Here is a 121,896-nt window from a genome sequence, read left to right as displayed (position 1 = left end):
ATATTTTACATTTTTTCTGTTAGATAAAAGGCACGCACTCTGTAGTGTGTAACCAACTGTTGGAGTGTCTATTAAAGGTCCCATATTTTGCTTCTTTTCTGCAGTTTAATATGGATCATTGACGTCTTCATGAAATGGTAGTAACATGTTTTGGTCCAAAAAGCCAATAAATCAAGCACAGCAGCATTGTTTCCAGGCTCTCATAGCCCCTCTGTTCATAACAGTCTGATTTAGTGGGCGTGGCCTTCATATGTAAATGAGCCACCTCTGATACCGCCCCGCTCTTCCGCGTCACTGAGAGCGGCGCCACGAGCTCCGAGTGCACAATGTTTAGAAAACAGCAAAGCTCTTTACCGTAACATTACAGGCCAAAACAACAGGCTAACCCCAGCTAAATTTAACATCCTGAGGCTAACACAGAGACAGGGGGGACACTGAGGAAAAGCTCTTACGTCTGCTCCACAGCACACAGCATTTAAAATACTCACATTTCCAGGGTCCGAGGTTTGTTGGTGGATGGTTGGTAATGCACCTGGATTCAGGACCAGTCTATTCGCTAGCCCTCTGTTGTACTGTCCAAAGTTGGAAAAGCAGTTGGCTGTGAAGTGACTAGCACACACATGCACAGTTTTACTGAGTGTAGCTGGCACATTTCCTTGATACATTAACTCTAGCCACTTAGTCTTGTCTTCTTCCGAGATGGGAAGCTTGTGCATGGAACTTTGTGGCTGTTTACTGCTGCTGCTGCGGGTAGGGGAGTGGGTGGGGAGGGGGTTCGGGGGTATCTGCTCCGGTGGACCAATCAGGTCAGACTTGCTCCTGATTGGTTGAAAAAGGGACTCGCTGACGTCGGCAAATCCCCAAAATCCAAACAGCTGGTTTTAGGTCAGGAATTTACATTCACAAGCACTACTAACTGGTTTTGTCATTAAATATCACGTATTGTGGGCTGGGAGGAAAGCCAAAGACCCACAAATTTCACTAAAAGACTACATCTACATATCCCAAAATAATGGGTCGTCCAAACCAAAGTTTAAACATTTTAAAAGCAACTAAATCAAAAATTAACAGTCTCTGCATGGATATGATTGGCAGTACTTATTTCTTGGCCCTAATTCAATATTTTTTTGCTATGAATGATTTTTTCTTGTCATGTGATGGGCTCCATACAATCTTCCCTGGTATACAGGAAATAAGTTACAAAGAGGAAGCCTGCATCCAACGATGGCACTTAAACCTGCCCAAAAAGTAACTATTTTGAAGTATTTCCTTTTTTTTTTCCAGAGATCATAAATATAATAGCTTAAAAAAGCTTCAGAAGCTTAGGTTTTTGGAACAAATAGACTAAGACAGATTCATAGTGCATAGACAAGGATTTTAATGTAGGCTATGTTACACTTACAAATCTGTTCCAAGCACAGGTCACTGAGTTCACACTGAGTCACTTTTCAACAACCCATGATGCACTGCATCTGTGTTTACATTTGTACTGTTGTAGCCCCCAAAGCATTTATTAAAAGGTGATACATTTGTGCAACAAATTCCGTCTCACGCTGGTAATCTTCAACAAAGGGTTAATAAGTGGTCAAAGCATGGATCTTGTCATGGATCTTTTTCTTCTGTGGGCCGATGTACGGGGAAGTCAAATGCAAATATGTATAAATATATCCACACATCCTGCCAAGGGAAACTCAGTATCACTTCTTTCATGAACCCTTGCTTGCTGTAATTTGCTTGATGTTTTTCTAACCAGGTGGTTAAGTGGTGAGGTAATGTGATACTGCTATGTGGTTATGTATTTCAACACTTGTTTCATCGCACTTGAATTTTTCCCTGCATCATTGCCTCATCAGGGTGCTCAGTTTTAACAAACAATTCATTATGCTCAATTGTAGAAACTTCCTCTAATACATCTTGATTTGATTGTATGAAACCCATTTTCTTATGGGGCTTCTTGAGTACTTTTGCAGCTGAGTGTGATGAAAAAAGCTTAAAAAAGTATTAATCTTTGTATTTTTAAACATAGGTAATGAATATTCATCATTAAGTGAAGTATAAGTGCTTTATCAGTCTGACTGTGTTGGTGGGGATGGTTCAAATTAGAAATCTTCTATTTTTTTTTAAATTTGTGGATAAATGTGATATTCCCAGTCGGCCAATTGAATAAGATGATATTCTAAACGCCTCCGCTTGCCCGTTCTTTGTTTAGACCTTCATTTCTCACATGAATTCATCAGGTACAGACAGGTTACACCGAACACCCAGAAACAATAATCATCTTTTCATTGTGTTATACAGCTTGAAACCACCAGTTACAGCACTTTCCAAATATACAATACCCACCCAACAGAAATGCAGGTTAAAGCCTGAAAACAGCCGAAAGCAGCACAGGGCCTTTTGTCACCAATCGATTGATACAACAGCCTTCGTTGCACCTTATTCGTCTGCTCAACAAACTTTTTTAACAATTTGAGCATTGAGGACGTAAAACTTTCCTCTATCTGCATTAATCTTTCAGCAAGCACATCATTACCTGTATACACTCTACTTATTTTGGTCACTGGGATCACACATTTTTAGCCACATCATGCAAACTTCATTACTGCCAAACACTCCACTGAAAGAGAGTTCAGAAAGAAATGACAGGACAGGACGGAGTGATCAGACAAAGGACCAAGGTCCTGTCAGTATGCGAACTCACCATCACTGTTACTGAAAACCAGCTGGGAGCTTACCTCACTCCCTGACTATCAAGGTAAACTTTAATAATTTTAAATAATGTGTTTTAAAGCTCCTCTGCAGCCCATACTTAACACAACATTCTTTAAGAACAACTTGCAGCGCAGGGTTCTTTATAAAAACTAATAAAAAACAAACAGTGTGCTGTGAGATGAATGAAAATGGATAAGGATAATTCCACTTTGTGCAGAAACATAAAACATTGATGGATGAATAGATGGATTGAGTCAATCTGCTGCGTTTTGAACTTCTTTAATTTGTTTCTCTAAATATGCTTCACATCAAGGACATGTCCCTTTAAAAGAACAAAAAATGAATAGGTTTGCAATGACAGCATGATAACAGTACATAGTGATGGATGCATATCAAGTTTAAATCACTCTTTCCCCTGTTTTTTTTTCCACTCTCAGTTTCCGTTAAGCTGTCCCTTTCTTTTAAAAGGTTAAATGGCAACTTTTGCTTCAAATTTATGAATGTTTTGTATAGAAATACATAAAAATGCATCTTTAATGTGTGATTAAGGGGATTAATTCCCATACTGTATGATTTTTTGAAGTATTTCTGCCAAACAAAAAAGTTAATAAAACCATGTCTTTAAAGCATTGTTGCTACCATTTTTAAACTAAAGTTTTGGATGATAAAAACTTAATAATGAGGGCACCGTACTTGATGTACACGGGCCTCCCTTTAAAATAATGCAACCAAATTTTGACACAAAAAGCATAAAAAGTGCATTTTCTTGTTGAAAATGTAAAACATAAAAAATATGAAACTACAGCAAAAATCCATGCTGCTGAAAAGAATGAAATACATCCAAAGTAAACCAAAAAACCCATTTCAATATATCCTAAAGGCACCTTAGACAAAGATAAATCCCTGTGGTTGAGTGGTTAAAAATAAAAATAGAGCAGGGAGAAAAAAATTTCCCTTGAAAAAGCCGAACCACTTCATGAAAACACCAGATTGAAAGCTACATTAATGGACTTCTCATTGCATAAACTATTCAGTAACTGAGTGTCTAAAAGAATGACTTTTAGACAGAGTTCAGCTCCAATTTCACTTTGTCTGTTTTAAATATGCAACATATAAAATTCTCTTTTTTTCCTCCTGAATAACTTTGTACACTTCACTACTTCTTTGCTTCTTACTTCATATTTAAAAGATGACAAAGCATGACAGGGAAACTCTTTCCTCATCATGCATGTATTGTTTCAGGATTAATGCTCAGTGAGAGGTTAAAAAGACAACACTAAGAATATGTGAAACAATAAAACAAACAAAGAGACAGGTTGAAAAATCATGAGTAAAACAGAGTCCAACAAGCTCTGACCTGCTGCAAAAACAATTCCCCTGACACGCTGCTGCAGGAGGTTACCTTTCCCTCCTTTGCAGGCTCTCCCCCAAAACCAACCTATCCCAAACCATCAACTCAGCCTGTGAAAGAGATTCCCTCTAGGTGCATCATCATCATCATTATTATCGTCATCATTATCATTTTCATATTCTTCATCATCAAGTCTCCCTCCTTCTCCTCCTTGTAATCCGTTTCATGTCTTCCCTTTCAGGCTGGACAGGCTTGCTCCCCCTGCAGGCAAGAGGCTAGAATGACGCTGTCTTCCTAACCAGATGAGGGGGGACATGGTGCCTCTGGTTCCACTGAGGGGGCTTAAACTGGAAAGTTGCTGGGATTGATTACACAGGTTAGTGGAGCGGGTGCAGGGATCACACCCTGCTGGTCGGTTGGCAGTGATAGGAGCAGTTAGACAGATCATCAGGCTCTGAGCATCCTTCTTCACAACACGATTCTAAAGACCAAAGAAAAAGTACGTGGATGTGGTCCAAACTTTCCTGTATGATTTACAATGTTTTCAACTTTTTTTCTGCTGTGTGTGAGGTAAAAAAAACCCTTTACCTGAATCCTGCCCTGTGCCCAGTTGAAGACGCCTCATGTGACGAACCACTGCTGTAGCGTTAAATGCTTGCTGCAGAAGAGAACACAAAAATGCAATCTCACTGAGAAAACTTTAGATTTACACTAATCAGGCACTGATAGTTCACTCGACAGGAACCTGTAAGCAGCCTTAAGTTCTGATTAAGAAAAAAAGAAAATAATCCTGGAAAGAGTATCCTGGATGGACTAGTCTTACCTTCCATTTGCTCTTGGCAAAATTTTTCTTGATCTGAGCACTGACGGACTCATGGATGTTCTTATCCAGAGCGGTGTCTCCAGAAATCCTGACAAGACAAAACACGTGCAGCCACAGTCACAAGAGCTGCACAATATTCATAACCTGGATGGGTTAATAAAGCTCAATAATGTAACTTCTGCCAGAGTAAAGACATCTTTTCAGTGTGAGTGTGTACCAGGGGTGCTGCAGAGCCTGTTCACAGGTGTAGCGTCTGTTGGGGTCTTTCTCCATCAGGTGGACGATGAAGTCTTTAGCTAAAATGAAAAAGAAGGGACAAAATAGTCAAAACTGGAACAGTTCACCATTGGAAACACCGATGTGGTTGGTTTATTTATGGGGGCCAAAACCATGACATCAGTTTATGACTGGAAATTATAAAACTGCTGTAAACAACAGTAAACAGATACAATTGTGAAAGAGAATAAGCTGATTTTTAATTTTATAATTTGTTTTGAAAGACTGAGAGGTCCTCGCCTTGAGCAGGGAAACAGGGACACAGGCCAAGAACCAGGACTGAGAAAAATGAAAAGTCAACATGGGATCATTGTCTTGGCTCAAGGAAGGAACACCTGCGAGGTGACAGGTGATCAGATAGAAACACTGACTGGAAAACTTCAGACGTTACTTTCCCTTTGGCCTGATTTTGGAGACAAATCTTGGAAAGAAGTCAGTGTCTGTCTTGTGCTGATGACTTCAGGAGCTTCTGCTAACAAGCCCTGGATGAGGATTTCAGCACTGGAATTTTTCCCGCTGGCTGAGGAGGTTTGTGTTTTGGTAAGAGAGAGAAACCTGACATATCAATGAGCCTCCTGGCTATAACAGGTTTAATTAAAAGAGGAGGATGCAGGAGGGGACTTGTTTTTGTTAAACATGTATGTGCAGTGTTTCAATCCTTTAATAATGCCTACAATCATAGAAAATACTTTGCAGAGATACTTGAGTTAGAAAACATTTGTGTGGGTGCAGGCCAGGTGAAGAAAAAAAAAAGCTGTAATATGCTACTGGAATAGTTTTTATTTTGTTGCACTGCATTGCAGTGGAAGCAGAATTGTAGTGTGTCTCCAGTAAGTGGGCACAAGTGTCTCCGACACAGATAATTACTATTTTGCAATGAGTTTGGTTTAATTTAATTGGTTTAAGGGGAGATTTTGTGCCTACAGAAGTTTAAAACTGTTCAACATCAGGACATTTATAGATGTAGAGCGCTTTTACCATGTTGCTCTGTGTCTCTATAAAAAATCAAAATGGTGCTTCCACCTGAAGAACAAAAGCTTTATATGAACTCTACCTGAGTCTGAGATATCATCCCAGTATGGGGAATCAAACTCATATTCTGCCTTCAGGATCTGTTCGAACAGTTTGGCATCATTCTCGTCGTAGAATGGAGGGTAACCACACAACCTGGGACACACAGCAGAGCACAGTTGTCAGGTTTCTCCACAAATGTACAAAAGCTTTCCTGTTACACTGAAATGACGATCCCTGAAGTTATTAAAGTGTTCAGAGTCCAAACACTGACGACTGACACAGAACAAGAAACAGATGACGTGAAAATCTCTGAATGAAAAACATATTTATCTGGTGTAAGAAATAAACTGTACTCACAGAATGTAGGCTATGACACCGATAGACCAGCAATCCACTGCTTTGCTGTAGGGTTTCTGGGCCAACACTTCGGGGGCTGGTGGAACAAACGTTGTAATAGAGGAATTTAGGTCAGATAAAACTGACAATGTTTGACTCACATTTGGATTCAAACACTCTGAGAAACGTTATGTGAAACTTTCTCCAGTTTCCCCTGAATGACTCACATAATAGTCCTGTAATTCTGGATTAAAATAAAACAGATTAATCAAAGGCAGATTTCCTCATTTAGCAAAATATCTTGAGTCTTTACCAACATATCCAGGTGTTCCACAAGCTGTGGACATCACACTGCCAGTGCCCTCGATTTTGGACAGACCAAAGTCACTGATCATGATCTTGGAGTCTTCATCCATGCTGTAGTAGAGCAGGTTCTCAGGCTGCCAGGACAAAATCAAAACCAGGGATGCTTTTGAAACTCAGTCATGATAATCATGCAAAAACTGAGCACACAAAAGCACACAGACATTTCCACCCTAATGGGATGATATGGTTGTACCAAAGGGGATTTCATTAAAGTCGACTTTTGTTTTCCATCAGCACAGCCATACTCGAATGGAAGATTAAACATGCTCAGAAGAAATGTTCCATTTGGAGAAGAATGGGATTTTGTGGGTTTATGGATCAAGTTTTAAACTTTTAGATGTGCTAATGTGCACAATAGCTTTTCTATGAAATCTGTTACTCTTGACTCACCTTAAGGTCTCGGTGCACGATGCCCATGTCATGGAGGTATTTGACTGCATCCAGGATCTGCTGAATGAGCTTACTGGCGTCTTTCTCTGTGTAGAAGCCCTTCTCTATGATGCGATCAAATAGTTCCCCTCCAGAAACCCTGGAAAAGGAGGCAAAGATCCACTTATAGGAAGGAAGCAAAGTTTGTCTGGGTTGGGGAATTAGTGTTTGCTTTAAGTAAAGAAGTTGAAGTAGCCTATCTCGGAGTCTTGCTCGTGAGTGAGGGTAGACTGGATTGTAAGTCTGACAAGTGTATTGGTAATGCAAGTGTTGCAGTGGAGTGTTGAGGGGCAGGGGAGCTGAGCTGGAAGGAAAAGTTCAGTCTATGTTACAGTCCTCACCTATGTTCATGAGCTATGAGTGCTGACTGAAAGAAAGAGGTCACAGATAGAAGAGACATGAATGAGTTTCCTCCAGAGGGATGGGCTCAGCCTCAGAGATAATGAGCAGGGACAACTCGAAGGAGCTCGGAGTAGAGCTGCTGCTTCTTTGTACTGAATGGAGTCAGCTGAGGTGGTTTGGACACTTGGTAAGAAGGTAATCTGTGCAAGTCCAACTGGGGGGAGGCCCCAAGGTAGACCAAAACCCGATGGAGGGATTATAAACCCCATCTGGCCAACTCAAGTCCGGAAAGGCAAAGGATAATGAGTAGATGCATAAAAACAGTTTGTAAAATATTACACTAAACTGTACTGACATTACAGCTCAGAATCTGACTCAGTGATGATTAAAAGCACAGCGTTGTCAGATAATATGTGCCAACAAGTCATGAACAAATTATCTCTAAAAAAATGTAAAGAAAAGGGCACGACGAACATGCATCACACTGACTCTTTTAAAGATATTCAGACTAATTTGTATAAAGACATCTTCATAGCGATACATCTTTTCAAAAACATTGTTTGTGAAAAGTATTACACTGTTGCATCTTATAATAACTTTTGAAATAACTTTTGAAATAACAAAGAAAGACAAAAGGATTTTAATGTGAAACTTAAAAAACGTAAACAACACGATATGCTGTACTATATCTGTCATGTATTATACTTTGACACCACTAGGTGGAGACTAAATCCTGTCAAAAGAAATATTATCCATACAGGCTCACATGCTCACACAAATGGAAAGATGGGGGGAGAAAAAAGGAAGGAAAGACAAAAAGGAGTCAAAAAGGAACTAGAGGAGAATTTCTTTGAGCATTTTTAAGTCTTGAAGAAAAGAAACTGAAGTGGGAGTGAGAAACACAAAGTTTCAGCATAACCTCCACAAATCTGTTCCTAAGGGTTTCTAAGGGACCGATTCAGAAATATCTAGAAACCAAAGATACCCGAGAAGAGAGTTGCTCTCAAATCATTATCCCCTGTGTTTGTCATATTTCCTCTGTTTTGTTGTTGACTGTGTTTACTGCATTAATGATTGACACTTTTTTTTACCCCTCAGTTGATGGCACCCCTGTTTTCACTTTGACATTTCAGTGGGTGAGGTTGACAGGCTGCAGGTGTGAGGGCTAATCTCCAACTGATGTTTGTGAGTACACAGTGCAGTGTTAACTTATGTGTGTTCGCACGAGTGTTGGAGTGTCACAGATTGAAATAAATGGCATTTGACTTACAGTGTGTGTGTGGGAGACATGAGCTAACACACAAACGAATCACACAAACCCACACATGTGAATACTCACAGTTGCATGACAAGGTAGAGGTGTGTTTTACTTTCGAAAATCTCTTCCAGGGAAACGATGTTGGCATGTTTGATCCTGTGAAGAAGAGGAGACAGATACAGAAAGATGTCATAGTTTGGTAGTAGTTACTTTTATTTTCCTGTAGATTTCTTCAGGTCTTTCTCATTATGTTTGTTTGGGGTAGTCAGTGTGTAACCTCTGCCCTGCAGTCACATCATGTGTTTCTCACTGACAGGAGAGGAGGCTACACTGTGTGGTGCCGTGCAGCTTTCTAATTGGCTGAACTCTGTGATCTGCTGCCCCCTGAGACCCATGGGTGCAGAGACAGAGGTGTGAGGATGACTCACTACGCATAGATTGGTATTGTACCTTTCTGCCTGAGCAGTATACATGTTACCATACCTGTACTACATTCAGTGGCCACCTCATTACTCCTTGAGAATCCAGTCTCTTACAAAATAACACAAAAGAGTCGGTCGAGGGACTCTGTCCCAGTTACCTTCATCAACATTTACAAACTGTACAGTGGATGTAAATTGTTGATGGTAGAACAGATTAAGATATTTCTTATTCAAACTTTGATGCATGTCTTTGTTGTCTACTTAACCAAAGAGTAGTTTTTACTTATTCAGAGGGACTAAGGCGCATAATGAGCAGCTTGTTGAGTTTCTGAAAAACCTGTTCTCTTTAATTTGCTCCTGGCAAAAACTGATTTGGAAGAGAATATGGTGTCCATCTAATAAGGTATCTAGTTCATAAGAAGCGTCAATATGTCACAAACGTACAGGCTTCTAAGCCTCTAAATGATTTGAATCTGTATCGATATAAACTGTAAACTCCAGTGAGTCTCAGCACCCAGCTTCTGATTTCCTGGATTGTAGCCTGTCAACTGCCTCTTATCAACCTGTTCAACCAGCGTCAGATATCTCATGACAGCTCTGCCTTAGTATACCCCATTTATCAGCCTGCTTACAATAAATTTCCCTTTTTCACTCCTCTTACTTAAGTGCGATCTTGCATTTTGGGTCCAATTCAGTAACTCTTGTACAACCCACACCAAGGTAACCTTTAGGAACAGTAACCAGACCACATTTCAGGTCGTTAAGTTCAACATTTGAATGTTTTGGCATGTTCCTGCATTAGAAAAGTTAACTATGGCTATGTTTCTCAAACTGTGGTCTATGGACCACTGCTGGTCTGCCAGTGCCCCCTAGTAGTCTGCCACAAAAATGAGTACAGTGAAATATTCCTTGAACTAACAAGTCTTCAGGCAAAATCAACATGTCTTGGTGGCTTTAGATGAGAACAATAAGGTGCAACAGCGAGATGATTCAGCCTCAGTGAGCATTGTGGACTATGTGGAAGCTAACATTAGTGCCAGTGCTAGTAACATGTATGAGTTTGTAATGCATTAGTTTGCTACCCAGGCAGTTTTCAGGGGTGATTCTAACTTGGTGGTCTGTGAGCTTTTGGGTGCAGCTAAGTGGTCCTTAATTTGAAACAATCTAAGACCCACTGAACAAGTATTACCGTTTCTGAAACCATCCTTTACTAGCAGTGCCAACTGATTAGGCCAGTGTGCTGTAAGTGCTTCACATACTGTTGCCAATGACACACAGTGCTAATGTCTGTCCTCTTTTTCTGTTGGGGGATGCTGTGTGAAGTTGTATTTTTCTCTTTGCTGTTGTACTAAAGCTGAGATTAGGGATGCACAATATTGGATTTTTGCCGATAACCGATATGCCGATATATGGAAACCCCTTTTCACCGATACCGATACTCACAAGTTTGTTTGTTTTTTTCAGTGTAAAGAAAGCTAAGTCCTGTACTGGAATTTATATGTTACTCTTATTGTGACAGTCTTATTTGTTTAAGAAACACACATAAAACAAGACAAAAAACATTTGATTTTACCATAAATAAGAAATGTATTATTTTTTCAAACTCAAGACATTCAGTATTGAAATACAGAAAAATAATTTCTTTAGATCACATGAACTTTAAATGTACAATGCATTTTTAAACATAACCAAGTTGCATTTGATTATTTTAGAGCTACTGTAACAACCTGGTGACAGACACAGAGCTCTGCAGTGCAAATAAATGAAGTGCTACATTTTATTTAAGGAGCTTATTTTTCAGATGGAAAATAATAATAATCCAAACTAAATAGCACCTTATTGGCTGTGCCTATCGGCAGAAATTTTCATATCTGCTGATACCGATAAACGTGTTTTTAAGCTTTTATCAGCCGATACCGATAATGTGCTGATAATATCGTGCATCCCTAGCTGAGATATCATATTGTTAGCATTCACACATTTTAAACATTTTTTGGCCCAATATATAGAGCTGATAGTATCTCTACTGCAAGCACCAGAGTATTTTTTAAAGTGCATAAAACAAGTTTAGCCCCATAAGCATCAGAAGGTTTTATATCTATGTTAAACTTTCATGACTCAAAGTTTGATGTACTAAACCATCTACAGTGTAGATCCACGTTTGTGTCATAGCAGTCCTCCCCTTCACCATCTTTGTTGATGCATTGCTACACTTATTTCCAAGTGACTGCACCAAGCGTGGGTCTGGGAAAATACCTTTTCACTTATTTGACCTCAGTACCTGAACTCTAAATGCATGCTTGAGACTCAGTGAGTCGCCATGTAGACAGGAAAACAATGACAACACAAAGCCATGTGTCTAAGCTGTTCCTGAGGTAACTGTGTATGCGTCAGCCTGCAGCCTAAGCTCACACGGGATTACGACAATGACTTTTATCCGGCTTGTAACAATGCATGGACACCTTCATTCATCTGCTTAGCCCAGCGTGGAAGGAGAGATTGACCCAGTAAAGGGTGAATGAGACGTTGCACCCTCAGAGTGAGCAGACACGTGTGAGAGAGCATGAGCGGCAGCGTGCCCTGTTACACACAACAACAGAAGGTCACATAATGCAGTAAAAGTGCTGCATACCTCTGTGTTTAAGTGAAGGATGACCTTACAGTGGACTGTGGTCATGGTGATTGTCAGAGAGCTGAAAAGTCTATTGAGGGCTGGTAAGTCATCCTTTGACCCCTGTCAGCAGCTATAGGTTTTACAGCTCATCTGGACACAGAGGTCAGGACCTGAGCGAACAGTTTTTCCCAGTAGAAAATACAGACTACGTGTGGCACAAAGTGAAAATAGTGGATATACTGGTCAGTGCATCTAAACTCAGTTAATTAGTTTGAGTTATTTAAGGAATCTTTGGTTAAATATTCCTATAGAAGTATGTAAGTCAGTACGGCTTGTGCGCTGTTAAGTAATTCTTATCCATTTTTGTGAGTTTCACTCTTATTTAATTTGTTTTCCTACTGATGTGACAAAAACTCAGTTTCTCTTTCATTTTCACTCCAAGGAATTGAGATCACTAGCAATGACTAGCTACTGAATGTGTACAGATATGAACAACTGTCAGACTGTTTAGTTCCTCTGATGAGAGGCTGCTTCTAAACAGGATCTTGTTTAAGTTTTCTGCTCTCTTTTTTATAGTAACTACAAAATCAATGTTCCTCTCTCTGGTTAGGAATGATTCATTCATTTAAGGAAAAATTTGGCCCTAAATAGAAACTCTGTCTCTGTTTATTTTACTTTTTTTAACTGGGTCCCTTCAAATGGGGATGGGAATCGAAAACTGGTTCCTGTTGAGAATCGATAAGAAATGTTTCAATCCATCGATATTGTTAGCCTTTGTGCTTAACGATTCCCTTATCAATTCTTTACTTTGTGCTGGAGCCGCCAGGCCTTACGTTGACTAGTCTGCTGCAGCTGTCTTAGCTTAGCATTTAGATAACGTTTCCCAAGAAAACTCTGATATGGGATTTTCAGCTTGAAGTTTTATTGAAGAACTGACTTCATTAAAAAATGTACATTACTCTCTCTCAGGAGTTCCATATTCAGTACATTCAAAATGGTATAAATCACCTTATTTACCAAAATAACAAAATAGCGCAAGCTTGATGTCAACGTATATGGAAAACTGCATTGATATGCTAGCAGTTAGCATACATCAGTATAACTTCAGCTTCAAAATAGAGTTTCAACTTTCATCACAGAAACATATCACATCAACTCTTTGTAAGAAATACTGAGAATTTCAAATGTTCAAAAAGCTATCAGGCAATTGAAAGGCTCATTGCTGACTCCATAGCTACAGAAAGCTTCCAAACAACTTAAACCATTGCTATAACCACTTCAAGACACTAGATGGCCTACTTGAATTATTACTACATTACAACACAGTACATCAACAACACATTGTGTGCAATTTTTACCTGTTTCTGTATAATTATGCCCAGAAATATCCAGACTCAGGGACCAATTACATTTTATTCACTTACAGTATAAACTCGATTAAATGTTGTTGACACAGAAAACCTGAAAAGCTACTTTTTGTACCAAGAAAATTCACAACAGGAATTGATAAGGGAATCGATAAAGAATCAGATCGATAAGCAGAATCAATAAGAGCATCTGTATTGACAAAATCTTATCGATTCCCATCCCTACCTTCAAAAAGTTGTAATACGGTCCTTAGGGAAGAAGAATGATACAGAACACAAGTAAAATTTCCAGTAAATTGAGTCCTCTTTCATCATATCTATCAATACTCATCACTGCATGACTTGCTCCTGTCACTTTTCATCAATAGCATTAATGAGCTAGTGCTATTCAATCCTACTGTCATCGAGATAAATCTACTTGATCCAGTTTTATAACTCAAAAGTAACTTTACTCTAAATTATAAAGCTATGTTATTGAGCCTTATTAGATTATCATCTGAGCCTCCTTAGCAATCCTACAACAAACTCCACTGACTGGCAGGACAGCAAATGAATTAGTGGAGCCTGATTAGTCACTATGTCTGTGTTTGGATTGAGTTCAGTGTCAACAGAAATGAGTTTATGGATGATCCACTCACAGGGATCAACTGTCTCTGCAACAGTCCAACAGACAAGATGAATATTAAACCTTTTGCATGTACTATTTTATCAAAGTTCTTACAAAGCCTTGGCACAGGTAGGAAAGGATAAATCAAAGATGATAAAGGTTTATGAAGGCAGGTTTGTGTTGGTAAACAATTGTTAGAAAATATCGGATAAATTCCAGTTGGTCAAGACAAAAAGCTAGACGATAAATTTAGTACAACTTTTTACAGCTAAAGCCAAGTCAAGATTTGAGTTGATCTTTTACATTGTAAACAGGTACATTTTAACCTTGATCAAAATTGGTGAAACAATTTGTTTTTGTGTGGAATAAAAGATTACAAGCGTATGTTGTTTTTATAATGATGCAACCCTATTATTCAGCCTTTGTCTTAATGTATCCCTGTACTCTGGGATGATTTTTTCTCAGGCCAAGTTTACCTCAGTCCACCAATTTGACAGATTTTTGCTCTCATTCCAACATCCTCACCTCAGGAGGGATCATAGCTGTATATTGGCTGGAGTTGTGTCTACTGTAACCCAGGCAACAAGAGCTCTAAAAATAACTTGGAAACCAATGTAGATCAGCCATTCTTACCATGGACTGTGGTTCCTCACATCTAAAAAGAATATGCTTTAACTGCTCAGCAATAAAACGCAACGCCATTATCTTCAGCCTTCATCAATAGATATTAAAACAATGTGTATTCCTGGTGGTGTGAAAATGAAATCATGAAAGGTTGGGAAACAAAGGTGAGACCACTAGAACCCTATGGTGCATAGCAGTCACTGCAGTGGATAGCTGTTTAAAAGTAATATTCTCCTTAATGCAATGATTTCTATAGTGAAACTCCACATCAGCCTGTGTCAAGATTTTTTTTTTCCAAAGGTGTTTTTATTGTTCTGCATGAAAAAAAACTCAACCTATTTTCTTCTTTCCTTTTTATTCTTCAATTTTTTATTTCATTTGTTTAGTTTTTACTCTCCTCCTCGTTTCCAGAAGCTACTGACAGATCTTCAATGTGGACTGTATCTTAAGACAGTAGTTTCAGTGGAACAAGCTCTGCATTTTTCCAGATTAGCCAGAACTTACATCTGTAAACTTTATTGTCATATAAAAAACAAAAGTATCAGAGCTTAAAAGTATTAGTCAAGTACTTCTCTTAACCACTCTTCAATTCCTTCAAATGAGAAACATATGGATTAACCCTTGACATGAAGTGGATCAGTTTCAAAATGCATTTTGCCTCATTGTTATTACATTACTACAGTGTATACCATAAACTGAGCACATGATGTTTAGTAATGTGATACAATTGACATGATACAGTAATGGATACAGTGATAAAAAATTTACAGTCTTGAACCTTCCTTTTAGCTAGTATTTCAGATGCAGATCACTTAACATATGAAGGTTAGTAGTCACAATACAGACCGGCTTGAATATGATCCATATAAAGCCCACTTACTTGTGAAGGACGGCTATCTCATTCTCGATGCTGTTTTCTTTGCCCTCTAATGCCTTCTTGGGGATACACTTGATGGCCACCAACCTCTTGGACCTCTTCTCCTCAGCCAGGACCACCTCAGAGAATGCTCCCCTGAAACACAAACACACAGTTCAGTGTGTCAGACCTCCATCCATTTGTCTTCTGCTGTTTGACAGAGCGCTCTGCGTGTATCTGCAGGGTTCCTAAACATTTTTTAGAGTCAAATTTTAAACGCTTTAACACTTTTTAAAGAATAAACAGAAGAAAAATGAATGCATTTTTGCATTGCAATAAAAGTAGTAGCAATCACACAGGTGTGGCATATTCAACTATAAATCCACTGGATGCAAAATTCAGAATATTAAAAAAAAGCTTGACTCAACCTAGCTTTGTTCAGGTTTGAATGAGGTAAAGAGGCAGGCCATACATCCAATTAAAAAGAATAACTCCTGGTGGTCTGCACATGGAAAAATTAGGCACTCAAAGTGCTGGGCCTGATATTGTTGTCCATGGTATACAGCTGGCCTACTTCATGGCGGTATGGACTTTAATACCTGCGGTATACCATCATGTCTCGAATTATTCCCCTCCACGTGCTCTCGTGCAGGCTGTTTAGCTCGAATTGCTCTCAGCGCGCTCCGGTCACACTGCTTGTTCCACAGTTAAGTGGTGTGTGCTCCATATGTGTGTCAGCATTGCACGCGCACTGACCCTCACAGGAGCAGAGAGTTAAAAACAGTTTAACATAAACCAGAGGTGTGAACTGTGCCCATAAGTAACAGCAATAAATTTCAGTGACTCAAACGCCCGTTTGTAGCGCTTGTTCCTGCAGACATGAACGTTTAAACATGTTTTTGTTTATTCTGCTCTCTCTGTCAGAGCACGTCACTAGTTTAATATCACTCAAAGGCTGACACAATCATGATAACAACAAATAAAACTCCCTTCAGTCAGCTACATAACCCAAGAGGTCTAAAAACATGGAGCCTAAAAAATGATTTGAAGTCTATCCCTCCCTTTCCCTCCTCTGTCTAAGAGTGCATGAGGAGTAAGGATGAAAAGTCTGGTGCAGACGGCTGTAAAGAATTAGTGTATTGTCTGTGCAGAGCTAACAGTGTGTGCACCAGCAAAATACAAGGTCAACTACATATGTTCCCTTTTTGAAGACTTTAGAATTAAAGTAAGATTGCAGCGCTATAGTTAATGTTGCTTGATGAGCAGCTACACATAAAGCATGTAAAATGTAAATACATGCTCTGGCAAAGTTGGTATGGTAGGTCATAAAGGGTTAGGATGTTTTAAAGTTACAAGGAAACCCTGTGATAGTGTTGAGGGTTTCAAAAGAAATTCTTGCTTTTATGTCAAATTGGCCAAATTTTTGTGATGCAAAAGCTGGTACTGATTGAAGCTCTTTGATGCCAGATTGTGTTTATTTTTAACTTTAGCCTCCTTCAGATATTTTGGAGTGGTACTGAGGGAATAACTTGATGGAGTGACTTAGAGGAAATGTTACATCAGTATGTTGTTCTTAGGGACAAAGTCTGACATTGCCCCAAGAGTTTCCTTCACAATTAGGAAAAGCAAGAATTTGAAAATAGATACGTCAGTGTGTGTTGGTATGTTGGTACACACCATAAAAGCTCCATACTAGGTTGTGACATGCTGACATTTCCTTTTCTTTTCTCTGCCTCCTTATCTGCTAAAATCAATAACTGAAAACAGACCCAGCATCAGAGATCAAGCTACATGAAAAAAAAAAAAGTTGAGCATTTTCCCACGACCCATTTAACAGTACACAGACTTTTCTTGCAACCTCTGGTGTTTTGGCTGAGCTCCACAGATCTTACAGAAGGATCCAAGGAAATAAAATACCAACAAAGAGACACAATTTTAGGTTTAAGCTGGACATTTCTCTGTTAGTGTTTCACAGGAGGGATAAATGGCACAGGGGCCGAAGGAGAAGCCAACAGAAGTACCTGAGTAAACTAAAGATCCCTATGATTTGAAATAACCACTGTCTATCTGGAGCATTAATGATCCCTCCTTTTGAGACACATTTAAGTGAGGAAAATCAAGATGACATCACAGTGGAAAGTATTTTTGATAAGCCCGTCGACTTAAGCCATTCGAAACAAACAAAAAGTTAAGTCTACTCATTTGTTTACAGTATTAAGGCATTACAGCAACTAGCCCCAATACAAAACATGTGTGTGTGAGGAAAACAAGTTCTCATGTTGCATTCATGCCATGTGGTAAAGATTCAATGTTTACAACAAGTTGTTTACAACTTGCAGGTGTTAACTTAAGAGCCATTGATTTCAACCACTATGAACTAGCTGAAGGGAATCTTAATTTTTCCATTTAATAAACAATATTAAGAAAGTTGTGGTTGAGATTTTAGAGGGAGATGCTGTCATATCTAATCAGCTTGTATAGCGTGCCACTTACGTTTGCCAGATAAGAACATTAGCATTGTGCTCAAAAGGATCACCTTTTACAGTGGGTAAAAATAGTCAAAAGGAAAAAGACCAAATTTGTACACGCTAATGATAAAATCTCAGACTTTTATGCTGTTACTTAACTAAGATGGGGTTGCTAATTACTCTACTTGTCTATAGTGTGAAGAACTGCTGCCAATGAGAGTTCAGTGTTTCCTAAAAAGAGAAAAAGTGTCAATACGGGACCACATAAATATCTTTAAAGATAATTTATTAACACTTTTCCATGTTTAAACAAATTTACTGCACTTGATTGATATTTTTTTATACTGATGAATGGCAACATCGCTGGCTCTTCTGAAATAAACTGACTACTGAAGGTAGACTCTCTTCACTCTTGTTGAAATGCTTGAATCAGTCCCTCTGATTTGACCATTCCTAAAAGTTTCACCAACCATAGCAGTCAGTCCCCTGCAAAACTCACTAACTTGTTTATGAAGTTACGCACATGTGCGACAAAAACGCCTCACATTTACCTACAAATATTGCAGCTAAGGACCATGAAAGGCAGGGTAGACTGTTTTGCATTCACAGACAAAAGTCATCTATTGACAAAAATTTTTTTATTGCAAAACACATGAAGAGAATGACTGAAGCGCGCAGACAACGGGGCAGATCACACTCAATAGGCTATGTTTACATACAGAAATGGGACTATGAGCTTAGTCAGCACGAGATCAGACTATTGTGTGTAAACATCTTGGACCAAGACTGGACTCAGCATGGATCAATCATCACACAAAGATATTGCAACGATTATCAGACTGTGGTTGGATTATAAGTGACAGAGGCTATAGCATCCATTTCTATTGTGTGTGTGCGTGTGTGATGTGTGAATGTGTATGTTTGAAACATCTATTTAAAGATCAACTAGATAGAGTTGCCTTTTATTTCAAATAAATTGTATAATTTAAAAAATCGCAACTTGTTTTGCAATTTTTGCTCACTGTCACAATTTCATTGCAAAAAAACATGTAAAAACACTGCAAAAATTAAAAGCTGGCCCAAAACGATTCATTTTAAGCCTGCAACCTCATAAAAAGTTGGCAAAATCCTGGAGGGACTGTTTAATAGGGTAGCCGGTATAGCCTAGCAGTCTAGGTCATGCGGCCCAAAAGGTGGCCACAAAAAGTCTGGGAAAAAAAATCGAAATGCTTAAATAACAAGTAAGTTTACACTAAACAAATACATACTTCATTTTATGGTTTGGTTCATCTGAAGAGGAAAATATCCCTGCACTACTGTAGTTTCTGTTTTCACAGGGATATTTGCCCTTCAGATTATACGAGACTTCCTCGAATGATTTGTCATTCACTCAACATTAACTCATGAGGATCGTGTGTTTATTTTGGAACAGCTACTATCTAATAATCATACAGCCAAAAGTGTTGGCAGTATTGGCATATTTAAGCATGTCTGTCTTCCTAAACCATGGGGTAAACCAAGGTCTAAAAAGGTTTTAAGAGTCACATGAGCCCTTTAAAAGTAAAGCCATCCAATACAAAGACATATGACAAGACAACTATGCAGCATGATGTGTTGGTATCAGCTCATGATATCTGTGTAAGTGTGAGCGACAGGTTGAATGTCAGCTGTCTGATTGTACCTTACAGTATCTCTTCTGCCACATATAGCTGCAGGTGTGAGTAGAGAAGAACCACTACTGTCCAGTCACAAGGTTTGCTGATACTATATCAGTGGTACAAAGAAGAAGTGAATAGTTTTGAGACCAGAAAAGAAAGTGAAAGAGAGATGACAATTTCTCTGAGAAAAATGTCCTCCTCAGGCTGGAGAAGCTGCTGGCTATAATAAAAAACTTCAAAGCAACTCATTTGGGATTTTGATTCCTAAAACCAACTCTGAAACATTACTGAAGCACTGATCTGTAGGGCTCATTCAGGCCTTTGAGTTTTAGGATAATAAGTGTGTACATTTGATGAAAGCTTCACAAGCACACAGCATGTGATTAGTTGCTTGCAAAAGTTTCCTGCAGTGTAAATATTATAACGTTGCCCTGTGTACACTTGCTGCTCTATTTGCAATTACTCCCTGAGCAAACAACTAAAGTGAGTTTGGTTGTTTCATCAATCAACATGGATTCATTTGAAAGAGAACAGTACCTAAAAAAGGATATCAGTCCCATGACTCTTGGAGAAAGGTCTCACTACCCATGTTTTGAAGATGTTAAATGTTCATAAAGAAAGACATGAGATACACAAAGCCATATTCTTGGAGTTTTCCTCTTAGAAAAAACACTGAACCCACTCCCTGAGCAAAGCAACAGTCATCTTTGGAGCGAGGCCTAGTGGCTCCATCTCAGAATGACAGCAGAGAAAGACAAAGGCCATTAGCTTTGGCAGAAATCCAGCTGTGCTGAGGAGGTTTTCAGTGCTGCAAATTCCTCTACAGCATCTGGAGAATTTAGCTGACATTCTCCATGCACCCACTAACAGAGTACGGGCTCTGGGGAAGTGTCACACAGTAGTTCACAAATAGGCCGGGAAATACAAGAAAATTTATGTTACCGTGACAGTGGTCAGTCATTTTATCTGCTTTGTGTTACGCAGCAGAAATTCACCAGGGAGCATGTTTTTCCACTGCGACATTTTTTAAATTTTTTATTGTAATATACTTCAACTATTTAGGTGCATTGTAAATATCTATAAAGGAGTGGAGCTCTGACAAATAACTGTATGCACACATTAACTATATGTTAAAAATCAACAACTCTTTACTTCTCTTCGCTTCCCATTGTCAGCTGATACCAGACATTTCATTTTATAACTCCTCTTTCTGAACAAATGAAGGGATAAATAATGAAGTCCCCTTTGCAATGACGTTCACTCCAGATATAGAATAAACAAATACACACTGGTGATATTTTCCTTTTTTTTCCTGAAACATGGGTTTGCCATTAAACTAGTTTTATCCAACAAATCTTGAGATTACAGAAATTCACACTCAAAATGATGAAGGGACAAGAGATGCCAACATATTTATAGTCCTGTCTCTTCCATCACAAACAGCACACCTGAAATACACAGCAGAAAGCTGTTCTTCTGCTACTGGTATAAAATCTTCTGAGAGGCTGGTGTCTGTGTCCCGAGGCCCTAAAATGTAGTCATTAAATACTTTATTTTCTTGTTTTCTCAAGATTACAAGGTAATTTCAGCTCAGGATCTTGGTTTTAAAACAAATCTTGTTTTCTTAAGATATTGAAATAATTCCCCTCATTAACTTGAAAAAACAAGACAAAGTAAACAAGACAAAGATACAAAAAATGAGTCAGTAGGCCATGCATGACATGCTTTTGTGTGCTTTAGCTACTTCATGAAAAGCACAAGAATTAAACTTAATTTACCTCAGTCATGTGGACAGCGGCAATATGGAAATTTGTGGTTTTTTGTCTGTAGGTGTGTATTGGGTTTACAGAGGGCTTAATCCCAGCAAAGGTTCCTGCTGTTTACAGAAGTGTTCCTGTTCCTAGCAGGACATACTTATCGCCAACATGGGACCTGTGTCCAGGAAGTTTACACACTGACATGCACGCCACTGCACAGTGGTTTCTCCCAATAAAGACACGCTTACTCCCACTATCCAAACAATGGGCGTGACCGCAGAAATCCACAGTGCAAATTCACTGCACAAGGTTCAAACATAGACAGTGGGTCAACAACATTTACATGTGTGCAGCCTCAAACTGGGTAAATATTGACCTGCCGATTAAATAACACGTTTCAGGGATTGTCTTTGTACTATTGTGCACTTTCCTTTCAAAACTTAAATAGTTCTTTCACTTACTGAATGTCTGTCCCTTGTCTCATCTTTCTGTAAATAAGCTGTTTGTCCAATGCACACAGGTTACCAAGTATGCGTCCTGACAAACAACCTTTTCATCCAAGCATCCCACGACGCCTCACTCGGTGCATCAAAGGAATTTAGGACCAAGGAATTAGAATCTCAAATGCCACCGTGCAGTCATTTGTGCTCACTCCCTTTAACCAAACACATACAGACACACGAATACACACACGCACAAGGAGCACTACTAAGTCTAACATGTAAAAGCAAGATCATTAAGTTTATGGTTACATCTGCTTAAATTAAACCAGCCAAGCTCTAACGCAATATCAGCAAACAACATAAATGGACTGTCAATGTTGAACAATCACTGTCACACTTTAACATGTACTTATCACATATTTTTGCATCTACTGGAAGGACAGCTGTGCAGAGACAGAGACAGTGGGGAGCAGGAGGGAGGGGGAAGACATGGAACAACACTGTGGCTGTGTGGACAAGAACCTCACCCTCTGGGGCATGTGCATAAACTGACCTGGACCCAAAGAGAATTTTTTTTCATCACAAAGAAGCTGTCCTTGTATGTTCTTTGTTTTTGGGAAAAAAAAGTCCTCTTTTGACTCTATGCCATGTGTTGTATTCACAAATAATTCCCACATCTCTCCTACTCTCAACAATTGTGCCATCTGTCCTTCTGAAACGTCGCTAAAAACTGTTTAAAAGCCAATGACAAAATGTAGCTGTGGAAAGGTCAGAGAAATGTAGGGTAGGACCATCTGGTCCAGTAAAAAGCTGAGAGATACCCAACTGTGATACTGGCCCAAAAACATAAAATGACCATCTTTGCTCTGTGGGCTGTCCAAATACAGAGAACAATACAACTAAAACTAGATTTAGTGCTTGGACACACTTTCCCTTGGAGTGGCCAAATGTATTTAAAGAGCACATTTCAAAACAGCAGAGGCTGTTCAAAGTGCTGTATAATTCATAAAAGACACAAGGTAAAAACGCCTTGGAGAAAAACGTTGTGCGTTGCACTGTGATTAGCTCACAGGGACCCTTAATGACTAACCAACTGGTTCAGTCATGAAGGGTCAGATGACCAAACCTCCACAGCAACAGAGCTCCCATCCTTTTGATTTGAGGAAACTCAACCGAGGTGTAGACTTAAATCCTGTGATTTCTGACAGTCAAATATCTGTGATGATAAGCATTCTGGAACTGATAATAAGTCTTAACGCTGTATTAAAATGAAATGTCTCTGCTGAAAATGGTTAATGTCGCAAACCAAATATCATAGCTGTAACATTGACTACATCTATCTAGTGTATTTTATGGAGATATAATCAGCTCACCTCATCAGGTTTTTTTTTTAAGTTCATCTTAATTATATCCTTATATAAGTGTTGCCAAGGTACTGCTATGACTCACTGCAAGTAACTGTGTCCTCTGGCTGCAGACCTCAGTGCACTTAAAAACATGTCTCACAGAGAAAAGGAAGAAACATGAGCAGTATAGAGACATGTTGGCAGGAGCAATTTATCAAACACCTTGGGACTAAAAAAAGCTTTTTATGAGCTTGTTGGAATGAAGAAAAACATGAACAACACAATCAACTATCTGTTATTTACATGTATAAATTATTTCTCACACCTGACTATGTGTTGGTACATGACACCAAGTAATGGACTAACTAAAGTACATCAGTCACTTGTGAGTGATTAGTTATATTCATGACAATATGAGCAAGTCTGTAGACTCAACACTATCCAATCTGCTGAACTCAAAGGGCTCTAATTTCGTAGACCAGGCGCAAGCGCAGTCGCACCTGCCCTGCGAGCACAGGGGAGCGCAGGGGAGCGCAGAGCCGTGCGTCCACACCTCCCTCCACGCAAATGGCAGAGAGGGAGGAGAAAAGCCGTGAGTGGGTTTAACACTGTTTTCACCAATCAAATGAGCGCCTCTCCTCGCCTTTAAATGCCCTGCAGCCAAGACGCGGTGTCTGATTGGTCTGACTGCTCTCCAGCACTGCGGAAACAGTGCTGGTAGCGGAGACGGTCAGAGCCGCTGTCCCTGCAGCAGGAGAATGGACAGCGGGGCGCATCGGAGGACACGAAGCGCGTCACTATGTGAGCCAGCTCCCGGGACAGATTTCATCTGTTCCTTTGTCATTAATAGGAGTACAAAATGAAGAGACAGTTACACAGCTGGCTTATTCATTCAGAATACTTTTTATCCACCTGCACTCCTGGTTTGTCATCGCCAAGCAGAACCTCTGGTGATATACTGTATACGCTCACAGTGTCTCCGCCTCATCCTCCTTACAATAATGTACTCCATCTTTTTAGATCACGTTAAAAATAAAGACTAAAACAGAGAAATATGGGAAATCACGGGTAAATCCAGAGTGACATACATTTATTTTGTCTCTTTTTTCTTCGTCTTTTCTCTCCCTTTTTTCTTGGAATTAAATAAAATGAGAGAACCAGATATACTCAGTATCAGATGTTAAGGCTGTTTATTGTTTAGTTGTAAGATGTGCATCAAACTCCCAGCTGCCATCAGGTTAACTTTCCATTATGACAAACGGCTTTAATCTGACATCAGATGTGACGGGAAAATTAATATAGATATAAATGTATATGCTGGTTCAGACGGTTATATTAAATAGCGATTGCTGTGATTGTTTATTGCTTTAAAATGTGCCTGACACTCTGGAAACCTGCCTCTGAGGCTTTGTTGACATGTGCGCACATGTGCGCCTGTCACCAAATCACAGCTGCGGGGGGTGCACGCTGCTTTGCGCAGAGAATAGACCAGGTTGGAGCTGGTGAGCTTTCAGCGCACTTTCTGCAATGTTTTTGGCACAAAATTGTCACTGCGCCAACATGAATCTGCCGACACCTCCCCCTGGCGTGCCGCCACACCCATCTCTGCGCAGATGGTCTACCAAATTGGCAGCGCACGGCGGTGCGCCACACGAAATTAACACTGCGCAGGTTGCGCCAGGCCTGTGCCCCCTGCGCTGCGCTGCGCCACGAAATTAGAGCCCGTAACCTAATGTCTTCTAAATTGATGAGTTAGAAAAGAACTGTGAACATTGTGTGGTTTATGTGGTTTCTGGTACTCCCAGAGCCAGCCTCAAGCAAACATCCTGCAAACTACACATTTTAGCACTCCCGTTTTGCCCTTTATTTGTAGACCAGAGGTTGCTGCTACATGTTAACAGAATTGTATTACCTGTAGTACAGCAAGCAACCAGGGGTGATACAATATTTTAAGATACTTCTGAGGCCATGAAGCTGTCCATTAACCTACAAGCTGTAGGTTGTGAAAAGCAGGAGAAAGACCTTCTGAATATGTTTAAAACTTTCCAAAGGGTGTTTGTTTCATTTAATTTAATACATAAATAAATAAAAACAGTAATAGTTTTTTTCACCTCACGAAGGTTTTTTTTCAGTAAAATTCTGGGGCCTGATTGGTCCTGAGGAATTATAAAATGCAGACAACTATGAAGACTAGTTTGTGACCTTTTTCTAATGACATAGAAGTGTTCAATACATTGGATATAGCATCTGAAGAGATTACTTAAGTACTTTTTGTTGGCTTGGGGTGGCTAGTTTAACTTACCCAGCATCTCTACAGAAAATTGAGAGTGTTTATCTTACTGTTGTAGATTAATAGTCAGGGACAGCGAGGCAGTTATAGTCCACTCACAAACTAAGTTCATTTTCACAGCTCTCACCCAGTTTCCAACAGGAGGCCAATCTTTTAAAATACATATAAATAAGAATAAAAAAACTATTAAATTTACACTAGAGCAAGATGTACCTACTTATATTTAAGTTGCTTAAACTGTTATGCTAAATGCAGTTGTAAAGATGTTCCCCTCAGGACATGGTGGAGACACAACTACAACCAAACACTGAGCAAATGTTGGACCTAAAACCTGTCAGGCAGCTGGAAACATGAAACCAGCGAACGGACAGTGTTGTGCTGTGGCGGCTGTGAGCAGTGCCGTGCCAACAAACTATCAACCTTAACTCAACTGATGCCACATCAAGTGCTTCGGTGTGAAACCAACTTTCCATTGCAGCGAGCCCACATCAATGGACATCGAGGGAGAAATGTCATTGGAAACACAGATGAAAATTACATGCAGAATGAAAATGATTTTGATTTTGATTCAAGCTGAACAGCAAAATCTTATTTCCCTGATGAAATGTGGAACAGCAGATAAAAAGCACAAGAAAAGGGTTCTCAAGCAGCTTTGCTGATTTATGGACAGCTTGTAACTTTTAATCAAGTGGGGAATATGGGCAATGAGGGATTATTATGAGAAAGACTGTGGGAAAATCTGCATGACAAGCCTGGGAGTGTACTTCACATTGTTAGAGGGGATACATCGCTGTGAGCAGATGGAGATTCATAAGTGGGCCAGACAGTGGGCATACATGTTTGTGTGTGTGTGTAAGAATTCCAGGAACAGCAGGGTATGCCATGCTGAGCTGCTCTGTGCTGAGATGAGACCGTTTGAATTAGGTCAGACCAGGGCTGAAGGGCTGAAGGGCTGGGGGTAATATAAGCAAGGATGGATTTTCAGGATTGGGTTTGGAGTTGGAAATGGTCCCAAGTTGTCACTTCTCAAAAGAACAGATAAACTCTCATTACTATGACTGACAGAGAATAAATCTGATTATGTCTCAGAATAAGTGCGGGGCTGCCTGAATTGCTGCCCTTTCAATGTATTTTACATTTTGAAATGACAAAAATGTGGACCACGAGGGCATACATGAAAGTTATCTGATCTAATTTGAAAAAGATTAAGACAACAGATATGACAAAGGAGACAGAGTAGCCTGCCAGAGGACTTACTCATTACTCCTGTATGGAGTAATACTGTGTATGTTATCCTCTGCTTTGAGGTCCACAGGGCCGTTTCCAATCAAGGAAGGTCTTACGTCTGTCTCATATCACAGCTTATTAACAGTTGAAAACAAAAGTTGTACCAATACAAGCAATGCAATAAGCAAGAAAGAAGATAACTGAATATAATGGGATAAAAACTATGATTTGTAGTAAATGATTGGGAGCGAGGGAGAAGTAGTACGGAGACAGCAAAAGAGAAGCATGGAGGGAGATGAAAAATAGATGAAGTGGGACAGCTCTCATGCTGGGAGACTCATCTGCTCTATAAAGGTGGCTGTTTCCTTTTTCTCTGAACTACTTTGTTAATAATCATGTTGAATTCATTAGATTCTGACTGTGCATGCAAACACAAATTATTGAAAGGTGCCAAAAATAGCTACAGGAAGGCACTGTTCACCAAAATAACCTAGAATCTCTTCTTGTTTCTGTGCTGTGCCTGCTTATCAAATAACTTTGAGATTTGCACAATGATGTTGAAAAGCAATAACTGAGAGATGTGTAAGATATGCATCATGGCAGTGATGTGAAGGACAACATGAATTCAGAGGCATCAGCAGTTTGAAAATGATTGTTTCTCTGCTGGTCTTCTTCATCACACGGAGACATTTAGGATGGGCTGCGAGATGAGCTGCCACCAGTTTGTTTGATTTCTTTTGATGGTAAGCAGACTTTCACTTAGAGCCCGTCAGTGTTCCTTATAGTCACAAGTTGAATATTGACAGAGCAGTCCAACTTTCTACTAAACTAAAGAAAAAAATTCATTGACCATGTTAACATGCTGTCAATATTCAGGCTAAGATCAACATTCGGGTTTCTGAAACATTCGGAATAACCCGTTTACATGTGTAAGAAAACATGGTTATTCCTTTTTACATGGTATCCTGATCAAAACAGCGGCACACAGAAAACATCTCGGCGCACAGAGAACATCATGATGCAATGCGCATCATTTCTGCTCCTTCTTACTGTACCCATAGCGACAGCAGCAACACAAACTTTCAACAGGGACATCCCGATAGGCGTGACATGATCAAATATTTGTGTTAGAAAAGGAGTAACAATACTATGAGTATATTCTGGTTTTTAAAAAAGGTTATTGGTGTTTACATGGCCCTTGTGCAACCGAGTTATTGCTAGCATTCTGAATATGACAGGGTTACTGGCTGCATGTTAAAGTAGACGGTGTCTTTCTAATCCCTCTTTCAGAGCATGAGCTTAGCTTGAAGTAGCTGATGGGACCTTAAAGGAAGTGAATAGTTGGCTGACATGATCATGAAGTCAGGTTTACAACTGTCAAATATGGCAAAACGCATACCAGATACAAGAATACAGCTTTAGTTAGTAGCCATAATAATTAATTATCCATACAGGGTGATTAACTGGGCTAATATTATGAACTATTTATTTTCTCTCTATATAGCTGAATTGTATGTGACATTACAGTACAGTCAAAGTATCAGTGTATTTATCACGCATCTAACTGGGCCTTTAAAACACATAAATAGTGTTGCACAAACTACTACTGAGAAGCGAGATACTATAACTTTCCACTCAGAAGCAGAGAGCTCTCAGGCAGAGTGATGAATCAATGTCAAAATCCTGATAATGTAGCCAAACAAGTGCAGCGGAGGCTCCTCTACAAAGTGCTTTATGACTCGTGTGTCACAAAACAACATTATCTGTGTGTATCAAAGGTGTATCAGCAAGTCTTAAACATCTAACATTACCAAGTTAAAACCAATTCAAACAGAGCTTAAACAAAGATGCAAACAATAAAAATGTCAAACACTAAAGGGTAAGTCCTCTTTGTGTTCTTTTATAAAGGTTGTATGGGAAGACACACCAAAATGTCTGAGAAGTGTTGAAATTAGTGCTTTTTGGCAGAAAAAGTCACAAGGCTGCAAGCAAGGGCTTGTTGCTTTGTACAGTGAAAGGATATCTGTGAGGGACGGGCTCATGAAATATGAAAACAACACAACCAAATATGAGTTGTTGTTGTTGATGAAAGCCTTACCCTCTCTCTGGCTCACCCAAGTGTAGTCACACACGAACCCATCGTCCCAAATCAATTGTGGCCCAAAGCTGATCACATGACCAGCACAGGCATGGTACTGGGTCACTGTTTGACCTGGGCCAATCTATCAGCCATATTGATTTCAGCTGATTACACCCCTCTTTCCTGCTGACACACTCAACTTCTGTTGCTCCATCCACTCTGTTTTACAAAGTATTTTGTGCTGTGATGTAAAGTGTTTAACATTGTTGATCTTGGCATGAGAACTCGTCAAGGCTTTTGAATGTCAGCACAGGAAACGCAGCCCATTTGAGCAGTGAGTAGAAGTGTGGGAACGAAAACAAAGACGATCATACAGGGGGAGATGTTTTCTGTTCATTTTAAATAATGTAATAAAGCCTTTTTGCAGTATTTTTTTATAGCAATAGCAATAAAACCATGTTTATTTCTAGTGACTCCATCTCTCATGATATTCAGTTTTCCTACTGGTGGACAAGAAAGACGAAGTGGCATAATGCTAAAAATACTCACTGTTCTCACATTATGGAGCTGTTTGTTTACCAAGAATCAACAAAAATAATGTTCTACAAACGTGACAAATGGATCTATAATGTGCCAGGTTTGACTGTGACTTGCTGAACAACATATGCTGGAGTGTAATGAAGAAGTCAATATTTGAAAAACAGCCAAAGTAAGCACTGGGAAGCCAAGAGATCCAACCCTTTCAGCGAGACACTGTGACTGGCTGTTTGAGGATGAATTGACTGGGAGGATTATGGCTTTGTTTGAATTTGTTAGGAAAAGGTAAATTTTGTTTCCAGAAAAATAGCTGTGAAATACAGGTTCCCAACCCAATTAAAAGTTCAACGTCAGGAAAAGATAGTTATTTGTTTTTATACATTTCATATGAAGACTGTTTGTGGGCTTATGGAGGGGGATTCCAGTGAAAGTAGAAAACAGTCAGAGAGCAGGTTACAGGAATGGAGGGAGCTGAAATTGAGCTTTATTCCTGACAGCAGGGATTTGGCTTCGGGGTGGTTAGACAGATAAAAAATAAAAACAAGAAAATGAGAGAGAGAGTGTGTGTGAGGAATAGATTAACATAAGTCACAGAAATGAGAAAAGAAGGATGGCTAAAGAGGATTTAAGTTGATTGCAGTGAAAGTGCTGTTGCCTGCTTGTGCATTATTAATTCCCATCTGTTTTGATTACAATTACATGTGGCAGCAGCTGGGGATTCACTGCTCAAACTCACACGTGCCACTGCTAAACCACCCGTTTGTCCCAAAGAAGTAATGAAAGATAAAACTTATTCGACCTGTTAACATGCATTTCAAAATAATTTAATTTCTCCATAAAAATACACCCAGTAAGTATAACCAGTTTGGAAAAATGGATATATAGTGTGTGCTCATTTGTTATATTTAAAAACTAAACCAGAGAGCATGTTTAAAAATACATAACACTATTTTCCAGTATTCTGTACATTAATCTGTAAAGTGAAAACCTTTTTTTATTTTGGTTGTGATGAACATATGATTCAATAATACTAGATAGGATGATTCACACAGATTAGAGGACAATGAAAATCTGCCTGTCTGTCTTTGTTTTTTTTTCTTTTGTAAAAAGATTAAAAAAGAGAGAGAGAGGCTTAGTTTATGTCTCGCACAATGCACACACGTGAACCTGGTGGTGGATTATTAATAGCAAATCAAAAAACTTTGTTTCCATAGTGACTATTTGAGTCCATTATGGAAACTGTTTCCTGTTGTTACCAAGACAACAATCCAGCGATGGCACATGAATGCAGCACGCAGCTGAGTGATGCAGTGAGAGGGTGATCTCTCAATAAACATGCTCAGCACCAGACATGGGGCAGGTAGAAAACTGGAGAGGAGACGATGAAGAATGAAGGCGAAGATGGTAAAACATTGTGCCTGTTTGGACCCTTCAGATATTCTTGTATGCTGATACTGCTCAGCTTGATTTTGCAGTACAGTCCTGTATAGCTCACTTTAGTTTCTACACATAGGGTGGGTGTTGTCAAAATAATTGAACCATTTCATGCTTAAAATATCTGAAAGTATCACAGAACACTACAGAGGCTGCCTTTATTTTTTTCCTCTTCTTTATCAAAATGTTTACAGAGGAAATACAGACAAAAGACGAGTCAGTAGCCACTGACTGACCTTCCTGATGTTTGAGTTTCTATGAGTTTTGAGTCCTTCTCACGCAGTGTTTACGGTATACCTGAAGCCTATGCATGAACTCGCTAAACAAGCTTGGATTTCATCTTGGATTCACACAACTTAATCCTGGACCAACAAGGATGTGGGTGTGTGTAAAAAGTGTCACACCTCGGAAAACATCCTGTCTCATGACACTTGGGATCCATGATGGCTTATCATATGACAAAGAGTGCCAGGATTAAAGAAAAGCTTAAGTTACCTGGGGGTCACTCTGAGGGTAATATATTATTTGGGAACTCACATGGGTGCAAAGTTGATCTGCTAGTTTGGGAGAGTGAGAAAATGTTTCATTTGGGGATGGATAGCAGGCTAGGAGGACAGAGACAGTCCATGAGAGACAGAAATGATCCTGACCCTGATATTTGACTGTTGCAAAGAACAAAAGACATTTGGGCTACCAGCATGGTACTCCTGCTGGCTCACTTGCTTTGCTACATAAGTTGGGCAGGAAATGAATAACAGTCCCACAAATGACAAGGCACAGGCCATCTGCTCTCAAGGAACCAAGCATGTCCATTTTGAGACAAATGCATGACACCCACCCATACTTACACAGACAAATATGCACACACTGTCCTAAAAATTACGAGGTTTAAGAGGGATTCCAATACCAAGACAGAGCAGAACCCTAAACAAAATCCTGGACAAATACACTATCATCAATTAGGATAGTTTTCCTGTCCAGCACACGACTGCCATGTACACTAAGAAAAAAAAAAGCTAACAAATACATTTGTAGATGTGCCTCTCTTGCATAAACACAGCTGTACATGAAGCAGGCAGCAGCTAACAGCCCTGTCCTTTTAATAAAAATAGTCCTCATCCCTAACATTATGAAAGCAGCCCAGCCCCCTTACAAATGTCTGCCACTCGCCAGCTATGCAGACATAAACACTGTAGAAGACTTAAAGGGTGCAGTTCCTTACAGTGGCTGATGTCAATTGAAAGTGATTTTTGTAAATAAATACGCTTTGTGTGTCTGTTGATTAATGAGCAAAATAAGACATATACTTGATTTCAGAGTATAACTACTTTGACCTGAAGTCACGGATGCATATCACGGGGAAAACGTTACAGAAATTCAGTTTTAGTCTTTCAGAGCATTCTTAATAACTGTCTTTGGGGAAATCATTAAGGTTTACAAGTTTCCCATTACAACTCTTGATTCTGATGCAATTCAGTCCAGCAGTTTGGCTTTAGCTCTTATCTTTGAGATGGTTTAATGTTGGGTATAGTATTATGGTGTTGACTTCACTTCATGGTATTTCATGGTAGCTGCATATATACTGCAGCTAAGAGGTGTTTTCTACAGATCTGTGTACAATCATTTACATGCAGTTATTGGCCCCTGTGTAAAGCTTGCTTGTTGGCTTTTGACAGTGTCCAAGAATAAGTACACTCTGTCAACAGGAAAGATCGTAAGGGAACTGCAGAACTACTCTATCAAACAAATAACAAAGGGCTATTTTATCAAATGCAGTCATTACACTACACACTGACTTCTTAGAATGTATGTGGATGAAAAAAGTTTTTTTTTTTATTATCCAGAGAAATAGTTTCTGAACCTTTGCCCGCACAAACATGTCAGTAGATCTGTAATGGTGGCCAGGTCACATCCGGCTGACACCTCCTTCACCCAAAATGATTCACTAGATAAATGTTTATAAATGGAGAGAGGCTGTGTCTGTGTGTGCTGAGTAATGTTTCAAGCCAAAACAAATACTGAACCTTGCTGCACCACCTAACTATTATTTTAAAAACTCTTTTGTGTCCCTCAACACAGATTGCCATTACTGGACTTGTTTGAATCCTTAGCAGTGAAAAAGGTGCTGAACATGATCCTGAGGCCAGCCACCACCAAAGTTTAGTTTTGGCTATAGCTGGCCACATACCTGTGCAGCACGCAACTCCAGCTCACGTTAGAGCCTGATGTGTTCAATTAGGCATGGTGCCTGTTTATATTGGAATATTGACTGGAGCAGCACTGCATCAGTTTACCTTAAGCAAAGACACACTAGCAGTGTAAACAAAAACCATGTCATGAGGTGAGTTTCACTGTAATAAATTCAGTCCCAATAACTCCTTTGCAAACATCCAGTCATCACGCATCAGTTTTCTTTTGCAAAAAAATTGCATGAAAACAAACGAAAAAAAAAAATCATCCAAATTACCAGGATCCAAAACAAATGCTAATGTGTGGTCTTTTGTCCGTCTGAGAGCTCTGCAGAACCCCCTTTAATGCATCATTAAGAGAGCAAAAAACCCACACCCTTTACTCAAATATTTTTAAAAGTAAAAAAGCCACACAAAGAAAGTCTGAAATGTGAAGTCCTCTAAGGACTACAGCAATGACACACTTACGTTCCTAGGACCTCTTTAAAGTCAAACTGATCCCTCACGTCAGTGGTCTTCTTTTTCCAGGCATGGCAGTCATCACCTAGAGGCATCTTCTTGTTGTTACGGTCAGTAACGATGCTGGAGAAGAGCGAGAAGAAAAGAGGAAATGCTTGTTAGTACTGACGGTTGAGCTGCTTCTCTCCCCACCTGCAGGAAATGGGGAACTGACCTGACAGTGCTGCTCCTTGTGCTCATACAGCTGAGTCTGACATGAGTATTTATTGAATAGAATATTTTAAATAAATACAGAAGATAAGCCACATGTGACAACACAAATATATATCTTTGTGTTACATGTGATGTCATTAATGACAAAAAATATATATATTTTAAAAAAAGAATATATATTTTCTGTTATATGTAAAAATATAAACAAACAAGGTAAGGGGGTCACAACACTTAAATGATGGGGGCACTGTTATTATTCTGTGCTGTGATTTTTTTATTATTATTTTTCTGCACTTAACTGATGAGGCTTTTGTAAAATACACAGTGCAAAAGGAACCGGTTTCATTTCAGACACTGAGAGAAGGAAGTGCTCTAAAGGAAGTACAGACAAAAACAGTCAGACAAACAGGCTGTTGCAAAATTTGGTCAGTTTGTTGCAGAGGCCACTCAGGAATGTGGTGAACACAGCCTCTTATCTCAAATTATCTTACACACAAACAAATCATATTTAACAGTATGCTGAAAATTGGGAACAATGCAATCAACTTTAATTTTAAAATCTGTCACTGGATTATAGAGAAAGATGCATCAGTGGGGTGTCTCCACATTGCATCAAGGGTCACTCACTACACTGAGCTGACTTTGATGGTTAAATACATCACATAGTGTAGATTGTGTATGATGTTTCACTGTCTCTGTGTACAAAGGTTATTCAGGGTTATGTCATGTTCAAGTGTTTTATAATCTCCTGTATCATAAAGTTTATTATGACATAGTAGGTTGAAAGTAAAATCTTTCAGGTTAATAAGTAAACTCAGTCCATAAACAAATGCTTCAAGTCTTATTTCCAAGCTTAGTTGTGTGACAGGCTTACCACACTGTGCGTGTGTGCTTGGCTGTGGGTGCTGGTCACATAACAAGGTTGACAAATTCCTAATGACAACAGGCGATAGCTTTTTCCTGGAGCTTACTTTGGTCTAAAAATGGTGTTGTTCAACTACCTATGAGACAGAAACTTAAACATTTGTCTGAGAGGCAGACTGTCAAGAAGAGTCAAAATCACTGGTGAAAAGAACAGCTGCATTCAAACTATTTTGCCAAGGTAAGAAGTACAAAAAACGACAGAAATAGTCCATTCTTTGTTTTTTTTTTCTTTCTCAGCAGAAGTTACAGATGTTTGTCTCCACTTTCATCTCAGCCATGAAAGTGCTCATAACTCAAGACATGAAGGACTAAAATAGCTCTGTTCATATCAGCATGCCTCCCTCCTCTTCTGTCCCTGCTGCCTGTCTGGCAACTTCACAGTCTGTCTGTATCGGATGAGGTAACCTTTTGTTCTGGATTATTCAGGAGATATTTTGTTAAAGACAATATAATAACACTGAGAATCATGTTACCAGGAAAATGAAGATATAAGCAAATTAGAGGCTGAAATGTGTCCTCGGAGGCACGAGGAAGGTTTGAACACTGCTGTTATCTCAGAATAAATGTCAGTGGGACATTGCCTCTCCTAGCTGCATTGATTGATGCACACATGCACACAGTAGCCTAGATCCAGTGGCATCCTCACACACACACACACACACACACACACACACACACACACACACACACACACACACACACACACACACACACACACACACACACACACACACACACACACACACACACACACACACACACACACACAAACGCTTGGTCGTATGCTGCCTTCACAGATGTCAGAAGTCGGCTTCATACCTGTTGTCATGGGAACCTGAAGGAACTGCTGTGGTATCTGAGAGTCTCTAAATTGTGTTGTGTATAATGGAAGATGGATGGAGGAATTTCTTCTCCTGTCTTTAAAAAGTGGCTACAGGGTGTATGTTTGTTTAAAAATATGAAAAACTGGTGTTTGGCTACTGAATATGGATTTTTGTTCGCATAACTTTGGGTGTTAGTCAATACCAACCATTGACATCTGAGATATACATTACTTCCTCCATTGAAATTTGCATAACATTTAAAGCAACTCGAGTAAAAGGAAGTGGCGCTAAATTAGGCACGAAAAAGCAGCATGCAAAGTTCAGTATGTGCCTTGGTGAAGCAGTAAAGAGGAAGTTCAGTAGAATTTGAATGAATCTGTAATGTTTCGCTTCTCACCCTCAAGTCTAACAACTACAGTGGTGGCCAAACAAACAACAATATGCAGCAACAGTAACTCTAGTCCTGGGCACATCTTCAACTTGACACCTGTCTCTTTATTTCAAAATAGAGGAACTGTTAAAATGCATGGTTTTTTTCCCACCCTCAGTCAGTGCAGAGTAGTCAGAAAAAATAATTTTAACAGTCTGAAAATATAACACCACAGTTTCTTGGCCAAAAAAGCAGATTTGAATGGGAATCCAGTGTTAGGTTTCACAAGAGGGACTTAGAATTTCTTTGTTGAAGCTGATTATCTGGTCAGTACCTGAGTATTACCAGGTTTTGTGGCATACAGACTAGATGATAACTTGATAGATCTAGTTTTGTCTCAGTATTTAGAAGTCCGTCATGACCAAGAAAAGTCATATCTAAGTTTAAAATAACTGCTAGTTTTGTGGAAACTGAGGATGATGAACGAGTAGAAACTCCTCTAACTGCTTGTTTGTACCATATCACTCTGCTCATTTGGTGACTGATGTAGATTGATGGTAATTCCTGCATCAATGTAGTAGATATTTATCATCAGTCAAATAAACCTTTGTATGCAGCCACTTTTGCTTGTCTCTCTGGGTGTGTGAATTTTAGAAATTATCAAGCCAAAAGAGTACTCCGTAAAATAAAAACTTCACAAGCACCTGGATATGTTTTATATAAGGCATCTTCACATTTCATTTTAAAAAACACATTTTAGTGGGAAAAGACAACTGCTGATAAGGTTCAAGTTTAGGACACTAAAGGGCAAATGGGGGCACGTTTTTGAGAAGTGGGAAAGTAGAGTCACATGCAGATATCTAGTGAGCATGTAGAGGGTGACGACAGCCCCTCCATGCCCACTGATGACATGAATTTTGGCTAGTGGGTGAAGATAAGTGGCTAACAATAAAAAAAAAAAAAAAAAGGTAAACAACATAAATCCAAGAAGCAACAGGATCAAAGAGGCTTGAGCTAGGGAGACGCAAACTACCACAACCATCACATTCCCTGGATTGAGTATGTCACATGCAGCATTCACCCTGGTATAAGGTTTACACGAAAGAGAGCTGCTGTACTCACTGGTTTCCCATTCCTGTGATGTGCAGTGGACAGAAGAGACACACATAAAACACAAACGCATACAGGTACACACAACCAGAGTTAAATGTGACAAATGGCATACAGTTAGAGTGTTTGGGTGAGAGATCTCATATGCAATGTTGTGAAAACTTTAGCAACACATGTAAAATCATGCACACATTGTCAAACAGACATATGATGTGTAAACAAAAATAGACCAAACTGAATTGTTGAACACATCAAGACAAACTCACTTATTCTCTTAACTAGTTGGCTTATTTCTCAAAGTTACACACTAATGAATGACTTTCTCTTTCGTTTCAATGTAACAACACACATTTAGATTTAGACTTTTTTTGTTGCAGTTTCATGCTGTGAAGGATTTGCTTGCTAAGTTATGAATACTTACTCTAGCCTTGCCAGAGGTGGTGTACCCATTATGGTAGATTTTCTACTTATTAGGAAGCCAAATTGCTTTTCCCTCCTTCAGGTCCTCAAAAGGTCAGACAAATGCTTAGCCAGTGTGCAGATGTATTTTTGCCATCAGAGTTCCCAAGGGAAGAATCATCTTTATCAACACCTTCTGCACTATCAATCCACTTTACCTCATTGCCCTATTGGCATGCCTCTGTGTAAAATCTATACTGAAATGCAGCTCAAATATAGAAAACAACCATTTAACAAAACTCCATTCACACATTTACTGTATCAAACAACAGTGGTTCATTCATTCAAACTTGTGAGCCCTCACAGTGGTGGGCGAGCGCTTCCCCTGCAAGCCAAGTGCAACATATTCAAAAGCATTCACACAGAGGGAGATGTGAAGAAGCAGCATGTAATTCCCTGTATTTCTGTAGCCTCTCTTCAGGGAATAAAAAAAACTATCCGAGTAATCTACCCAGCTTGTCCAAAACTACATCAATCCATCAATCAGCCACCCTGCACCCATTGGCTGGCTGGCAAACACAGATTCACTCACACTGTGATTGGTCAGCTGGTGCCAGTGACGTACAGTAAATCTCTCAAAGTGGGTTCATTAATTGGTAATCAGACTAACTTCTCCTTACATCATCTCATTGATGGAGGAGTTTGAGGTGTGTGTGTGTGTGTGTGTGTGTGTGTGTGTGTGTGTGTGTGTGTGTGTGTGTGTGTGTGTGTGTGTGTGTGTGTGTGTGTGTAATAGACAGAGAGAGAGAGAGAGAGAGAGAAGGGGTGGGATGGAGGACAAGAGGGGGGAAGGATTAAAAACAAGCAAACAAAAATTGAGTAGTGGAACACATCCTGTAAGTAAGTTTACTGAAAAAAGGTTCGCGCCTATCCTGGTGTGCAGCTGAACTGAAACACCAAGAGGGTTCTCCTGACACACAGCTTCAAGATAGCCATGGTTTCAGACAACCGGCAGTATTTTCCCCATTACTTCAATGGAAAACAGCTTGTTGACAGTGTTATTTTACATGTAAAATGTATACATGCATGTAGGCTATCTTTCAGCATTTCTACAACTGCAGCTACAACTACGAATCCCCTTGATGTAAAAGGCTGCATAACGCGCCCTGTGGATGACGACAACTATAGTAGGCATTTGCCCAATAGTATAACAGCTCGAGGGCTTTTGTGGTATTTGAGAGATAGTTTGGATTTCAGCGGAATGCGGTTGTACCTGAAATGTGTCCGTCGGTAATGGCCCACGTCCGTGTCCTGTGTCCGTCAGTCCCTTCGTCTCTCCAACTCTGAGCGCTCCAACCGGAATCTGTACTTGGCAACCCCACTAACAGAAGCGCTCCTACTGACGTCACACTAGGGCGGGACCAGAACGTCTGATGAACCAAGAGATGCTCGAGTTACGGCTCACAGGTAAATAGTTCTGCAACATGATTGGTCACTTTTCTTCACCCGTGACTTCCATGCTGTGCTGAGGGGGAAATGCATGGAGTTCTTCATGCGTGTAGCTTTGACAAGTTGTGATAAATAACACCAGCTGAGAAGAAAAAATGTAGGAAATAATTAATACCAGCTTTGTGAGCCATAAATGGTAAGCCCAGATGTGTGTGTTTTTTAAGTTGTTCTTAATATAGCTATCTACGCGGTTCAAAGAACATATACTGTAAGGCTAACTATAGACAAGCTTCAGACTCAAACTTTAGTTTCCATGAACAACATTGTTGTGCGGAGGCAACTTAAAAGTCGTTGAAACAGCAGCAAAAGCAGAAGCAAACACAAGGCTGCAATAATCAACAGCTCTTAATTTATTTCTACATGAACAGGGGGTATAACGTATCAGGAACGAGACATCAATCTCATGCATCAGCGATTTTGAAATAGTTGTAGGCAGTTAGATTAATGAAAGGGACTAGTTACTGTCAGCTTTCCACAAGACCATGGTAGACTTATTATTTATACCACATTACTTCTCTCTAGACAAGTCAGTGAGTCCTTATAGCTTTGTTTTTTGAAGGAAAAATAAATTGGACTACTGTTCAAAATAGATGCTTAAATTAAGGTCACCCACAAGACTTACTCTTTCCACTCACCTTGTTCCAGATTTCTTGGCGCTTGAAGTGGTCTGACGCTCCCTCTAGTGGATTACAGAGCCACAAACACCAGGGATGAAGTCTGAAAGGCTATGACAACCCATAGTCAGACAGTGAAGTCACAACAGTGGGTTTTGCAACTCATTTTAGCTACAATATTATATTAACACTTTTTCAATCTCTATTATGGCTATTCCAAGTACTGATATTATACATGTATCAATTAAGCATTATATATAAAGTGTTATATATTTATCTCCTCATCCTGAATTATGGGCTTTTGAACTTACTTCTCCCAAATCATTCACACTTATAATTAGCTCTATGTGATTTTTTTGTTTGTTTGTTTTTTTAAACACCAGTTTAAGTTTTTTTTAATTCTTTTCTTCTGTCTGAGTGATGCTTGTGTTACACTGTTATCTGGGAAACATTGTACCCAGTCCTAATATGTTTTCGTTTTGAATTTTCATGAATGTCCAATGAACAAAAATTGAAATTTTGCTCCTGCTGACTGACAAAAATGCAGATAAAAAATACGGTCTTCATCTGTTGCCTAAAAACAATACATCTCTTGTCAAAAAAGGAGCTGTTAAGACCTGCCTTAAAGGGAAAGGGCTTTTGTTATCACTTAAGTACTTGACATATCATTTGAGGACCTTATTAAATCCTAAGAATTTAGGTGTTCTGAAGATCCTTTCACTGACGAAAAACAGTACCCCCTGTTGACCATGAAGAATTTTTAAAATGCTTACAACTCCTGATATTCCCAGGCGGTCTCCCATCCGAGTACTAACCAGGCCCGACCCTGCTTAGCTTCCGAGATCGGACGAGATCGGGCGTGTTCAGGGTGGTATGGCCGTAAGCGAAAGATTCAGTTAGAGAAATACATTTTAAATTTGCTCAAGCATTTTATTGGACTAGTAGGTATTGAATTGACAGCTAGTCTCTTGTCACATACCTTTAAATTTTACAGTAAGCTTAACATACACGTTGAAATATATAGATAGTTGAATCTAAATCTAAAATCTCACGTTATTATTATTATAAAACACTAACCTCTTAGTATCTTCTTTTCGTCCTCGATGAAATTCTGCCTTACCCTGATGCAGCCGCTTGGTAGCGCTGCGCTCGAAACTGACCTGTTTTTGGGTCTGGTTGGACCCTCTCATTGTCGTTGGCAGTAAGCTGCCAGTTGCCTAGTGACGAAAAACTATCGACACTGATAATTTCCTGCGTTTCAAAATCTCTCCGCTGGCACTTAGCTGGTGCGAAGTTTTCAAAAAAGATTTCATGTGTTTTTGTGGCTTCCGGGGCTGTTACATGGGACGAAATAAACCATTTACTATTGCCGAAAATGTCGAGTAGCGTTGCATCGCTTCAGGATCATGGTACAGTAAGCGTGTTGGAGAATGATGAATAATTATGCTTTCATCAGGGTCGTTGGGAAAGGCAGCTACGGGGAGGTGCACTTGGTGAAACACAAAACAGACCGAAAACAGGTGAGAATCTGAAAGAATGAGGGCAATTACAGATATCACAAAACCATTCAAATAAGCAACATACTGTGTTAGCTATTGTGGTTACCTGAATTCTACAATTACCATGACTTACTTAGCTTCAAGTTAGCCAAAGTAGGCTAAGATATTATAGTTGTGTCATTGTTTCGAGACTGACTACTTCAAACCCTGACTATTCATTTTCCAGACCACAAGTGTGACTGTTGTAGCTAGCTAAGAGGATTTGTAGTTTGAGCAGGAGTAAGAAATCCACACTAAAGTCAGGAGCAGAGTTCAAACTATAGTACTCATATTAACTTCTTGTCTCCCGAAGTCATGAAATTCAACAAGAATAATGCAGTGATATTAATATAAAACAACCAAACCCTGCTTTAGATACCAACGTTTCTTACTGGCTTGTTTGATTTCTAGCATCTTCTTTCCAAATGTTTACATTCCATCAATACAGAATAACAGACATTGCATGTATTAATTACATATCCTTATTTATTTCTACAGTATGTTATTAAGAAGCTGAATCTAACCACCTCTTCCAAGCGGGAACGCCGATCTGCAGAGCAGGAGGCACAGCTTCTGTCCCAGCTCCGACATCCTAACATTGTGACATACAGAGAGTCATGGGAAGGAGACGACTGCCAGCTGTACATTGCAATGGGCTACTGTGAAGGCGGTGACCTTTATCATCGACTCAAGCAACAAAAAGGGGAGCTCTTACCTGAGAGGCAGGTGGTGGAGTGGTTTGTACAGATAGCCATGGCACTCCAGGTAGGGTGAAAGACTGAATATGAAAGCCAGATAAAGTCAAATGTGATTTTCTTTTTTTTTTTTATGATGCCCAACAGCACTGGTGTGATTTTTTTTTGCAGTACTTGCATGAAAGGAATATTCTTCACCGGGACCTTAAAACACAGAATATCTTCTTGACAAAGACCAACATCATCAAAGTTGGGGACCTGGGCATCGCAAGAGTATTGGAGAACCAGAATGATATGGCTAGCACACTCATAGGGACTCCATACTACATGAGCCCAGAGCTTTTCTCTAATAAACCTTATAACTACAAGGTGAGTCAGATCACTCTTCATCTGTGTAGTTTATGTAAAAATAATTATACAAAACTGCTTTACAGAGGATGTTTTTTTCCCTCCAGTCAGATGTATGGGCACTGGGTTGCTGTGTATATGAAATGTCCACTCTGAAGCATGCTTTTAACGCTAAGGACATGAACTCGCTGGTTTATCGGATTGTGGAAGGAAAGGTGTGTTTCATCTTATCTCACCACCATTTTTATTGCTGTCTTAAAAGATCCTAGTCTTTATCCTGAAGTACACTTTTTTTTCTGGTTTCCTCCCCAGCTGCCACAGATGCCCAGCAGATATGATCCCCAGCTAGGGGAGCTAATCAAGAGCATGCTGTGTAAGAGACCTGAAGACAGGCCTGATGTCAGACTCATTCTGCGGCAGCCTTACATCAAAAAACAAATTGCTATGTTCCTCGAGGCTACAAAAGAGTAGGTAGAACTTGAAGCAGACCTCTTTGTTGTAACTTCTAACTTTTTTAGGGCAGTTCTTTTGATGTTGGAACCTTAAAAATTATTTATTGTTTTGTTTTTTGTGCTGCTACTTTTCCATCTTTGTACATATATTTAAAAGCAATTCTGTGGCTGAATGATGTACATTTTCTCTGAAGTTTGTGTGCGATTGTCCCAACCAGAAAAACTGCCAAGTCTAGAAAGAAAGCTGTAGCTGGTGGTGAATGTAAGGGCCACAGTGCATCACCCCCTGTGATGTCATGTCAACCAAAACCCGAGAAAAGTCCTCAGCATGGACCTCAAGGGAGGCTGAAACCGGTGAGTGGCTGGAGGATTGCAAGAGTGCTCCTTCATAAAAGTCTGGATTGTTGTCATACTTTCACTGTTTTTTAGTCTTTCAGAAAGAAATGATGGCTTTCTCTCTCTATTCTCTCTCAAAGTATCATGTATCAAACCAAAATGTAAATATCTTTCCAAGTATTGTATTTTCTGAAAGAGAACCAATACAGCATTCATAGATCTGTGCTATTATAATTCTATATCTTTTGATTAAGTATGACAATATAATGATGTCTCCCAAGTTACTGTTGATACTTGATTCTCTTAAATATGTGTGTGGACCTATCTTGGTCTTCAAAATCTTTAAACAGTCTTGAGACTTTGCTGAGATTTTTGTCCAGCTGAAGCTTCTTTAATTTATCTTTCTTACGTTAATGATGCTTTACTCTCCATCCTTAGAAAGAAGAGAAATCAAGACAACATAGAGTGCAGAATGGTGTCCCAGACTGCACCCCAGTCCACCCACCTCAGCCACCTAAACCCTCCTCACATGATGTTCTCAGAACCAGCATTGTATCAATGGCAACAGTCAGCAATATTGATGTTGATTTTAAACAACAGGAAGAAGAGGATCTCGTAAAGAGGCGAGAACAGGGGCCCCAATCAGTTGTGTCACGACACCAGACATGTAATGAGTCTGTGACTCTCAGTGTGCATAATGAACACAAGGCTAGAAGGAAACCAGATCTTACCGCTCTTCCTTCCCCTCTGAAGCCACCTCTAAAGCCTGTATCAGGTGCAGGCACTAAGGCAGGAGGAGAGAGAAGGCCCTCTAATGAGTTGTCAGGCATGCACTCACAGGCCAAACCAAACCCTGGGGAAACATTCTCTGTCAGTGTGGAGAGGAACATGTCACCAACGGATGATAAGAATGATACCATGGAGCTGCTCAAAGAGGCTGGCATGCAGAACCCAAAGGCTGAAGCAGCAAAAGAAGCTGCTCTTTATGATCCTGAGAGGAGAGAAGCAAAAAAGTCTTTCAACATGAAAAGCACTGGAGCACCTGTGGAGATGGTTAAAGACAATAAAAATGACACCCTCATGCTTCTCAGGGCTCAGACACAGCACCATACCTCAGACATTCAAGTAAGTAAACTAAGGGCTGATCAGTGTTTGTGTTGTCACCTGTGTTTCTATGAAGTGTTTGAGTGTTTATATTCCCATATGTGTCAACAGGAAAACCTAGAGTCTACTGAAAAGCTGTTAGAGCCAGTCCCTCCAATCTTGGTAATCATTTCAATACTTGCATTTGCTTTGTGATATCTCACCAGAAATGAGCCTTTTAGTTCTGTGCTTTTCATTTAACCTGCATTAAACCAGGTAGGTCCCAAACCTGGCCAGGTTTAGCAGCTGCATTAAGTTCCAGCAACAAAACAATCAGATCTAGTGTTACAACATACAGGAGTTTTTCTGTTTTGGCAAGGTTTTTGTCAAAGTTTGAACAGTTTTAATTTGTCCGGTCAGGAGCCTCTTCATGAGGAATCCCTGCCCCCAGACAACAAGTCGGTCATGCCCACCACACGCTTAACTCCAGAGCCGTTTGTACAACAGCCGCACAGAGGGAGACGGACGCATGGAGAGAAGGTGAGGTGGCTTTTACAGTTTTTCCCTTGTCAGTTCTGCAAGAGTATTTGCTTGTTGTCTGTAACAGATCTTATTGAAAGTACATTGAAATTATGTTTGTAAGGAATGTGCTATACAAGTATTATTGGATCAAATAGGATTTGTGACAGTAGAAACATCTCTGAATATAAAGAGCTCTGGAAAAACTAAGAGACTACTGCAAAATTTTTAGTTTCTCTTTTAATACTTTTTAATAGGTTTGTGTTTGAGTAAAATAAACATGTTTCATTCCAGAGTCCGTTGACTAATTTTCTCACACATTTCCAAATAAACACTTGTCATTTAGAGCATTTATTTGCAGAAAATGACAAATGCTCAAATATTAACAAAATTCAGTGTTTTCAGACCTCAAATAATGCAAGGAAAACAGGTTCATTTTAATTCTTAATAGGATACCACTGTATTGACCTCAGAAGACATAAGAAATGAAATTTTGTTGGAATAAACTTGAGTTTTGAGCCCAGCTTTTATGTGTCTTGCTATGCTCTACATCACTCTTTCATTTTAATGTTGGGTGACACTATGCCACTCCTTGTTAAAAAATTCAAGCAGCTCAGCTTTGTTTGAAGATTTATGTACATCCATCTATTTCCAACAGTTTCTTTTTTTGTTTTCAAGTTTTATAATGAAATGTGAACAAACAAAAGTAGATGATAATAAACTGTATCTCTCTGGACACACCCAAAGTCAAACCTTAATCAACATTTTGATCAATTTGAGCTTCTCTGGCTTCTTTTTTTAGTCCAGGGTGGCTGCTCCTCGTCCTTTACCCCCACCTCCTGTTGTGAGTGCAGCCATAGAGGGAAGAAAAGGGAGTAAGAGGAGCACAGAGAGCAAAAAAGCCAGTGGAGATGCAACCTCCTCATCAGTGAGTTCCTGTAAAGACAGAGTCTTACCCCAGGTAAGGCAACTCTTCCACTCTCACACATATTACTGCAACGACATTTATGTTTTTAACAAATTACTCTTTTCAAGACGAGCTGTTTAAAATATTTGCAAAATAATTTTATGCTTCAGTATTTCATTTTTGTAATGAACATTGATTAAGTTTTTGGTGTTTGAATTCATACAGAACTTTAAATATTCTACAACACAGTACTTTGTTTCTTTATGTATGGTGCTTTATTTTTCCTGAAACCTGCAATTTTATTTTAGTAATTAATTACTTTTATCATGTTTGTTAGGACCGGCCTCTATCTGCCAGAGAAAGACGGAGGCTTAGGCAGTCCCAAGAGAGTGCCATCCAACCAGGTACTCCTGCTTTTTTCCAACCAAACCACGTGCTGTACTGAGATATTTTATGTACAAGTTTGAATGTGTCAACTAACTGAGTCAAATAATTAAATCATAATGTCCCTGGCTCAGCTCACTCTCAGTGACACAAGATATTCCTCTTGCTTCTGGGAGCATTGAAACAAATGTTTTATCGTGTTTTCATTGCTGGAATTGAATTGAAGTGATTTTATGTCTTTGTTGATTGTATTTCACATGTTTTTTATGATACGGACTTGCTAGGTCTGAAACAAAGTTTACATATACACTGTGGTTTCAGATCAACTCGAGCTGCTGGAGATTTACTTTTTCAGTGAATACATGTTAATTGACCTTGTTACTATTACATCTCTACCTCTTCCACAGGTGTTAGTGTTTTGAGGAGGGCATCTTATGACGTGACCTCTACTAAGGAAGAAAGCTGCAATATCCCAGTGTCCAGATCTGTTTCTGACATTCCCACTGAGACCAAGGGAAAGGTAGTGGAACCCCTAACTAGAATCTGATCTGATTATTTCACAGTTGGTTTAAAAAAGAAGTTAGCTTCAAATCTTTTGTTAAGTGACACTGTGACCTGTTAAATCACAACAGGATCGAAGATCAGAGGAAGACGATTACAACTCATCTACGAGTTCCACGGAGCGCTTAGATGGAGCATGCAGGGAAAAGTAAGAACTCCAGTTACTCATTCTCCATATTTATCATGTCTGAAGTCTCAGTGTGCTATAACCATAGACTGACCATAGTCATGTACTGTATATAGATGTATGTTTCTCAATGTTTCTCCTGCAGGAAGACTGAAACCAGTGACATGCAGGATTTAGTCCAAATGATGACTCAAACTTTGAGAATGGATATTGGAGACAGTGTGAATGAAGTGGACAAAGACAGATTTGGCTCTACATCATACCCAGAATTCAAACTGAACAGGAAGTATAGGGACACCCTGGTGCTTCACGGGAAGGCTCGAGATGAGAACCTGTCACTAGGGGAAATACCCACTGGTGAGACACTTTTATCAAGCTGTGTGGTCAAATTGCTTCTTTTAACTGTCTGGCTGCATAACCATTTTGTGTTTTCAAAAGGCTCCACATCAGGCCCGGCCAAGATCAGAAGAGCTATAGAGCACCTGAGGACGGATGTGGTGAAGGGCCTGGGGGTGAAGCTGCTGGACAAGGCCCTAGAAATTATGGAGGAAGAGGATGAAACCAAAAGAGAAGTAAGCCCACGCCAAATGACTTCCCTCACCTTTGCACAGTGCAACCATTTTGCCTGCTAAAGTTAAAACCTTGTGTCATTCAAGTTAAATTACATAACCAGTCTTCAGTTTAATAAGTGATTGTCATTGCAGCTGTGCCTCCGTGACCAGATGGGGGAAGAAAAGTACCACACTTATGCTGTTATGGTGAGGCAGCTGAAATTCTTTGAGGATATCGCCTTCAAAGCTTAGAGCAAGTGCTGCATCATCAAAGAGCATTTGCATTTTGAGCATCTTGTGGAGAAGTGTTCGCAAGAAGCATGCTTCTTGCCAGATCCTGAAGGTTTAACTACCACTCCATCCTCTGGAGCCTTGCCAAATTTTCCTCCTGCTTGTGTGCAAATTGAAATCTATACACATTTTGTAAAAGAATGTAATTTTTTGTTTTCATCAAAATTTTGACGACTATGCAAGAGTTTTAGATGTTGAAGTCTCTCTTCTTCCTTTCTGCTATGTTATATTCGAAAACAGGAGAAACACTTGATTGCATTTGAAGACACTAGATTGTGCTAGTCATGCTGTAGTGTATTTCTACACAAAAAAATTATGTAATGTGATATAGATGCATTGTAGATATTAACATACATTTTCTAATAAACATTTTGTTTTTTATGTGTTTTCATGTTTTTTACAATACTTACAGGGTAGTACAAGTAAAGTATGTGATAAAGTCATAAATATCTATAGTGTATCATGCAGGGCAAAATTGCACAAATAACACAAAAATGAAAGATACAGTTTAAAAACGTGCAGAAAGTAACAGATTTTTATTATTTAGACATATAACTTTTTATTCACCTTGACCACTTTAACAAACTTTGCCCCAGAAATGCTTTAAATGAGAGCTGGAGGAGAAAAACCAGAATTATTTGACTATAAAAGAATTTATTAACAGACAGGCAAATGAGCAATGTTCAGTTATTTGTGTTTTTTCTTCTTGAGACTTTCCTGAGGTTTTTGATTGGGTTCTCCACTGATCTCTGGTAGAGCTGGCTGCCAGGACAGAGGATTCTGTCTGTACATTGGCCATGGAGGCAGGGTCAACTGAAATGAAAGAACCAAGGATTTATTGAATTTTGAAAGTTGTATATTGCACTCAGTAAGGTGTAAGCACACAACAACATGCACTATTATGTTGTCTTAATAGTTCAGTTGTCTTATCTTAACAGCAAGGGTATATAGTAATAATGGATACACATCGTATCTATCCTCTTTTTCTTTCCTAGAAGATGAACTTACCACACAGGAAACAGCAAAACCACCCAACACAATGTATACTGTCCACCCGAACTGTTCAATGATCAGACCATACACGAATCCGATCACCTGTAAGGTCAGCAAACATGATATCAGGGAACTGGATTATACTAGAACTGACAATGATATGCCTTTGAACTGTTTTCTGGGAGGAGCGGTTTATGAGCGTCAGAGACAATTACCGCTGAGATGAGAATTATTCCCTGAAAAATCTGCTCAGCCAACTTCTGGCCTTTGTAATCCTGTAAAACATTGGACAAGGAATCATGATTAATCAAGTCAAACTATCAACCCACATGAATCAGCCCAGTTTAAGGATAGGATGTCGTGTACAAGAAGTACGCAAAGAATGTTGTCCGTTAGCTTTGCAAGACGAGTCACAACGTAAGGGTAAATTGGGCCGCCACGTTTCAAAAACCACCAGCTAAAATTTTAATATTTGACTCAAGAATCAATTTAATGTAACAAACGTATCACGAACTGTTACACTGAGGCTAGCTAGCTCACTAGCAGCTGGTTCCAAAACACTGGCTAGCTAAGAATGAACGCTAGCCTTATTAAAATTCATGATGCAAAAGAGCATGAATATTTCTCACCATGTGCGTAGGAATGGTCTTGAATATAGAAAGCATTTTCACTGCTAATTGAATAAGAGCGAACGGACAGAATCACTATATACAAACTGATGGACTTCCCGTTTAAAGAAGGATACGTCGTGTTGAGCAGGACCCGCCAACCATTAGCTGCGCAGGCTCACACGTCTATACACAGTAGGGATGGGATAAAGTGCAGGGTGATGCTGACAACTGTGGTTTGAGAGTAGCGGAAATCTTTGGTCGTCTAATTGACTGCCTGTCATTCAATATGACTTATTTTATTCCTTATGTTCCCAAAAAAATCAAATTTCCGCAATTAGATACAATTTCTTTCACAATAATTGTTTTTATACATTTTAAAATTTGGAACAGGGCTTCTAAAACTGCTCGACTTTGTTTTACAATCAGGCACAACCAAGGACGTCTATTACTACGTGCAGAGTGGATAAAGTTGTTGATGTTGAGTTGGCAGTTTGGCTCTAGCGTAGATTTCTTTCCCCTCTCTCCTGTCCTGTCCTAGCCCACTGAAGGTAGCCCTTCTTGTATTGTATGTATATTTCGATTTCAGAATTTGAACACACGGTTGAAGCTGGTTTGTTGGCAGGAGTGCGGTGTGTCTGTGCGGTCGCCTAGCAGTGATATGGCAGCATTGGGGTTCACATCAGTTCGTTAGCTTATTCATATCGGGGTGCACTTACATCAACTTTGAACCTTTAACGTATTTTTATTCATATATATTTTTTTATTTTTCACGGTTTGCTGGGGCGGATGAAGCCGTCACTATGACAATGAGGAGAGGTGGGTCATTGTGGATCATATAGAGATTATTTTCTCATTCAAATCATTGTTGTTATTAAATTTGTTCGACTTAAAATTCAATTTATATCCTCATTCACCTTAAATATTACTGAAATGCACAATATTCAAGACTTCCTGGCTACTTTTATTGACTTAATGCGTACCAACAGGCATGTGTCTTTCATAGTTACCAAGATGACACATTTCACAGGTCACTTTGGGGATTACTAATGTAGTGGCTTTGTTGTCCTTTTCAGTAAATGTGGTTATCCTTGTGCTCCTGGCTGTGGCCTTTTTGATCATAGTGCAGCGTAATCTCCTCAACCTCAGTGACTTTTTGCACAAGGAGCATCCAGGTATGTTTATATTTGTTTTTTAGAGTGGGAATATTATCAATTCAATAAACGCAATTTATCAAATCTTATCACGTTTGTGTCCAGATGCGGGCATGATTCTTCCCTTTGAATCGGAGCTGTCTCCAGACCTCAGGCTGGAGCTGGTGAGGAAAGGAGATGAGATCCCTGTTCTCATCACTGCAGCTGAGGAGAGACTGGGCGCTGTGGTTGCTGCCATGAACAGCGTCTACCAGAACAGTAGAGCAAATGTCGTCTTCACGATAGTGACACTAAACGACACTGTGGATCACCTAAAGTAAGACATTAACACAAGTTTTCCATGCTACTTAATGGACACAAATGTTCTGCATTTGGCATATTTACAATGTGGTGTCTGCCCCCTCCAAAGCTAGAAGAAGTTTTTGCATTCATCACTAATTGACCTGCCTTCCAACTATGTCTCCTTCTTTGCCTGCAGAATGTGGTTGAGTAAGACAAAGCTAAAAAACGTCAACTATAAGATAGTAATATTCAAGCCTGAGCTCCTCAGTGGAAAGGTATCTAAGGATCCTCAGACCCTTGAGGCTACAAAACCGGTGAGACAACAGCATGTAATATTGATTGTCTTTCCTGTTACTGTTAACACATCATCTCTTGCAAAATTCATGCAAATTTCCTGGTTTGCAGTTGACGTTTGCCAGGTTTTATCTACCTTTATACCTACCAGAAGCAGAGAAAGCAATCTATCTGGATGATGATGTTATTGTTCAAGGTAAGACACTTATATTTAGTCTGATTATCACATTTGACTTCACTGCTGCTTGTCATTTCAAATTTCTGTGTCTACACACCATAGAGCACACAAATGTATGTAACACCAGTAAGAAAAAGCATTCCTTTGATGGGGGATAATCTGCTTTGTTGTATCGCAGGCGATGTTCAGGATCTTTTTGACACCCAAATCAAACCAGGACATGCAGCTGCCTTTTCAGATGATTGTGATTCAGCATCTGCTAAAGGCATCATCCGAGGGGCTGGAAATCAGGTAGGCATCACTTGTATGTGTGGAATTGCAAAATCTGCAATTTTTTGTGTTGATGATGGCTTTTTCCTTAACAACTCATCATTTCAATAGAACAACTACATAGGCTTCCTGGATTTTAAGAAAGAAGCTATCAAGAAGCTCGGGATGAGGGCAAACACATGCTCCTTTAACCCTGGGGTCATCATTGCCAACCTGACTGAGTGGAGGAACCAGAACATCACAATGCAGCTGGAGCACTGGATGGAGCTCAACACACAGTATGTTCCTGAAACTGATTTGACAAACAAATCCAGGACATTTTCTTTTTTCCTTACACAGAATTAACTGACTGTTTGTTTTCTCAGGGAGGATCTGTACAGTAAGACGCTAGCAGAGAGCATAACCACCCCTCCTCTTCTTATAGTTTTCTACAAACGCTACTCCAACATCGACCCTATGTGGCATGTCAGACACCTAGGTAAGTTCTGATTAGTTACCACCAGCGAATGAAAATGAACTTTCAAGCTATCCTTTGTTACCTGTAGACAATTTAAAGTGTGCTGCAAGCCATTTTGATCCTTTCAAGTCCAAAATTTTGGGCATATGACTGTTAGTGGATCGAAGAGTGGTATCCATCCTTTGCAAGAAAGTTTACTTCTTAAAAGAGCTGTTTCTGCTGTTGTGTCTTTGAACAGGCAGTATGTTTTAGTAGCATATCATCACTTTAAAGAGACGAAATAGTAACTAGGGAAGTTGTCATAAATACGCCAGCCACCTAACACCACTAGAATTTCTTTCCTCTTGAAAAACATAAACACAAACTGCGTAACATGAAGCATATAATGACACAAATCTATTTTCAGGCACTACAGGCGCCGGGAACCGTTACTCTCCCCAGTTTGTGAAAGCTGCCAAACTCCTCCACTGGAACGGACACTATAAGCCTTGGGGGAGAACATCCTCTTTTTCTGATGTATGGGATAAATGGTTCATTCCAGACCCCACGGGAAAATTTCATCCTGTCCGAAGACATACAGACTGAAGAATTTGGTTTCAGGAACTTTTTTTTTTTTTTTACTATCAGAGTCAGCATCATCCCAGCAGGAACATAAGTCTGATATCTCAGGAACAAGGAGGAGTCTTCTCACGTGTTGGACCTGTACTTCAGTTCTTAGTTTCTCATAACGCACACCTGTATTTTATAAAATTACTTTGAATGGAAAGAGTTAACTTTATTTTCTTTCACCTCTGTAGCAAAGTTTTTCACAATCCTCTGTCCGAAAACTCAGAGCCAGCATTGTTTTTTTATTTCCTTCTCTTCACTACAATCTGATGAACATAGTTTCTGCATGCATTACCATTCCCATTGAAATGTATTGAGCTTATGTTGTAACCTTGTGTAACAAAAGTCATGGCAGTGGGGACAGTAGGTTTTACACTTGTCAAGGTTAAAATTCATTTTCTGTTTGCAGCCATGAGCGGTTCATGGAGTTACCTCATGTATTATGTTGTGGCACAGCTCGACCTGTGGGCTGTTTTGCCCAAGTTTTGTTTTCATTTGATTAGCTAAACAGATATCTCTTGATACCTCATTTCAAAGCTTCCTGTGGACAAAAACTGATTTATCCAGAATAGAAAAAAGCTCCTGGTTTGAGATCTGTGAACAGTAGTTTAGTTTTGTACAAAATTTTCTCCCAGTCTGACTGAGCATTTTGTGATCCATTATAGTTTTATAGTACAAACTGTTATTCCATTGCAGTTAAGTGAACAATGCATTAACATTATGACCATGATCTGTCCTCACAATTAACTATGCCACAAGTAACTTGTTCCATGTAATACTGCCTCTCAAACTGTTAATGTTGTAATGACTGTTTATGATGCATGGACCACTAAGCAAGCTTCTACTTTATGGGTAGAAACATAAACCTCCTGTTTTATCCTTGTCAGGGTTTTTACCTTTCAAAAAGCTTTCACCTTGATGGTGTAAATATGTTTTCTTTGTATAGAACATAAAATTAAAGTAAATTTTTTATCATTTAATCTTGCTTATTTTCTTTAAAATTGATCTATAATGGATATTGTATTTCTTGTAATTAGAGGGTCCAGTGTCTGTGGCTAAGCCTAGAAAACAAAAGAGCTGCAGAGGAAGAAAATTATTTGAACATTAAAATGCCATCAGGCTAGCAGAGAATCATTACATAGCAATTTAGGGGTTGTAGAGGTTTATTACATACAATATTTATTTACAGCATCCTGCGTGTACAGAGATAGATCACAAAGGGCCTTTGAAGATTTAGAACAGTGTCTTTTTCCAAATGATTCAAGGAGTGGATACATACAGAACCAGTGAATGAAGTCGAATCCGCTTGACAGGCTTAGTACGAGTTCTTGAGTGGAAAATGTAGAACTGATGAAAGGCAAATCCAGCACTTAGAATGGTCTGACTGTCCTGCTGCTGTAAAGCTTAAAAAACACACATGGCGCATCTGAAACTACTCAGATAATGCCTTTTAAGCCCACTCATAAAGCTGACAGATCCAGGTTTGCATACTGAGCCGATCACATGAGCACACTCCCAAACAGTGAGGCAAAGCTCACTTAAAATCCGTGTTGAAGTCGTAAGCATCGTCTGTAGAAGCTGAAGTGAGGCTGACGTGGATAGGGGCTGGCTGGAACTGCACACGGGCTGGTTTTTCTGTTAGACGAGGCAGGATGTAGATATAATGTTTTCTCCCAGCAAATTATCTCAAAGACATTTAAAAAAGTTGGAAATAAAACTTACTTCTGTGGGACGCCTCCTGTGGGCTCTCTGATGTTTGTATTTCACTTTTGACATCAGCAGTTTGTTGAGGCTGCAAGAAGAGCAGATGTTTCCGCTTTTTAAAATCAGACTATCTTTAAGAAATACAGATATGAATAGTTATGACAACAAAGAAAGTCCAGTCATTGGGATCAGAGTTGGATTAGAAGTCTTCATAAACAAATCAAGACTTAAATGTTTGTCCTCATTTCCAGAAGACCAGACCAAAATCACAGCATTAACAGCTGTACTGGCTTAACATCTGCCAAAGAAAGCAAACCCAAAGTTACCTCATCATTCTGCTGCTCTTCTTTTTCTTCTTCTACTTCTTCCTCCTCTGTGGTGGCTACAGGTTTTTCTTCAGAAAGGTTGCTGACATTCAGCAGCCCTGCAGTCGGGCCTTTGGAGATGAAGCTTATACTGCTGGTCTGTGATGGACATTTCACCTCTTGAGACACAATAGAAAAAAAAAAACAAGTCATTAGCCAAACAGACAGAAGTGACTCATGCTCCAAGAAGCTGTTGCACATTAAGAAATGAAGAGCCCAAAAGGTCACTCATGCTGCTCTGTGGTGAGATTCTTGCTGCTTTCAGAACACTTGAGAGCAGCAAATGTTGCGTGCACACGCAAACACACGAGTGCACGCACAGGCATGCACACACACAGTAGTGTAGGTAATTTGCAGGGGTCTTATAATGAAATGTAATCTTTGTACCTTTCAGAGTTTCTTCGTTGCCTTTCATTAGATAGTTCACATCCCAGCCGTTCTTCATTTCAGCAATGACAGCTTCAGACATGTATACAGGTAGGCTGGGGTTGTCCTGTGGCTTACAGTGGTAGCTCATCTTGGCCCTAAGAAGCCATCAAACCAGAGACACATTTCTTTCAGATCAGCATATCTGTACCTTGTTAATTCAAGTAGTTGCAGGTAATCTGGCACACTGTTAGGATCAGAGTTGGATTAGAAGTCTTCATAATGAAATCCAGATTTGCGTTTTTTGTCCTCATTTCCTTGCCAAATATGCACAGCTGCTGACCGTCTTTAAAGAGAACTCACCCTGTGCAGTCCGAGAGGAAAACTGTGGCTGCCTGCTCCGAGTTTGGGACTCCACCCTTCTGCAGATATCCACGCTTCTTGGCCAACAATGTCAAAAACTCTGGTGAGTTTCTGTAGTCGGGGATGTTGTACTGGAGCATTATCTAAAAAAAAATCAATCCACTGAAGTCAATAAATAACAAGTTCACCCAAATGTATCTAGCTGCATTACTCCTGAACACCATAGCTCTCTTAATGACCCGATTTCTGCTTACCTGTGTCTGGTCATACTGTTCAAGCAGAGTCCTGACAGCCTCCTGCACACTCTCCTCACCCTCCTCCACCTGCAGGCTCCTCAGAGCCATGGAGGCAGCTGGGTTGGATGGTGATGCCAAGATCCCTGGGCTATCAATCAGTTTTACATTCTTCAGGATATGCACCTCCTGCATGGATCTGACAGGGCATGAATGGAAGACATTTCATTTAAGAAATATGTGAGAATATTTGCTGCAATCTTTTTTGCTCACAGTGTTCATACTCACTTTGTCATGCCTCTCTTCATTCCTGCATTGCATGCAATGACTTCTTTCAAACTGTTGATGATACTACTCTTTCCAACGTTTGGAAAACCTGGAGGTAAAGCACATCACATAAAAATATAATTCAGACCATGCTTCAAAATGTTTAAAAAAATCAACCAGACACAATTCAGTAGAGCCAGGGGTAAGAAAGCTGAGGAAACTTTCTATGAAGAAAAAAGCTGAACTTACCAACTACAGCAACTTTGAGTGTTGAGTCATCCGGTAAGTTTGCAGCAAACCGTGTCAGGAGTTCAGTGAGACAACTGTTTCCAGAGCAGGTTGCTCCTCTGGATCGGTCCAGGACCTCATTAGAGGCAACTATCCGTTTTTTCTTGGCTTGCTGGTGAAGACAAAACCAGACATGTTAAACAGATCACTGTGCAAAACCAACAACAAATCAACACTCCTCTTTCTCTTTTCAGTCACTGCCAGATAACAAGTAATCAAAATCTGAGCTTTACAACATGCAGACATCCGTAATTACAAATGTTATAAAAAGATGAAATTTTGTGTTGTTCACAAACTCACATGTCAGCTCTGCCTGAGACAGAGCCAAATAAAAATGTGGTTTGTTTGTTAATCTTGGAGGTTATAACCAGTTAGAACAGCACAAAACAAGCTGCTCAACCTTCTCAGTCCTCCATGTTAAGGGTTAAAAAAACAATTAGCTGAAAGCCTCTTCCACCCAGGACTATAACAGTTTTACATTTGTATTTAGTTTTAATTTCTTTTGACTTTTTGTTTTCAATTTCAGTTAAGTTTTAGTTTCTAAAACACGTTTTCTGGTTAAGTTTAGTTTTTATAAATTGTTAGATTTATTATTTATTTTACTCTTTTCATGATGTGTTATACTTGACAGGCGTGAGATAAAGATGGAAATATTGTTGGTTTTACCCAACTACTTTAATCTGATACTACGTGTTACTTTTCAGATTCATGTTAAGATGAAATTTTAAAAGAGCTGTGTGGAGTAACAATTTGTGTGCTTTTGCTTTTTTAATGTTATATATCAGATACCCTCCCCATCACTTAAAGAGGCAATGAGGACTTGATGGAAAAGCTAGCATTGGTGCCAGCAATACAGACTCCACTTCTCATGAGCACTTGGTCACTGTCCCTGACTCTCAACAGCTCAACAGCAACAAGCTCTCAGTTTGTTTTGAAAAATGGAGATTGAATCTGTATTGAACAGTACTTCTCTTTGTTCAAGATGACTTTTTACCAAACAGAATGCAATGTATTAAGGTATTTATCAACAGTTACGTAGCGCTGCTGTTTAAAAGGGGCCAACAAACACTTTTTAAACTCAGTTTGTAGCGTTGTTCACTAGCCAGCTGTACTACTGTCTAAACTACTCACAGCCCGGTGCTCTGAGACATGTCTGTAACTTGTAATGCTAGTTAATCCTTATTATGAGCCAGTGCTCATCTACCAAGCAGAGCTAACATAACCTTACTCTTCATTTTATTGATAGACTCTAAAGTTTGAACAGACAGGGGTACAGTAGGGGACCCTCACACAAATTGAGAGTGTTGGCAGCTCAGTTATAAAAAATAAGTTTATGAATGAGACACATTGACAAAGAAAAAAACTCAAAATATTTTTTCAACAGTTTGGTTATTTTGGTTGATTTTGTAAAACACAAAAAATTGTTGGTGAGTTACCTTTCTTTGTAAAGCCTTTTTTTTTTAGATTTATTCAGTTAAACATGTTTTTGTTTTGTTTTGTTTTTTTTTTTAAAAAAACAAAGTTACATTTTCATTAGCAGGCCTAAAGTTGAATGCTATGATATGGCATAGATTTGATGCAGAAATGCAGACTCAGCAATGAGCATCAACACATTCAAAAGACCCAGGCCCTATTTTTATCAACTCCATGTTTTGATAGCACGGATAATACTTCCCCTACCACTCAGCCACTATTGGCTTCTACAGTGTCTATAGCAAGATAAACTAATGTGATGAAAATCTTGGTTTAAAGGCCTTGTGGTCAAAGCTTGAGGTCAAAACAAATTATAATAACAAGTGCTATTAAAATGCACCCCATACCACTGTTCTGTCCTTGATCTGTGTCGATGCCTTGAATACCACAACTGGACACTCCAGTTGTAAATGCTTTATCCAGTCTTTTACATTTTCCTTTGGTACCAGATCTGCAACACAGACACAGACACACACAGACACACACAGACACACACAGACACACACAGACACACACACAGACACACACACAGACACACACACAGACACACACACACACACACACACACACACACACAAAGCATTTCAGTACAGGAAACCACATTTTATACATTAGGCTAGAGCATGTCAATCTCCCTGCAGGTTTTCAAATGTCTCAAATCCATTTACCTATTTTGTTTAAAAGAAATATCAGTTTCTTTTTGCCATCACTTTGCAGCACTGCCTCCTCCACCTGTGGGCACCTGCTGCCCAACGGATCACGGGCATCAAGGACTTCTATCACCACATCTGATGTTGTGATTGCCTGAAAGGTAAAAGTAAAGAGAGAGGGAGGTCAGAAAGGCAATCTGTCTAGTCTATCCTTTTCCAAGTCTATGTTGATAAGGTTTTGTTGGTCTTACCTTATTCAATTCTTGACAAAGGTACTGTTTTGAACTCTTGTCCTGGATACCATTGTTCTGTGTGTGCTTTACAGCCTTGTCCTGTGGAAACAAAACAAATAAAAATGAGCATTAAGAAATTACTGATTTTAACCTAACTGGTGAACTCAGTTTTCCTTTTTACCTGTCGAGCCTTTTTAGCAGAGGGTTCCGACTCTTTCTTCGCATCCTCCCTCTCTTTTTTTCTTTTCTCGGCCCGCTCTTGTTTCTTTGCTTGACGTTTTCTCTCTTTTTCTTCTTCAATCTGTCAGACAATAACAATGATCATGCGTGTTGATAGGTTAAATGTTGGTGACATTTCGAAACATTAACAAGTTAAGATATATTTCCTGCAAAGCTAAAAATGATTTTTGGTAGCTCAGGATATCTGCAGGATAGACAAAGTTATTCCAGTGATTTAATGTTGAGGTCCGGTGACCTACCTGCAGCCTCCTCTGCTCTGCCTCCCTGAGGACCTCCTCCTTGAATGGAGCGCTGCTGGGAACTCCAGGATCCTTCTTCACTCGTTTGCTCACTCCTTTCTTTTTCGCCTCTCTTCTGAGCTTTCTGTTGTGCTCTCGGACCTTCACAAACACCAATATATAACTGATTATGTTCGAGATATTGCAATTTTGAAATGATTCCGGTATTGAGGGAACACTAGGTCCTAAAACGGATCCACACAGGCCTAATTTTTAAAGTGTCAAGGTATGAAGTCAAACAGTTACCTTCTTTTGTATTTTAAAGCGTTTGGCGCATGACATACGCTTACTTGCTTTTTTAAGCTCTGAAAACAAGAGACAGAAATGGAAAAAAAAGTTACACTTGCAGTTTTGTGTTAGTTAGCTTTAAGTGAAGCTAATGTAAAACGACAAAACGCGACGTCTTGAAAATATACGTAAGCTTGTTGTCTACTCTAACAACATTTGTGAGAGAACAATGCTCGTAATGTGCTGTACATAATGTGTTAACAATAACTTGTGGAAACTGTTGACTTACTTGGTCGTTTCATCTTTGAGCCGTGGAGCTGCCAATGTGCTTCTCTGCCCCTGAACCTCTCACACGTGCATCAGTAAATGATTTTGGAAAGTAATTTCCGGTTTTGCAGGGAAAGACATCGCCCCCTGCTGACCTGTAGGAGTTACTGCTCTGGAGTATTGAGCTTCATTTTTACCCATCACTAAATGTGATCACCCCCTGGTTTGCCCACTGACAAAAAATATCCTTATGAAAGTATTAGTAATGATTAAAAACGATATTATTTATTATTAATTATTATTATTATTATTATTATTATTATTATTATTATTATTATTATTATTATTGTTATTATTATTATTATTATCGAGAGTTGAAGAAAAAAGAAAAAGGAAGAAGAGGAAAAAGAAAAGGAAGAACTACTGTGAAATATTTTCAATGACTTTGTTAATTTTTTATGTATTAATTTTACTGTTATGAAATTAATGAATTTTAATTTTTGCAAAGTAAAAAAAAATTGTAACAGAAGTAACAGTAGAAATGGGCGTCCATTATTCCCGTATGCATGACTGCATACTTGAGGTTAAAGTTTTATCTTATTTTCTTTCTTTTCTCCCCCCCCCCCCCCTTTTTTTTTTTTTTTTTTTTTGCATTTTCTTTCGTTTTACTTCTATTTTGTAATAATGTTATCGTATTTCCCTTTCTCTTTCTATTTTTCTTAAGAGACATAAAAAAAACCTCATCTCAGGAGGAAGACGCAGAAGAAGAAGAAACTCAAAGTCACGTGATTGTGCTTAGCATCTTTTTGGTCCATTTCTGATGGTAGCAAGACCTCCGTTTATGCCAAGAAAATGACCAAACTGCAGTTTCTAAACGTCTTTTTGACCGAGCGGCTCATGCTTGCTGCACAGGAGATCTATAAATCTGTCGAGGACACAATTTTGGAGTATCAAGAAGAAATTGCGATCAGGGAGCGGGAGAACGACCATCTGAGACGCAGACTGAGAGACGCAGGAATTGAAATATGGCCAGGTTAGCTCTGCAGAACTAACTGTACAGCTGTACTGCTTGGTCTGTGTGATGGTAGTGGGAACAAAAATGCAGTGCCTGAATGCAGGGAAGAAGAACTACACAACAGACTAAAAGTGTCAGACACATTCCAAGAAAATCAGCCATTGCCTTACGCGAGTTAGTTGGCGTTAGCCGCTGTTGTTGTCCAGCGGCTAGCGTGTTAGCAACCTTTGTTCGTTAGCCAGCGGGCTAGGTTAGCCGGGTAGCCTGTATCCCGGTATTGCTAAAGTTAATCATAAAGGGTACTTGCAAACTATTTGCTTATTTATTATACTTGTTTACCTTGCATTTATCAAACACAGTCAAGAAAGAGATTAAGCTAAAACGAACATCAGACTCCTGTTGTGTCACATTTTGTTAGTTAACAAACTCCCTATGTATATAAATGGATTTGCTGCCATAAACTCAAACGAAAAAACTCTTGCTTTCTATTTGTAAAGAAAAGCTGCACACATTGACTTAATGGTATTCTACTGTGAGATATTCTGGTTACCCCTGCACTCATTTATTTGATTTTCTACCTTGTATGTTTGAGGAGGTGATGAGTGTCCACTTTTACTGAATCTACGTTGTATCATGTAGCCAGATGTTTGTGTCGTACTGAAAAGAGAAAAATGTAGCTTTTATTTTTCTAAGCTTTCTTTCTTATCATATCTTCAGATCGCCCGTCTATGGCGCTGTTGGATGAGGAGGATGGTGAGCATCCACGCAGAGAATGGAGTCCCAGCATGGGGCATGAAGAGCGCATCCCTATCCAGATCAAAGATAAGAGAGACCTGCGTGGCAATCAAGGAGATGATCAACTCCGAGGTCATGGCTCCTGTACCACACCAGAGAACATGTTCACTCCACCTCGTGTTGGAAATGAATACCCTCAGGATGGTCCCCACACATCCAACCTCCCTCAGAGCCAAGGTGTAGAGAACAGGGAGAGGGACCCTGGGTCTCGAGGCCCCCAGAGGCATGTGAAGGTTGAGAGTGGAGGCCACCGTGGCTCTGCATCTTCCAACAGCGGTGCCCAGCCTCTTGCGCCAGTCAACCCAAACTGCCCAAACGAGAACAACATTGACATTATCGGTGTGGAGAACGGTGGGCAGATGGTTGGTGCAAAGGGAGCTGGCAACGGAGCTAACAGAGGACAGGCCTCTCACATGCGTAATCAAGCAGCTAATGCTGTGGACTGCCCTCATCAGAAATCCCCCCTGCAGGGCCATATGTCATCTTTTTGTTGTAAAGTCTGTGGAGAGGCGTTTAGTCACATTGGCCACCTGCATGTGCATGTACAGGTGCACACAAGAGAAAAACCATATCGCTGTGGAGTGTGTGGGAAATGCTGCAGCTCCTCTGGCAGACTCCAGGAGCATCAACGTAGTCACACGGGGGAAAAACCATTCCGCTGCCAGATTTGTGGAAAGGGCTTTACACAGATGGCTCACCTGAAGGTACACATGAGGATCCACACAGGAGAGAAGCCGTACAGTTGTCCTGTGTGTGGAAAATGTTTCAGCCGCTCTGATAAAATTAAAAGGCATCTCCAGACACATAGCCGTGAGGGAACCTATTTCTCAGGGCAATGATGAAAGTGTTTTGTTAAACTCAGTTTGTGAAACTTATTGATTTTGGGAACTTTCTTACAAAAAGCTAAAATTGCTGCCATTAGGACATGTTTTTTTTTCTACTTTTCAAGAACTAGGAATTCTGTTAATCTGAGAGTTTCTTATCAAATACTTTTCAAAACATAGTCCCTCATTAGAATCTACATTAGCCAGTAAGGAAGTCACTTACCTAATTTTGTACTTGTCACTAAGCATTAAAGTATTTAAGATACATTTTTAGTTATTAGCAAGCCTTTCTGAGTAATCTAGCCTTTTCTTAGTCCTAATTAGCATGATGAAGTCTTCCACATATGCCTTGAAAGTGAGATACATCAAGAATTGCAACAGTGTCCTGCACAGTCATTGACTTGTTATCATCCTATAACTTTATGTCCATTTTTATATATCTGTGTTCAAAACCAGCTTGTTTGACTTCCCCCCTCCTGTTGTCTGTTTTCTTATCTAAGATGAGGAGTCAGCATGGGAAGTCATGAATCTAATTTTCTACATTTACTAGTCAACTGATGAACAGACAAAAGAAGCTTGTGTACATCATCTTACACTGCCAGTGTTTTTCTATGTAGCAGCTTCAAATAAACACACAGGCAAAGCTACTCAAATGCCCCTGTGACCTGTAAACTTAAGGCTTTCAACAAGAGGTCTGACCAGGCACTTATCTCAATTTTACCTTTTATTTTGAGCTTCTTTCTCCTCCTCCTTGTGTAACATTGCTGGAGAGCTAAATACTGCCATCTCACCGTGTCAGTGCTTTATGTTGTCCATCAAAATATGGACCAAACTATCGTGACACTGCTCCACTATTTTGTGAAATAATGTGATACTCTGTAAAATACCACTTGTCTCTATCTTAAAAACATGTAGGATTTTTTGATGTCTTTTGTCATCATGCACTATGGCATCTGTCTTCAGATGATGCAGAAATTCACTCCTAAATAGGACCATACAGTATTACCTGAACCTGTTGGCTGTTTTTCAGGAGGTCTCAGTCTGTTAAGGCTCAAGTCCCCTTGTGTTTTTATGTCACAATAATCCTTCACATATGAGGCATTTTTTGAGTGGCTTCAGTTGTGGTTGATTTTTTAAGAAGGGATTGTTTGTTATTCATAGAATCAGGTACTTTTTCTGCCACCCTATTACACTAAACCCCTGAACAGTCGACTCTTCAGTTTTCCTTCTCCTCTCAGGACCACTGCTGCATTCATAACATGAGGACACACCAGAAATACTCATTTCTGACTTTTCACAGCTCATAAGTTGGAAACTCAGGGGTCAAAAGTTTTCCTGTTTAATTTTACTCTGCTTTTTGCAGGGGAAGAACATGAAAATTAAAAAAAGTAACCTTAAGATAACTATTGCCATCTGAATGTCCAGCAAAAACTGAACTCAAAAGGGTTTATTAATTAAAGAGTGTGTCAAAGGTGAAATGTTGCTATTGAAAGCACACCAGCGATGCCTATATGTGAAATGAATGCAGCATAAAACAACTACAGCACGTCCTCACAGCTGACCAGCAGCCGTTCACTCACAGTCTTCTCTGGGACTTCTTTGCTCCCTTGGCACACACTACTGTACAGTGTTGTATCATTGCATATTAAATGTTATTTTTTAATAAAGTAGTAATTGAATATCCATTGTCATTGTTATGTGTTATGTGCTAACAGAAAAAAAAGAAGCGGAATGAAAATCCGCTTCACTCAAGAGTGGTTAAATTAGCCATGCTATTTTATCGGTTAAGAAAAACATTTTGATAACGAGTCACCTCAAAACACATGGCAGGCGGAGAAACAATTTAACATAATGGTTATTTCATGAAGAAATTGCAATGTGAGAGCTGGGTCTCTGGACGCTCCAGCTGCAACTGTGGAACCGGCAGTTTGTGTCTTCAATTTTCCTTAAGCATCAACAATAGATGAAACTCACACAGCTGTCTCAGATTTTTTTATTATTTATTTTGAAATAGTGAAAATGTCAGCTACAAGTTGGAGCTAAAAATGCAATTCTTTAATCAGGAATTAATCGGGGATTAATATGCAAATATTCAGCAAATTGGTTAAAAACCTGTCTTAACTCCATCTCCATCTCTCGAGCAGTAAAGTAAGAGTGGTTGCTGAGTTGTTATCATGAGGAAGATGGTCCTGGTAAAAAAGTCAGTAAATGCTTTTTGTTGTCTCAGTTGATAAAAATATCAGTATCTTTTTGTAGTGAAACACTTTTTATACTCTCAAACAAAACAAAACAAAACAAAACAAAAACAGAAATTCATGTCCTCTGTATACTTGTAAGTACTAGGACTTTTTTTTATGAATGAAAGTGGACACACGTCAGTAAAGCAGCAATCTGTATTATTCAGATGACTTTTAAAACTGTTTGGGAGGAATGTGCCACTTTCATATGTATGGATCATATGCGTATCCAACACAGTTACACATGGCTCCATATTCACTCGTACACAGACTAATTCTAGTCATAACATAAGGCAGCAAAGATGCAGCTCCAGGAGTAGAAATAACAAACCCAGATTGCCCAGGGAACCATTACTTTTATTGACACAGGTGCTTTAGCAATAACATCGAGCAATCTCAGCTTGAGATTCAATTTATTTTTCGCCTATATGCACTCACTTATGAGAGGTGAAGAGTAGGAGGGGTAATCATGGCAGAGAAAGACATCTCCTAAGAGTCATAATAAATATTTAGCTTCACATTTAATAAAATCAGCACCACAAATGAGACAGGACGGCAGATGAATGACGATGAAAAATGTTGTAGATGCAAATTTTGTTGCAACACTTAATAATCTAATTTATAATACATTTTTAAATCGAGCTACAGTTATTTAAAAGTCAACTTTAAATCATGTGGCACTTCATGTTTTGTCAGGAAGCTTGCAAAGTGAAGAGGAGGATCCTCTGTGCTGTTCTGTAGTAACAGATAGTAAACACCTGGTGGAGTACTTTCCATTCCACTGTTCCCCGAGATGTCACATGAGGGTTTAAAATAAAGGTACCTGAAGGGTGATGTTTGTGTCTTTTTTAAATATAAAATGTCCAAGTGCAATCAGTGCAAGTGATTAAATGTATATAACAAATAATTTATTAGAGCGACTGGAGTAATTAGTTGTTCTACATATTGTGGACTCAAAGTTAAGGTAAATGTATAAGTACGTATGAAACCATGTAAGGTGGACTGTTTTCATCTACACATTCACATTTACTAAAAGTGGGAGGAAAAAATCGAAGTATCGTGGTATCAGGATCTTTTTTTTAACAGTTTTGAATCGTGATTTTTTTGTTCGAAAATCTTTTTTTTCTTTTTTTTTTTTATTTACGTCCTTTATTTTAGTCTTTGTTTCTAAGCTTTGTTGGAAAAAAGTTGAGATAAAAGATCCCCTAAATAAATCTTAAAAACTGACTCACATATGATGTGCATTATTTTGGGAAAATATGGCTTTCGATACATCCTGTAGACATCATCGTTATCATTAAACTTTTTCACTTGGTCTTGTGTTAAAAAAGCACCCTGAAAATCGCAAAAATCCAAACTATTGAACAATTGAGAACAATCGCAAATTAAATTAAAAATTGTAAAAGAGTCAAATCGTGAAAAAAACACATTGTCCCAGCCCTAATATTAACCGTTGTAGTCTCAAAGAATCTATCAGAGAGAGACAGTTACACAGAGTTTAAATAGATTTTAGAGCCACTGCATCACATTTTCAGTGACAATCTCATGGGTTGTAACCCTTGATGTAACCCCTTATTTTATGACCTTCTGTCAAAACACTGTAATCTGTTTCATACACTGACACTAAATATATGCTGTCTACTGCTTCCAGAAAGATGACACTAATTAGAAAAGTCAAGGGGAAAGAAAACCTTGAACACAGACTTGTCCCTGTGTGAGGTGCCACATTCTGAGGTGCAGCTGGCAGTACATGTAGGATTCCTGCTGAAGGAAGGCTCATAAACACAATAACAGGAGACAGAGAGCGATGCAGCTGTTGATAGACTTCATTTCATTTTCTCACATCAGATTTCATAAACTGCCTGGGAGAAGTTATTGAAGTGAAGTACTCCCCACTCATGGTACGACTACTTCTCCTTTATACAGGTAATGAAAACAAACCTCCAGCCATGGCCCGCCTTTAAAACAAGTTGAAGGATGAGTGAAAGAATTACTTTTAGAGATAAATATCTTTCATTATTATCACTCATCATTACTGAGAGAGCTTCAATGGTAAATTTTAAAATTTCATGTAGGACTTAAAACATTTTGAATGATAAAAAGAACAAAACAACAACAATTTTTTTATTTTCTGTTGTTACCTCTATTACGGTGGCATTATGCCAAATTTGCCAAATCTTTGAGGCTGTTTTTGAAGAAGAACCACACATTCACCTGAGAACAGCACTACAGAAATGGAAACTGCAATTTGTGAGTAAAGGTCTTTAATAAAGCTCAAGTCCATTGATTCACTTCTGCAATCACATTTTTTCAAAAAGAATGCACCGCAAAGGCCACACTCCTCTCTGACAATTTTATCTAAAAATAAACCCAGGTACATTTCTAATTTCTGCGTATGAAAGGGGCAGCTTGAGCAATTGGCCAAGTCCCTTACAAGTAAAAATAGCGGTACTCTTTAATACTGTATGAACTTTAAGGTTTCATTGTTTGACTGAAGTTGATTGATTGATTGAGTGAGCGTAGACAGGAAATTGTTCTTCAGGGATCTCTTTCAAATGTTGATGGATATCCAGTTAAGCGTTCAGTTCATAACTGGTGAGTTTGGCATATAATGATTGTCAGGAGTACAGTTAGTTTGTAGTCAGGAGTAGTATACATGGTGGAAACGAAGGGCAGAAAAGATGGATGTCAAGAGAGGATGTGACCAAGTGAGATGGAGCATGGCGAGAAACTATATCACATCTGAAAATGGATCTTTGATGGAATATCTCACAATCAGAATGAAGATTCACAACTTCATATTAAAAAGAGTGACTAGTTTGTAAGTAATACATAAAGATGTGATAGGGAATATATGAACAGAATATAATGATGAACTTGTCCGTGTGCGGTTCTGTGTTTACAAACTGATTCATTCAGCCTCCATTGAAGCTTGACATTGCACTTTGACATTGAACAACAGACTGATCCTGATGTTGTTTGGAGCATTCTGTGTGAGCCAGTTCTTGTGTTAGTTTGCTAGTCAGTTACACAAGTCTTTTGGATATGTATTGATTTTTTTTATGCTGCTCCAGGGAAGGAGTGCTCCTCTCTACAAAGCAGCAGGAAGCTGGGTTTGTTCGCGCTTTCTCCTGCTGCACTGTAGGACTACGCTCTGGGAGATCAGACCCCCATCACTCAGATCAGAGTTTATTTAATACCAGAGGACAAAAAAAAAAATCAAAATGATCATCAAAAAATAAGCAATTATTGATAATAAATAAACTTCCATTCAGTGCCATATCTTACTTAATGTTTTTTTTTTTTTGGCACATTAAATGTTCTTATTTCCGTGTACTTTTAAACAGAGGCAGTGTATGCCATGGAGACACACAACCTGAGAGGAAAAATGGGTCCATTTGGCAATTAAAGTGATGCTTCCTCCCTGTGTCTTCAATGTGAAGTTGCCAAGCAACTGATGGTCACCACAGGACATCAGTGACAAAGAAATAATTCTCTATGTAAACCTTCTCTGTCATATTCAATGTGGGTGCTGGGGCTCTCTCACCATGTGTATACAACTGGACATGAACATTTACTTTGGCTCCAACAAAGACTTAATCTTTGACAAAAAAAAAATTTAGTCCCTTTAGCTACCTTTGTAGCAGTAATATTCTAAAGAAAATGACTGAAGCAAACCTTGAAAGAGGCCTCATGAATGGTTTAGCTTTGAACCAGCTACAAAAGCATAACCTGGTGTGAGACCCCATTGTTCTGGAGTAATTCAATATCATTGTAAAAAGACTTTGGTTTTCATCATCTACATGGGGCACAGCCTCTACTCTGCACAGTAGCGGGGAATTCATTTGGCACACAAAATGGTCTCGTTATTACAGTCATCAAAGCTTGTTAAACATGCACATTCAAAAAATATGTATTTACTGGCAATTAGTTCTCAATGTTCTAACCACTGCAGTTATTTAAGAGTCCACTTGAGGCAGAAACATTGGAACCACACACACACACCAAGCCCAAAAAAAAATAAAATAAACATTTTTGAAGCCTGGTTCAAAATGTTTTGTGTCTGAAGCTCATTTCTCTTTTGTATCATTTTTTTTAAGTTATTTGATTTAGAAGTTTTTCTGGTATTGAGGCTGCAAGACTGGCAATTGGTAACCTGTCATTGTCTGCAAAAGAGCTAAAGGATTGTCTCTTTGACTCATCCAAACTCAAAAGAAAGTTGGAATGAGTTCAACATTTCAAATATGGCCTAGTCAGACAAGCTTCAAACTCCAAATAAACAAATGGTTGATGTCACAGAGACCTTGCTCATATATTATACAGTCTGTGATCTGATGACAAATAATGAGAAGTGATGGATTGATCACAGGAATCATCAACAACGAAAGCCTTGCTAGCTGTTCTAAACTTAAGGTGATTGTGTTTGAGTCCAAATTTTTACCAGCTCAACAGGGTGATCAGCTGCTAGCTCTGACTCACAGAAGAATGACAGAGATATAAATCTCCTTGTCTCACTCTGGATAGGAACAAAAATAATGTCTCAGTGGCGTAAAACGAACTTTACCTTCAGAGAGTTTACAGTTTAGATAATCAAAACACCTCTGCTCAGCTGTGACAACAGACCATACTTTTTTTCTCATGCCAGTTTTAAAGAGACTGAAAGACACTCCATCATGACGTCTTGCAGTTCTGATTTTTAGACAATTTGTGTCCTTCCATCTCTGTCATACTCGACCACTCAGTGTTTGTGGGATTATATCCAGTAGATGCTAACAAACCAACCTTGAGAAAAGCTTGCTATCGGCTGTACTGACCATAACGAACAGGAAGATAATCAGGTAGCGGGCAAACAGCTGATTCAAAGTTTCTACTGACTGACTAAATCAATTCTGAAAATGCACTTGCTCTTAAAGATTCTATGAAGAGGATCTGTTTAAATTGGACCGCTTGGCCACTTGCTGATCCGGAGTTTCACACTCACTGTCATAATTTACTTTTAGTGAGGTGTGTGTTTGTTTTGGAAATAAATAGAGATCAGATCGCAGCAAATTTTCGTTGTTCAAGACAAATTTTTACTGGATACAACACACAGAGGTAAGGTATTTATCAGTAAAGTTACTTGCTGCTACAGTATGAAATGTGACATCAAGCAAACTTAGTAACTGACTGTGTGCAGTGTTATCAGCTGCCCGGTGCTGCAACGTATCTGTAGGCTAACGTGACAACAACTAAACACTGCCAATTTGTTTGTAGTTTAGTAGCTGTCTATATTTAGCACAGCTAGCAGCCTGGTGCTCTATGACTTGTCTGGAATGTGTAACATTTGTAAATGCTGGTTAGCTATATTCTGCCTACCAAGCAAAGCTAACGTAACCTCATTCTTCATTTTATTGATAGACTCTCAAGTTTGAGCAGACCGCTGCAAAATAACTGCTGCATGTGGGTTAAAATGCACATTAACACAAACGGCTTAGCCCCTGTGTTAGCCTTTAGCTTGGGCTACATTACTCTCTTGTTTAGCTTCCCCTGCTCTTCTGTCCTTTTTCTGTCTGACAGTTAGGCTCAAGAGTTCACTATTTGTACTAAATTTATCACAGAAATTATTTTTAGCAAAGAAAACGATGTGGCATAAATCAATCCAGTCCTGCTCGGCCCGATCGGCAAGCTTAGAAGTAGCATTTTAAAATGACTTGTAACCTTTAATATTGGTGATGATAATCTCATTTTAAAGTGTGGATTATGATCAGCATAAATATTAAAGGGAGACTTTTTCAAGATCACTTAAAAACTGCTCACACCCCTTTAAATCTGTAACTCCATTAGAGAAGGAAGACGAGACTTAATTAGGTTCATTTATATTCTCATCAGTTTTATAGCCTCTGTAACTGATCCAGAAATGGACTGGGAGAGTTTCAACATGGGGAATTGATGAAACATCCCCATATTTAAAAGGACATAATAGAAAGGGAGTTTTACAGATTAAAGTTGAGTCTTTTTGTTGCTACAAATTGATATCTTTTATCTGCTGATGATCAGTTTTCCCGGATGAAATCAAATCAATCTGGTGAAACATAGTGTCTCTTGGGATGTAGTCAATTCTCTGCTCTGCTCCTATCTTCCCTCTTTCTTCCCCCCTCTCTCCTACACACATGCACACACACACACACACACACACACACACACACACACACACACACACACACACACACACACACACACACACACACACACACACACACACACACACACACACTCACCTACACATGTCAGCAGAGGAAATTAATGATTAAGCCATTAGTTTCTCACACCTCACATATCCTGCAGCTCTCCTTGGACTGATCTCTGACACATTGATCCATTGTTCACAAAGAGAAGGCAGAATTGTGTCTGTATCTGTATGATCCTGTTTTATTAGATTCACCATGGCTTCTTCTCTTCACCTCTATGAAAATGAAAGTATGTATTGTATGTTGGCAGGAACTTTGATTTTAGGGCTGGTCTTAAACATGTGGCAGCTTCTCCCTGTATGTACAGGCCTACATGTAGTTTGTGGGTCACTGCAACCAAGAAAACAGATTCTGGTGCAGATAATCATGATAATATACAGATATCCATAAATCTATTTACATAAATATGTTTTTATTATCCTAATGTCAATATTTGTCCCTTTGATGTTACATTTTTAAACTTTTCTTGCTAATTCTGTTTACGTCCCTCTATGAGGACTAAAAATGTTTCTATTTGCTAATCATGCTGATACTTGAGCATTATAGGGAATTTTTCTACAGAATGACATGTGACCCCACTGGAGCTACACATCCATGATCCTAGTGATGGATTTCAAAGGAATATGGGTGTTTAATATCACTTAATACAAATTAAGGCCAAGAACAATCCATTACAAAGTCCTCCCCTCCTTTTGTTTTCTTCACCCATAAGTCACTGAGGCCAGAGTCTCCCATGTTACAGTGACGTGTGGCTTTTCACTAATATGATTTGTCATTGGGAGTAATTATGAGGCTATAAATAATCTCTTGGAAAATTAATTTGTCCATAAAAGGATTAAAGTCCCCAGTCACAAATACCATCAACAGTGGAGTGCCACTTTACTTTGTGCCCCTTTGCATTCTGCCTGCTTCGGGGTAGAGCTAAAAATAAACTGTGACAATAAGTTGCTTAGGGGCTCAAATGTTAAACATTTAAACTGAAGAAGAGAGGTTAAGAAGAATTTATTCTTTATTTTTGTGGGAAAGGCAAGTTTAGCAATAAATCCTCTGTTAGAGATTCTACAATCATCAAAGTCTGTTTGTAGGGAATAGTGCAGGAAACTGTCAACACACATTATCTTGACCTGGTCTGCCAGAGCAGTTCCTCAGTAGTGCTTTCCTTCAAGAAAAAAAGCACCAGAGGGGACAGACAAAAGATTGAGATCAAATCCCTTTTTCTTTCCAAAAGGAACAAGTGACAATAAGTAAGATACATATCTAAACAGAGACTGCAGCACAGGTTCCTCACAGACAACTAAAACAAAAAAAGAGTTTATGACAAAAGAGTCATATGCAAATGTGATTGCCGATATGCAAATACAACCTTTTGAAATGTGAAAGGAAAATAAGTTCATTTTCTTAATATCTCTATTTGTGTTCAAAATATTCAAACCTTCTTTTAGAAATTTTATTGACAACAAAAGTGGATCTAATGTTTGCCCCACCATTGAGTTGAGCGAGCGAATCTTTGCCCCTGCATCCCATACTGTCATAATCATGCTTCCTTCCATGTGTTGTTCTCTGCACAGTTGCACATTTTTTCTTTTCTGAGCCAAGCCCACAATCTCACTCTACCATCCTATCTTTCTATGTATTTAACCAAACCTATACTCCTTAAAAATAAAACCCTTTTATTTATACCTTCTCCACACCTCCCACTTCTCTCAACCCGTCCATCTCCTCCTCCGCTGTGCTCTCTGTCCTGCAGCCTGGCTGTCTTTTGGCCCAGTCAACATTTTTCACGGTGGCCCTTTAATGTAGACACCCGCCTTTGTGTGCTTGCACTGTCTGAACCTCTTAAATCTCAAGGATTACATCATGTCATATTCCTGATCTCCTACGCAGGCAAACAGAAAAATCCATGTTTCCTCATTACTACTACTGGTGGTGAGTGGCAAAATAAATCAAATAATGTCAATGTTTTAAGGTAGGAAAAGGAAAAGTGACTTTTCATGCAACATAAAGTCAGAATTAGACAAAGATGTTTTTTAAACCACCTGCAATTTGAGAAAAGATAAATAATCCCTTAGGTCCACACGTTTGCTGGAAAATAAAGGTTTAAAGAGGGAATATGTTTCTTCCGCAAAGGCTATACCCATAGGTCTGTGCAATTAGTCGTTTAATCTGTGTCGATTTATCACAACTGTAAGTACGCTGTGTGGGCTGGTCAAGCTGCAAGTTTCAAATATGAGCTATGCCCTGTAAAAGACATCTACTCCCCAAAGAAAAGCCAAAACACTTAGAGCTAGAACCCACTGTTGCTGACCTTAACTCACCTTTGTTGTTCCTGTACAAAATTGCATGACATCAATGACACGAAAGCTGAGATGGTAATCCTAGCGTCATTCTCTTAATTTAGTTTAGGTGAATTTACCATAAAGAAACTTTCTCATAAACTAAACTTGCGCCGTATTTGTGTGTTCTATGCCAATCTAATAATTCTTATAATCGTAATTCTAATAACCATATATTTTTCCTAATCAGCTCCAATCTGTACAAATCAAGCAGTGCTGCTCCTTTGTAAATATGTTGTCTCAGATAATCTCTATTAAAGCTTTGATTGTCATTATTTTTAGGTAACATTTTTAAAGATTCCAAGGTTTTTTTTTTTTTTTTTGTGATAAAACAGACCTAGTTATCAAGGATAATGAGATAATCATTGTGTTGACACTATAAACCCAAAGTTTTTTTCCATTACTTTCTGTCTTATTTTGAGTCATAAAGAATACCATACTAGTACACAGTGATTATCACCTCATCCTGCAGAGACTTACTGATGAACTAAAGCCTTATACTTTTTACAAGTCTAATAAACAAAATAACAAACAATAAAATAAACAATAATGAAAAAAATTCCAATCTTACCTTAGCTTTAGCATTCAAACAATTAGCAAATCCCCCCAAAGTGTTTTCTTTTTCTTTGAAAAAGTTGCTACACGGGTGTCAGGAGGCTTGCCAGCTTACAGAAACTGCTATGCAGCACCACAGTGAATTCAGATAATAAAAAGATCAACAGGCTGTTGAGATAGGACACAAATTGGGCCAAATGTATTAGCAGCTCATTGGAGTTCTCGGTGATTGTCCTGTTATCTAAAATAAGCAAATTTCTTGTTACAAATCATCTCATTATTTTGATCATTCTAATTTGTTCTCTCAAGATAACAAACTGAACCATCAACAGAAAATACAAGCATTTCTTTGTTAGGCAAATCATCATCTTTTTACTTGAGATAGCTGCATTGAGAATGTCTGTGGACTTTTTGGGTCCTGCTATTATCACCTCAACTAGCTGTGCTCAATTTTGCCTATGTAGTTAAGTGTTCCTCTACATATTGCTTTACTAGCTTAGTAATCACATGAGAAACTATTGGATGTGGGGTGACTGTTTGACACAGTTGTTAAATTCAGTGCCTCACATCTGGAGGCAGTGGTCCTGGAAGGTGGTAGCTTGGCTTCAGATTGACTCATGGTCTTCACCACATCATTCCCCACTCTCTCATTCCGGTTCATACTCTAGCTTAATTACTGAATTTTTGTGAAATTTGCAACTTAGAGATGCCACAAGGAGGATCTGATTTAATTGGACTGCTTTGCCACCTTCTGGCGTGAAGATGTGACTTTTCACAAGGCATGTGTTAGTTTTTGGAACAATTTTTTTTGTTCAAGACAACATTTTTTTCCAGATACAACACATAGAGGTAAGGTATTTATCAGTACAGTAGCGCTGTTGTTTGAATGTGACAACAAGCAAACGTAAGTTTGTACCGCACATCAGTAGCCGGCTATATGTAGGGCTACTAGCAGCCCGGTGCTACAATGTATGCATAGGTTAATGTGACAACAAGCAAACATCAGTTTGTACGGTAGTTTAGTTCCCATCCATATGTGGCGCCAGTAACCACCCTGAGATGTGTCAGTAATGTGTAACGTTAGTAAATCCTGGTTAGCTATGTCCTGCCAGTCATCTACCAAGCAGAGCTAACGTAACCTCACTCTTCAGTTTATTGATGGACTCTCAAGTTTGAACAGACCACTGCAGAATAACTGCTGACTGTGGGTTGGAATGAACATTATTGTACATTATTACAAACAGATTAGCCCATGTTTTAGCCTTTAGCCTTGGCTGTATCACTCTCCTGTTTAGCTTTCTTCTGCTCTTCTGTCCTTTTTCTGTCTGACAGTTGGGCTTCTGTGTCCACCATCACTACAAAATTAGTCACAGAAAACCTTTTCAAGCAGAGAAAAACACGTATATCTCTTTTCACTTTAAAAGTTCTCAGCTGGCGTGGTGTTGTCATAGAGACCTAGACATACCATAAATCAATCCAGTCCTGTTCGACCCGATTGGGAAGCTATGAAGTAGCATTGTGAAGTGACCTGTATTGGCACTGATAAAGCCATTTTAAAGTATGGATTATGATCAGGCTTAGGCTTTTTCTGGAAGGGAGACTTTTCCAAGATCCCTAGGAAACTCCTCACAGCCTCTTTAACTACTGGTTTGCTGTGCAATTGCGATGCAAGACAAAACGCCATTTGTGGTTTGCTACACGCTGTTAATTTGTGCACAGGAAACCACTGCAGCTCAATAAAATTTCAAACAGTAGTTGATCCTAATACAGTTTTTACATATATGAAAAACAGAAAAGATATAAGAGAAATTTAAATGAAGTGAAATGAAAGGGTGCATTAAAGGCTATATGTGTAGGGCTTAAGGATACCTTGATCATGTTCAGTGCTTTGATTCTGTTTGTAAAGATGTTGGAGTGGACAGTAAAATCAACCTTTTTTTTTCATAATACTCCAGCATTTATAAAGTCAAGACTCAATTTTTGTGCATCATAAGTAAATCTTCTGGTTTATCATTTGAAATTCTACAAGCTGTGAGGACTGTAAATGTCACAGGGGTAGAGCCATCAGGGGGTGGTTACTGGGATTTTATGACTCTTTTTCCTCAGCGATTACCTTGTACATGTTGTAAACTCCCCCGAATAGATCTATGAGAGTTGTTTTTGCCTTCTGTTATAGCTATATCCACCTCTTTATAGTTTTGTATTCATATTCTGCATCACATGGCATTTTTTTTATATGAGATATTTTATGGTCTTTCTGCTCCACTGGACAGTTTTAAGTGGAAGACCACATGAGGGATGCAAACAAGAATTGGCAGGAGGCATGCAACATATGAGTCACACAGAGGCCAGTTTGGTCTATAGTGACATCTTCTTATGTTTGTTTAGCTTGTTTTGGTCAAATCCACCAGCATCCCTTTGCACTTTAATTCTTATTTTGGATTGGATTGTTTTTCAAGCTGTTCTGTGCGTCAGTTTTCCATAAAAGATCAAATTTGGCTTCTGATTATTTTTTTTTATCAGTTTGAGTCACAGCATGCAATTTACAAGCAAGTAATTCAATTATGATGTCATGGCCTGTGCTAAAAATGGGGGAATTTCTTCTCTGGTAAACTGTTACTATCAGGTTGTTGTTGAAGATAGTGTTACAAGATACATTTCCAGAAAGACTGTGCAAGAGAAAAAAAGGGTGAAAAAAAGGAAAAGGAAAAGGAAAAGAGAGGGAGAGAAAGCAAATGAGGGGGTACGGGAGTCTTGGTTCACTGGGCAGATCGTTCAGTGGACCTCATTAGGGATGAAGCTTCATTATGGGGGATTCTCATAACAACCCTCGTGTTTTGATCCCGGTGGGTCAGCGGGGTTCAGAAAGGGCATGCTTGAATGAATCCATCAGGACTGGGTGCCTTACTTGGGTCCCTCAGGGTTCCTCCTCCTGTTGTTTCACTCTCGTTGATTATTTATTCAAATGAAAGTACCATCCTCAGAATCAATACCATAAATCGAATAAGCCATTAAGTGAACTTGGCCAACTCCAGGAGGGGATAAAAGTTTTGGCACATTTTAAGGAATTAATTTCCTGATATCTTCCTCTAGGTTTCTGCCAAAAATGTGGCTCTTAAGACCCATTAAGGGCTGGCTGATGACATGAGAACACAGCTTGTAGTTTGAAACCAAAAAGTCTATCATGATTTTGAAATGTTTAAATTCCTTTCAACACCTCATGTGAAAACTGATAAGAAGCTGAGGTTGTGAACTTTCTTGTAATTTCATTGAAGAATACCGGCTTCTGGAGGAAAAAAAAAATCCATCATCTTCTTTAAAGCACCTAATGTGCTGATAAAAGATTGAGTTTGAGACTGCAACTTCTCCATGGACTCCATTTCCTTTATGCAAGCTTTCAGAGAGGCTTCTTAAAAGTCATATGTCCGCAGAGTAAAAATTCAATTTGTTTTCTGTCAGAAAACCATTCAAAACAACTAAAAAGATCAATATCTTGACTTGAGAGCATAATCAAAGCTCTTCCTTAGTCTGCTCACCATCAAAACAACCATCCTTCTTTCATCCTCATCCCTGTTTAATGTCATGGTGTGCTGTGTCATTTCCAGGTACTCAAATGCCTTATACTAATGCCTTACACTGACTGCATTATACTTGACCAAGGAGATCTGTTTTAGAATTATAAATTAAAAGTTTTAAAGTAACCTTGGTTCAGGACAGAGTCGCCCAGACAAGCTGAGTGGATGTAATTCAGTTTGGTAATTTGTTTTCTCTACCTCTGTTTACAGTAAGAGATCATTTTCCTCTGCTAAATGGATGACATTCAAGTACTTCCTTTACATGCCCCTATATTATTGATGTCCCATGATTAATAGACATTGATATATCTATTTAGACAGATGACAAAAACTAGTGTAGTATTTAATAAAAAAGTAAAAGGAATGGTTTTCAGTTTTTTAGATTGCTATCACGTTTAACAGATTGATACTCTTGAATTTATTTAATTAAAAAAAAAAACATCAAAAGAAAAAGTTTGGTAATGAAAAGACCTCTGTAAAAATAGATAAACATGCCAGGACAAAAGGTTTGTTTTACTCTCTCCAAACATAAAATGCCCCAGCAAAGCATCCTAAAGCTCCCGTGGACAGTGTTTTGCCGGCAATGAAACAGAATTAAATTAATGCTGATACCTCAATTTCACCAGTGCAAACAATACTATTGTTGTGCTGTGCACAAATTCTTACAAGGTAGTGTTGTCTCAGATCAAACAATGCCACTTCGCACTTACTTGAAATGCTGATCCCATTTCACAGCAGTTCACACGTGTTCTTCAGCTAACCTAAAACAGTCATCCATCGTCTCCTCTATTCCCTGCCCCTTCTGCATGTGGCCAAGATGGAGACTGTTAAAGAGTGAGAAGTGTCCACCGTTTCACATTCAACTTTGACTGTTCTGAGCTTAGCTGAGGAAAAGCACATTGCTTTTTCCATACTGTCAATGTGAATGCACACAGCCTAAGTCTCTGCCTAGTTTGTCTTTAGTGTAACATGGTGGTACAAAATGGCAGCCTTTGTGAAAGTAAACTTGCTCCCATGAAGGCTCAGAGTTTGTAAAAACAAAGCAATTTTAAAAAAATGTCATTTAAATAGTCTGAAAATACTTTTAAGTATAATATTTCATTTCAACCAAGTATGTTCTGCTAAATACTGCTAATAGCGAATCATTGCACTTTCAAAGACTTAAAAGCTTTGTTCACTGGGGGCGCAAAGATTGACACCAAATTAGAAAATTTTCACAGTTGTCATATGTAGACTATTAATTATTACTTAATTAACATCTCACCAGAAAGCCCCAAAGGTGACAAGCTAACACAGTGAAAACATCTTGTAAACAGGGTAAGTTTGGTCACATCAATATAGCCATCCTCAGAGGCACCTCTTTATTTGGCCCAGCCTGTCAGTGAGAGGAGCCAATCAAATGTCAGAGTAAAAGAGGTACAAGCAAAAGCAGAAACATGGAGGCCTTTGAGCCTGTGAGCTCCTCAGCACAATTCCTCCGAGAGAGAGGACCGGTCAGTCAGAGCTGTTTCTGCTCCAATGATCAGACTCTTCTCTGAGGCACTGATGTATCAAACAAATGTCAGAGCAGCGACCACAGCATTTACTCCAGTGACACTGCCAAAGCCCAAAGCTGTCTGAATATTTCAGACAACATTTATGTCCTTTCTTTTGTCTATGTGAGTTTTAAACTTCTCTTTTGTGGGCTGCAGACTTCATATAAAGTTCAAAGCTGTAGAAGTAAAGTACTTATCTTTGACTTATGGGCCCTCGGATTGATGTGTTTCAATTTTAATGCCTCCTTGCCTTTTTTTTTTTTTTCCAGAAAAGCCTTCTGTGTGAAGTATGTAGTACACGATGAAACAAGATGTTTTTCCCTTCTCAAGTCAACCTTTCAAAATCTAAAGCTCACCTGGAAGCAAGGACACATTTTTTGTCCTTCTCATGCCCTGTTGGCAAAATGCTTCAGACCCACAGCCTGTTCCCAACATGGTGTCTAAACCCTGCAGTGCTGACATTTGTCTGGGCAAAGTGTTGTATCACAGACATTTACCTGGGGACAGAAGGACAAAGACGGTGTGAAGCCCTTTCGCCTTTATGTTTATCAGCGAGGTGCAGAAAACTGAAAGTGAAACTTCAGCTGCGCTATTATCCACTGATACTCGGCAGAGACAATGAACACTAACCCCCCATGGCTGCTTACAGATTAGAGGAAAGCAGACATGGAGCCTCCTGATGACTTCTCACAACAGAACAATCATATCACACTAAGAGGACGATGACAGTCATAAAAGAATGGATCTCTGCCTAATAGAACAATTCAACCCAGGTGGAGGTTTGAATTTACAGCGCAGACTACTCATTATAAGGGAAATACATCCCGTTAAAGAAATAGATCCACAATTTGGAAAATATAGCTTTCCTCTTTTGGATGAGATAATCAACACCACATGAGTGGATGCTTAGCCTAGCTTAGAGGCAGAGTGATACATGGAGCTGGACTGTGTCTGTGTATTTTGCAGAGTCATGGCAGCCCTAACCCTGTTTTTTTATATTAAGCCCAAAGCCAAGCTAACTGCATGCAGGAAGCTTTTCTCTTCTCTGTCTTAAGCAGGCGCGCCAGCAAGGCTTGGTGCGCAGTTAGCAAAGGCAACTTTGGGTGTTAACGGACTCACAATCAGTTTGCACAATAACAACTCTTCATTTGCACACCATGGACTGTGTAAAAAATGGTTGTAGTCTTTGGCGTCACCTGTCTATTTCTGAAACAGAGTTTTGCAGCAAATTGTTGACAGGTGGGTTTTGGGTCTTCACCATGCACTGTATAAAACATGGACATAGCCTCCGACGCCACACATCTGTTCCTGAAATTGTGAAATGAGGCCGATCCGCGCACGCAGCCACATTTGCTATAATGCCTGCTGTGAGTTTTTCTCCGAGCAGCTACTGGTCACGTGACCTGAGCTGTGCCTCTGATTGGACAATCAAACGATCCTAATAACTTGTAAACCGCAGAGATAGAAAAAAAATCACTCACTGTACAGTGTGTGCAGATAGTGAAATCAGTGTTTTAGACCCAAGCCGTTTTTTGAACCTGGCTGTAAATATGCTTTCTAATGCTGTAAAAATCAGTTTTAATGGCTGGGTGTGTACGTGACTTCCGGTCTTTCTGCAGCCAGCCTAAAACGGATTCTTAATGAACAGCAACTATTAGCACTTCCCCATAGGCTTCATTTTTTACTAACTGGATGTTGCCCCTTGGTCTCCACACTTGCAGCTATAGGGCGCCCAGCTGTTAGTCAGCTGAGCTGTACTGCTGATTGGACAACCTCATGTTCTTAATATCTCTTAAACGGCCGAGTTTGTAAAAAAGTCACCCCTGTACAGTGTGCGCCAATAGAGGAGTTAGCTTTTCAGACTGAAGTCATTTTTTGAACAAGACTGTAAAAAAGTTCATTTCTGCAGCGAAAAACTCCACAAACAAACATATTTTAACAAACATGCTGTTATACCAAGTTCTTTAAAATTGGTACCTCTTAAAAGAAAAACTGGAGAATCTTCAAGTTCACCATTTATCGGTCATCACATGCAGAAGGTCAGCGCTGGATTCTTTCTGTCAGAAGTTCACTCTGAAATCCCCAGACAGAAAGAGCAGCAAACAAAGGATACTGGGATACAAACTCAATATCCAATACACACAGTGTTGGTCTTCTACACAACCGTCTGCTGTTGGCCAAATAATGAACATGTAAGTGCCAACAGACACACATGTTCCCTTCTAGTAGATTGTTAATATATATGTTTGTGTATGTGTGGCAGACACATACCTAAATTAGCAGAAGAAAGGAAAAGGAGGATAGAGGAAAGGAGGGGGCAGAGGGAGGCTGAGGTCAGGGGTGATAAGCCCAAACAAAGCTGGCCTTGGAAACCTACACACAGAACTTTAGTTTAGTATCTACTATTAAACTCTTGTGAGGCAAACATTATACATTCATTGAGGCTAATAAAGTATAATGTGCAAACAATAAATTCATTATGGTTACACAAAAACATACAATGCAATATACAGGCTAAAAATCTAAAAATTTAAAAATCTAATAATGCATATTTTAGTACTTCTGCATTGGGTCATATTTTTAGGAGATTGCCACTTGGTCGTTTTATGAAGGTTGAAATCATTTATGATATTTTCTTTCATTACACACACCTGTGAGCAAAATCAATCTATCTATAAGCTCTGAACTAATTAAAAAGAAAATTATGGTGTATTTCCCAAAAGTTTAACCATCCTTGCAATGTTAATTGCAACACTTCTTACGAGTCATCAGCAGCAGGTCATCGCAGCAGAATGTCAACATGCCAAAAGTCCACTTAGCCTAGATTAGCTCATGTCCTGAGCAGTCCTCATAGGGTGACATTTCGGAGTGCCCTTTGAAGTATAAAAATAACAGAAGGCCTTTCATCCAGCATCAATGTTTATAAATGATTGTGTTCAGTCAGCAACGCTCCCGTAAGTGAATGACAAATGTTTTTTTAATCTCAAGAAGGCATACTTCTGCTGTTTGATGAGTGCCATTAATGCCAATAGTGTGATGCTGCATCACCATCCACACCTCAGCCACGATCTTAGAAATGTAAGTTTCTCAGTCTATAGACGTCAATGTTTGGCACCTAAAGACATAGGATGGAGTAAAAAATGACATCCACAAGTACAACCCACTGATAGATATAGATGGAGGTCACTCGAACAGTTCACTTGGTAGACAATCTTCTTCCAGTGCTGCTGTGTGCAGCATAACAATGAGCTTCAGCGCTCACTCTGTCTGAGTCAGACCTGAGACCAGGGGAGAAGAAATAGAAGAAAAAATAGAGGGGGTGAGGTAAACTTGTGGGGTGAGGGGCATCAGATGAACGAACAAATCAATTTATGAACAGACAAATATGTTCCCTGGCTGTGTTTACACATTGATTCTGCGTGATTGTTTTCTTACAACAAAGATGCAAGAAATGAGAGAGATCATAGCATGCCTAGATCAAAGGATATCTTTCTGTTTTCATACTTAGCTGTCTTTTGGAGGGATGAATCATCGAGCCAGCTCCAGGTACTCCAAAAATAAGTCAAAATAAAAGTTTTGACAGCATTTGAGACCTATCTGTCAATCACAAGCACATCTATGTCACCCCAAAAAAAGAAAGTACATTTGTAAGGACGAATGTATGTGTTCAGTATATTTCTGCAGCACTAAACATCCAAGATTTTCAGATTATTTGAAATGCTATACAGTCAGAATGGCTAAATTCACATCCTACCAATGAACGAGCTTTCCAGTGGTGTAAGAATCACCTGCAATGGGTGGGACATGTTGTCCATCAGAGATGACAACTTGGTCTTCATTCTCCTGACAGCCACCACCTCCACAGGGTTAGAGGGCAGCCCAGGACTGAGATGGTCTTCACCAGTCTGTTAAGTGTCTTCCTGTCAGCAGCAGAGATGCCACTGTCCCAGCAGACTATTCCAGAGAAGATGGCCGATGCCACCACAGAGTGTAAGATGGACTTCAGAAGAGCTTCACACCAAAAGATCAGAGTCTTCTGAACAGAAACAGTCTGATTGTCCCTTCTTGTGAGACTGCTCACTATTATAATCAAATATATCCCTTTCTACACACTGTATCTTTACAGACAGTAATGATTTTCTATCATTTCTACTTGCCCACAACAGTTGTAGCTTTCAACACAGTGCTTAAGTATATGAAAAAAAGGAATAAGGACAAGTCACTGCTTCCCCAAAAGGCTGGTATTTAGTTTACATATGTCACAGATCTCTTTGGCCAAGGACAAGCTTCTTGGCTCCAAATCATGACTCCAGGGTCCTCTTTCATTCCAGCCCCAACTAACTTGTATTCTCAACTGGATGCCTACATTGTTATATCATGTGCCGCATGTTATGTGTTCACTTCCTGTTTTATTTTGTAATTCTGGCTTGTGGTCCTGTCCTTTTAAGTTCTACACCTGTGCCTCCTTTGTCATTATCCTGCCCTGTATTTACCCCTGTGTTTCACCAGGGCCCTGTTCTACGAAGCAGGATTACTGCCTAGCGAGGTAGCTTCGAGGATAGGTTCCGGATTCCCTGTTCTACGACACGGGATCACTCCTCAGCGAGGCGAGTCTCCATGGCAACATACGCTGAACGGCTAACCTGCTCTGGGGCAGGTTAGGTTCCAGATTGAACTTGCGGACCATAAAAAACCCCGCCCACTGACCAATGAGCCCTCACGAAAAAAAGGCTTGTCTGTTCTCAGAGGATCCCATGGACATCGGAGCTCGCATTGTCCAGGAGCACGCGCGAGAGTTTTCAGGGACCGCACCGACCCACTCTCTTTTTCAGATGACCACCTTTATGAAAGGTACCGGTTTTCCAGGGAGGGGTTGGTGGTACATGTCACTTTCTACAGGTAGTTAAAGGGAACGAAGAACTCTCATTGCCGTAATAAGATCTTCAGTGCCAACACTTCTGTACCATGACAATATTTTATTGCCCGTCTTAAAATTGTGACAGGAATTCATGTAGGGCTCATGTGGTCTACATATCACACAAAAAATGTAAACACAATAGGAAGAACAAATGAATAAATTCATCTAAGAAATGAATTAGGTATGTTGCATGTTACAGTAAAAGTGCATGTTGAACAGTGCTATTTCAGGATGATAATGGAACAAAAAATTTTTTTTTGCACTACACTTACACATTTAGACTGTCAGCAATTTTCTGCCAGCACTCCTTCCGTGCTTTAGCAGCGGCGACAGTGTTGCTTTTAACGTTAATTACATGTTTCACCTCGTCATACTTCCTCACGATCACCTCCTGCTCCTCCTGTGTGAAGTATGCGCTCCTTCTCTCTCCGGCCTGCTCTGACGCTCCAGACTGGTCCATGTTTGCGATTGGTCAGATGCAGCGGGCTCCGCCTTACATGCGTGCACGCACTCATTGCTTAGCTGGATTCACTTATGAGGTTGATAACCAGCGTTGTCAAACTGTGTAGCGAGACCGCCGGCTACCGCGCTCAGTTCAGCGAGGTAGCTCCAAGGCTATCTCGCTAGGCTGAACTTGCTTCGTAGAATAGGGCCCAGTTCTCTACCAGGTTGTTGTGTATTCATGCTCTCCAGCCTTGATCCTCCTTGATCCACCTGTTTGCTTGCTTGTTTTGTGACTTCTTGAGGTGGATCATGGATTTTGGATTTGGGGATTTTACCTTTGAATTTCTTTGCCTTCTTGGATTGACTTTTTTTTGTGTATGACCACCTGAACTGTTGAATTATGAACTTCCTTCAGTCTTACTCTCTTGTCAAAGCACAATACCTCAGTGTTTTGGACCAGTGACTGAGTAAATAGGTCTTTTTGAGATAAACGCAGATACCAGATTCATCCATTGAAAAATGGTGAGAAACATTTAGGTGAACAGACTTGTTACAAATTTAACACAATATTACAGAAAATATTATAATATTGAGCTGGCTGATGAAACATTGATAATAATAATAAAAAAAAGATGTTCCCAGATTTAAACATCTCTCAGATTGGACATTTAACATTAGCTAAATTACTGTGCTAAACCCCCTTTTTTAACATGAATTATTTAACAGCTGTTGTGTTGGTTAATGCTGGCTCATGAATATACATAAATAAAAAAAAGTCATACTTAAGCAAATTTCTCACATCGATGCACAAACCATCTCTCTTCTTTACATAGCGCAGAGATAAAACATGAGTTGTATTTGCCAATGTGTGCTTCTACCGTAAGGTCTGTGCTGACAAATGAAATGAATGAGACACCGTTTGTTATGACAGATACATTTCTTTCTGCATCACCTACAAACCTGTTTTGATTAATTGCCTTAATTAAAACTCGCCTCAGTTCATTGACCGCCCCACTCCGGTGTTTTCTGATGCATGTGGGCACCCAGCTCTGACAGCATCTTGGCGATGGGCGGTCTTGGTAAACGGCTGTAACAAAGCCTTTAAATTAACCTCAAACCGAAAAGACTTAAGTGGGCCGAGTCTGAGCATGGCAGGTGTTTGCAATTTAATATCAATCTCACATTGGAGTGCCATAACATGATGACTCAAGACAAAGAGATGGCCTTGTTGGTGAGCAGTTCACTAAATGAAACTGACATTCAACAAAATTGCCACTTCTGAGTGGCTGCTGTTTTTCTGTGTGGGATACATCAGCTGCATGGTTTAAAGGGATAGTCGAGGAAACAGTTTGGGAATGATAGTTTTTATTATTCTGAACAAAAGGAAGAGAGTTCACACATTATTTGAAACAGTATGACTCTATTGACTATTCATTTTAAAATGCCATCCAGGTCTTCCTGGCAATTTTAAAAGCATGTGAGGGGAGAAATGTGGAAGATAACAGCCTTTAAAAATAAAATAAGGTTTTATTGTTTGTCTCAATGATTAACAGAAAATGTTGAGGTGCAAAACATGTCTATTTGAGGGTGTTTATTGCAGGGAAACAGGACAGACAGGAACACATCTAAAACAGAGACAAGAGTTAGTGATTTCAAAATAAAAGCATGACATGAATGTGCAGAAAAGAATGAAACTATACAGACATTACAGGAAGAATTATACCCCCTCTTTAAAGAAAGGGAGAATGATAGATTGCTCATTAGTCAAAGTTAGTGACGAGGAACTTTGGCTTTTACTGAACTTTAAGGGTATGTTGTTTTCATTTCTCAAAAATATTATATTTGATCTCATATGATAAAAGTTTTATTAGATTTCTTTGTGATGAATCGTTTACATATAGCTTTACTTGAAACTAGGAGTCCTTTCCAGCTCCTCTACTCTGATCCTGCTTTATTTACTGTGGTTCACTTTCCCCGAATTTTCTCAGAGTTATGGTATTGATTTTCAAATGCATGCAACTTTAAATCACTCCAAAATGAAGGGATTTCATCCACAAGATAAACATTTGCTGAATATTTTGGGCTCAGAAAGAGTTTTTGTCTTTAAGCTGACATCTCTAAGAGAATTACTCTGAGCCAAAAACAGAAAGTTTTAAAGCAGAGCAAGGTCTTCAGACGGAGTCTGACATTGTTTATGACTGTTACATGGTGAATTCAGGATTATTTGTTAAAAGTCGGAAAGAAAACTGCCCTTTGTCATCCGTCAGTATGATTTAGAGAGCAAAATAATGCTCTTTAGAGGGAGCGCGGTTCATTAAATTCTGGCAGTCCTCAGTAGATTTATTGAAAAGATGCTGGGCAGAGATTGACCTTGTGAGGTCTGGCTGAGTGCAGATATTCAGATATCCAGATATCATTTGATCTACATATGGATTTGCATATAAAGAAAAGATGCTTTATGTTCCAGAGTATCAAGGAAGCCTTAAATGTTTTGGTGTTTCAGAATCTGCCTTGCTTTTCTTTCTTTAAGTTTAGAACAATGTTTATATTTCTTGTCCTTGTCTTGTCTTGTTTTCTTGTAGCGGTTAATTACATCCATGTAAGAAGTGTTTTATCAGGAGAGCCTTTAAAGCAGTCTGGTGCCTGAGCTTGTTTTTCCTGCTCTCTTGAGACTCTCTCTCATCACAAATTACTATGGCAACACCCCTGACTCTGTCTCCAATCAGCGTGTTTCTGATTTAGAATGAATATGCACATCTCATTTTGATCACCAGAGGCTCCTTGTAGATCAGCAGCAGGTTACACACTTTTCCAAAAGACATTCTTAGATTACAACAACAGAAAAACGAGCTCAGATGCATGTTTTTGTTTCCTCATAGAGTGGAGAGAGATGTGACATGAGGGAAAAAGGTCAGAGCAGTTTTTCAGGCTGAGCCAGGAGGCAGTGTGTTGGTGCAGCAGGGTTATAAAAGTACACCACTGAGAGGGAACAATATTATGATTCGGTCTTAGGGAGGAGAAAATAGCTTTTTATCAGCAACAGTATCCCCAGATGAGATCAGCCTAGATAAGACAGATAGGATTTGTGTTCTCATTTGTTTTATTAAAGAGTAAAAAGGTGATCTGAGGAGATAAAGAAAAATCTCTGAATTCTTTTTCAATAATATGCTTTTTTTCCTCTTTTATAGCCTAGAAGACTTCAGATTAATTCTTAAATTCAAGGTAAGGCAATTTTATTAGAGTAGCACAATTTATACATGGAAAAACTCAAAGTGCTCTATGATGATAAACAGAAAATCAAAACTGTGAAGGGTATTCAAAGAAAAATTGGTCAAAAGAGCAACATTATGAAAATAAATTTTATGCCTTATTGTATGGTGAACAGGTGGTTATGTGAATTAGAAAACTGACGGGAAGAGCAAAAGATGAGGCGTATGCACTATTTAACTTATTATTGACCAATGACTAATCTAAACATCTGAAGAAAAGTTTCATAGACTCAATAACTGGGAACTCCACTGGAGCAGCAACCATATGGGAGGATAGAGATTATAGAGAACATTTTACTTCAGGGTCAAGTTATAGCAACAGTCTGCTAATTTGTTATAATTACAGTTAACTGTGCATTACTAATAAATCTAACATTGGACGTGATGAAATGGACAATTTTTGATTTCATTTTTGTCCCAATAACTCTTCTTATGCCCTGACTCTGAGGGATTAAAACTCTTTTTTTTTTGCCTCGGTGTCAATGGGTAGAGGTCAAAAGTCCCTTCCCTTTATTGGTTTAATATGCTGTATGTGCTCATGTTGTCTCTCCTGTCACCTTTTCTGTTTAAATCTACAATGATATCATGTAAGAAATAAGAAACAAAATAAGATATAATATGGTTTATTATTCATTGTTCATTTTAAGTATTCCCAGAACTTTTTTTCAGGGCGGCTATGGCTCAAGGGTAGAGTGGTTGCCTCTCAACTTGAAGGGGGTTCAATTCCAGTTCCTGCAGTCACATGCCTGTGTGTCCTTGAGCAAGACACTGAACCCCAAATTGCTTCCACTGTTGCTCAGTGGTATGTGAATGGGTATGAATTGTTAGGTAAAAAAACGAATGGTTCCCCAGAACTCTCTTCACCATCAGTGTGTGAATATGGTGTGATTGGGTGAATGAGACCAGTCATGTAAAGTGCTTTAATTGTATAGAGAGACTAGAAAAATGCTATATAAGTACTGGTCCATTTACCTTTTTAGCAGTTTTATCATCCCCTGCTCCTGGTGTTACTATATATATATATATATATATATATATATATATATATATATATATATATATATATATATATATATATATATATATATATATATATATATATATATATATACACACACACACTAACACATATATATATTTTTTCTGGAATAGTCAAAGACAAAATGTCCCAAATAAAATGAGCTGGAGTAAAAGAAGAAAATATTTGATCAAAACTCGTTAGAATAGTAGAAGAGTAATTAATTATAGGAGCCGATAATACCTTTTATTCATATAATGTCAAATCACAACAGAAATTAGTTTGAGACACTTCAGGGCAGGTGTTAGGTGCGCTCTTTGTGAAAAGACCTGTCATTATTTCACTACAGGAAGCTGGCAATAGTGAACAACCATCTGCTGAAACTGCATGAAAAATGCTATGATGGAGAGACAAGACAGAGAGAGATGAATGATGACAACAAAAGGAAAAATAATGAGTAGTATTTTAAGCAGCATCGCCACAGTTTACAGAAGAAAGTTGAGCAATAACAGCTATCACAATTATTATTCAAATGTGACTGACAATAACAGTTGTAACAGTGGGAGATGAGCATGACTGCAGCAGCAGGCAGCAATAATGATCCACGTGCACCTGCAAAGCAAGCGAACACAATGAACCTCAGTGGAAAACATTGTGATAACTAATCTCACAATGTTTTCCTGCCTTAATCTTCTAAATTGGAAGTTGGTGGCAAATCATTTGCCTTGAACTGCACTCTTCGAAAACCGACTGACTGACTGACATTTGGACCGGGACTTTAAAGCTTTTTTGTTGACAGATGAAATTACATTCATGAGCTTGGCATAAAAATACGACCTTATCAGTCAGAATATAAATCTATTTACATCCTATAAGTACCACCAACACCAAATCTCTTTTATTTTGAGAAAACTCCCTTGAGTCTCATTCAAATAACAAACGGATGCTGCCAACAGAAAAACACAACCATAAGTCACTTTTGGTGTGAGGGAGAGGACAGAGTGGTACAGAAGTTATCTGGGAATCGCACATTTATCTAAGAAATGCACATGCACAAACTCTCCCTGACAGACAGATAGTTCTTGTTTTATTGAATACTCTCTTCTCACTGCTCTTTTGAAAAAGAGAGAGCTATAGCACTGGTTTCTTAGAGTCACAGCTAAGGTCATAGGGTTTCTTGGGTCCCGTTAACTGCAGTACCAAGTGACTGAACTCACATAAACTTATATAAAGCGAGTTTTGCAGTTTGAGAGTGTTCTTTTAAATCTGATGCTCCCATAACATGGATCTATAATAGTTATGATACAAGTGTGTCATGATGCTGAGATTTTTTAGGGATAAAATCACACACTTTGAGGTTTGACTCTTAACAAAACAAGTCAATGACTAAAAACAAAAGTCAAGCCCCAGTGAGTACAAAATTAAGCGACTGGATTGGGTAGTCTAGCTCGAAGAGATTGTAAATTGTAGTTCAAAGGGCAAGAGATGCTCTACACTGTGTAAAAAAAAACTGTCCTCTGTAGACTAAATATGAGGACTGTTTGGCTGCCAGCTTGCAGGTCCTTGGTAGGAAAGGCAGTATGAAGAGTTTTGTATCTTGAAGCCCAAAAAAAAGTCACATTATGCTAACCCTGACTGTCAGAATAATACCTCAAACAGCAGCTAACAGCATGGTTAGCAAGGTCAGCAGCTATGACTCAAGGGACGCAGTGGGGTGTTCGCTAAATGTAGCATCAGCAGTTTGTTTTCCTCTGGTGTGGGTGTTCAAGTGTCCCCGATAATGAGCTCCAAAACACTTTTGTTAACAGGAATACAACAACAATGCTGAAAACCAGGTACCTGTGAGTGTGTGCCGAGGTGAAATACAACCATAAGTCATAATGTGACACAAGCACAAAAAATGCTTGATCCTTGGCTTCCCAGAACTTTATTGGGTTTATCTCTGGTGACATCAACAGGGAATTTCTCAGACTTGGCAAAGCTCCTCCTGCACATGGATGTTTTATTAATAACTGCTCGCACCTCTGCGACTCAGCCCTGCTTCCAATTTTGTGATTTTTATTCCACTAGCTTCATGTTTTTATTTATTTATTTATTTGTGAAAAAGGAATCTGTTGACAGAACACCTTGGCCTGAAAACAAGGTAGCCAGCAGGAGAAACACTGCTGTGCATATTTAGTACACAGAAGTAAACTCAGAAGTATAAACTTTTGTTTTATGGTTGAGCAACTCTGTTGAAACTCTGAGGCAATCTTAAGCCCGGCATCAAAATCCTTATTGAACAACAAAACTTCTTCACTGAATATAAAAACTTAGTTGAAAATAGTAAAATTGCTTAATTTTCTGCCTGATATACAGACTAAATCCTGAACTTAAAAGCTTTGGTACTGGAGTTTCTATAAGGGTAAAACAATCTCAGCTCCACAACAGACCAGCAACAGATGCTGTAGCCTCTCCATTCTCCAGGACACAGCACAGGAGCAGACATACTCAGAGTTACTCCCAAAGAGAAATGAGCTGGCAGGTGTCAGAGAGACTTTTACAGGTCTCAGCCCCACAGGACCACTTTCCTATTCAACAGAACCAAACTGGGATGATGTAATGGGCATCATCAGAACCGGCATTGTCACAACACTGTAATAGTTTTCCTCTATCATCTTAATTGAGGTGCAGAGTTGTATGCTGGGCACGTATCCAGTTCATCACACTCAACAGTAATGACTTTGGGCCCATTTAATAGCTTGAGTGTAGTGTGTGTGTGTGTGTGTGTGTGTGTGTGTGTGTGTGTGTGTGTGTGTGTGTGTGTGTGTGTGTGTGTGTGTGTGTGTGTGTGTGTGTGTGTGTGTGTGTGTGTGTGTGTGTGTTGAGTGCTGCTTGAATTTTTGAAACAAAGTTGTTCGTTAGGACAAGTTTTCCACCAAATTCTCTTGGGTTGCCAAGAATAGCTGATGAAGAAGTTGTCAACTAATATTCAACATTTTTGACCTGGTCTGCAAACTTTCGAAGGCTGAATTCCCCCTACCCTGATTTTTCGCCTGAATCACTGACATGGACATGGGACTCACAGGATGCAGATAACATCTGAGTTTGATACTAGTTTCTGTACTTTGACTTGTTCATGTTCACATGCATGGTCATTCTGATGCGTTAGCTGCCTGTCTGTCTGGTATCAATGCTGAATGGACAGAAAAAGTACACAGTTGTTCTTCATCTGACAAGATTGGAGTTGATTATCATTTAACATGGTGCAAAGGTAAATGGTAATTTATTTTTAAGGGACACCGTAATTGTTTTAATTTTAACTGCTGAGACCTAGTAAGGGTTCTCAGCAGTTAAATATCAACCAATGTCCTGCAGATTTTTGCTTTTCAATGACTGTATACTGAATGTTAAACCCTAATGAATAAAAAATACATCAAATCTCAAATTTACATTTTTTTTCATAGTTTGCAAACCAGAATAACAGCAGAACAACCTCTTGGTTATCCCAGTATAATTTAAATTCTTGTTTTTCATTTGAACCCTCTATAAACACAGAGCTAACAGCTCAGCTGTCACAGTCTGTAGTTGACACCAACAGTAACAGCTGTACAGGTGTGATTAGTCTGTGAAATGGGGCTCAGATACAATCTTTCTAAACTGGGTGTAGTAATAACAAGTTTTCTCAACAGCTGGGAGATATTTCAAAAGAAAATGAGCAACACAGGCCGGCTTCAGTAACCTTTCAGGTCCTGCTGAGACAATAAGAGTCAGATTATTTTGTAGGCTGCTTCCTTCTTCACAGGTTTATTACGTGCACCTGTTTGTTTGGTTGTTCTTCACGCCATGAGGGGCTGAGTCGGTGCAGACTGATGGAAGGGTCACCGGGGGTGTGCTGTGCTCGGAAAGGATAAACAACAAAACGAGAACACACACCCAAAGGCCCCTCGCTCTCACTGAAAAGAAGCTGACAGGTGAGGGCTCAGCTGGCATTCTGTCTCTGACTAAGACTCTGCCCTGCTTTCATTTAGAAACCAACACAAATACACAGTTTCATAAGGACAATTGAAATCTTTACTTTGGTTTAGCCAATCATTCTGCCTGTGCTACTTTACAGACGTGTAGTTCTCTTGTTTTCCCGTGTAGAAAGCCAAAAGTCACTCTCAGCTTTCAAATAGAGATCTAAATGCTTGTGATGCTCTGAAATGTAGCATTTATCATCAGCTGCTGCATTTGTATGCAGCAGCTGATGATAGAGATTAGTTCCTTCAGGGTATTTGCCTGATAATGAGTGGATATGTATGTTTATATTTCTTATCTCATCAGGAGACATTAACTACAAGATTGAAAACAGATTCAAAGGGATTTGAAGATCCTCCCTTTTCACAGACCATTGATCCACAGCATTACCTTCATGGCCCACAGAGACCTCAGTGAAAGTCATTAACAGATAAGGCTGGACATCGACTAAACCTTGGCTTTGAGTTCAGTGTTTTCATATCTCCTGAAATGCATGACTTCACTCTTGTTACAGCTGGTGCTCTTTCCTGAAGCAGCACATACCTCTCTGCTAAGAAAGCTCCGGTTTAAGAGCTGAGGTTCAACAAAAGCTGCCTTTGCTCTGTGAAACATACTAACTTGTAGAGTAAGATATGCAGAGTCTAACAAGGGACACAATTGAAACCAGGTCTGTTGACAAACAGGCACAGAGACAAGTCCAAATTTTTCTTTTTCTTCTCTTTTTTCTTTTTGCCCTAAAACAGTAAAAACTATTCTTTGCACATTTCTGTGCACAATGCATGGTTCTATAAACCACAATTAGATACAGGTAGATAACAGGTTGTTTATTGAAGCTCGAACACTAAACAACCTTTTTTCTGTATAACATCAATTGTGAAGAAAAAAAAAAAGCACTAAAATGACAACTATTGTTATGAATGCCAAATCTGATGTCTTTGAAAAATACATTAAAACCTATGATTAGTGCAGTCAGTGTTTGGTCTGTTTTGGTTATCATTGTTCAGTTGGTTTAGATGATATGGAGAAGCAATGAACTTATACAGCTTATAATGTATCCATACAGGTGTTCCATAAGTTGCTTTCTCTGGCAAATTTCCAGCAACACAAAAATGATGATGATAATAAAATCAGGTCATTTATCTGAACAGTAAGGGCAGGAATGGCTTAGCGGTCTAGGTTGTGCCCCACGAGGTTTGCTGCTGAGCAGGTGGCCTCAGCTTGAGTTTCCTGCATGTCTTTCCCCACTCTCACCCTGTTTCCGTCTCTATCCACTGTCCTATTCTCTCTGGTTAAAGGCAAGAAAAGCAACCCAAAATAACCTAAAAAAAACCCCAAATGTAATAATAATCTGAAGATTTTTTTTGTATCATTTCCACAGAATAATTACCATCAAATGTTTGCAGTTTTAAAATACAAAGGGAAATAAATGCCACAACTCATCCTTTTTCTGCAGAGCTTATCCCGTTCAGGGTCATTTAAGGCTCAAGTCTTTCTCAAAATGCATCAGACAGGTCCGTCACGGAGCTAACGCTAACAGAAACTGACGAACACATTCACACCTACAGGAAGTTGGGACATTTGGGTTTCTATGAGCTGCATATCTGTGGACAGTGAGAGGAAGCAGGATCACAGAGATGAAAAGCTCTGACAAAGGCCAGAGCTGCCGACTCAAAGCTGTAAAATCCCAATCAGCTGGTGGATTAGAAGGAAAACAACTAGTTAATCACCAGATTTATATATTAAGCCTTCTTTGCAGCAGAGCTATGGAGACAACAAAGTTGTGTGGTGGACAAATTTACGGCTATATCCAGTTATGGAATATCATAGTGTGTGTTCACTGAAATCACTATGCACATTTAAAGCCCTGACAGGACAGGCTGTTTATTTCTTTGTGAATGTTCAGTTGGTGTGTCGATGAAAGTATTTTTTTTCTCCCTTAGGATAGGTTTCATATATTTATTTGAGATCTACATGTTATGAAGGAGTAACTTTCCCAAATCTTGGTGAGTTCATGTATTACCAAAAGTTGGGTTGTCCTGTCTTTTTTTGGTATTGGATTTACAGGTTAAAAGTGTAACTGTCAAAGAGCACGATAAGATTTTTTTATGAAGCCGTAACACACAATGACTGTTCGACTGCTTGAAGAGCACCAGCGTAAATTTGGAAATGCATTAGCATATTACTAAAAGCAAAACTAAGCCCAAAGCATGATGTTACAGAAGTACTGACATGGCCTTAGATGACTTGCTTCATTCAGCAAAGTTAGTGAGACAAGAAATGAATTTGCAGGTAAGCTAAAGTTGTTTCATAATTTAAAAGTTGCTTAAGATGTACTTATTTATGCTGTTTCTGTCCATAAAATCACTCCTGAGCCCTCAGCTATGAAAGGCATTATTAGTGGATCAATATCTCATCAGGGATGAACTTCATTCAATCAGAGCTGAACTTTATGCTTTCTTCATGACATTTTAGATGATACCTGATGGCCTTTTATATAATCCTTAGACCAAAATGTGATTAAAGTTTGATTTTATTAATTTTGTGAAAGCCTTGGCAGTGTCTTCAATAAAGTGAAGTAATTCCAGGTCCAGGATGTAAGCGGTTTGGCTTTGTGCCATTGGTAGTGGGGAGTAAGTTGTAATGTGGTAAGTTGGACTAAGAGACAAACTCCAACTTATGTTGGTTCAGAAATCAAAAAGGATATAAGAGCAGGAGTTCAAAATCACATTTCCTTGCTGTGAGACAATGGTTGGGTTTTTCTTTTTGAGTCTTTTGAATTCAAGATGCTTGCTTTGATTTTAAGTGACCACAAAGGAATGCCCAGGTGCTTGTGATTACTTTTCCCTCGCCACAACAACAAAGAAGCTACAAAGAAGGTTGCACAAATGAAATGTTCTTAAATTTTGACAGGGTTGTTCCTTTAAATGCAGTTATGAAGTCTTTTTTCTTCTGTAATTACCCGAGCATATGTTGGCAGTGCCACTGCTCAGTGTACCCTTACTAATGACTGGATAGTGTGTGTTTATGTCTTTAAAGATTTTTTTGGAACTCTTGTAGCTCCTCAGTGTTTACATGCAGTTAGTGGACAAAGGGAACTCAATGTCTGTCCTAAACCAATCTGCTTTTCCTATTTCTGACATTTTCAGTCTCCTCTCATTCTTTATTCCTTCCCTTTAAAACTGCATGGTGCTTGGACATTTGAGAAATTGCCAAGGTCACTCAGTGGCACTTGACAAATTCTTTCTAAAGTTTCCTACTAAATGGAGGGCAACCAAAACGGCTATTTTTATATAAAGTGTCAGCTTCAAAGAGGGACAGAAAAGTAAGAGGAGGCAGAATGAAGAGGGATTTCTCTCTCAGCATTTCACCTCACATGTTTTGTGGATGCCCTCTGTTATTATCAGGCTCTCTGAGCAGTGCTGGGAGAAGTATTCAGAGCCAAATTTAAAGGCACTTAAACTCCCATCTGTTATCTGTACCTCTTATCATTTCTGGGTTTGCTTGGGGCTGGAGCCGGATCTACTTCCAGCTGTCATGAGAAAACGAGGTGAGGTATACTCTCAACAGATCGACAGTCCAACACAGAGCTATGGACTCCTCTTATGTTTACCTTTGAACCTTTGTGAAGCTTACAGCATTTGTGAACCTGACAAGCAAGTCTTCAGATCTATCTGGCCCGTGTCCAGCCACAGCAAACACAAGAGATAGGTAAGGTAGCCCGTTTCTAGCTTGTCAAAAAGTCTGATGAAAACCAGAACAAAAGTTGAAGGGTTAAAACTGTGTTTTTCGAAGAGGAAAGTGGTCTTCTTCAACATCCTGATGCAACACCTCTGGAGGATGCCAGGGAGAGCTTCTCTTAGTCTGATGAGAACTGAATGAGTCCATCTGGTTCAGCTGAGGACAAAGAAGCAGAATCAATCAGTTTAATGTCCAATCTGAAGAGCATGTTTCATTTTACAGTTTATACATACATGCTGAGAAACAGGATGTTGACTGTAGATGTGCAAACGTAATGCAAACCAGTTATCTTTGTGCACACTCTTGATGTTGGATGTATACATTATGTGTTAAAAGGTTTGTGCTGTATTTGCCGACTGATGTTGGACTAATACTGAATCAGCTGCTTTGCAGAGCATTAAATGAAGCATTAAATCTCTGATGAGATACATTCCAAAAGTGTCTATAAAAAATAACTTAAGAGAGGGAAAAAAAATGGTTTATACCTAAACATCACAACTGAGGGAATCAGTGCCTTTTTGAACAGACCAAAACTGCCTTAAGATATCACAATGCAAACATGCATTTCTTTGTAAATATGTGTCTATTTGCTGGATGAATGAGTCCTGATCTGCACAGCCTGTACTTATTCAAAGCTGATCTGGACTCAGGTGAAGTAAAATGGCTGCTGAGCTTTTCTGTCCAGGAACTGAAGAGACTTGGCTTGTACCGTAATGAAATTGACTTAGTGGCACACCATCAAATTTCAGTAAAGGTGCTGCTTTGGTCATAATACGGTGTATCCTGCAGGTCAGAAAACGAAGCGCTCCTCAGATGAGGCTCATCTGGGCCGTAAAGTGTCTGAACAATTCCCTCCATTTATGAAGAGCTGTGGAGGGGTGATGAGGAGCTGCACGTTCTCTCCCTAAATTATCATGCTTCAACAGTCACAACACAGATTCAAAACAAAAGACTGCAATGCATGCTGGGAAACATTCAGCAGGCTTTTCAAAGTTCATTTCTTGGAAAGAGAGTAAAGTTGCTCTGTGGTCAGTAAACAGATGATGAAACTGTCAGCTGTGAATGATCATACGTTTTAGCTGGTGATGGGTGAAAACACTAAGACTGCTTGTGTGCTCGCTGAAATTTGTATATGGTAACACTGATTGTATCATATTTTTTTAATTACTTTATGTATGACAGTTCTCTTCACTCATCTATCATTATGGCATGAATGCAAAAACCGTGGGAAGAAGAACTCAAAATTCTTTCAGGCGAAGCACCAGTGGATTATTGATAAATACAATTAAAGTTCTGGCTCTGAAAACAGTGTTATGGAGAAACTGACCAGCTCATGAAAAACTCTGAGTGAAATTTGAGACAACATAGAAAGAAAAGTATTTTAAAAGATATTTTTACACCCTGGGAAATACTCAAAGCTTCATGCTTAAAAAGGGCCTGGGTCTTTTTTTAAGTGGGATTGTATAAAGGGGATCCCTGTCAGCTTATTGGGGAGCTGACACTGAAGCTTCATGTGAGTGTGTTAAACACACAACAGTGGTGAGGCTTATCTCAAATGGTGATAACACAACCTACAGAAACAAGGTCTGCAATCTTATTAAAAGGTGTACAGTGAACAACCTGTCGCTTAACGTCAAAAAGATGGAGGAGTTTCTTATCAACAACAACAAGAGGAGGAGCACCTTCCACATATGATGGGTGAGGAGGTGGTAGAAGTTGGTGGTGGTTAGTGAGGACCCGGTGGACTCTAAACTCTGCTGCTCTGTTAAAAGAAGCCGAACACCAACGATACTTTCTGAGGACACTTAACAAGGCCATCTTTACTGGAGTCTTTTTACAAACACTCAGTGAGAGAATCTTGACAAACTATATTACAGTTTTGTTTGGAAATTGTTCAGCAGCAATTGGGCCAACCCTTCAGAGGATGATCAAAACAGCACAAACTCATTTGACAACCCCTGCTCCTAGAAGACCCATACTATAGAAGCGTATTAAGGACAAAATTCAAACGAAAATGCAAACATTAAAATGAAAAAGCAATACGGAAAATATGTTTAAAATTTCAAGAATAGGTGCAATATTTGAGTCATAATTGAAATTAAATGTCAAATATTTAATTTCATTTTCATCTTCAAAACTACACTTTAGAATAGAATAGAACTTTATTGTCATTGTAACAAGTACAACGAAATTGAAGTCACAGCAGCAATCAAGAAAACAAAAGTAAGAAAGTGTATAGAAAGTGCAAAATGGTCCATAAGAAAATAGATGATGACAGCTTGTCCATCATTCTCCAGTTCAGCCAGCCTCCACCTCCACAGGGTCCATAACTGAGCTTCTTCAGCCATGCTCCATCTTTGTCTCCTGTATCCTGTCTGCTCACAGCGGGTGAAGCTCTCTGTGAATCGCATGATGCTACTTTGCCTTCTGGTATTCCCTCTGTTGCTGGGTTAGCACAGCTAGCTCGTCCATCTTATTGGAGATAAATCGTACGTTTCCAATAACGATGCATGGACAGACAGGTCGATGTCGTCACTTCTTGGCTCACACCTGAGAACCAGCACGTCGTCCTCACCTCCTTCTCCTCACCTTGTGGGAAGACATCAGGCCTTGCACCACTTAGCATTGACATGCTACAGGCTGCTAACAGCTGAGTTAACATGTAAACAATGCAGCAATGGTTACATGTAGGATCTCCAGACAAACACAGGAGAAAAAGTAGTAAAAGTATTGCTAAAGCCACAAAAAGTTTGGTGTCCATGACCAACAAATGAGCCATACAAAGTAATGATCCACTCCAAATACAAAGATTATGAAAAAGAGACAAAAAAAATTCCAAGAAATGGACAAAGAAGAGAGAGCTGCTGCAAAAGGCAGCCATAGCCAATAGGGCGGCACCTAGCCCCCGCTTTATGTGACATTATTCAAATTAAAATGAAAAGGGTGTTTGCATTTAAAGTACAAGAAATGGTTCCCTTAGTACTGGACATAATTCAAATGAAAATGCAATAAATAAATTAAAATTTCATTATCAGTTTCAGTAAGCACAATGTATGACATAATCCAAATATAAAGGAAAAGACCAATTGCATTTTCATCTTCAAACCAGCCCTCAGACCAACATGAAAATGAAATGTAAATGTTGACTCCTTGGTTGCACATCATCTTTATATCATGTATGATAGGACAGCCTAGAATTGTTAAAGAATATCCACCTGTTTACACTGCCCGGCTCTGGGAGACGATACAAGGTCCTGAAATACAGCACCTCCAGACTGAGGGACAGTTTCTACCCCACAGTACTACATGAACTTATCCCTTGTCCCATTTGCAACGATCTCTTCATGTTATTTATCAAATTGTATTTATCAGTTTCATTTTATTTCAATATGTGTGTGAGTGAGTGTGTTTTGAGCAGAGGGAAATGAGATAAGTCTTGTTGTACGTGAATATGAAAACGACATCAAAGGTGTTTTTTTATTACACAATTCAACATTCAGACTTTTTTCAGTTTTTTTCTTCCCTACTTCTCCCTTTCCCTTTTCATGGCATGGTTACTTCAGAACAGGAGCAACATGAGGGTTATTTTCAAGCTCCTGGTTGCAAAGACTACTAGCTTCCATTTGTGCCCTTAAACAAAAATAAAGGGTCAGGAGACTGACAAATGAATGAAGTTTTTATGGTCAACTTTTCAATAGACTTAGTATTAATAAACTTAGAGTTAGAAAGATGTGTTTCTTTTTCCCTGAAATACATTGGATCAAATCTGAAGAAGCCTGAAGTATTTTTTACAAAGCAGATTACAAATGTTCCAGAGTCATAAAAAGTTAATTACTTAAGTTTATTTACTTGATCTGATTCCATAAAAAAAAGGACTGTGACACATTTTTACATCGCTTGATTGCACAGTAGCATAACACAATATCCAAATGGTACCAGAAATCAATATAGAGACATTCTTATATTAATTTATAAATGTATTTGTAGAGGACAGTACTTTGGATTTGTGGTTAATTGCTGACCAATTACCAGCAAATATTAGTGGAGGTAGAAGATGTTGACAATATTAGAGAGTAAAGACACATTGCAAACACATAACAGCACATGCTTTGGGTAATTATCAAATAAATGTTACAGAACAATATTTCCATCTTAGTTTTTTTCTCCTTTCAAAAACTATTTGACTGCAACATGTGAACTTAAGATAAATCTTTTCAATGCCTCATAGAGCGAGCAAATACATGCAAAGTCAGTGTTTATGGGCCTACATGGCTTCCACGTGGGAAAGAAATAAGTTTACAGAGCCCCTCAGTGTACCAGTGCTCTCCAGCACTTCAACAGAGTAAGATATCAATCAGGTTTTCTTCATAAGGGATGTATGGGTTATCATGGACGGTAAAGATGTAAAAGAGCACTTTAGTCTCATTATTTCATAATATACTATACTACTTTTTTGTGAGTTTCTTTTCCTTTTATCTGATGGAACAGCTTCTAAGGGACAATAGCAGAAAAGTGGGGGGATGACATACACTAGACTAGACAATGTCTGGAGCAGGAATTGATTCTCTGACCAGTGAGATAAGGAATAGTCTCTGTAGAGCACACACTCCTCCAATTGAGCTGCACAGGTATCCAAAATCACCCGTCTCCGTCTGGAGCCCATACTGTTCATATCACTGACATGAGAACCAGCAGTTTTCTTCTCAGACTAAAACAGTTAAGAAATGAGGATGTTAGCATATTTGAACTTCAACTCTGGGCAAAGAAAAGCCTGAGTGAAATCTATCTAGCCACTTCTCACGAAAGGGAGTGATTCAGTGCGACTCTGGCAAAGCCTGGTATTTTTATAACAGAAAAAAAACCTTGGTATTTTCCTGGTAACTTACGAAAGTCATTTTTGTATAATTGATTTGGGGAATATTTCCCGGAAAAGCAAGAGCTCACTTACAGCTGAGATACTTCTGCAGTGACCACAAATGTTGAACAGGCTCTGTGATTCACATCCAAACCAGCGTCATCAGCGTATCCTAAATATCGTGTTATTCCAGTAGAGATAAGACTTTGTGTTTCAGCTGGAGGTAATGACTGAGCAAAGTGAGTCTCCACCGTCTCTCCATTCGTGCTCTCAACACACACACACACACACACACACACACACACACACACACACACACACACACACACACACACACACACACACACACACACACACACACACACACACACACACACACACACAAATTTCTGCCCAGTGCTTCCTCTTTTGAAGTGGGATGTTCATTGTAATGAGGGATGACAGAAACACAATGTTTAAATGTTTATGCTTTGATCTGAATAAATGATAAATTACAACATTACAGCATCATCATCCAGATGTTTTACAGTCCATCTGCCTGAAAATAAAAGCCTTCTGTTAGAGGGGTCAGAGAGATACAGACCACTGATACAAACTACCCAAACCTTTCCTGAAAGTCAAAGCTTAGCATTCTGCACCCAGTGCACCCCACACCTCTGCAACACTCCAACACGATGCACATTTGACACTGTCACCCTCCCAACCAGACTTTTGTCTTATTTACCAAAAGAATCTGGTCATTTTCAATCAATAAGAGTGATGTGATAACTCTGAGATGATATATTGTCCTACGAATCTGTATTTAAGTTTATTGTTAAACCCTGATGCTAAACAAATGAACCACTAATTAAATCTCATGTCAAAAGTCATGCAGTTAGAGTCAAAGGTCATCACCATCTCTGGAGCGTCAATTTGTTATTAAAGGTAAAAACTGAGTGAGTTGGATACCAGCTGTCATTGGGCGAGAGGCGGGGTACACCCTGGACTGGTCACCAGTCAATCACAGGACTGACACAGACAACCATTCAGGCACACACTCACACCTAAGGATAATTTAGAGTGACCAATTAACCTGATGAGCATGTTTTTGGACTGTGGGAGGAAGCCGGAGTGCCTGGGGAGAGCTCACGCATGCACAGGGAGAACATGCAAACTCCACACAGAAAGGCCCACTGGCCAAGCTGGGAATCAAACTGGTGTGAGGCTTGCAGCGTCAACCATTGTGCCACCGTACTGCCCATGTTCTCATCACAAAGTTTGTTAAATTATCAGAATAAGTAAGAGCAGAGTTGGTTGTCTCTCAGGTTGAGTTATGCAAATCTACAGAATTGGGATCAGAGCTCACCTATATGTTCTTCGCCGGAGTCAGATATGTGGAGAATGAGGAGTGAGGACTTTTTATAAATATTCAGCCAATCAGTATATCAGTAGGCTTTTATACGAAGGGCTTATGAAAAAAAAAACAATTTTTATCCTTAAAAGTGTAAAGGGAAAGTTAAAGTCTAGACTGTTGTTAGCTAGCTTACGAGTTGTTTCACAGTTTCTCACCTTGATTCTAGCAATAAATTCCAGTTGAGGTTGGTTGTCCCATTCTCTTTGTTCAAAATGCCTGCTCATTTTGTGTTGAGATGCAGTAAGTTATGTATTTTGTCAACTCGTCAGTGCAGTTAAATTTTGAGTTTAGTTCTGCCTTCTTGCCCTTTTTAGAAGATTTTTTCCATTAAAATAACATTGTGACAAACACTTCCATGGTTTGTGACACCAACCATCACCGTGATGTGTTTTGATGTCTCAGTGTGTCAGAGTGTCTTTGATAGTTAATTACCTCCTTGTTACGATGAGTTGGAAAATGAAAGGAATACACATTTCAAGCCAACACCTTGAGCTCCAATTTAATGATGGAATGACTATTGAAAGATGTCCGATAATGAGCAATTCACACTTGACTCAAAAGTGTGACAACCAACCCTGTTGCCCCCTAGATCGTAAAGAAACCTATACCTTAACAGATACATGTAGAGAGTAAAAGATATAAATAGTAGGCATTAGGATTATAAGAGGACATATGGTGCTTTTACCACAATAAAAGCGTGGGGGTACTTTCAACAAAATTGCAATTTTTTACATCATAAATTCAGAAGATTTCAGAATCCTCCTCCTCCTCACTCCTGTGGATTCTCAGCAGTAAGTTGAGTGCCCTCGGTTCAGACTCTTTCATCCGCAGTGAGGGAAATAATCTGTAGGCCTGATGAAAGTTGGAGAGGAGTTACAGGCAGAAGAATGAGTGAGCATGGAGACTGACATTAATCATCATCAGGGGGAAGACCTTCACTGTAGTCAAGGTGAAAGAAGAGGCCTCGTTGCTGATCTCTTTGAGCTGCCTAACAGGTTGTTTATGTGTTTGGTCACCCTGACAGGAGAACATGTCCATTCAAACACAGCTATCAAACAGATGCAAATGCCCTGTATCTGCACAACACTGAGTGCACGTCTCCCACATGACTAAAACCAAACGCCCTTTTGCAACTTCTTTATGAGTCTCATTTGCCTCTTTCCTGACTTGTTTTTATGCATCTGTCTAGCTGCTTCCCTCTGATACCAACCTGCTGTCTTCCAGTATTGTGTAACTGTCCCCCTCCAACACAAAGCACGTCATCATTTGTCTTCATCCGGACCATTCTGTGTATCCAAAACGTCCAAGCTTCACAGACTTAACATTTCAGCAATTTTTCATTTCAGCCTGAAACTGCAGTCTGAAAATGAAACGTTAGAAATAAAGAGAAGCTGTCTGTAGGCATGGGGTGGAACCAAACTGTTTAAGACAAGAGGGGCACTCTAAAAACCCATCCACAATTGTTTTCTATTGCTGTCATCCAGGGGTTTTATAAATGGTAGACAGTTCTTTTTCTCTGTCTGTATGGTACTGTCTTTTTTCAGCACCTCACCTGTTTCAAGTACCAATAGGTCTCCACTTTAGACACTGGGTGCTTCCATCTGTCCTACTTCTGTGGAATTAACACACACACACACACACACACACACACACACACACACACACACACACACACACACACACACACACACACACACACACACACACACACACACGCACACACACAAGTTTCTTCTTTTCTGATAGAATAATTACAGGTCATATGCATTTCAGGTAGATGAAGGAATAGTTATCAGACAAATGGACAAATTAGACTACATATGTAAACTAATACTACTGTAAATTCAGACCCTGTGATCAAATTCTTGTTTATAATGGAGAATCTGTTAACAAAGATTGGAACTGGGGTAGCCAAACAGGGACACAGACTTTGGCAGGTGTCATGAAATACACATGAATGAATATCATTTCTTTTTATTTTGACTCCAGCAAAATCTGCATTATCCAAAACATCTTATCATCCAAAAGACATTTCATTCATGTCCCATTTAAAAATTAAAAAAAGTAGCACAGTCCTATTGAAGGACCTGCCTCTGGCCATAAAAATACAGCTGTAATCACAGTTTTGGATTTGAAGTACACTTCAGAGGAAGCTACGCCTTCCCTTACAGACACATCTGTAATTTCCAGGAAATCTGTGTGTCATTGACTTTTGGATGCACCTGTCATATGACTTGATTGATATTCTGCTCCTGTGGATCAGTGTATCAGCTCCCATAGAGGGCGATCATTGAGTCTCATGGCATGAAAGAGGAAAGAGAAGGGAGCTTCATTAATAATCGGATTTCCCCATTTGTCATATAAAAAGTGGGATTATTTGAGTAACAACGGTTACCCTTAGGAGGAAGCGTTTCCCCAGCTGGAACCAGCTAAGTCGTGTTCAAAGAAAGGAGATACATACTGATGGAGTGGTGGATTGCGCATCCAAAGAATGACTCATTTCCAACAGGAAGTTTTCCTTCTGGGGACTAATTCTGTTTATTTTTTATAATCCTCGCAAATATTAAGGGAAAGCAGATCTTTTAATACACACTTTGGCAACCTGCTTGTGACTCATTCAGTGTCCCACCAGGTCCGTCCTGTCCCTCCAACAGCAGAACTGCAGGGGCTACTTCATTCTCGGAATCACTGCCTCAGGACCGTATGGGGAACAAGTCCTGCTTCCATGGCGCGCAGCTCTATACCCTGGACCGGATCCGAGTGTAATTCAGAGCAGCAGACACTACCTCTGCCTCTGTGGGGACATAAAACATGCGGGACTTAAGTCGGGGTGTCTCATAAACTCAAACTGGGAACTCCCTCCGCGTCCAGGCTGTTTCTCCACTGAGCGCGCACTCCTCCTCCAAGCATCCGTGAACATGTCTGCGGGTCTGCCTCCTTCTAAAGCCCTCTACATCGGGATGGAGGTGGTGATCGCGGTGTCCTCGGTCATCGGGAACGTGATGGTGGTCCTGGCTGTGCGTATCAACCGGTCTTTAAGGGACACCACGTTTTGTTTTATCGTCTCCCTGGCCTTGGCTGACATTGCAGTCGGGGCTTTGGTTATCCCGCTCGCCATAACAATCAGCATCGGACTCCAGACGCACTTCTACAGTTGTCTGCTGGTCGCCTGTACGGTGCTCGTCCTCACTCAAAGTTCAATCCTGGCGCTGCTGGCCATCGCAATCGACCGCTATCTGCGAGTCAAAATCCCCATGAGGTAGGCACAAAGGTGAATTCTTCCACTTTCTAATCTTGTCTGATTGAGAGCAGCCTTTGTGTCTGGACCGCTACTCGGACCAAGGACATCCAGAGCGCTATTTACAGAGTCATGCATGGTTGTCATTTTACCCACAACTGAAAATAGGATTTCAACAATGTGTGGCTTGTAATTTAAATAGACTGTATTACAATTTATTTGTAAGGGATACTCTAATATGCTTTTACACATCCAACACCTCTAATAACAACAACAGTGCCAGAGATAATGAGCAAATTTTAAGGCAGTGCCATACCTCTCGTGCTTTTGCAATTAATTCATGATTGAGAAAATCCGTTCATTTTTTTTGGCCAATACTTCCTTAAACTAAAGTGTTCAAGATTTACACTAAACTTCCGTGCATAAATACCAATTTAATAAATGCTTAATGAGGAAAATATTGTTAAAATTATCTTCCCAGTCCTCAATATATATGCATGTACTTTAAACTTAGATTATTATATAATTTGATTTCTGTCATGGAATGAAACAGCCAATAACATGTTTTTCCTAACATAGAGCTTGTCCTTACATTAGACATAGATAAAGAGATTTTATGAAAGTGACTGTGTGGTCCATATAGGACCACATATTAGGACGCTTGGAGTCCCATTAAGTCAAAGCTGTTCTAAAGCTGTTGAATTTCACACATCAGAGCCTGTTTAACAGCCTGAGCCAAAAAAAAAAAAAAAAAAAGCGCAAGAAGCATGTGGACGTTGTTGATTTTTATTCTTAATTATCTTTATGCTACTTTATTAATATCTAGGAAGGTATAATCTAGCATTTGCACTGTGACACACTAACAGAGATGTTCAAATCTATGAAGCTTATCATCACTCCATGTCTTGCTTCACTTTTATTTCACCCAAAGCTCAAATTGCCACTTAACGTTGGTTCATTTAACAAAAACCCTGGAACAAGTCAGGCAGAGGATGCATGATTGGTCAATGGGCTCATGGTGGCTGGTTGATGGATTGCATAATTTTTCAAGCTGGAAAACAGCACACACACACACACACACACACACACACACACACACACACACACACACACACACACACACACACACACACACACACAATCACACATTTATCACAGAGGACAATTATAAAGTAATACAAAGAGGAACACTTATGTTGTGTACTGATATCTGAATATCTGATTACAGGGTTTACTGTAATTTATCAAAGCGGTGCAGGGTTTCTTGGCTCTTTCCAACAGACAGAAAGAAAATGTGTTCAAATGTTAATCTGTTCAATCCCACATATTTATCCCCAGGACTGGCATCAGCAAAAGAAAAGTGGTCAGGTGCTTTCCATAAATGAGGAATCAAACAAGAGGGATATGTTATGGAAACACAAACCAGACAAAAAGCCTTTTCATCTCACTGCAGATTATTTTTTGTCATGTAAGTTCAGCTGGTCATGTTCAGATTTTACTGTCTCATTATATGAGCCAGAAAGAGTGTCTCCCTCCCTAAAACACCCATGGGACTCAGCAGGCACACGGTTTAACAGCCTCTGATTGCTTTTATAGTGGAGACACACTATCAGGAAAAGGTTGATGTGTCTAAGATTGGAAATTGTCAGGAGTTTTACAAGTGTGCTTTGGTGAAAGGATGACCTTTCGGCTGGGAGATGAGTATCAAAATTACACAAAAAATTAGACAAAGATGGAGGAAAGTGTGTCTTTAGCAAAGAGAGTTGGAGAGAGTAAGACTGCACCCCTGGGACTGAGTCAGCACCTACTCTTCAGGAATAAAGGAGGACCAGTCACCCACAGGGACCTTTCACGTCTATTTGACAATGACTAATTCATGGAACTGCCTGATTGTAGACCATCGTGTGGGAGAGACAGGATGAATGACACACAGAGAATTGCAGAGCGTCGTGTTTGGCAAAGACTCATACAGATTTCCTGTTCTGAAGCACAAAGAAGTCGAGTATGTTTTTACAGTGGCTGGCAGGAAATTAGGGATTTGAGATCATCTAAGCTACTTGTCCAGCTGCCATCAAAACACATGCAAAGGGTCTGGGATTACGGGACTAATAAATTTAACACTTTGAGCATGAAATAATTTCAGCCTCTACTACCTTGAAGTAACACCAGGTAAGTTTTAACAGAGGACATTCACATTTTGATTAAAATTTCTCATATTCTTGTTAGACTTGTACTAAAATATGGTTTATGTCATTAGCCTGAATGCATTTCAATGCTACAGCCTCTCTTGGTCTGCTCAATAAGTAGAATTATATATATATAAATATATAAATATTTATATTGTATGTGTTATTCATTCAGCCCCCCCCAAAAAACCCTGCACTGATGACTGCACGGTTCACTCAGCTTCCATGGAAAAATATTCCTACCCATCTACAGTAAACATCCGTCTGAACATTCCCTCTTTTGGCCAAGTCAAAACATTAGCTTGATTATTTAATAAATTCTAATGTTGATGGCAATGTCCTCATTCATCTCTCCCTCTTCTCTGAGCTTTACAGTTAACACAACATTAGTGACACAATGGTCTGAACTTCCGCCACTGTTACTATTATCACCATGATTAATTTATTGATAATGTTTTTGCTTTGGTGTAAACAGAGGGGGAAACCTGCTAGAGCTGACCCCTTCCTGTTCATGTGTGATGCGTGATCAGATTTTCCCATGTTATTGTTATTTTGTATTAATCATCAGTTTTATGGGGTTCAACCAATTTGTATCACAGCATGGGGATAAGACCGAAATTAAGACAATAGCAATCAGTAACTGACGCTATTAACTGAGTTTACAGACCCTGACTGTTATTACTGCTTCCCAAATAATGCATTAAGACATGAGATAACCTGATGGTTTGTGATGGTTTGTTTCATGGTGAATGGGGAGTCCATCTAAAGGACATGGTGTGAATGCATCACTATGTTTCTATCCTGAATGACAGGTTGCCTTGCTTGAGACTTGCTATTCAAAAGGTAGCAACATTTTATTATATATTTTACTCTGAATGGGGACAATAGTTTTCTAAATTAACATCAGAATGTGCTGAGGGAGTCTTCAAACTAGCAACTGAGACCATAAAACTCATTGCTGTGAATGCAGCAATGCATTCACAGCATATGTTCTTCTGTGACAAAAAAATTTATTCTTTTTTTTTTTCTTCTTCATTCTTCCGCCCGCTTTTTTGGACCGCTAAAACTCCGACAAACTTCAACCGATTTTCACCGTTCAAACTTCAAAACGTGTGTTTCAGTTGGGACAAGGGGGCTATGACTCTTCAGACACTTTTCACAAATACTTTTCGAGATATTTCAGAATTTGTGCGTTTTTTGGTCTCATAGAGATGAATGAGGAATTTTCAAAATTTCCTCCTTTCAGGACATTTTTTCAGCCTGCTTCAAACCCTTCTCATTCAGTCATACATTCAGCTACAAACTCCATTCGAACTTCAAAATATTCAGCTATCTTTTGGCTTCATTCAGTGGGTTTCAAATGTTTCCTAGCATTCATAGTTTCTTCACAATGACCCTTCAAAGGTAATGATGCATTTCAGCTCTTCGAGCCGTTTTAACATTGGTGTGTATTGGACGGAATGTTTTGGCTCAGAGTGGGAGATTCAAACGACAGAGCACGGAGAGGGGGAAACAAGACCTGAGAAACTTCTGGGTAAACTGCTCTTTTGGCCACATTTTTTGAGCTATCAACACAAATAAGCCCTCAGCATGTAAGTAGTCTTGTCCTGCTTCTGACAAAGTGGTTTTTAAAGCAAAAGGATGGAGCACTTTTTCACAAAATGGCCAACTGTCATGAGAAGTTAAAAAAAATCCCCATATACCTCCATGTTAATTCCTGAGGGGTTTTCTCAGAGATCAGTAAATTTTCCCTCATCTATCTATCGCTCTCGTGGGTTTGTTTCTTGACCTTCATGCATGAAATTTAGATCGGCAGCTTCCTCTGGGTCTCAGGATTCCTACGGTGTGTTCATTTTTATTCTAGCCCTCACGGTTTTGGCAAGGTGACAGGAGATTCGGACTCTTGCTTTGCCACAAAATCTTCATAACATTACTGTAACAAGGGCAAAGTTGTGCACCTGCACCTGCTGCCCTTGACGAGCTGGTCACCGTGGAAACCTTTCATCTCATGCAGCTGTTTATAGTAACTCGTCAAAACATCCAGGAACAAAGACAAGCATGTGTCTGTTAATTTATCATTGATCACCAATGTAAAATCTGGCTTCAGATAAGCCTCAGCAGACAGGTTTACATGATTGAACACACACACACACACACACACACACACACACACACACACACACACACACACACACACACACACACACACACACACACACACACACACACACACACACACACACACACACACACACACACACACACACAGGGCAGAAAGTATCACACTTGAACAGCATTTGACTTCCATTTCCCTGAGTCAGCTCCTTATTTTCCCAGATTTTTTTCTTTAAATTTAAATTCCTTCCTTTAATTCCTGAATTGATTCAGCCAGTCAAACTTTTAAATCCAATTTTAGATTACACTGATTCATGCTTCATCATCATTCTTTTTGTCAGAATTGCAAGCACCTTTACACCCTGATTTCAAAGGGAATGTGTTGGGAATCAACAGACTCCACCAGCTCTCTGATGGCAGTTGGTAAACAATGATCACCATGGCAACATCTGGCTTCAGATGGGCCTCAGCCTACAGGCTTACATGGTTAAAAAACTCACACACAGGACACACAGGATTACATTTTAACAGGGTTTAAGATAGCCGACTTACTTTTCCCCTCAGTCAGGTCATTATTTCCATCAATGTTCTTTAAAATTTCATACATTCCTTTAATTTTTGAATAGACGCAACAATTTCAACTTTAAATTCCTTCATCCATTCCATTTATTCGACCATTTATTTCCTTTCATCCAAGAGTTCATGGCAGGCTAATTCAGCATTCTGCATTAGCATTTCAGTGCAAGCTTTCCAGGAGTTCTTAAAACAATTTTCAGACATATCCTCATTCATTCATGTTCAGCATTCTGCATTAGCAGTTGAGCGCAAGCTTTTACAGGAGTTTTTAAAACAATTTTCAGACATATCCTCAGTCATTCATGATCAGCATTCTACATCAGCAGTTGAGCACAAGCTTTTCAAGACTTCATTCAACCATTTTAAGACAAATCTTCAGTCATTCATGTTCAGCATTCTGCATTAGCATTTCAGCGCGAGTTATCTAAGACTTCATTCAGCCATTTTCAGACATATCTTCAGTCATCCATGTTCAGCATTCTGCATTAGCAGTTCAGCGCAAGCTGCTTCAGCATTCTGCATTCACAGCGCAATTTCTTCAGAAATTGCTTTTCTAGTTAAAAAGGTTATTGGTATGATTAATCAACAAAGAAGTAGAGCATTTTTTCTCACAGTCCTCATAAATATCTCTCTTATTTTCATTGTTCAGTGAAGTGTGTAGTAGCCCTCTGTTGGTCATTTAACAGAATGTGAGTTTAGGGAAATGAAGCGTTGAGAACAAGTTGCACTGTTTGCAGACCAAACATGTTTATAATGTAATCACACATCTTTGTGAAACCAGTTCAGTTTCTCTTTTGTGGCCATCAAAATAATGCAGGTTTAAAGCTGATCCACACAAACTGTGGAGATGTCTTAAACGTGCCTTAAATGACTAAGAGTCTACGTTCACTTCTTTCATTTGGTTAGCAATGTTACATTATATGTCAGCATTAACAGTCCACTTAGAATTTAACTTTCATCGTCATCATTACTAATGAAATACAGTTATTCTTAACATTTAAAGCATTTGTGCTGGTAATGAAATCAAGTAGTGAGTTAATTTGGGTTCTGATGAAGAAAAATTGATATAATGGGGAAAAACACTCAAATAACTTAATTCTCTCATCTCTCATCTTCCTTTCTCATCGTAGTTATAAGCGGGTGGTGACCCCGCGGCGAGCTGGCACAGCTGTGTTATTGTGCTGGCTGGTGTCCATCATAGTGGGCCTGACGCCCATGTTGGGCTGGAATAATCTGCAGCATCTCCGTGGCAATGCCTCCCTTATCACTGATGACCTCCTGGTGACCTGTGAGTTTGAGACAGTCATCAGCATGGACTACATGGTCTACTTCAACTTCTTTGGCTGGGTGCTGCCGCCCTTGCTCCTCATGCTGGCCATCTATGCAGAGATTTTCTACATGATCCACAAGCAGCTAAACAAGAAGGTGAGGAGGACTGGCTTTTCTTCTGATAGATAATTTGAATCATTAAGTTTGTGTGCAGCAATCAAAAGACAATTATTCAGCTATTAAACCTACATAAATGTGAAATATTTACAACCAGGCATGATTAAAATTCCTCCCATCTTTTCCTTTATTTCTCTCCAGGTGACAGCCAGCCACACAGACCCCAGCCGTTACTTTGGCAAAGAACTCAAGCTGGCCAAGTCTCTGGCCTTGGTCCTTTTCCTCTTTGCAGTCAGTTGGCTTCCTCTTCACATCCTCAACTGCATCACCCTCTTTTGCCCTGCCTGTGAAAAGCCAATCTTCCTCATCTACATCGCTATCATCCTCACCCACGGTAACTCAGCCGTCAACCCCATCGTTTACGCTTTCCGCATTAAGAAATTCCGCACAGCCTTCCGGCAAATATGGAAAGTATATGTACTCTGTAAGGATCCTGTTGGTCGACTCCCTCAAAGAGGGAGCCAGAGAGGACAGAGTCATGAGAGGAGGCTAAGGCAAAATGACGATGACGACGATGATGTGTGACCTCTGGAAACGTACTGGCTTGCTGTGTAACTGTCTAAGTTTCACTCCTCTGGTTTACAGAGTGGAAAAGACTGGGCTTATTTTAACGTCCAAGGATTACAGGTCAAATGGCCTTAATGACTCAGAGAATGTCAGAGGGGTGAAAGGTCAAGGAACTCTTTCATAGACTGACCTCTGTCTTATGCAATTGAAGAGGACAGGGCGACACATCAGCATGAGGACGGGATAAACATCCCAGATCAGACAACAATGAAAAAAGATACATTTGTCCACAGGCTGACAAAATGTTTTTGATGTCGTATGGGAGAAGGGGCTTTTCATTGGTTTCAACATCCAACCTGTTGAACTTGAATCAATAAGTATATAGCTGTAGCACACACAGTACAGTAGTTGTGTAGACTGTATTGTATTTTTGATGTGTACTAAAACTCATTGATCTTTTCGTGTGAATAAGCTCAGACAGTTAAACATTACATTATGTGGTGAATTTACAAGCTCCGTTCATGTAATGAAGACAAACAAGGACTTAGTGTTTTGGATTGACTTGAGCACTGGAGGCACTGTGTCTGCGACCACTTGGACTCACAAATGTTAAGTTAATTGAGTTGGAAATAGCAGCTGATTACTTTGTTGTGATGAACCTCTTGCTCACTAACTGTGTCGATGTGTCAGACACACGCCCTTTACAGATGTGAAATGCACTCGTAAAGATTTTTGTATTATCATTTAGACCATGTGTCTAACAGAATGGCTGCTGCTAGCTTGAACAAAATATTACACTTAAAGATTGAACACTTGATGTACTTTATCAAACAGATAAATTTACAAATATTGAAGGTGGGAGCAGTGTCGTAGTGCTTGAGTCTGGTACCCTTGTTTTTCAGGACTCATTACTTGACTTGGACTTAGGCACTAATGACTCCTACTTAGACACAGACTTGAGCACTGGCTGTAATATGGCTGTGTGTGGCAGTTGATCAGGTAATGAGAATTTTAACTCCCTAAATTAACACTAACTATCTTTGAAAAACAATAACCTTAAGGTTGAAATACACACAACAAGAGTTTCAATAACTCCCAACTCTTAATGTCATCTCTGACATTGATTTGTGTAGCTTATGATTTTACTTGTAAGCGCATGCCATCTTTTATATTAAGTGTTTATGCAAGGAGACTGAAAGACTTCAACTATTTTACAGTAAATGTAAGCAGGAGCAGCAACTGTTTGCTGTGTAAAACAAACAAGACAAGACAAAACCAACCTTGGACTTGAACAAACATCTGTCCAGGATGCACACAGGAAAGTGAATGAAATGCTGTTGATTAATTTACAGTTATGAAGCTATCAGTGATGTCCACCACAGGATCCAGGATGATGAGTTAGTTAAAATTCTGTTAGTGGTGTGGTTAATTTCGAGTTTCTTAAACAGCTGCAATAATTCCTCACCACAAAGTTAATGAGTGTGTATTCCTGAGAGGATGGTGCACAGTTACAATGCAAAGCTCTGTAACCTCATCTACAAGAAAAATCATAGCCAAGTTCTGAATCTAATGTATGTCTTTTCCACCGAAATGAGGCCATAACTGGTGTTTACACAATGAATAGTTTGTAGTGAGATCATGGTTTTCCTGGTAATGACTCATATGTGATGATAGTTCTAACTAAAAAGTGACTGATTTTTCTTTGGTGACTCTGGTTGACTCAGACTTAAGCTTTTGTGACTTAACTACAACACTGCAATGGACCTACCTAAACCATTGTATCACAGTAGCTACATATGATCTATTGTTGTTGGTCACCCATTTAAAAAGTGCCATTCAGTCTTTTTAGTAATCTGTTATGCTTCTTTCTATGTGTATCCTCAATTCTCCTTTTCCATTACCGACAGAGGTTTCTTATTTCTTTTTCATTTTCTCCCTCCTGACAAAGTGTGATGTGTCCTGCATACAAATGTTGTTTTGTCACATCACCTGTATTACATGGCTGGTTTGGACCGCCCAGTGTTTACTTTTAGAATGAGTGAGATTGATGAGTGACATTTGATGTGTAATGTGGGGGTTAAAAAATGATTTTTGACACGTTTAATGTGTATAGAATTTAAGTAATTTATGTATAACTGCAAAGCTACTGTATAAAACTCGTCTTGCTAAGCAAACAGTTATTTATCTTTGAAAATTCCTCTGACAGCTGTTGAAGTAGTGAGCAGATTGGGAAATCAGCCCTTCAAGCATCTCATCTCATTCACTGTTTCTTTTTAACCACACAATAACTGGAGACAAAGAAAGAGAAAGAAATGTAAGAGAAAGCCACAAATTAAATCCACAGTGTTGTGGTGCTGATGGAAAACCACTGTGTCTTGTGAAAAAAAGAGCAACATACATTCTCCCCTTTTCTGTAACCAGGCCAAACCCATCAGTGGATGAAGGCCACTTTTTTGTGAGTATGCATTCATCTTTTGTCAGTCCGAAGAAAAAGTAGCCTTTTGTGAAAACTCAAAAGGTTATAAGGGGGTACCAGTCTGAGAGTGAGGTGAGAAAGTGGAAGGATTAATCTGTTTACAAGAGGGAACCAGACTGAGACAGAGCAACTGAAGTACTCATCAGGAGTGTTCATCTCTGATGAGGTCAGCGTGGAGGCCACCTTGATGCTTCGCCACCTGATAAACAGACGCCTCATGTGAACTTGTTGACCTCTGTCTTAACCTGCTGGCGCGCTGTGTGTTACAACGTGCATAAACACACACGCGCACACACTAACACTAACACATATGGTGTACATCCTCATCAGCTGTGCTCTCTGTGTTTCCAATGCTGCTCCTGTAATAACATTTCAATGTAATTTTTCTCTCACTTTGTGCTTAAGTCAAATGTTTTTAAAGTCACTATGTGTAGAGTCAGCTCAAAAATATCATATGACATTTAGATTATTATGTCAGCATAGGTTTTTGATGGAAGAAAAACAAGACAATCCAGGAGATAATTGCTTTAAAGCGTGCTGCTGTCATCCCATTCATTGTGTGTCCTCAGGTCGGGCTGATGGATGAGCAGGGATCAGAGATAGAGGAGTCATTCTTTGGTCAGATCATGTAAACCATTTATTAATTTATTAATTTATTTTCATTCTGACAAAAAATAAATTAATAAAACATTTAATGCAACAAAACAGATGTTATTCATATGAATGAAAAGACAGCAGAAAGAAAAAAAGGTTCATGTTTTTATTTTTTTGTGCTGATCACCTTGAATGAATACCACATTGTGTTTCTCCTCAGGATTGAGACATTTATCAGTGCTAATCACAGCAAATCCATCACAACCTCAGCAGTGTATCTACAAACTGTTATATGCCAAATGATGAACTGATTTTGATTTTGTATAACACATAAAAACTGAAGCCTCTGACCTCCACTAGAGTAGAGTAACTAATGAGCCAGAGATACTTGATGTTGCAGTTGTTTTCCTTAAATACATCATCAAGAAGCATTCATGGTGTTGTGGATCCAGTGCTGGCTCAAAGTAATACATTTATTTCCTAATACAAGCTTAACTCATCTATGTATCTACAGCACATTAGCCTGACATTGTTATTTCTGCACATAGTGGCTTTAAGTGATCTCACTGAACCAGTGTAATAACTTTACTGTAACCTGTGCAATATTCCCAAATGTACATTAACAATATCAAACGAAAATGTGTAGCCTAGATATTGTTTGTATGAATGCTGTTTATCAGAACCAACTGCTGGAGCCTCAAAGTAGTGGGTGCTAGTACACTGAGCTGTTTTGTTTATCTCTAGTAAAGATAAATTAAGTGAATTAAGGTCAAAAGATGGAGTCAAACAGATTTCATACTATTTGCTGAATGTGTTCATTACGTCACTGCAGCTGGTTTACTACTACTTCTGCTGTAGGATATTAATTTGATTCAAACACACAACAGATTGTACCACTGATGTATTATGTAGCCAATGTATTTGCAAAAGTGAGAAAAACCTATAGCCTGTCACTGTTTGGTGCTGTGAATGGTTTTTGCTGTACCACTTGAAAAGCCGTCATGCTCTGTTAATATGCTGTGTATGAATCTATCCAGAAGAGCTTCTGAATCTGGAAAGTGCATGGCATACTGAATGATACAAACCCCACAGCTCATTGATCATTGCCTTCCTGTCAGTGTGAAACCTGTACCTGAGTTTTAAACAGCTCCTCTGTTCACTTCAGGGGAAAAGAGTGTAGCCAAACTTAAATTAAACAGACATTGTTCACAACCTTCATACTTGCTGTACTACATTTTGATGCATTCCTTATTGTAATTCTTTCCCACCTTTGAAAATTCTGACAAGACTTACCTGGTTAAGCCCCCGTGTCACGTTCTTTGAACAGTCAGGGATTTAAAAAGATATCCCGAGGAAAGACAAGTCAATACTCTCCATGTGCTCCTACAGGGTGTGACTCCATCCACTTTACTTTGTTATAGATGGATGATTTTGGCCCACACTCAACTTAAAAACACCAGAATTACATCTGTATCTCTGAAAACAGTATTTTGACTATCATGCTTTGGGTCTGAACCATGTGTTTCTAAGCTACCCTTGTTCTATAATGCATGTTCAGACCCGTATTTGAAAATTTGAAAGGGCTGCTCTGCAAAGAATCAAGAATACCATGGATGCAAGAGCAAATGAAATGAATCAAGAGGAAAGGGAAATATATAAGACTGTTAAGGATCAGACCGGCAGATTTAATTGTTTTAGGGTCACCTTTTTGTTAATTAAGTAGATGTATAGGACCCATACATCATCTGACTTGGAATAAAAGGAAAAACACAAAGAAAAGCATGGTGTCAAAGTATCCATCCTGTAAATACAGCGAAAAGGTAACATCTCTGTTTGTGGCTCAGCACAGTTTTTTCCTGGGTCTCCTTCCCAGTTTTTAAAACCTGGTTTCAGGCCTCCCATGTGATGTCTTGCAGAGTGAGCATGGAGTTGGTGCAGACTGCCAAACAGCTGCACAGAGATACGTGCTGCTGTGTACAACTCAACCACAGCTATGGCTGTGAGTATCTGCAAGGTGAAGAATGCAGTGGCTGTATATTTCTTCAGATCGATGGCAAGCAGATATCTGTAAACTCAGGTCATTGTTCTGTGAAGACCGTAAAAGATGTGTGCGATGTCCAGACTGTCAGCAAGAATTTCTCACATATTTACGAGCACCCTTGACTTTGCACCTTTCTCACTCAGGTGAAAATCTACAGTCAGCTGCCTTTACGCCCTGGTGTGAACTGCAGCCCGCGAGCGTCAAGCTCTGTGAGCACGACACCAGAGAAAAACAAAACAAGAGACAGAAAATAGGATTTTGCTGTGGTCTATACTTAAAAGAAACTTTTCAACAAAAAAGAGAAGCTTGCAGACATGAAATGTGGTATAGATGTGTTTGGTCCTTCTTTTTCTTCTCAAAATAACAAACTGACTGCACAATGTACATGATATTATCAATTCTCATTTTAAATTTGGGTGTCTTTGACTCTTAACTAGCATCTGGTTCTTTAAAAAGGTCAATGCTGCCCTCCACTGGCTACAGCTTAGACTTAAAAAACATTAATCGCAACACAATTTAGGAGAGCTTAAATTAAACAAAGGATATTTTTTCTATCACTCAATTTTGGGAAAGGATGCCAGAATTTATTAAAAAGTTGCTAAGCCTCTGCCTCTGATCATATTTTGTTAAAGTATAAAATAACAAAGTTTTAGTAGTGTCAGTTTGGTCAATCAAAAGGTCACCTTGATATTTTGGAATGTGGTTTGTTTGTACATTGTTCTGATGAATATGATGATGGTGTTGACAGATGTCACACATGTACACAGGGGACATTTTTATAGTTTTAGACTGTAACATAAGACATTTTTGCATTAATTTAATCTTTACAGAATGAGAAAGAACACTGCTTTAACATTCAGCTCTACTGACAAAAGTCAAAAGTTTCGCAGCCAACTAAACAATTTTTCTGCTTTTAAGAATAAGCTATCATATCCTTAGACAGACCAAACACATTTGTCAGGCCTGACTATTCCCATATCTCTGGTGTTCTACAATCTGTTTTTCCTCCTTTGAACTCAATGTTTTGGGTTTATCCATCAGATTAAAATGTAGCAGTCGTGTGTTTTTGCTTGTTGTATCAGTCCCCTTTGAGATAAAGCCTCTAGAAAATGACAGCAAGAGGCAGAAAAAGTGGAGCAGAATTATGTTGACAGGCTTACACAGCCTGTCAGCAGTGTAGCAGTACAGCAGCTGCCACTCTATACATGGTGATGTGTAAACAGGGTTTATACAGGAGTCTGTTTGTGTGAGACACATTCCTTCGGATGAGAAACCAACTCCTGAGTGCAAGATGGAAAATTAGAAGAAGCTTGAAGAAACTACTGTTACACAGAAACATCTACTCATGGTTCACTAACAGTAATCCTAAACAGGAAGAATTTAAATTTGTATGAAATCTTGATTTTCAGACTGGTTTCCCAACAGCACATTCTTAACCCCCTGATGCCTGTTGTCACAAATTTGCGATATAACCTGTCAGGTCTTGATGCAGCTGAAATGACCTTTGTATCTCATTATTAACTATTGATTTATATTTTACACATACCATGGATCGTATCAGATCCACTATGTCAAAATTTAATGGTCAGGGGATGAACTTCTCAAGTCTTAATATATGATATAACTTAGTTATAACTATTGTATGTACTCAAATCAAAAATCCCCTCTTAATTAAACATCTGTAAGAATGCAAAAACACATAAAACAATCTATTTTTATAATTGTTATAATTATAATTATAATTTTATATAATTTTATATTGTTTTATAATTGTTGATAAACTCAGACAGCAAGGGGTTAAAGCCATAACTGACCAATGTGACTATTTACAACGTGCTGACAGAATAGGGCTGATGGTGACAGCATTCTGTGCTTTATTGACTCATTTTAAGACAGAGTATGTTCTCAGTTGGTTGTGCTAACTTCTGATCCAGATCTATCACACAGCTTTACAGAAGTGCAGCTGCTCCCATTTCATTAAACAATCTCCAAGCTGAATTTGCAGGCTGCACAGCATCATCCACTCCTCATCCTGTGCTGTATTTTGATCCAGACTGAACTATTACAATGGCTCTCAAAGGATAAATCAGCATTCTTGACTTTTCATCAAGATGTGTGCATTTTTGTTTTTAAATGAGATGCTTTGAAAAATATTTTATAACATTTCCCATGAGTTATTGTGCAAAAATCTATCAGCTCCCTCAGGATGGATTGCAGGGACTTAAGTCATAACCTAATCTTTTCCATCGTTCTGCCATCATCGGGTCACAATTTAACTCTCTCCAGTGAAATTACTTACTACAAATACTAACGAGATTTTTATACTCAGCGGTGTGGAACTCTGTTCAGTTCTTTCCACCACATCAGCATGTTAACATGCTTTTATCTATCTATCTATCTATCTATCTATCTATCTATCTATCTATCTATCTATCTATCTATCTATCTATCTATCTATCTATCTATCTATCTATCTATCTATCTATCTAGCTATCTAGCTAGCTAGCCACAAAACTATTATGATAACTTTTATTTGCTATTGGTAGTAGCATCACAGGGCTCACAAAAACAGGATTTAACAGGATTGGCTTTTCTGACGGAAAGTTTCGTTTAAGTATTTTGTATTATATCATCTTATTGTCAATACAACATAGTAAAAACAAAAGAAAAGTCATAATAGATTTGCATTGAATTTTTTTTAATGAAACTGTTTTCACAAAATTAAAAAAGTATTGTGTCTTTTCATTTTTGTCTAAAACAAGCTGCAAATACAACCACAACTATCTATACAACAATACATTTAAATGTTTTGGCGCTTTACTGTTGATTAAACCTCAGAAGATGTACCAGTTGAAAAAAGACATCAATGCTTCATACAGACAATAACACAAGGACAAAAAACATGCTTAACATACACACATTTTGACATCATACGCAAAAGCACTTAAGCAAGAAAAGTTAATTTGAGCTTAAGACATTTTAAAAATTACATCATGAAATACCCGTATCAATTTTTCCTTTAATAAATAAGTACCATAAAACACATTCATTCTCTGGAAATCATAACTTGATTGAAAACCTGAAGGAAATCCCAGGTTTAATATTAATAATAATTTAAACAGATCTACTTTTCTAATCAAACCTTGTAGTGATAAGAATCCCTTTATTTTACTTGGCACATACAGCTTATCCAAGAGGATACATTGAAAAAAAAAAACACAAGTTGAATCAAGATGCCTAAATTTTTTTATAGCTCAGGGTTGTAACTGATTAATTGACTTGCATGAAAAATTGAATCGGAACTAAAGCTTTTACAACAAACAACAATCTGATGTGCTATTTCTAGTTTCCAAAACTAGTTGTGAAAAAACTGGCACAGCAGAAAAACAAATTCGGAAGCATTGCATCCAACTTTTGGTGAAATCAGTTGTTCATCAACAGAATTAAATCGTAATGATTCCAATCAGTTTGTGTCCTTAAAACAACCTAGTCTGCAGAGTGATCAACCAATTAATGTAAGGAAGCAGAGCTTTCTTTTCTCGACAGCAGCTGCAATTCATTTGAAAAACTTCACATAAAAAGGTTGTTAAAATCCATGATTGCTCAATCGCTGATTAAGACACATCATCAGAACATTTAGTCAGTGTAAGATTGTATAAAACAGAAAGTCTGTGAAGAAGCTGATTGTTAGAGCTTTAGTGTGATCAGTTGTCTGCCTGTATGATAGAAAACAGATTACAGGCTGAAAGTGGCTCCAGAAGGTCAGCTGGTGAGATTTGTTGTTCAGGTAAGTGTGCATTAAAGAGAGGCTGGTTTGGCAGGAGTTGGACTCAAACTTTAACCTTTTCCTAAAAGACAAAAAAAAAAAAAAAAACATTACAGATTGTCAGCAAAGGTGTGAAAAAAAACTGGCCATGCAAGGTGTTCTCAACCACATTGTACAGTACAGAATATAATATAACAATCACAATCATATAACATTTATTGGTCTTTTGACCGTTCAATATGGCTTCTTCGTGAAATAACAAGCAATACAATTTTGCAGAAAGAAGCAGTAGCAATACAGAATGTAGTTCTTTCAAAAGATGTAGAAGAAAAACTGAGAGCTACAGCCAAAAGCATACCTCTGTTTGGGTGAGTTTTTCTCGTGTTTGTGTCACAAAGAAATATGAGTCTCCAGAATTAAGCTTATCAGACGCAGCACACACAGCACACAGCTGCACTTTATCAGAGTTTACAACTTAAGAAAGTCACTGTGACAATCATTTTATCTTTGGCTGTGCGCTCAACAGTACAAACCCTGCATTCATCTTACAGTTTCACCTCTCAATCTTCAGTCACCCATCACAAAATTTATGAGTAAAAAAAACAACATTTATCCTGGTTTTAAAAATTAACCTTATCTGCTTTTTGCAGTGGTTAAGTCTGGTCTGGCTAAAACAAGTTTGAAGCAGTTTAATTTCCTGAGAAGTAAACCAGCAGTGCAACATAAGGCCAGTCATATGATGAGCGTTGGGTTAACACATGGGCACAGTGAAGTAAAACCTGATCATCCTAAATTCAGTGAAGCATGGTAGTTTCAAAGAAGAGGAACTTACTTAATCATTTCTTTAACAGATAGAGAAGTCAGCAGAAATGAAACTGACCCGTTGATTCAAAACATATTTTTGAGCTAAATTAAAAACTCAACATGCCCAGTTCACAACTTTCCTGCACATTTATTGTTTTGTGTTGAGGAAAAAATTTCAATTCATGATAAAATTTAAAATAACCATCAAAAATCAAAGTTCCTGTTTTATTCCATTTGAATGGCCACAAGTCAAAGGCAACTCCTTATGACTGTGTTTACCTTGTTAGCACCACTTTCAATGTTGTATGCAAACAAATGTTATAAATCAAAAGTTCATTGGGTGCAAAGGACTTTTTGACTGCATTGACTAGGAACCTTGATCTGATGAAACAACTAACATATCATTGCATCAGTAACCCCTCAAGGCTCTGATTTTTTTTTTCGTAATAGTGGAATTCATTGTAACTGTCCTGACATGTACAAGTCATTACAAAAGAAAAAAAAATCCGGAAAAGGAAATCATCTACTCACCCATCCACCTTGCTGAGTCACCCACGTGCCCACACGCCTGTTGAGGAAT

At 39.1% G+C, this 121,896-nt stretch overlaps 7 protein-coding genes and 3 non-coding genes across 12 annotated transcripts; 4 read left to right on the top strand and 6 right to left on the bottom strand.

Annotated features, from left to right (window-relative positions):
- Positions 1 to 1,366: 1,366 nt before the first annotated feature.
- Positions 1,367 to 38,536, bottom strand: camk1b (calcium/calmodulin-dependent protein kinase Ib). 2 transcript variants are annotated; one of them, XM_074686664.1, is made up of 13 exons: positions 38,399 to 38,532; positions 36,739 to 36,751; positions 33,295 to 33,408; positions 15,422 to 15,553; positions 8,989 to 9,063; positions 7,269 to 7,407; positions 6,826 to 6,952; positions 6,534 to 6,609; positions 6,217 to 6,329; positions 5,104 to 5,182; positions 4,887 to 4,974; positions 4,652 to 4,721; positions 1,367 to 4,544 (listed from the first exon to the last, which is right to left on the bottom strand). In XM_074686664.1, the coding sequence occupies exons 2-13, from the start codon at positions 36,747 to 36,749 to the stop codon at positions 4,462 to 4,464; spliced, it is 1,107 nt and encodes a 368-aa protein (XP_074542765.1). In that variant the 5' UTR covers positions 36,750 to 36,751; positions 38,399 to 38,532; the 3' UTR covers positions 1,367 to 4,461. The 2 variants fall into 2 exon arrangements, with proteins under 2 accessions (XP_074542765.1, XP_074542850.1); XM_074686749.1 differs by lacking the exon at positions 36,739 to 36,751 and having other exon boundaries at positions 38,399 to 38,536.
- An 88-nt stretch (positions 38,537 to 38,624) lies between these two features.
- nek4 (NIMA-related kinase 4) lies at positions 38,625 to 47,392 on the top strand. Its single transcript, XM_074686543.1, has 18 exons — positions 38,625 to 38,770; positions 39,280 to 39,396; positions 40,705 to 40,768; positions 41,285 to 41,551; positions 41,653 to 41,850; positions 41,937 to 42,044; positions 42,142 to 42,296; positions 42,500 to 42,635; positions 43,056 to 43,742; positions 43,833 to 43,883; positions 44,121 to 44,240; positions 45,022 to 45,180; positions 45,464 to 45,530; positions 45,918 to 46,030; positions 46,143 to 46,219; positions 46,344 to 46,555; positions 46,637 to 46,770; positions 46,903 to 47,392. Exons 2-18 carry the CDS (start codon positions 39,362 to 39,364, stop codon positions 46,999 to 47,001), a joined length of 2,682 nt encoding a protein of 893 aa, XP_074542644.1. The 5' UTR covers positions 38,625 to 38,770; positions 39,280 to 39,361; the 3' UTR covers positions 47,002 to 47,392.
- On the bottom strand, positions 40,015 to 40,133 carry LOC141799076 (5S ribosomal RNA). The gene has a single exon (XR_012599222.1). It is a non-coding gene; the product is annotated as a 5S ribosomal RNA (ribosomal RNA).
- A 169-nt stretch (positions 47,393 to 47,561) lies between the features above and the next one.
- Positions 47,562 to 48,853, bottom strand: spcs1 (signal peptidase complex subunit 1). The gene is made up of 4 exons (XM_074686872.1): positions 48,663 to 48,853; positions 48,249 to 48,308; positions 48,049 to 48,135; positions 47,562 to 47,853 (listed from the first exon to the last, which is right to left on the bottom strand). The coding sequence occupies exons 1-4, from the start codon at positions 48,696 to 48,698 to the stop codon at positions 47,728 to 47,730; spliced, it is 309 nt and encodes a 102-aa protein (XP_074542973.1). The 5' UTR covers positions 48,699 to 48,853; the 3' UTR covers positions 47,562 to 47,727.
- A 233-nt stretch (positions 48,854 to 49,086) lies between these two features.
- On the top strand, positions 49,087 to 52,862 carry glt8d1 (glycosyltransferase 8 domain containing 1). Of its 2 annotated transcripts, XM_074686416.1 has the most exons (10): positions 49,087 to 49,192; positions 49,437 to 49,460; positions 49,718 to 49,816; positions 49,901 to 50,111; positions 50,274 to 50,391; positions 50,483 to 50,567; positions 50,728 to 50,840; positions 50,931 to 51,097; positions 51,185 to 51,297; positions 51,683 to 52,862. In XM_074686416.1, the coding sequence occupies exons 2-10, from the start codon at positions 49,445 to 49,447 to the stop codon at positions 51,859 to 51,861; spliced, it is 1,101 nt and encodes a 366-aa protein (XP_074542517.1). In that variant the 5' UTR covers positions 49,087 to 49,192; positions 49,437 to 49,444; the 3' UTR covers positions 51,862 to 52,862. The 2 variants fall into 2 exon arrangements, with proteins under 2 accessions (XP_074542517.1, XP_074542423.1); XM_074686322.1 differs by having other exon boundaries at positions 49,093 to 49,460.
- Positions 52,863 to 53,010: 148 nt separating this feature from the next.
- gnl3 (G protein nucleolar 3) lies at positions 53,011 to 58,986 on the bottom strand. Its single transcript, XM_074672521.1, has 15 exons — positions 58,860 to 58,986; positions 58,589 to 58,647; positions 58,304 to 58,444; positions 58,006 to 58,125; positions 57,843 to 57,923; positions 57,610 to 57,745; positions 57,289 to 57,392; positions 55,430 to 55,580; positions 55,202 to 55,289; positions 54,935 to 55,112; positions 54,681 to 54,823; positions 54,339 to 54,475; positions 53,913 to 54,070; positions 53,605 to 53,674; positions 53,011 to 53,517 (listed from the first exon to the last, which is right to left on the bottom strand). Exons 1-15 carry the CDS (start codon positions 58,870 to 58,872, stop codon positions 53,417 to 53,419), a joined length of 1,680 nt encoding a protein of 559 aa, XP_074528622.1. The 5' UTR covers positions 58,873 to 58,986; the 3' UTR covers positions 53,011 to 53,416.
- On the bottom strand, positions 54,561 to 54,636 carry LOC141799107 (small nucleolar RNA SNORD19). The gene has a single exon (XR_012599229.1). It is a non-coding gene; the product is annotated as a small nucleolar RNA SNORD19 (small nucleolar RNA).
- On the bottom strand, positions 55,800 to 55,883 carry LOC141799117 (small nucleolar RNA SNORA47). The gene has a single exon (XR_012599231.1). It is a non-coding gene; the product is annotated as a small nucleolar RNA SNORA47 (small nucleolar RNA).
- A 590-nt stretch (positions 58,987 to 59,576) lies between the features above and the next one.
- LOC141787389 (uncharacterized) lies at positions 59,577 to 63,124 on the top strand. The gene is made up of 2 exons (XM_074665713.1): positions 59,577 to 59,870; positions 60,570 to 63,124. Exons 1-2 carry the CDS (start codon positions 59,690 to 59,692, stop codon positions 61,484 to 61,486), a joined length of 1,098 nt encoding a protein of 365 aa, XP_074521814.1. The 5' UTR covers positions 59,577 to 59,689; the 3' UTR covers positions 61,487 to 63,124.
- Positions 63,125 to 104,432: 41,308 nt separating this feature from the next.
- LOC141796588 (adenosine receptor A1-like) lies at positions 104,433 to 116,351 on the top strand. Its single transcript, XM_074677804.1, has 3 exons — positions 104,433 to 104,826; positions 110,813 to 111,107; positions 111,270 to 116,351. The coding sequence occupies exons 1-3, from the start codon at positions 104,486 to 104,488 to the stop codon at positions 111,651 to 111,653; spliced, it is 1,020 nt and encodes a 339-aa protein (XP_074533905.1). The 5' UTR covers positions 104,433 to 104,485; the 3' UTR covers positions 111,654 to 116,351.
- Positions 116,352 to 121,896: the final 5,545 nt, after the last annotated feature.

Source organism: Halichoeres trimaculatus, unplaced genomic scaffold, assembly GCF_033239565.1.
Source record: "Halichoeres trimaculatus isolate MK-OKI-2021-1 unplaced genomic scaffold, fHalTri1.1 fHalTri1_scaffold_1, whole genome shotgun sequence".
Classification (NCBI taxonomy): domain Eukaryota; kingdom Metazoa; phylum Chordata; class Actinopteri; order Labriformes; family Labridae; genus Halichoeres; species Halichoeres trimaculatus.
This window is presented reverse-complemented; position numbering and strand designations above follow the sequence as displayed.

Excerpts from the sequence above, each read along its gene's own strand:
- camk1b (XM_074686664.1), bottom strand. Across the intron at positions 7,408-8,988 it reads CTCTACCTTGTCATGCAACT|GGTTTCTGGAGGGGAACTAT; the intron begins GTGAGTATTCAC and ends CTCCTTTTCCAG. Across the intron at positions 4,545-4,651 it reads GGGCACAGGGCAGGATTCAG|AATCGTGTTGTGAAGAAGGA; the intron begins GTAAAGGGTTTT and ends TTTGGTCTTTAG.
- nek4 (XM_074686543.1), top strand. The coding sequence starts at position 39,362 with ATGACAACCCATAGTCAGACAGTGAAGTCACAACA. Across the intron at positions 39,397-40,704 it reads CAGACAGTGAAGTCACAACA|GGTCGTTGGGAAAGGCAGCT; the intron begins GTGGGTTTTGCA and ends TGCTTTCATCAG. Across the intron at positions 44,241-45,021 it reads GACGGACGCATGGAGAGAAG|TCCAGGGTGGCTGCTCCTCG; the intron begins GTGAGGTGGCTT and ends TTCTTTTTTTAG.
- spcs1 (XM_074686872.1), bottom strand. The coding sequence starts at position 48,698 with ATGCTTTCTATATTCAAGACCATTCCTACGCACATG. Across the intron at positions 48,309-48,662 it reads AGACCATTCCTACGCACATG|GATTACAAAGGCCAGAAGTT; the intron begins GTGAGAAATATT and ends AATGTTTTACAG. Across the intron at positions 48,136-48,248 it reads GAATAATTCTCATCTCAGCG|GTGATCGGATTCGTGTATGG; the intron begins GTAATTGTCTCT and ends CTGACCTTACAG.
- glt8d1 (XM_074686416.1), top strand. Across the intron at positions 49,817-49,900 it reads TTTGCACAAGGAGCATCCAG|ATGCGGGCATGATTCTTCCC; the intron begins GTATGTTTATAT and ends GTTTGTGTCCAG. Across the intron at positions 51,098-51,184 it reads TGGATGGAGCTCAACACACA|GGAGGATCTGTACAGTAAGA; the intron begins GTATGTTCCTGA and ends TTGTTTTCTCAG.
- gnl3 (XM_074672521.1), bottom strand. Across the intron at positions 57,924-58,005 it reads CTGCTAAAAAGGCTCGACAG|GACAAGGCTGTAAAGCACAC; the intron begins GTAAAAAGGAAA and ends TTGTTTCCACAG. Across the intron at positions 53,675-53,912 it reads AAGAGCAGCAGAATGATGAG|CCTCAACAAACTGCTGATGT; the intron begins GTAACTTTGGGT and ends CTCTTCTTGCAG.
- LOC141787389 (XM_074665713.1), top strand. The coding sequence starts at position 59,690 with ATGACCAAACTGCAGTTTCTAAACGTCTTTTTGACCGAGCGGCTCATG. Across the intron at positions 59,871-60,569 it reads AGGAATTGAAATATGGCCAG|ATCGCCCGTCTATGGCGCTG; the intron begins GTTAGCTCTGCA and ends TCATATCTTCAG.
- LOC141796588 (XM_074677804.1), top strand. The coding sequence starts at position 104,486 with ATGTCTGCGGGTCTGCCTCCTTCTAAAGCCCTCTACATCGGGATGGAG. Across the intron at positions 104,827-110,812 it reads CGAGTCAAAATCCCCATGAG|TTATAAGCGGGTGGTGACCC; the intron begins GTAGGCACAAAG and ends TTCTCATCGTAG. Across the intron at positions 111,108-111,269 it reads ACAAGCAGCTAAACAAGAAG|GTGACAGCCAGCCACACAGA; the intron begins GTGAGGAGGACT and ends ATTTCTCTCCAG.